This window comes from Notolepis coatsorum (assembly GCF_963971535.1).
Source record: "Notolepis coatsorum genome assembly, chromosome: 5".
In the NCBI taxonomy this organism is placed as follows: Eukaryota; Metazoa; Chordata; class Actinopteri; order Aulopiformes; family Paralepididae; genus Notolepis; species Notolepis coatsorum.
Window position 1 is genome coordinate 184,408,637 of NC_140169.1, and position 108,943 is coordinate 184,517,579.

At 43.0% G+C, this 108,943-nt stretch overlaps 2 protein-coding genes across 3 annotated transcripts; one reads left to right on the forward strand and one right to left on the reverse strand.

The window, feature by feature from the left end:
* Positions 1 to 23,951: 23,951 nt before the first annotated feature.
* On the forward strand, positions 23,952 to 85,294 carry lamp1b (lysosomal associated membrane protein 1b). The gene is made up of 6 exons (XM_084314549.1): positions 23,952 to 24,341; positions 63,748 to 63,983; positions 82,486 to 82,611; positions 82,946 to 83,012; positions 83,211 to 83,378; positions 83,566 to 85,294. Exons 1-6 carry the CDS (start codon positions 24,272 to 24,274, stop codon positions 83,703 to 83,705), a joined length of 807 nt encoding a protein of 268 aa, XP_084170675.1. The 5' UTR covers positions 23,952 to 24,271; the 3' UTR covers positions 83,706 to 85,294.
* Positions 85,295 to 85,393: 99 nt separating this feature from the next.
* LOC311228624 (growth hormone-regulated TBC protein 1-A-like) lies at positions 85,394 to 91,161 on the reverse strand. 2 transcript variants are annotated; one of them, XM_084314548.1, is made up of 8 exons: positions 90,961 to 91,161; positions 89,998 to 90,143; positions 89,423 to 89,581; positions 88,820 to 88,944; positions 87,712 to 87,808; positions 87,294 to 87,466; positions 87,026 to 87,124; positions 85,394 to 86,482 (listed from the first exon to the last, which is right to left on the reverse strand). In XM_084314548.1, exons 1-8 carry the CDS (start codon positions 90,996 to 90,998, stop codon positions 86,381 to 86,383), a joined length of 939 nt encoding a protein of 312 aa, XP_084170674.1. In that variant the 5' UTR covers positions 90,999 to 91,161; the 3' UTR covers positions 85,394 to 86,380. The 2 variants fall into 2 exon arrangements, with proteins under 2 accessions (XP_084170674.1, XP_084170673.1); XM_084314547.1 differs by having other exon boundaries at positions 87,026 to 87,211.
* Between the last annotated feature and the right edge of the window lie 17,782 nt (positions 91,162 to 108,943).

Below are 108,943 nucleotides of genomic sequence, written 5' to 3' on the forward strand. Positions count from 1 at the left end.
CCGGTGACACAGGAGTGATCAGGCCTCTAGTACATAACAAATACAAATATAACTAATAAACGATGGGATTAGAAAACTACAAGGTTAAATTAATTCAGAATGCAGTTGTTTGTTGAAATGTGGTGGCCGGACAAGATTTTTGTAATAATTTCTGTATCAAATATGAAAGATATGAATAATATATTACTTTGAGCATACCCACAAACAGATATTCATCATAAACCCATTCAAGTTAATTTTCAGACGGAATTGTTTTATTACTATCACTATAATTATAATAACTTTTGAACAATAAATTATATTTCTAATCTGTCAGCTGTTCTATATTGCCCATATAATTGTCTATATCCCATACCCTCTAAGTTTCCTGCTAGCTTGTCAGTAAAGTGGTTGAAAATGCAGTTTGTTGAAATGTGGTGGCCGGACAAGATTTTTGTAATAATTTCTGTATCAAATATGAAAGATATTAATAATAATAATCATGATAATCATACAGATATTTTATATCATTTGAAAGCCCTAGTTTTTTTTTGTATCCACTTTTTCTCCCATTTTTTCTATATTTTTCTCCCATCCCAATTTCGTATCATCCAATTCAACCCTCCCCTGTCACGAACGCTGTTTCTTGCCTCCCACAAGCCGGCTGCAATGTGGACTAAGTCATACATAGCACAAGTCCCCTTCGGTACTTGAGGTAACAGCAGTCGCATCTTTTCACCTGCGCAGCTCGATCTCTCAGTGGTGAGGAGTAACGCGTGGGAGGCTCACGCTGCCCCCGACACTTCCTGATTCCACTGCGCAGGCGGACCAACCGACCTGTAGGAGTCGCTGTCCACAACGCCCGATCCCCACCCATCAGTTTCCCACCCCCTAATACGGCCAATGTGTATTAGTACGGACGACCAGCTAAACTGAAAGCAAATGTGGAGCGCTGGGCTCGAACAGGCAAGCCCAGCGTCTCCAGATTTCGTGGCGAGCGCCTTGCCCACTACGCCACGTAGCCGCCCTGAAAGCCCTAGTTGTTATCTTCAAAATGGTTTTATATATTTACTTTGAGCATTAATTTTCATAATGAAATGTTGATGCCTAGGTAGGGCTAAAGATAATGTGCGATTTTGGCCACTGGTAGCGCTCATGAGCCGGAGACACCTCGGGCTGTGTTCAGTAGCGCCGAAGAAGAAGCTTCAGACACAAATCCACACAGGGAAAACAGTGAAATTGTCTCAAAATTCTGTCCGTAACTCCAAGCAGATCAAGCGTGTCCTTAGAATTCCGTACGTAAATCTAAGCAGATCAAACGTGTTTTTAGAATTCCGTACGTAAATCTAAGCAGATCAAACGTTTTATGAAACACAGATTGAGAGGTTTGTGTGTGTGTATCGTTTTTACGATTGTGGATTCTACTTCTGCGTTTGTTTATTTTTGATAGACCTCTAAGAAGAAGAAGCGTCACACACGAATCGCCACGGGGAAAACAGCAAAATATTTGTCTCAAAATTCCGTACGTAACTCCAAGTTGATCAAGCGTGTCCTTAGAATTCCATACGTAATTCTAACCAGATCAAGCTGTTTTTAGAATTCCGTACGTAAATCTAAACAAATCAAGCGTGTTTTTATGATTTATGAAACACAAATTGAGAGGTGTGTGTGTGTGTATCGTTTTTACGATTGTGGATTCTGAGGTGTGTGTGTGTGTATCGTTTTTACGATTGTGGATTCTACTTTTGCGTTCGTTTATTTTTGATAGAAATCTACCCCCATAGATCTCGACTGCTCGTGTGGTTGGGGTGGGACAAGCAGGTATTGAATTTTGGTCTGTATTTATTATTTATTATTATCTTGTCATTATTGTTGTTATTATTGTGTTGTCTAAAAGAAAATTGAAAGAATATATATATATATATATATATATATATATATATATATATATATATATATATATATATATATATATATATATAAAAAAATTGGGAACATAGGGCTGTTGGACCATTGGGCTGTGGGAACATAGGGCCTAATTTTGAGTGGGGAAAAAATCTTTAAAATGTGGGAACATAGGGCCGTGGGACCATTGGGCTGTGGGAACATAGGCATGCTCCCCTTGGAGTAATCTGGTCTATATTAAAACTTGGCAAAGTGTGAACTACTTCTGATTAAAACATGCGTAGAGGCCTACCAGTAACTAAATAAATACATATGAAATACTTGCAATATCCATAAACAACGACCAGAACTATAGCGATAGAAAACTGAAATCCATTTGTAGCAGTCTGGAAAATATGGTATATTATTCCGAACTGCTGACTGTGGTTATATCCCTTTTTGTACACAAAGACATTCTAACTAGTGTCATTGATTCACACGAGCAATGACACAAACGTCCCCTTCCGAAGAGCATTGGAATACGGATTATAAATGACAGTACTGATTCATATACAATGCGTCCCCCTTGTGACTGGCAGGCGGGACCTGCAGGGGGGAGTGACAGGCAGAGAGTGGTGGAGAGAGCTGGGAGTTGATAAATGGAAGGGACCAGCGGAAGTCGTCCTCTTCGGCAGTGAACTTGACAACGAGTAGTCGCAGCTAACGGGGCTCCGGATAGCCCTGTTGTTGACGTTATGCCAGGGGGCCCCGTAAGAGGATAACGGGTGATAACGAGTACTGGCTAGTGGACACGATATCCTAGCAGTACCAGCGGTATTATATGAACAATGAGTGCATAAGCCAGGCACTAGTAATCGGGTTATAGCAGTTACAGTGTGCGGTATAGGTAACGTGCGGTTAAACAATTATCCCAGTCTTTAAGTACCGAGTTATAGTAGCTACAGTGTGCGGTATAGAGCGTGCGCCCCAAGACGAACGTGGGCCAACAACCAGTCTGCGCCGGCTGACTTCGACCAGACCTGCGACCGGCTGCCTGCGTTCAGCCTGCCCCGGAGGACTTCACTCAGATCTGCACCAGGCTGCCTGCGGCCAACGGGAGTTCCGCCCATCCTACAGGGGTCGCCATCACTCAGTACATGCTCTCAGCCGGCGCTGCCTCTCTGCCTAGCTCCGCCTGCTGACACCCTCGCGAGAGCGTTCGACGCCATCTTGCCTCCCGGACAACGGTGGAGTGGCGAGGCGGCAATTTCGGATGAGTACAAATGAGCATTGATGCTCCCGATTCCATATACGGTACACAGTGTGGTGCAGCCCGCGGGCGAAAGTAACGTTGCTACTACCAGTTCATAGGGGTACCCCGAACAATATATGCCGGCATTAAGATAGGACTTATAGGTATTTTGTGGGCTCACTCTTTTATTTTATTCCTTTTCTTTGAGCGTGATAAGGCGTGTATTTCCTAAATAATTCCCGTTCTGTGAATCCCTTTATTCTCTTCCCTATGCTCCCCCCTTCCTTCCCCATATTCTCAACCGGGGACAGTAAGAGTGTAATTCCTTAGAGAAGGTAAATACTGTGTTCCGCCCAGACGTGGGCAGCGTTTAGTCTGGGTACCTGAGAGCACTTGGTGCCTGGGTGTAATATTATAATTGACTCATGTCATTGATTCATGCCATTGATTCATGCCAGTAATTATTGTATGGATACCCATGGTGCAGTAATCACCAGACGTAGCATTGTTGTAACTAGGCTGAGTTTCATCCAGAACAGCACTGTGTGTGTGTCTTTCATTATTTCTAACCCTAACCCTAACCCTTTGATACGGGTAATATATGTAACCTTAACCCCTTCCTATTCTACCTTTTCCATTTCCATTGTAAGGGTTCTGGTGTCACTAAGGGAGGGTACTGCTTGCGGGGGGAACCAAGTTATTTCTCTACCATCCGGTCATTAGGTGTGGGAGGGCAAAAGGGGCAACTGTGGAGGGTGAGGGTGTGTTGGGGGAGTACTGCTGACTGCTCCAGAGAGAGGGAGGAAGACCAGAGTACCGGACCAGGTTTGTAAACCCTGGGCCTCATACAGCCCCACTGCCAGCCTCCAGTTGACGCTCCGGACCCCAAAGACGGAGTTGCAGCTGGCCAGAGTGCTACTGTGTCTCGCTACCTATTGACCGCACACCACAGTTCCCACGAAGCAGAGATAATCCACCCTGCTACACATTGATCAAAACACTTGATTCAACCTCTGGCTTCAAATGGACTCATCGATTTCTGAAGGATCTTTGATAGCAAAGGTAGAGGATACTGTCCTAGTGTTGGATGTACCGGAAGTATGAATGAATGAATTAATGAATTAATGAATGAATGAATGAATGAATGAATGAATGAATGAATGAATGAATGAATGAATGAATGAATGAATGAATGAATGAATGAATGAAAACTTTATTTAACAGATTGCAGAATGGGTACAATACAGTATGGCTCAATACACACAATTGTTAAGGGGATGCAGACCTGAGAAAGACGTTTGTCTTGTTTCCATCAGGGTCCCCCATTTTCAATTCATATAGACATTTATGACATACACAACATACATGACATTTATGGCATAGGGACATATAGGTATTTAGTACTGATACATTTGTGACATAAACGGTATTCAAATATACAGTACTGTTACCCCTAGATCCTGACAGAGTATATACATATGATGGGGAGGGGAGGGGAGTGTACATTAGGAGGGGGTGGGTGGGTGGGAGAGAAATATACATACGGCGGGGAGGGAATATATACATACGGTGGAGAGGAGACTGTCTATTAGGAGGTGGTGGGGGTTTTGGGCATTTACGGTGGCCAGTTTCGAATTGCAGCCTCCCGTAGGTGCTCTTTAAGAGCGGTTTTGAATGTGAGTAGGGATTCACATTCCTTTACAGCTTTGGGTAGGGCGTTCCACATTGATGTGGCATAATTGCGAAACGTGTTTAGTCCCTTGTTTGAGCCAAATCTGGGTTTAACATGATTTATTGAGCTTCCTCTGGTGTAGTGGTTGTGGTATTCACTGACCTTTGGGAAGTATTTTGACATGTACATGGGTACCTTAGTCGTATAGTGTATCTTGTAGACCAGGCCCATTGCAAGTTGCTGTACTCTGTCGTCTACTCTAAGCCATCCTAGGTTGTCAAAGTGGGCAGGGGTGAGGTGGGTTCTGGGGTTCAGGTCAAGTAGTAGTCTGACCAGTTTGTTTTGTGATGTTTGTAATTTTGTTTTAAGCGCCTTTGAGGTGCTTTGGTACCAAGAGGTGCACGCATAGTCGTAGTACCCTTGAATGAGTGCTCCTGCCAGAGTCTTCAGGGTATTCTTGTTTACCAGAGAGGAGATCCGGTACAAGAATCGAGTTCGTTGGTTGACTTTTTTTATTACATTGGATGCCATTTTGTCACAGGAAAGATTTGCCTCTAGGATGGAACCCAGGTAGGTAATTTCGTCTTTCCTTGTGACAATATTGTCACCCACTGTAACTGAGAAGCCGTCGGTCTTGCTGAGTTTGTTATTTGAACCGAAGAGAATGGACTCTGTTTTGCCCATGTGTAATGATAGTTTGTTATCAGCGAGCCATATGCAGATTTTGCCTAGTTCCGAGCTGAGGGTTTTTTCAACCTGCAACTTGTTCTTGTCAGAGACCAGCAGGGCTGAGTCGTCCACAAACAGGAACAAGTTGCAGTCACAGGCTGACGACATGTCATTTGCATAAATTAGGAAGAGTAGCGGTCCTAGTATGCTTCCTTGTGGAACACCACAGCTCACTGTGAGGGGGGGGATAGAGTACCGTTTACCTCTACCATCTGTTCTCTCCCCTCCAGGTAGGATTGCATCCAGCTCACTGATAGACTACCAAAACCAATTGCTTTTAGCTTGTCAATCAGAATGGAGTGATTGACAGTGTCGAAGGCCTTTTGTAGGTCCAGCATGACCATGCCGCAGTATTTGCCCGCGTCCACCTCTTGTTTGATGTGGTCGTTCAAATAGAGGAGGCATGTGTCAGTGGAGTGGGACGTTCTGAAGCCAGATTGGAATTCGTAGATTAGATTTTTTTCCGCCAGGTAGGCTACTTTTCGACCTGTTCGTAGACTATTTTCTCCATGACTTTCGAGATGGAGGTAAGAATAGAAACAGGGCGGTAGTTGCCTGGGTCTAATTTGCTGCCCTTTTTGTGCAGAGGGGTCACTCTCGCAATTTTGAAGTCCTTGGGGACGTGTCCCTGTTTTATAGAGAGGTTTATTATGTGTGTGATGACTGGGATGTTGTCATGGCCAGTGGCCTTGTTAGGTTGGAGGGCGCTCAATTTTTTGAGTACCTCATCGGTTGTTACCATTTCAAGTTTGAAGTCGTCTTTGTGGACCCCTAGGTTTTTGTAGTATGCTACTATGTGTTCTACCCCATAATGCCCTGAGTGGGAGGGTAGTTTGTTTACCAGTGTTGTGGCTATATTTGTGAAGAAGATGTTTAAGTAATTGGCTACATCCAGCTTGTCTGTCGACTGTGATGAGCGTGTTGTCCGTCTTTATGTTTATGTTTGAGAATCTGGTTTTAAGTTTTTTACTGCAGCCTAGTTGATTATTGAGTAATTTCCAAAGTTCGGAGGATGTAAGGATGATCCTTAGATTGCTGTGCTAAAATAGACACACTTATCTATTTAAAAATAAATGTGTAATGCATAAGCCATGCTTTGAAAGTATCGGTGCTTTAGAATTTTCTACTTTTAATATTCTCAATCTCAAATCTTAAAAAAAAAAAGCCCTCCTTAATTGTATCCTGTATTCTCTATTTGTGGCTTACTCTTCATGTTGAGGTGTAATTATAATATTTCCAAGATTTCACTGAAACTCAATTAGTTATTCAATAAGAGGTGGGTTGACAGAGGCATACTGTGAGTTATTTGCTCAATTTAGCAGTTAATTAACTCACATGTGAATAATTCCTTAATCTATATGAATTCCCTGTCATTCCAAAATATTATGCTATTGTGTCTGTGCTTCTATGATCTGTTCCTAAAGGGAATGGTTGTGACAACCTCTTGCCATCTTGCCAAATGTTGAAAAGGGAATGTAATCCTCAGATAGTGTTACTGCTCCCCCTGCTGTATATTTCCGGAATAACATCCAGTGGAAATGGTCTTGGCTACTGGCTAGAAAATAATTAATTAGAAAAAAGTTAAACATCTACTTTTCTAGATATAATACTGATATTGAAAGTATTGCAGTTTTATTAAAAACAAGTAACTTTAATGCATCTTTACTGGGAGTGTACATATAGCAGGATATTCTGAACTAATAAAAATAACTTTAGGCACTGGAACATCACTAACTTTAATGTCAAAGAAGAGCATGTCATATTCAGAATAACTATAAATTATCTTATTGATAATGATATTATTGTTACTGTCATGAACTCCAGAGCTACTATGTTTGTGTGCTTGTATTCTGTTGTATTTGTAAAACTGTATAATTGTATAGATTGTTTTTTATTATTAAATTAGGCCTATAATTTATTATTATTTATTATTTATTACTATTAATTATTATTTATTATTTATTATTTATTATTTATTATTTATTGTTATTTATTATTTATTATTTATTATTTATTATTTATTATTTATTATTTATTATTTATTATTTATTATTTATTATAATTATTATAGTGTCTAGTCTATTGAAAGGCAATCAGATTTTCTACCAGTGCTCCATAGAAACCTCATCACTGCCAGCTGTCATAAACCGTTCATCTCTGTAAAATGACACTCACTGGCTCAAACTCAAGACAAAACCCTCCTTCGTCTGACCGTTATCTGCAAAGAGTAGGATGCAATAACAGGTGTCAAGGGCTCATTTATAAACACTCATCCAGACAGCTGCGACTGCTTTATTCCAGCCACCAATAATGAACACCACATTGATTCTTGTCTTATACCATGACGTGTGTGTGTGTGTGTGTGTGTGTGTGTGTGTGTGTGTGTGTGTGTGTGTGTGTGTGTGTGTGTGTGTGTGTGTGTGTGTGTGTGTGTGTTAGAACAGAGACACGTTTTGTTTTTGTTTTGCTAAATGTAGCCCATTACTTCATATGATAGCTTGTGTGTGTGTATGCTTGTGTAGCAGGGTGGATTATCCCTGCTTCGTGGGAACGGGTGTGCACAGTCACTGGGTAGCGAGACACAGTAGATCTCTGGCTAGCTGCACCTCCGTCTTTGGGTCTGGAGCGTCCACTGGAGGCTGGCAGCGGGAGTGGATGGGGCCCGGGATTTACCAACCTGGTCCGGTACTCTGGTCTTCCTCTCCCTTCCAGGGAGGTCAGCAGTACTCCCCAACACGCTCTCACTTTCCCCAATTACTCCTCTAACCCTCCCACACCTAGTGACTGAATTGTAAATAAATAACTTGGTTCCCCCCACAAACAGTACCCTCCCTCGTTGACACTAGAAACCTTACAGTAGGAAAGGGAAGGTTGAATAGGAAGGGGTTAATTGTAGTAACGTTACCCACACCAAAATGGTTAAGACTGGGCACAAGAAGAGACACGTACACAGAACCCCAGTCAATGTTTTATATTAATTAATACGGTGCAGGTACAACGATTTAGTCAGGATAGTCAATTAGAATAAATCTCTACTATTACTCCTATTATATATGTGACCCCGTACAATGGTAGCATATTAATCACACTGGATACGCTGTTGACAGGGACTGCAGACCATGGCTGCAGCTATCTTTATTGCCATAACAACGAACCCGGAAGCGGGCTGAGCTGTCACCTTAAGAAGTGCTCGCCCTCCCCCTAGAGGGCAGGAATAGGAATGGTGAGGTCGTAACACACCAACAGCCACATACATCACACTCCTCCCCACTTAATCGTATCGCTGTCCCCACTTCCAAACCCAGTACCTAATATAGTGATAAAGTGCCCCTGAATGACCCCTCCTAATATAACACCACAAAACAATAGTGCAATAACCCCCATAGTCCAACTGAGACTGTCAGAACGTCCCGCTCAATATGTGAGACGATCAGGAGGCTTAGTTACCCTCACCGGGTACCTCCTACTAGTCTCTGTAGATGTTCTGGTTGGCTCTAAGTCAGCTGCCTCAGTGTGCGTGACTGAGGGACCGGTTAGGGAGGACTCCTGTCCGCCCGCTGGGAAAACGGTCACTGGATCTGGCATAAGGGCTGTCGTAGTTTGTGCCAATGGGGCTGGTGGTATAGGCTCCCCTGAAGTGAGTAGCATCGGGTCACAGGCCCGCATCTGTTCTGTGTGGCGTTTCCAATGCCCCAAGCCTACCCCAACTGTGTAGGACACTGGCCCCTCCTGGGAGACCACCACTCCTGGCATCCACTTATCCTCCCCCCGTCTATAATCACGGACCAGCACCGGGTCTCCCGATGCAAAGTCCTTGTCTCTGGCGAACTGGGCTCTGCGATCCTGCTGGACTGTCTGAGCTTGATCCACCACCGCTGCCACACTGGGTTTGAGAAGGTCAAGGCGGGAGCGGAGTCGGCAGCGAAGGAAAAGCACCGCCGGAGACTCATTAGTCGTGGCGTGGGGAGCATTTCTGTAGCTGAGCAGAAACGAATCCAGTCTGTGCTGCACTGTCGTCGCTCCTCGGGACGCTTTCAATGAGCGTTTTAGTGTCTGTACAAAGCGCTCCGCTTGACCGTTCGTGGCCGGGTGAAAAGGAGCAGAGCGCATGTGCTTCACTCCATTTCCCTTGAGGAAAGACGCAAACTCATATGAAGTAAACTGCGGCCCATTGTCGCTCACCAGAACTTCTGGCAATCCATGGCGACTAAACAACCCCTGCAGTACTTGAATAGTCTTAGCGGTTGTGGTGGAGCCCATCAGCTTCACTTCTGGCCACTTGGAGTGAGCATCCACCACCACCATAAACATATGACCCTCAAAGGGCCCTGCAAAGTCCACATGTATCCTCTGCCACGGAGTGCCTGGCCACGGCCAGGAGTGAAGTGGGGAGAGACCGGGAGATTTCTGGTTGCGCTGACACGACTGACACACTCTGGCCTGTTGTTCTATTTGAGCGTCAATCCCCGGCCACCAGATGTAACTACGAGCCACACCTTTCATTTTAACTACTCCCGGGTGGCCTGCATGCAGCCCATGTAGTAATTGGGGTCTCAATTTTGGAGGCACAATCACCCGATTTCCCCACAACAAACACCCCTGTACCACTGAGAGTTCATCTTTTCTTGTGTAATAGGGAGTCAGTGCACTGTCCTGCCCTTGCGCCACAAGGAAGTGTCCTGACAAACACATGTCCATCACCTGAGCGAGCACTGGCTCATACCTCGTTTCCTTACGAATGTCAGTGCTGCATACTGGCAGCGATTCAAGGTGATGTATCAGTACCGTATCCACTGAACCTGGTTTGTCCTTATGCTCAACCGGCAGTGGCAGGCGTGAGAGGCCGTCCGCATTGCCATGGTCCGCCGCCCCCCTGTACTGAATCGTGTAGTTGTGAGCAGCTAATATTAGGGCCCATCGCTGCAGTCTAGCAGCCGCCATCGATGGGATAGCTTTACTGGGGCTCAATATTGTAGTCAGGGGCCTGTGGTCTGTGAGCAGGGTAAAATGGCGCCCGTACAGATAGGCGTGGAACTTGCGCACGCCAAATATGATCCCCAGGGCCTCCCTCTCAATCTGAGCATAATTTTGCTCCGCTTTACTCAATGTCCTGGAGGCAAACGCTATGGGCCTCTCTTGACCTCCCGGCATCACATGCGAAATCACCGCGCCCACGCCATAGGGCGAGGCATCACACGCCAGTATGATTGGCAGTTGGGGATTGTAATGTGTCAACACCCTCTCCGAGAGCAGTTGATCCTTAGCTGAGCAGAAAGCCTTCCCACACTCCTGTGACCATTTCCATGGTGTCCCCTTATGTAGTAACGCGTGAAGGGGGCTGAGTGTCGTTGCCATGTCCTGAACAAACCGACCATAATAATTAATTAATCCCAGGAAGGAGCGCAGCTGGCCCACATTTGTCGGGGCTGGGGCCTCAGCAATCGCCCTGAGCTTTTCTGGGGATTTATGAAGGCCCGTGGCGTCAATATAATGTCCCAGGTATTCCAGTGAGTCCTTGAAAAACTCACATTTCCCTCGCTGCGCCCTGAGACCAAACTTCTCCAATCGACCCAGCACCCCCTCCAGATTATTCAGGTGCTCTGCATCATTACACCCAGTTACCAATATGTCATCCAAAAAGCAGTGCACATTGGGAAGCCCCTGGAGGACTTGATCCATAATACGCTGAAAGATAGAGGGCGCTGACGTTATGCCGAAAGGTTATAGCAGAACATCCCCTTGTGCGTTGTGATGGTGAGATATTTGCGTGAACTCTCCTGCACCGGCACCTGCAAGTATGCGTGAGCCAGATCCAGCTTGCTGAACCGCTGCCCCCCCGCTAGCGACGCAAACATATCCTCTATCCGGGGTATTGGATAATGTTCAGCACAGAGGGCCGGGTTCACCGTCACTTTAAAATCCCCGCAGATGCGCACACTGTCATTCTTCTTAATGATAGGCACAATGGGGGTCGCCCATTCACTGAACTGCACAGGCGAAATTACATTTAGCAGTTGCAGGCGCTCTAGCTCAGCGTCCACCTTTGGCCTAAGTGCATAGGGAACCACCCGGGCCTGACAGAACTTCGGCTGATGTTCGGGCTTGAGTGTCAGAGCTACTTCAAAGCCCTTCAATGTCCCCAGTTCGTCCTTAAATACATTGGCATGCCCCTTTAACACTGCTTCCAGCGTGTTCCCCTGCATGCGTTGTCCAGATCTAACTGTTTTTATGGCTCTCCAGTCCAGTCTCACTCTTCTCAGCCACTCACGGCCGAACAAGGGGGGTGCATCGCCTTTCACCACATATAGTGGGAGCCGTGCTTGGTCTCTGTTCATTTGAACCTTCACCTTTATCACCCCCACTGGTGCGATCACTTCACCTGTATATGTTTTCAGCAGAATGTGGGTGTGGCGCAGGCGAATATGACTGAACTTTTCACTATACATTTTCTCTGATATAAGTGAAACGGCTGCCCCCGTGTCAAGCTCCATGTCAATCATTTGCCCCTCCACTTTTGGCCTAACCCAAATCACTGATGAGGCTGAACCGCCCTGCTGAGACACATCACCTGCTGCATCCACCCTGTGCAGGGCTAATTCCCCATCTGAATCAGACCCCGTATCACTCTGCATCCCCCTGGTGTTCATCTTATTTATCCGCCTTTTTGACCTTTCTCCCCCTCTGTCTCTTTGCTCCCATCTTGTGTTAATCCCCCCTCTGTCTCTTTGCTCCCATCTTGTGTCACTTGCTGCTTTATTTTCCTGCTTGCTCTCTCTGCATGTACGTGCAATATGGCCTTTCTTACCGCAACGGTGACAGGCCTGGTCCTTGAAGAAACAGCCACTCTCCACATGATTTGTCCTCCCACACCGGGTGCATTTTCTCCCAGGTGTAGATGAGAGAGACATCGCATTCACTTTTACAGAGCTGCTGAGCTGTTGTGCCTCCCTCGCCACCGTTTCCATAGCAATGGCTATTTCCACCGCTCTGTGATAGGTGAGAGCATTCTCGGTCAATAGTCTCTTCTGTATGGACTCGCTGAGGAGACCACACACGAACCGGTTCCGTAACGCGTCTGACAGGTACGTGCCAAACTCGCAGTGCTCCGACAGCTTCTTCAAATCCGCAATATACTGGGCTATTGTCTCCCCCTCCGATTGATGTCGTTTATGGAAACGGAATCTTTCCGCAATCACAATGGGCTTGGGAGAAAAATGGCTTTGCAATGCTCGCACAGTCTGAGTATAAGTTATATCCCCCGGTTTATCCGGAGCAATCAAACTGCGCAGTAACCCGTATGTTGTTGCCCCTATTAGACTAAAAAACACCGGAAGCCTCTTCTCATCGGAAATGTCATTTGCAGCCACAAAATGTTCAAACCGTTCCACATAAGTCGGCCACTGCTCCGTCGATTCATCAAAAGCCACGATATGCCCGATGATACCAGCCATCCCTCTGTGTGATTGTCCCGCAGCAGATCCGCCGACGTTAGCCCCTTCGCTAACCGGCGTCAGTGTAGATTCCTCTTCCACTCGTTCCGTCATCAAACAAACGTTAGCGTGGATTCTTTTCAACCAGTGCCGTCACTGGATGAACCGTACTCGTCGCCATTTATTATATATGTGACCCCGTACAATGGTAGCATATTAATCACACTGGATACGCTGTTGACAGGGACTGCAGACCATGGCTGCAGCTATCTTTATTGCCATAACAACGAACCCGGAAGCGGGCTGAGCTGTCACCTTAAGAAGTGCTCGCCCTCCCCCTAGAGGGCAGGAATAGGAATGGTGAGGTCGTAACACACCAACAGCCACATACATCACAACTCCGACTGTAACTCAACACCTTATAACCACCTATATTGTACACCCACCTCTGGGTTCCTATCAGGAATAATGTGGTTGAAATGTGTTTGACTCATCACCCACGTCTGGGTCAGTTCCATGTACATTACCTCTCTAATGCATACTTATGGAGTCACAGGTCTAGAACCCCCCCAAAGGGAAAGGATTAATTAAATGGGAAATTATTATACAAGAATCACACGTTATCACACTCAAAGGAAATAAAAAATGTGGGCCCACAATACCAAACAAAAGTCCTATACTAATGCCGGCATATATTGTTGATGGGGTAACTGTAGTTAGCAACGTTAGCTTCGCCCGCAGGCCGCATCACACTGTGTATTGTGCAATAAGATCCTGGGCACCGAAGCCCTAATGTACTCAACCAAGATGGCGGCCTCGCCGCGCCACCACTGTCCGGATAGCAAGATGGCGTCGAACGCTCTCGGCACGGGCGCTAGCAAGCGGGGCTGGAGCAGAGGGACAGTAGCTGGCTGAGAGCGTGTGCTGGGTGATGGCGACCTCTGCTGGTCGGGAAGAACTCCCGTGCTGGCCCGAAGACAACCGGTGCAGAGCCGACGTTGACGCCGGTGATGGGTCGACGTGCCGGTGCTGGGTCGATGCGCATCCATACACTTGCCCTCACTAACACTGAAGCTACACTCTGGGTCCCAAACAGCCCTCCTGCTAGCCGTGATATATAATAACGCAGGGTGTCTCTAAACACCGGCCCTCTTCACGCCACGCTGGCGGGGCACCTCACTAGAGGGAATATCTTTAACTTAAGCCACACTTGGCTATACCGCCTTTCTTCTAGGATAACTCGTTGTATATCACTAGGGTTATTCAGTGGGGAAAACATGCAATGCTCCACTACGATTACTTCTCTAAAATAACCCGTCACATACTCAAGTTCAGTTCGTCCACCCGCGTGCTCCACAACGGGGGCTCTCCGAGACACGTCTGTTCACAACAAAGTCCAAACTCGAAGAGGCTCGTCTTCCCTCTTCCGCCTCCATTTACTTGCTTCCCCGGCTCTCTGGTACGCTCTCTGCCTGCCACCGCCCCCTGCTGGTCGCCAACTAGCCACACAGGGAAACTGGGTGAGTGAATATGGTCCAGTGATACTGTTCATAATCCATATTCCAGCGGGTAGAACAAGGAGGAGCCTGCGTCATTGTTCGAGGGAATACTAATGGAAACGAATTAGAATGTCTTGGTGCACCAGGGGAGATAAAAAGGCAAGTCAGCACTTCTGAATAATAGCCATATTTTCAGGGTGCTACACTTGCATAGCCCCTGACACTGAGCAAGCCTTTTTCAGTTTGCATGCATGTAGGTATAGGCATGAGAGACATGACTGATGTGAGGACGGAAATTATTATGATTATTTTATATTATTTAAATGTTAAACCTTCACAGGACATTTCTAACACACATTGGAACTCATACTGAAAGTATTTTTCATGGACCCACCCCTAGAATAGAACAAACAAACAGACAAACAATACACAGAATAATTTATTAATACAAGATACAAGATACAAGATACTTTAATGCCACACAACGATGGTTGGTGGTAATTGTTTGCGGTACAGATTGTTAGGCACTGGTTACATCAACATGAAACATCAGACATCAAACATCAAAACGCCCCCCTCCCACCTCCCAATCCCCACAATAAATACATATATACATAGATACATACAGGACAGTCACAGTAACAGTGTCAGTCAGTGACAGATGCTTGCCCGTCTGTGCAAAGGGGGGCGGGCCAGGGTGTCTGCTGTGGGGAAAAAACTGTTTGTGAAGCGTGTGTGTCTGGTTAGAATGGACCTGTAGCGACCTGAGGGCATGTGCTGGAATAAGTGGTGTGCTGGGTGAGAGGGATCGTTGACTATTTTACCAGAGCGGGTGACTGTGCGTGAGGTGTAGATGGAGTCCAGAGAGGGGAGGGGGCAGCCAATTATCTTGGAGGCTGTCTTGGTGATGCGTTGGAGTTTGTGTTTGGTGTGTTTATCAGTGGAACCGTACCAGACTGTGATGGATGAGGTGAGGATGCTTTGAATTATGGCAGTGTAGAATTGGACCAGCAGGCGTTGTTGGACTCTGTACTTCCTCAGTTGCCTGAGGAAGTACAGGCGCTGCTGGGCCTTTTTGATGATGGCAGTGGTGTTAATGTCCCATTTGAGTTTATTGCTGATGTGGGTGCCGAGGAACTTGAATGATTCAGTTAGGGTTATGGGTTGGTCTGAGATGGTTATTGGGAGTATGGGTGTTTTTTTTTAAGTCCTGAACTCTATGGCAATTTCCATGGTTTTGGAGGTGTTGAGCAGGAGGTTGTTGGATGAGCACCACCTCACTGCTCTGTCCACCTCCTGCCGGTAAATGGAAATGAATAAATGAAACTAGAAGAATGGGATAATTGAATGGGAAATTATTATACAAGAATCACACGTTATCACACTCAAAGGAAATCAAAAATGTGGGCCCACAATACCAAACAAAAGTCCTATACTAATGCCGGCATATATTGCCAAATGGAAATGAATAAATGAAACTAGAAGAATGCACTCACCAGAATACAGATCTCCAACAAGGCCTAACAATCTTTACTTATATTCTCACATGCAACATTTGGTAGATGACAGAAATGAGAGTTGTCGATGTTGCCAGTCTCAACAGACAGGCTATATATCTATATGGTGACAACAGGGTCATTAACAGGGTCATCAATATTCACAGCACATTTTGTGACTGTATAACTAATGGGCAAGAGTAGGGATGGGAATAAGAGTTAATATTTATTATTTATATATATATTATTTGGAGGGCCGACTATCCGTTATCATTAAAAAGCTGTGTTTTATAGGTATACATATCACCTGACCAGATAAAAAACAACAACTACTGAACATGTTCCAGCTTCTGGATTTACAAAGGACTACACAAAAAAGGGAGGGCGTTAAATAAAGCCAGTTAAAGGTTGCCACTCCAACCAAACACATGCACAAGCAGTGGAGGGGATATAGACTTCTGGTTACTCCATAACCTGGGAACCCGGGAAGCTGATTGGGAGACGATCAAGTAAACTCCATTGTTGTAGTTCTTCTAAATTGAGTGAGGGTAGAGCTACGCGTCATTATCTACAAAATTAGCACCTTCTGCAGCTGATGTTTCTGAGCAGAGATCAATTTGGCCTCAATCTGGTAAATGAGTTTGATGTTGCTTCGTGGTGGACCTCCCCTTTAGGTTTTAGGGTTACGTTTATACGTCATAGACAACTCCTAAGGTGGAAAATCGACTAAATGCAGTATGTATGAATGCTTGAAATATCTTTAAGCTACGACCTTCCTCTTGGGGTCATGAATGCGCACAGCAAATCGTATGGCAATCCAATTAGTAGTTTTCGAGATAACCTTTTCTCAGTTTGACCTGATGTGGCCATGAATCTGCAAAGCAAAGTGTTGTGTCTAGAAAAGCACCTCTACTCTCAGCTCTTCAGCAATTCTCACTCTCTCTGGTAATGTGCAAATGGTAAATAAAATGGTAAATGGCTGCATTTATATAGCGCTTTTATCTAAAGTGCTTTACAATTTGTTCCTCACATTTTACCCATTCACTCACACATTCACACCGATGGTGGAGGCAATCATGCAAGGTGCCAACCTGCACATCGGGAGCAATTAGGGGTTAAGTGTCTTGCTCAAGGACACTTCGACATGCTGCCCAGGAGGAGAGGGAATCGAAGCGGGAATCAAACTGGGATTATCAGACGACTGTTCTAGCTGAGCCACTGTCGCCCAATGTGCAAATCAACAGGGCAGTTATACCCATCCTATAGATGAAACAAAACACTGGACAAAATAAAAATAGTTACTTTAGGGGCATAATAATAATAATAATAATAATAATAATAATAATAATAATAATAATAATAATAATAATAATAATAATAATAATAATAATAATAATAATAATAATAATAATAATAATAATAATAATAATAATAATAATAATAATAATAATAATAATAATAATAATAATAATAATAATAATAATAATAATAATAATAATAATAATAATAATAATAATAATAATAATAATAATAGTAATAATAGTAATAATTATGATGATGATGATGATGATGATGATGATGATGATGATGATGATGATGATGATGATGATGATGATGATGATGATTAAGTAGCCTAGCTATATGAAGGAACTAATCAAGAACTATATGTAAATAAAGTCTCAGACATGATTTAATCATAATTTATGCCCCCTAAAATACATTGGTACCAGATCAATCTATCTGAAACACGTATAGTTTGGCATAGAGTACTGCATGCCTCTGTGTCCTGAAACCCCTTTTTAAAGAACTTGGGACTTGGGAGAAGGGGCTCCATGATTGGGTGCTGCCTATATATATATATATATAGGCCTACAGTATATAAAACTGAAGTAAGCACTGTAAATAACCTCTACATACCATGGGCCTATTAAACCTGCAGTCATAGCCTATAGCTATCAGTGTGAACACCAACAAACATTTGGTGTATTTTCTCAACACAGCTATAAATCATTCCATCTCAGATTTGGAAAAGTACTCTTTTGGGTCCACTGCCCTTACCTGTAGACTACTAGAGTTTATACAAGTGCCAAGAGCACAGAGACAGCTGTCCCCGAAAGGCCCATTATGCTACCTCCTCGCTCCCTGTCCTCTGGCCTCCCTGTCCTCCTCAGGGAGCTTCGCTTGCGGACAGTTCCTTTGTCTCTCTTGTCCCTGACTCCTGCAGGGTCACGTTAGCTTTGTCTCAGTTAAAGGGGAACTCCACTTTTTTTGGAAATTAGCTTATTTAACATCTTCCCTGGAGTTAGACAAGAAGATGCATACCTTTTTTGTCTCTGTGCGTGCATTTTAGCTTTGGGAATAGACGCTCCGTTAGCATAGCTTAGCTTCATCACTGGAAGTGAGGCAGGACAGTAGCCTTACAGTGCCTTACAGTGTATTGCAAGGTCTGACATTGACCAAACTTGATATGCATGACCTTGGTGGGCTCTAGGTCAACTCCTGAAAAGGGGGTCAATGTCAGACTTTGCAATCAAAAGTTAGGGGGCTAATAACCCTTGCCATAATTTCAGTGCGCCCCCTAACTTTTGATTACAAGGTCTGACATTGACCCCCTTTTCAGGAGTTGACCTAGAGCCCACCAAGGTCATGCATATCAAGTTTGGTCAATGTCAGACCTTGCAATACACTGTAAGGCACTGTAAGGCTACTGTCCTGCCTCACTTCCAGTGATGAAGCTAAGCTATGCTAACGGAGCGTCTATTCCCAAAGCTAAAATGCACGCACAGAGACAAAAAAGGTATGCATCTTCTTGTCTAACTTCAGGGAAGATGTTAAATAAGCTAATTTCCAAAAAAAGTGGAGTTCCCCTTTAAACTTTCTCTCTTCTATACCCTCACTCTCTCCCTCTCCCTCTGATCACAGGAAGTGGCTGCAATGACACCAGTGTGCTACCTGACAAATGGACGTCTATTTTTGTCTTGCTTTCTGTGCTTCAGAGCATCTTACAAAGCTCTACCTAGCTCTCTCTGGGTGTGGTTCAATCATGTTCCACCCTCTCTCTCTCTCTCTCTCTCTCTCTCTCTTGACACATGTTATGTAACTTCACTGGTGGTGGAGTGCGTTAGGCCTAACTTTTCATCCACAGTGTATAGCCTCACTACAAACTATACTTAGATGTGTGTTTCAATTAAAAACCTTTTAGAATTTCCTCAAATGTTAAGAGAAAAGTATTATATACAGTGCATTATAAACAGTTATAGTTTAAACTATTTAAATGTAGAATTTTTCTTTCATGGACCACGATAACCACTTCTTTTCCATACATCTTCTGTGTTGGCTATGCTGTGTGTGTGTGTGTGTGTGTGTGTGTGTGTGTGTGTGTGTGTGTGTGTGTGTGTGTGTGTGTGTGTGTGTGTGTGTGAGTGTGTGCGTGCGTGCGTGCGTGCGTGCGTGCGTGCGTGCGTGCGTGCGTGCGTGCGTGCGTGCGTGCGTGTGTATGTATGTGTAACCTGATTGTCAATAGAGCACATGTAACTGTTAGGGCCTCCTGGCCTCACTCTGTACTTCATGGTTGCATTGTATAAACAATGAAAAATAAGATGTCCTCAACTCGTGATTAAATCTAAAGAAAATGTTTTTTAAAAATGGGTGCTGCATCCTAACATTTAAAAAAAAATCTTTAGATTTAATCAGTTGAGGACATCTTATTTTTCATTGTTTATACAATGCAACCATGAAGTACAGAGTGAGGCCAGGAGGCCCTAACAGGGAAGCTGACCAGCTCTCAGTAATGTAATGCATGTAATGCATCGTAAAAAAGAGACTAGGACAGCACTCCAACACTCCAAGGAAGGACGTCTTGCCTGAAACGTCCATGTGGCAATATATGAATAAAACATGGAATTGGAGCGCTGTCCTAGTCTCTTTTTTATGGATTGTATAAACAAAAGACCTGATGACCATTGCATAGGGACTCTTTGGACATGTCATCTGGCACCCAAAGCTTCAACTCTGTATTGAATTGTCTTACCTCACTGAATTTGCAAGGAGAGTGGTCAGTAATGTAGGTGAGGAGGGGGTCATTTGCACTGAGAGGAGAAAGCATTTTGACATTGGTTTGTGAAATGCTTGGGTCATCTGACAGAGTCTTGTAGACGGTCTGTTCTACAGGACTTACAATTAGACATTAACCCTTTCAGGTGTATCCTTTCACATATAACATTAGAATTTTGAGAATGTAAAATATAAATGAATTGTCACAATGGGTACTGGCTATTGAAAGCTACAGAGTGGTAGATAGAATTCAGAGAAAGCATTCTTAAAAAAAAAGAGAGAGGGGAAGACCACTCCATTTAGGAAAGTATGTATGAAACAAACGACTCTCCCCAACACTAAAATGAATAATGTAATTAAAATGTCAAATCTGGAGCTGTCCCAAAGAGGCTGTGCAATTACTTGAGACAAGGTCAATTACCAGATAGCATTACTATAGAAGACATATGAGAGTCCTTAAGTCATGCAATCACTCTGTGGCAGAGGTGGGACCAAGTCCCAAGTAAGTCTCAAGTCTTTACACTCAAGTCCAGAGTCAAGACGAGCAATTCCCAAGACAATTAAGACAGGCAAGTCTCAAGCAAGTCACAAGTCTGAAACTTTGGGTTTCGAGTCGTAAACAAGTCTTAATGGGTTATTTGCCAATGTAATGCCATTTAAAAATGTTAAAGCCAACAGAGTAATAGTTGTAGTATATTCAATTTAGATGATTCTGCACTGACACACAATTTACTTGATTTGCGGCTGATATTCGTCCAAAGTGGAACTGTAATCAGGGAAATTAAATTGATTTGCTTTACACTTTTTATGGCATTTTTTTTCTTTCATTTTGGATTTAGGGAGAGTATCAAGTCTTTCAAGTCATAAGGCTCAAGTCTGAGTGAAGTCACGAGTCATTGGTGCTTAAGTCAAAGTCAGGTTATAAAAGTATTTTATGATTTTGTGGAGTTGAGTCTAAGGTCATCACATGTGTGACTCGAGTCCACACCGCTGTGCTCTGTGGGTCCATCTATTAATTTCCCCATTTGTTTTTATTGAAGAGCTCCAGATTTGACACCTTGGCAAAACTATCAACTGTCATAGCCTGCCCATGCAGTTGTCTTCTATATTCAAACATAACATAATGCAAATTTAATATCAGACAATAAAGTCAGTCAAGCATACTTTGTGATGTTTCTTTTTCTTCATTTTTGTTTTTATTAGACCATGTAAAATCCTATGGCTTCACATAATTAGTTAATTCACAAGTCTCCTGTGTCCTATATGATAGGTCAGTCAATATATGTCAACATGCACCACTTTCTCGCAAAGCTAAAAGAATCCTGGGATTTGTGATGTCATGTAAAATCTGGGACTGCTGCTCCATAATAAATTAAGCAAATTTAAGGCCCTTAAAGGGGAATGCCACCCATTTTAAGAATATTGTACCCCAGGAAGGTTCAGTCAGTATTTGTGAACACTCTCTCCTAAAGCTAGGAATCAGAGAGATAACCCTCCAATTGGTGATGTCACTGAGATGTAAAATCTGGGTCTGCTCCATAGACAATGAGGTCATAACATGTCTGTGTGAGCTCATACAAAGCCCAATTTGGGTGTAAGAGCTCACAGAAACATTTAATGGCTCAAGTTGTGACAAGTACTGACTGGACTGACCTGGGGCACAGGAAGAACATGAGTGAATTCTTAAATTGGGTGGTAATTCCCCTTTCAAATATTTATGGAAGCTCGTACACCAATGATGATCATTGTCTAAGGACCCAAGAGTAGAAAGTGTTCCTGAATGAATGAATGAATGAATGAATGAATGAATGAATGAATGAATGAATGAATTAATTAATTAATTAATTAATTAATTAATTAAAACTTTATTTAACAGATTGCAGAATGGGTACAATACAGTACGGCTCAATACACACAATTGTTAAGGGGATGCAGACCAGAGAAAGACGTTTGTCTTGTTTACATCAGGGTCCCCCATTTTCAATTCATAAAGGATATTTTCAATCCTTTAGTTCTTACTATGGACCATCAACTCCAGATTTTACATCCAGGTGACATTTCAAATTCGAGGGTCCTTTCTCTTATTTCTGGCTTTAGGGGGGAGAGTAGTAGGCTGTTGCTCACATTTATATCGACTGAACTGGGGTGAATTCGTAAAACGGGTGACATCCCCCTTTAATCGAGTAGGGTCCAGCTGCAGCGCCGTATAATCCTCTCAAGGGGCAAGCCTGTGGCAGCTGATTGTTGGAAAGTACGGACATTTCTCAAAGTACTCTGAGGTGCATGCCATCTAAGAATGAAGTGAGCCTGTGTTATTGGAATGATTGATTGATTGATTGAACATTTTATTAATGTCTGTCCGCCTTGTTTCGAACTGGTTATGCTTAGGCCCTCTTTTGAAGTCGGTTATGCGTAGAGTTTATCTTTAGAGCAGGGCGATAGACCACCAGCCCTGATTCCAAACTCTAAGCATTAATTAATAAAATTAACATTAATTAACATTAATAAAATGTTCAATCAATCAATCAATCAATCCAATAACACACGCTCACTTAAAACAGCGCACCTCCCATAGCTGTCAACATTGGGATTTAAAAAAAAACAGGAGATTTCGCCCCGCACGTAATTGAATTTTTCTGTATGTCTTGCACAAATTGGAAAATGTCAAAGTTGACTTTGACTTTTAACATGTGTCTATAGTGTCAGACACTAATTGTAATGTTAAAAACGGATACTGCTGTAATATAAAGAGAAATTCTACCATGCCTCAATGTATCAACTTTAAACATACACTAAATGTTAATGTTAGAAATGTTAATTTCCATTATTTCCACCATGTGCAACATTTCCTAAGAACAGCAATGTCCATTATATCAACTCCAAATCTGTGCTATGAGCTCAATTCTCCCGGTGCATGCAGAAGTAGAATTGCTGTCTTGTTTTGGAAGAATGAGTAGAAATGAAAAACCGAAATCTTGTTTTATTAAAGTAGTTTTGACATGTGATATAGATAAAGATATTGTTTCATTGTGTATTGATTAACTTTACATTTGCGCTTCATTACTTTACAAAAGTTATACTGGCACATGGGTCTAATACACTGCAATGGATTATGGGTAAATGCAACGTTAAAGCAGTGCCAATGTAAGACTGACTTTACATTAAACGAATGTACTCGCATGTTGAGGGAGAGCACCATACATTATACACTGAGAAACCACGGCCGAGAGTGAGCTCTCCGGGAACAACCCCACTTTGCCCGACAGTTTGTACAGTAAACTGTACCTCACTTTGCCCAACCGTCTGCCAATAATAAGAAGAAGAAGAAGAAGAAGAAGAAGAAGAAGAAGAAGAAGAAGAAGAAGAAGAAGAAGAAGAAGAAGAAGAAGAAGAAGAAGAAGAAGAAGAAGAAGAAGAAGAAGAAGAAGAAGAAGAAGAAGAAGAAGAAGAAGAAGAAGAAGTAGTAGTAGTAGTAGTAGTAGTAGTAGTAGTAGTAGTAGTAGTAGTAGTAGTAGTAGTAGTAGTAGTAGTAGTAGTAGTAGTAGTAGTAGTAGTAGTAGTAGTTTGTCAGCAACCATAGTCAGCAACCGTCTTTCTATATATCTATGGTCGTCCGGGCTGACTTCCTGTGCTAATGTTCTAATCTACACTGCTGCCACCTGTCGTCACGGAGGGGAATTGCAGCCATTTTGTATATATAAAAAAAAAACTGGGAAAATACGGGAACATATTTTAACGGGAGGACGGCAGGAGAGAAGGTTGAAATACAGGAGAATCGACAGGTATGGCACCTCCGAGCTGCCTCTATAGAAAGTAGGTTCGTACTTTACGCTGCCACAGGCTTGCCCAGTGAGAGGATTTACCGGCGCTGCAGCTGGACCCTATTGAGAGAATCAGCAAAAGTACATAAATCACATGACTTATCTGGGCGGGTCTTTCAACCCCGGTCACGTGACCCTGAAGTCATCCTTCCTGCTTGTGGCGATTATCGGGGAGAGAGCGGAGAGCATCGGCCGAAACTCAGAACAGTCATTTAGAACAAGAAAATAAACAGTTTTCACTGTTTGAAAAGGACGGGAAAACACTGAGCGATAACCATTAATGATCTTGGCACCAGAATATATTGGTTTTCCGAAAGAGAGAGATAGCAGTGGGTATCGTAAGACAGCCGGTTGAATCGCAGGACGTACTGGCTAACGTTGTTTGTTGTAACGTTAGACTCGCAAAACAGTCTTTACGTCGTGTGTCTGTTGTGATTCAAGCAGCTGGAAGCCAACATGACGAGACAGCAGCACGGCGGCAGACAACCAGGGTCCATCGGTGTACTGTTGTTCATCGCGCTGTTTGGTGAGTATTATATCTATAACTGTACATAATAACATAGCGAGAGAGGTTTACAGAGAAAATACCACCGAAATGATGTACGTTAGATGACTTAACGTTAAGGCTATCTAGCTTTGAAGGGCGCGTTTAGCTAACGTTAGCCTAGTGTCTATCCGTACTGGTTTGGGTTGTTGGGTATCGTCTCATATCTACAGTTTTGCTTAGTACAGTTGTACAGTTTCCCCCACCCTGCCTGGCCAACATGTCATGATAGGGTTGTGCCTGTCAACAAGAGATTAATTGAAGCAGAGGGGATGATGGAACGTGTCGCCTCAACTCACCTGCTATGCTGTCAAAAGAAATGTCTAGTGTGCACTTCACCCAACTACTAGTGACATGTCTAGTGTGCACTTCACCCAACTAGTGAGATGTCTAGTATGCACTTCACCTAACTAGTGACATGTCTAGTGTGCACTTCACCCAACTACTAGTGAAATGTCTAGTCTGCACTTCACCCAACTAGTGACATGTCTAGTGTGCACTTCACCCAACTACTAGTGAAATGTCTAGTGTGCACTTCACCCAACGACTAGTGAAATGTCTAGTGTGCACTTCACCCAACTAGTGACATGTCTAGTGTGCACTTCACCCAACTAGTGACATGTCTAGTGTGCACTTCACCCAACTAGTGACATGTCTAGTGTGCACTTCACCCAACTACTAGTGAAATGTCTAGTGTGCACTTCACCCAACTAGTGACATGTCTAGTGTGCACTTCACCCAACTAGTGACATGTCTAGTGTGCACTTCACCCAACTACTAGTGAAATATGTAGTCTGCACTTCACCCAACTACTAGTGAAATGTCTAGTGTGCACTTCACCCAACTAGTGACATGTAGTGTGCACTTCACCCAACTAGTGACATGTCTAGTGTGCACTTCACCCAACTACTAGTGAAATGTCTAGTGTGCACTTCACCCAACTAGGCATAAAAAAAAAATATTGTTTGTTTCCTGTTGGTTGTCAGTTAAGGCATGGGTAGGTAGGGAATTTATTTTATTTTATTTTTTTATTTTATTCTTTCCCACAGCGACTAGGAATTGGGAATTTCTTTATTTAATTAAAATGTTCACAACAACATGGATGCATGTACTCTGCCAGCATGTTTAATATCCATAATACTAAAGGTTTGACTAAGATTTCTATGAAACGTTAAAAAAATATGCTTTTTTTTTTTAAACTCATAAAATATATTGGGTCGCACCTAAATCGGCAGGGTCGGTCGGCAACCGGAAACAAACAATATTTTTTGTTATGCCCTAGTGACATGTCTAGTGTGCACTTCACCCAACTAGTGACATGTCTAGTGTGCACTTCACCCAACTAGTGACATGTCTAGTGTGCACTTCACCCAACTAGTGACATGTCTAGTGTGCACTTCACCCAACTAGTGACATGTCTAGTGTGCACTTCACCCAACTAGTGACATGTCTAGTGTGCACTTCACCCAACTAGTGACTAGTAACCAATAAAAATGGAATCAACTGCAAAACGTGGAATATTGCAGAATTTGGCCTAATCTGGACTGAAATTTCGTTTTTGGGTGGAACGTTTGGTGCACACGCGACCGGGGAGGCGGGGACTCTACAGCGTGTTACACACAACACAGCCGCGGTGCTCAAGCGTCTGGCTGCTTCAGTGTTAACATCGTCAAGAAGCTAAACAATTCCACAATAAGCCCTCAATTCAGAGCAGAACAGTATCCTAATGACTTTTATGCCTCCGGTGATGAGGTGTTTTGCTAATTCTGTCAACGTTCCGTGGACTGGACCCGCAAAAACACTTGCAACACTATTGTGATTAAATAGCTATAACGTTAGGACGTTTAGCTTCTAGCTAAATCTAGTGCACCCATCCATTTGTTTAATGCAAACGATTGTCATTATACACTGCCCTTTATAAACTAAATACACTTAAATAGCTATGTAACGTTATAGGACTATATGGAAATGATAGCTTCTAGAAGTTCTAGCTAAATCTGGTGCACCCATCCATTTGTTTAATGCAAACTATTGTCATTATACACTGCCCTTTATAATCTAAATAAACTTAAATAGCTATGAAACGTTACAGTACATAGGACTATAGATGGAAATGATAGCTTCTTGCTAAATCTAGTGCACCCATCCATTTGTTTAATGCAAACGATTGCCATTATACACTGTCCTTTATAAACGAAATAAACTAAACTAAAGGTGCCTAAATTATGCATTACTATATTTCATCACAATATAATAGATATAGCTAGGTTACTGACATTGTCATTGTGATAATGTCAGTAGTAGCTAGCTGTATCTATTGTTTACACTTGAAATATGTATTTTTATTTTGTCACAATATTAATTGAAAAATATTGTGTAAAATTGAACTGTATTTCTGAGTTGCAGCACTTAAAAACATTAAATGGACTGTTATATCTTATTCAATTGTGGACATTTATTCATTCCCACTTATTAGACACTATTTCTGATGGTAAAATGAGCATAAAAGGCAAAATACAGAATTCTGAAATATTAAAACGGAAAAAATGGAATTTGGGAAAAAATAAAATGGAATTTGGAAAATAATAAAACTGATTTCATATGGCTCTAGACTCGTGCTGCTGCCGACTTTAAATCAAATAGGTGTCCGTGGGCAGTCGCCCGACATTAATAAACAACAGTCTGTTATAATCACATTTTTATGAGCTAACGAATTCCGTTATATTGGACATTTGTATTAATTATATCAAGCGAAGAACTGAGAAATTTGGCAGAGAGAGACTGCAACATTATCGTGGGTTTGCGTGACGACTCTCTCTCTCCACCTCCCAATGACTTATTTGCGAGAGTATGTCGATGCAGAGCAGCAGATTCAGCTGTTATTGGCTCTTTTCTGGGGACCGCACAGCAGCGCCCCCCACCCAACATTGAATTGAAAATGGCTGAATTGGAGTACTGCTGGAGTACTGCATTGTGCTGCTGCTGCTCTGGCTCTGCAGCTTCACAAAAGTTCGCACACCCAGCACTAAGCTCTCGCTGACAACGTCGTTGTCATTATTAGAAGCAACGATGAAACAAATGTAATGATTGTTTCGTTCATCGCATAGGCTATTTAATTTTAGCCTATTTTAATACAATTCAAATAATCAAATTGTGCTTAGACTCAGGGAATTATTTTCACCGGACATTAAGACCGGAGAGATTAAATATGTCGGACTTCAACAGATTTTGCCGGTCAAATACCGGTAATTACCGGCTAACGGAAACGCTGCCGTAGCTACTAGCTACTGTAGCAGAGGAGGAAATGGGAGTCTGAGAGGCGGGGTGTTTAAAGACAATGATAGGCGTTTATTCAACATCCAAGAAGGCTAACATACAACTGTGTTTTACTAACTCCAACCGGGACTATTGCCGCTTTTCCACTGCATGTTGATGTTATGAACTCCTCCTAACGTTACCGGAGCTGATAACATTGCCTGAGCTGGTGGTCCGTGACGCTAAAATGTCCGTGGGGACCCGGCGCCAACCCATAGATAGTTCCAACTCACCGAATTACGTAATCCACCACAGTTGCACTCAATATTTAAATAATGTTAGTCTAAATAAATGTAGACAGAAACATAATAATTTCAAGCAGAAAACGAATCTTTCCATTAAGAACTGACAATCAGGGAATTTAAACATGGTTGACATTGTTTTTGTGTGTTTATATTAAAGCCCAACCTCCAGGTTAAACCCTACTGATCAATTATAGGTAGTTTACATCATTGGTATATAATTTCATTATTTATTTTTTTCCATTTGACACCGGAAATGCCACTCTGAAAGAGTTAAAAAGGTCCACGCACGAATAACATGCACGCGCGAATCAAAAAAGCGTATCAAACGCCGACGTCACAACAGGACAACAGGTGCATATTAATGAGCCGAATCTAAAAGCTTATCAGACGCTAGCACCTAGCACGGCCGTGACGTCACTTCAGGAAACGTATGCCTTTTATTTTTTTTAAACTTTGGCCATTCCCCTGGCTCTTTTATGTGTTTATCACATTTATACTGGTCAAGGTTGACCGACAGAAACAGGCTGAAAGGGTTCAGATGGGGGGGAAGACACTCTGGGAAAGGCACGGCTGCAGTCGGGATTCGAACTCGCTAAGCCCCAGATCCGTGACGAGCACGGTTGTCCACGGCGCTGAAATAGCGATCGCGGTACGTGGTGAGCTACTGGAGCTCCCCAGGAAACGTATGCCTTATGTCCGTCCGGGTCATAGTACTAGATCAATGGTGGCTCACTCGGTGCATCACAGTTAGCCTATATCTCCGCCGTCCCTGCTACACGCGGGACGGACCACTACACTCACTGACGTTAGCCTATAGCCCGCCGTCCCTGCGGGTGGTTCTCTCCTCTTTGTGTGCCCCCGTCCCCGCGGAGGAGCTTGTGGACTCGACAACAGCGGCGGCCGCAGGGCGCCGGAGCCCGCAGCGCTAGTTAGCTCATAGCTATCGTGTAACACTAGCCTTTACGGGCTCGAGCACCCTACGGCTGCCGCCGCCGTCGTGTCCATGGGCCTCCCGGCAGGGCACCCGTGGGGACGGGGTGTACAGAGAGGAGAGAACCATTTTGGGTCGGCCGTTCATGCCGGCCAGCGAGCCGGATGTCGGGATATGTTGTTAGCACAATAGCTACCAAGCTAAGCTATGTTATCTACTAACGTTATAAACACAATATGTGTACAACGACACAATGATTTACATTATTACAAATATGGTAACGTGGTTGTGGCTTTTACAAATAGTGGTTAGCTTTAGAGATGGATGGATGGCTATAATCATGGAGCAATAGTGAGGTGAAACAGATACATTTTCATTCGGCTAGTAGCAAGCATATATCTATGGTAGCAAGGCTCTCTGCCTGCCACTAGCTGTGTGACTCTCAGTGCCCCCTGGTGAGCCCCCTGTTGTCCTGCACCTGTTGTGACGATCATTTCGATTACACACGCACGTTATGAACCATTGATTAAAATATGCACGTGCGTGGTGATTGTGTTGGGCAGACAAAATGTTTGATAAAAACGCTAAAACTGGGTCAATTTCAATACTTTTTTTTCCCTTCTTCATGAAAGCCACTGTTGGCCTAGTCCACATTGTTTATTGAACAAAAATACAACGTGGAGGTTGACCTTTAAAGAAAGGAAAGTCTAGTGCTGGCTGAGCATATTGTTTGTTTGCACTAAGTTAATACTTTGACAAATGTAGCCTATATTTTTCAGTCAGTTTGGTCTTTGTTTGCCAAACATTATTTAAGGCTGTAAACACTGTAAACCTTTTATTTTATTTTTAATAAATGAGAAGCATGTTTAGATTTGAGTGTTACATTTTTTTTAATAAAAATTTACGTATATCGAACTGAAAACCGTGACCCCAAAATCGTGATGCGAACCAAACCGTCCATTTTGTGAACCGTCCCACCCCTACCGTTTATCATAAAAATTCAGTGACCCCGAAATACAAAAAAAGCCCCCGAAAATCAATTAAGGGGGGCAAAAAAAGCCCTTGAAAAAAAATGTTAATTTCTAACCCTGGATCAGATGTTCTCCAAAAAGATTATTCCAATTCCTGATCGCCATTCCAAATATCGATCGCGTTTATTGATTCAGCACTGGGTACTGTGAATATGTATTCCACGCTGTTTTCCGGCTCGGCAATCACTTCGATATCTTCGTATGGCTTGCCGGAAAAGTAAAATGAGGAAACTGGACCCCCCCCCCCTATCAGTCTAATCCAATGGGGTGCAGTTACACAGGGAGAGACGATAGGGGGCGGTATTTTCCCAATGGAGCTCAGAGAGAGGTTGCTGCACTAGCGTGAGACTCAATCGATGAAATATGAATTCAAATCGCTAATAAATTAAAAAAAAACGACAAACAAGCGCTATAGCGTTGCTGGCATTCAGCGGTCGGCATGAACTAATGACATAAAGCGTCGCTGGCACTCAGTGTTAGTTGGGGTAAAGTGAAAATAAATTGTGTTCTTAGTTTGTTACGCTACAGATAAACATGTTATTAAAGGGCCACTTCACCATAAAACAATGCAGGTTTATCTAGCACTTAAATCTCACACATATCCCAAGAAAGACAACTGTTTGTCCGAGGTAAGCGACAGTTGTGATTGGAGGATCAAGAAAAGAGGGCAGGGTTTGAGATGGGTCTAATGAGTTTGAACATCTCCCGTGATGTCATCAGAGGACACTGAATCCTTGTGGTGTTTTAATTACAGCTCAATGAAATGATTTAGATGAAAAAAAGAGAAGGATTGCAATAGGATTGCTATTTTCTTCACATCATTTCATTGAGCAGTTTGGAGCCTTCGGATATGTTTGAGATTAAGTGCAAAATAAGTCAGTGTTGTTTTTCAGTGAAGTGCCCCTTTAACCACCAGCCAAATTTGAAGGATTAAAAATGTTTAACTATTATAAAACCCAGCTCAAAAACAGCTCATCTGGCTGCTCAAACAATTTTTCAGGATTGTGGGGCCATGGTCAGATCACGCTTGATTGAGCTCCCTTTTAGCTCAAGTGCCATTTAATTTGTTTCAATCACTAAAATGTTTAGTTATATAAACTACCAAATATATCAAATGGACCCTACTTGGTTAGAAAGCTTGATTAATTGACTAGCAAACTAGGTTAGACCACCCAAATTAGGGATGCACGATATTGATTTTGACACCGATACCGATAACTTTATGCTCCTCAAGCCGATACCGATAACCGATATTTATTGTATTATAATATTTTTTTAAACTGTATATATATATATATATATATTTTTTTTTTATCAAAAGATTTCTTTTTTGAGTATTTATAAGCTCCGTCGTCATTAGGGATGGGTACCGAATTCGGTACTTTTGAGGTACCGAACCGAAACACGTCGGTACTACCGAGTATCGAATCAAGTGAGAAACCAAAAAAAAAAAAAAAAAAAAATTATAAATTTTTTTTTTACCTTTTTTTTTTTTTTTTTTTTTATGTCAACGTTCACACGCACAATATATGCTTACCTAGGATTTGACTTGATTCAACAACAAAGCAGTCGGAGCAATGACAAGCCGAAAACTGTCGAAATTGTAGTTATTTGAAGTTTGGATTTTTTTTTACGACTGAGGTAGGTAAATTAAATTTCGACAGTTTTCGGCTTGTCATTGCTCCGACTGCTTTGTTGTTGAATCAAGTCAAATCCTAGGTAAGCATATATTGTGCGTGTGAACGTTGACATGAAAAGAAAAAAGTAAAAAAAAAAGTTAAAAAAAAAAATTTATACAAAATATTTTTTTTTATTTTTTTTTAAAGTACCGAAAAAAGGTACCGTTGGGTACCGGTATCGATTCACAGGTACCGGTATCGGTTCAAATGTGAAAGGTACCCATCCCTAGATGTCATCGGTGCTGCTATCGGTACTCGAGAAATTATGGAGTTTTTTTTGGAGGAATTTAAACGTCGCAAACTAATCTTGTTGGCCGTTGTCTATATCTCTCCTGCCTGTGTCTCTGCCTGCGGCGGGGAGCGGGCTGCCTGCTCTCTCCTCTCTTCCCCTCCCACACACACACTCACACACACACACACACACTCACTCACACGGGTGCTGCGCTGGAGTACAGACAGCTCTGCTCTCATAATGGCGGACAGAACGAAATGTTCAAAAGTCTGGGTCTATTTTACTAAAGTCGATGCTGACAACGCTCGTTGCCACAAGTGCAACAAGACATTTGCCAGTAATGTATAAGCGCTGGTACTTGTCAATGTGGCTGGCGGGGAGATAACGTTAGCTCCGAGTAGAGTAATGGCTGACAATCTGGAGGTAAATAAACGAACGAGATCTTCTGATTGGTGGTAAGAAGAAGAGGTGGGTGCAAGCCGTGGGACGTAATTGGCAGATCGACTGTCTGTCTCCGAATGTAACGTGACTACGTCACAGCCAAGAAAGGGAGCGCTGGATTTGTGAAAAACTCCCTGTTCCTAAACCACACGCTATCAGTTTTACCACAGTACTGGCAAAACGGGAGGAGGCTATAATAAAAACAAGCGCCCTTCATCCAAATCCACCCACACCGGATTTATTTTAACCAAAAAATGTATTATGTTATCGGAGCTATCAATAACGTTATCGAGTTTATCGGGATGACGTCATAATTGCTGATATCGGCCCGATAATTATCGGCCCGATAATTATCGTGCATCCCTAACCCAAATATGTGTTTTTATTTAACTATTTCATTTCCATTTGCAAAGATGAAACGGTTACCATTAGCTTTGCTATGCTACACTTTTGAGCTACTATCAACTGGGAGAACCATGCTAATGCGCTCTAGTTTTTAGTTTTATTTTAGTGTTAGGGGAGGGGTTATACTAAGGATGGCTGCAGTCTGTTATCAAGCCATGATTTCAGGCATGTGCAAAAAAAATGCACTACATAAATGGCTGCATTAGGGCGGCTAGGTGGTGTAGTGGGCAAGGCACTCGCCACCAACGCAGGAGACGCTGGGTTCGAGCCCAGCTCGGCGTTGCTACCAGCCTGGCTGGTCGCTCATACTAACACAATTGGCAGTGTTAGGGGTGGGAAAGCTGGTGGGTGGGTCCTGGTCGTTGTAAACAGCGACTCCTACAGTTCGGTCGGGGCGCCTGCACAGCGAGGGAAGGATCTGGAGGGAGGTAGTGTCACCTTCCACACGTTACACTCTCCCAGTGAGAATGCGCTGCCAGGCTGGCTGCACATGTGTCGGAGTAAAGCATGTGATAGTCTCCGGCCTCCCGGACCAACAGTAGGGGGGGGTGCGCAACAACCAGGAAGGGGGTTGGGAATTGGCCTAACGACTAACCGTGGGATGGGAGAAAAATCGGAAAAAAGCAGGGGAAAAAAAGATAATAAAAAAAAATGGCTGCATTTATATAGCGCTTTTATCCAAAGCACTTTACAATTTGTTCCTCACATTTTACCCATTCACTCACACATTCACACACCGATGGTAGAGGCAACCATGCAAGGTGCCAACCTGCACATTGGGAGCAATTAGGGGTTAAGTGTCTTGCTCAAGGACACTTCGACACGCTGCCCGGGAGGAGCGTGAATCGATCTGGGATTACCAGACGACTGCTCTACCTCCTGAGCCACTGGGGCCCCCTGAACTACATGACATAGTTCAGTCTTTTCACATGTTTAACGCATATAATGTATTTAGAAACAAATCTCAGAATTTTCTTTACCTGCACTTTAAACAAATGTTCCCTTATTTTCTCTGCAATAATTAGCTTGGAAAATTGGAACATTGGAAAAAAGAATGTATAGCTATTGTGTATATTAGCCTATGTAGCGAGGCATTCTGTAAGCGTTGTATGCTCAAGGTATTAGGGATGGGCGTGAGTAATCGATTACTCGTAGCTATGAGAAATCGGTCTTAAATTATTAATAATTGTTTTTTTATTTTATTTTTTACATATTTGTTTCACATGTATGTGTAAGATTATAACTGTTTGTTGGTTTCCTTAAACATATACGTGAATGAACAAAATTAAGTAAAAAAAAATTCAATTTTTTTTTTTTATTAATGTTTCCCTTTACAAGTAATACACGATCACTTGAGTATAGCATGCGATCAATCGATCTGGATTTTTCTTTAAAATGCCCATCCATCCCTACAAGGTATAGGACTACTGTTTCCCCTGTTGGGACTGCTTAATGGCCAACGTTGGAACGCCAGCATACTGTAGATTAGGGGTGGACGGTATAAACGGTATACGGTATAAACGGTATGAATTTGCTCTACGGTATGGATTTTGACTATACCGTCTAACCGGTAGAGCAGCTCTAAAATAGCAATGACGTCATGTAACCACAGCGCGACTATTTCAATCGCATTTGCCCCTAAAAATAGATCGAATTAGTCATAGATAATAGATATGTGCAAACTGGAAAAAGTTATTTAGGAGGCTTCGCGCAGTGGCCGCACTGGGCGTGTCGACACGCAATTGTCATTTCATAATAAACACATATCACCGCGGCGCACAGCAAGTTTCAATTTCAGTTCCTGGCATTTTTAACCAGTGGAGAAAGGTAAGAGATCTTACCTATCGTTTTTCTTATATGAATTATTCTACGTTAATAAAACATACCTGGTGATCAACTACAGTTTGCTGTAAACATTATGATATGTGTGTAGTGTTATGATAACGACGGGAGGACGGCTGCAGCAGTGGATTTGCGAAATAGCATGCAGCTGCAGAGCCGCAGAGCCAGTGGCTCTTTCAGGTCTGGTCACAGGCCCGCTCAACAGCGCCCCCCCACCAAACGGCTGAACGACCTGAAAGAGCCACTGGCTCTGCGGCTCTGCAGCTACATATGCTTCTAGCAAAATCCAGCCCCGCTGTTTGCAATGGGAGCAGCACGCAGTCTCGGGACTTATTTGACTTTATACGCAAAAGTAGCCTAGTTTTAAGTTAAAATATTATAAATCTACATGCCTTGAGGATGTCATTCTTTATATAGCCTTCTTTATATAGCCTGCCTATCAGGCAAAAAAAATTATTCTAACGGAAACACTGATACCGTGATATATACCGCTACCGTCTATGCTTCAAATTATACCGTGATATACATTTTAGACCATACCGTCCACCCCTACTGTAGATTGTCTGTTCTGGAACTGTTCTATGCACCCAAACCTAGTCATCAGATAGCTATCGTCCATCATTGTCAGGCAGATTAGACTTGTAGCCTTGTACAACCTGTTATTCTTGTCTCAAATTCCTCTCGTAGACGAAAGAGGAGAGGATGAACATTACCTGAATACCAAATGTTCAATGGTTGGAGTTAAGTTGGACAAGAGAAACGGCAGATACAAATCGGGTTTTTTCAAGCTAATGTTGAAAACGCCTTGTGTTGGTGAAACCCTGAGAACAAACTGGTGTATCATAGACAACTTTAGAATTATGCCAACGATGTCATAGCCGTCATTCATGCTAGCAGGAACCAGCTGGTTTGAATGTCTTTTCCTCAGAGTGACTATTCTGTTGGGTGACGGGACAAAGATTTGCACCTCTACAATGAGAGTTTTCCCAAATCAAAGTTAACCTGCCAGCAGGGCAGGTTTTTGACCAAGTCTCTTCCCATTCTTAGTCCTAGGAGTCTTGTACCTGCTAGAGCTGTGAATCTTCACTGGCCTCACGATTCGATTACGATTGAGCTGTCCACGATTCGATTCGATTCTACGATGCAGCTCGATAATATATTACATCCTCAATTTTATAATCTATATTACTGCACATGGCTACATTTTCATCAATTAAACAAGCAGGCAGATAAATTAACTTTTATTTAGAAAGTTCTTAAATCAGAATGTCAAAATAAATGTCTTTACTAGTGTTAGATCCTGATCAATCTGGCCAGTATCACGTCTTCGTCTGTTTGGCTCTCCATCCAATTCCTCTGCGTTGTGTCATTTTAATGGTCCTGACGTCTCCTATACTGGCTGATAAGATCCTTATCTCTCCCCGTTAGTACTATCCGCAAACCATAATAATTCTCCACCTCCGTAAGAATTCGACACTCCGACACAGCGTAATACCTTATGAGGAAAAGCGTTTATTGCTATAAACAGGAACCTCAGCTCAGATGTTAACAGATTGTATTGTCCTTGAAAAGTCTATTCTAATGATCTTTCGGTGTGTTCAGTCTGTTGTCCCTCTGCTATTCAGTCCAACAATGGTCGGGCCTGTTCGTTAGCCAAGACTAGGGATGCCCCCCGGACCCCGGTTTTAAACGGGAACCGGTACTATATTAGAAAATACCGGAGTATTTATAAGCTCTGACGTCCTCGGTACTGCTATCGATACTCTAGAGAAATTATTATTATTATTATTATTTAAAAGTTGCGAACGATCCTCTCTCTGTCTCTGCACGAGAAGCGAGCCGCAGCCAGCGAGTCAATTATTACACACTCCTCGCAAGTCGCTCGCTAGTGCTACACATAGACATACGGGTACTACATACGGGTACTCCTTAATGAAAGTTCTGTCCCCGACGCCCCGTGCTATAGCGCGCTGCACACAGACAGCAGCTCTGCATGCACTGAGTCGTGATCATGGCGGATAGAGCGAAGCGTTCTAAAGTATGGATATACTTTACAAGGGTCAATGCCGACAATGCACGTTGCCACAAGTGCAACAAAACATTTGCCAGTAAGGGTGGCAATACGAGCAAATCAATTTATCAAAACATCTGTTGGCAAAACATGATATTAGTGTGCAGAAATGCGCGTATTCGACTGCCTTGCGCGCAGTGTTCCATCTGCATCCACTGCAGCCGTAAGCCAAGATACGGAGTTGCCTAGGCTAATAACGAATTATTACAAATAGGCTAATAAACAAAACAATTGTTTAGCTACAAATACTACAATCTAAACTTTTTATAGATCGTCAAGCTGAGGCGTCAGCCACTATGTCCCAGCCCAGTGAGCCCAGGGCCACCACACATCCTCCCTCTACCTCCCTCCACCACCCAAAGTCCTTTCTCCCTAGCAGCTAGAGAAAGGATGACAGAGGATAGGGTGAACGAGTGTCACAGTTCTGTTAGCCTTTGCATTTGTTGTTTATTATAAAAAGTCTATAATTCAGAGTCAGACACATTTAAAACATTGTTGCTGCTGTTGCTGAAGAAATTATATTAATTTATTATATTTATTTATAAAGATATATAAAAGAACATTGCTGCTGCTGTTGCTGAAGAAATTATATTTATTTATAATACTTATTTATAAAGTTGTATTTATAAATAATAAAGCAATGTTGATTCTGTTCTTAATTAATTGTCTTTTTTTCTTGCAAAAAAATAACCAAAAAGAACCGATAAGAGTATCGATAAAGTACCGAACCGTTAAGCAGTATCGATAAGAGTAGTAGTATCGATAAAATCCTAACGATACCCATCCCTAGCCAAGACCATCCTCGTGGTAGCCGAAGCTAATGATGATGTGTCATTCTTCCTCCCCCCCCCCCCCCTCCTCTGTGATGAGAGGAGAGAGTATCTTGGTCTCTTCCCTCCTGTGGGATTCGTTTCTTTGGTCTGATTTTGTCTGGCCCTACCCGGAACCACCGTCAGCTTTATAGGATCTTCGTCATAGCTATGATAACCCACCCCTTTCTGGTTGTCATGTGCCGCGCTGTCATGACAACCGCGTTTAACCTTTACACACATTTCAAAACGTTTCATTCACTGCAGGGTTCGAAATTAACGGGGGCTTGGGGCTAAATGCCCTCGAAAATTTACCAAATGCCCTCGAAAATCAGTTAAGGGGGGCAAGAAAAGCCCCAGACAGTTTACTAATTATATATATAATTATATATATGCTCTACAGTGCGAGCATTTCCCTCGTATTTGCCCCTAATAATGTGTGTGTGCGAACCGGAAAAATCATTTACTTGCAGTGTGCGAGTGAACATTACAAACAGCTCCGCTGTTAATAGTTGAGAAACTGGACTGAAATTCAGTTTTTGGGTGGAATGCCAGGTTTGTTGCAAGGAGGGAGGGAGGCGGGGCCTGCTGCGTGTTACAGGGTGCTTTGAGAGGGGCGAACACAGACAGGGGGAGAGCTCTGCTTTCATCAAGCATAAGCATTACACACACTGCTATCTTAACGTTAGCAAGCTAAGCATCTGCATAGCGCGACCTGTGTAACGTTAAGTAACTTGTCTTCGGCGGGGAAAGACCGTTCCATTTGTAACACAACTTCAAAGAATAACATCCGGTTTAGCGTTAGAATGGAGTAAGTCGCATGTGACACAGCTGCTCACCCGTTATTATTTTTTTCGTTTTAAAAACATATTTATAAACCATCAATGCGTTTAAAACTTGACACATATATCAACTGAGATTATCAACTAACTATATTGACCAAAAGAATCGAGATGTCACCAAAGAAAGACACAATGAGAACAAAACCAGTCGCAGAGGACCCGCCTAAGGAAGCAGGATACGTGCGGCAAATAGCAGAGAATATAGACGTGACAGTGGCCGCTTCAAGTTCAACCCCTACAAATACCTCCGCGGACACCGAATATATCATCCGGGAAATGAGAAAAATGGAGAATACAATAACCCAAAAAGTAGATGCTATCAAAGAATCTATCGAAGGCAAAATAGAAGCGCTAAGAGCGGACGCCGAAGCACATATTAAGCGCACCGAGGCACTGGAAACGGGTATGGAAGTCCACCAACAAAATTTCTTCGGATCTACAAAAACGTAGATGATATCAACGTTAACCTAACTGCTGAGATGAAGGGAAACTACAAAGAACTCAAGGCGGAGCTCAACGATATAACGATGGAGCTTAAGCGAATCAATGAAGAAGCCAAAATATTCGAGATGGAATATCAAAAACGCAAGCTGAATATTCGTATAGTCGGTCTGGACGAGTCGATGAGCTGCGCACACCCTGAAGAGTTTGCCACAGAATTACAGAAAATCTTGGGACCAGCGATCCTTCCTAAAGTACCCGAGGTGGAACAGTGCTACAGATTGGGGACCCGATCCAGTGACAATAACGTTAAACCCTGAGTGATATTGGTTATCCTGCGCCAAGTCAGAATAAAATAAATGATTATTCGTGAAACTCGCAGGATGAAAGGCAATCTGAAATACAAGGATATATCAATACACTGCTTTGAAGATTATTGTCGTGAGGTAGTGGACCTGCGAGCCAAGTTCAAGACGGTGATGTCTCAACTCTATCTGGAGAAATACAGACCCCTATTAATATACCCTGCAATACTTCGCATCGTCGATAAACAAGGAGCAAGGGTTTTCCTCAACTCGCCTGAAGATGCAGCCAAATACATGTCAGCACAACACGCAGGATAGTATATAAATGTCCTTTTAATCTCTGTTATGCATGGACACCATATAGTAGGGGTGGACGGTATAAACGGTATACGGTATAAACGGTATGAATTTGCTCTACGGTATGGATTTTGACTATACCGTGTAACCGGTAGTGCAGCTCTAAAATAGCAATGACGTCATGTAACCACAGCGCGACTATTTCACTCGCATTTGCCCCTAAAAATAGATAGAATTAGTCATAGATAATAGATATGTGCGAACTGGAAAAAGTTATTTAGGAGGCTTCGCGCAGTGGGCGTGCCAGCCCCTACCGCACACATGTAAACACGGGTCTAGTAGTCTAGTGGGACGGTACACGGGAGGACGGCGGCGTCTCCCTGAGCTAACGTTAGCGTAGCTACCGGTACAAAATGACCCAGTCAACTATTCACTTTTAGTTTAATACATGATGAGGCATTGTCTAACTGAACGGTATCTAGTCGGCCAGCTACCGATAGCTCCTGACATCAACAAACGCTCCACAAAGTCTAGTAGAGACGTGTGTGCTACCTGTTAGCTGTTAGCTCACGTTAACGCAAGTTAGTTCACCGTTCAAAACTAAATGTCCCATTGAACTAAATAATTCACTGAGGTGTTGTATTAACGTTATATATCCGGCTAGCAGTAGCTACAGATGGCTCCTGATATCAATGTCTTATAACACTGATTCGATGCGTATTCGAGCTGAGGGCTTGCTGAGCACAGTTAAGTAGCGTTATACCAATACAATAGGGTCCAGGTGCAGCGCCGGAGAATCCTGGCCGTAGCTCTGCTCGAGGCTACTCTAGTATAGGTCCAGGTGCAGCTCCGGAGAATCCTGGCCGTAGCTGGAGGCTACTAGAGTACACACAGACAGTGGAGCTTGTTGCGTGGTGGAGATGTCTCGCAGATAATATAAGTACAAGTCTAATTATATAATATATATATTTTATAATAAAAAAAATTATATAAAATAAAAAAAAAAATTATCAAAAACGATGATACCGTGATATATACCGTTACCGTCTATGCTTCAAATTATACCGTGATATAAATTTTAGACCATACCGTCCACCCCTACCATATAGTATAAACTTTAATGAACCGATGATTTGGGACAGAGAGACCTACGAGCTCAGAGTTATTGAATGTTTTCCCCGTTGGGCTTCTATTATTGCGGACATATTTGATTCAAAATTGGAACGATACAGAGAAGATGAACATGGCGTTGAAGCGATCCTTATTTTAAGAGTAGGAACTCTAACAACACTCCAGAACATACTGGAACATTCGAACACTGTAAAAACGACATATTGGAATAATTGAGAACATCTAAAGCATTCTTTGATATAGGGAACATTCTGGAATAACAGCAATACGTGGCCAGACATACAGTACTACCAGAAGCCCTTCGGGGGAATAACCAACAGCATCTAGCTGCAGAACCACAGAACCATCACAGCAGCGGCCGGCTGGAATAACATTCTTCACAACGGATCATCGCCCACCCCTGGCCAGGGGAAATGCTGCATATATACGTATTTAAAAACTGCTTTTTATTAATTGGAAATATTTCCACTACTTCTCCAATTTATACTTTAGATGTTTAAGCATAGAAAAGCTCTTTTAAGATCTAAGTTAATGTTCTCTTCCTTTTACTTGTTTTTTTTTCTTCTGTTTTCTCTGATTTATTGAGGTTCTCTTTTCAGTTCAATACCTCCATATTATTCATGGGTTATTATAAATTACACAAGTTCATATAAAATGTAAGTGATTAGGGCATGATAATTTAAGCTTATTTTTGGTCTTTATTTTTATTTTTATCTTATTTTAATTTTTATTTAACAGGAAAGTGGCCAAGCCACAGTCGACATTCTACTTATGGTAGAATTTAGTGTTGGATCCTATGGTATACATAGGAATGTTAAGGATAATTGGATCATTCTGGGATATCCGGTGGTGTAAGGGAGGGAGTCATACGCAAAGGTTGTGTTCATGGAACACAATCCTGTACGACTCTCGGTGGGAGGGGAGGGAAGGGGATTTTTATTTGTATATATGTATGTTTTTAAGCTCGGCTCTCAACGGGACCTCACTAGTTGGATGTATATCTATTATTGCCTCGCACTCCAGAAGCATTACCAAAAACTACACTACAACATGTATAGATTATGGCTAGTTTGAATATAATGATCTGGAACACCGGGGGAATAAATAACCAACGCAAAAGCGTGCTCACACTGATGAAAAAAGAACAGGTGGACATTGCTCTGCTAAGCGAAACGCACATTCTAGAGAAAGACATAGATAAATTAGCGGACAACACATATCATAATATTAGTCACTCTTCTATTGGTACGAGAACTCGGGGTGTAGCCATAGTCGTTAAACGTAAGTTGAATATTGAATTAAAGGGAGTATGGTCTGATGTAGAAGGTCGGATAACTATAGCAAAGATTGTACACAAGAACAGGAAAATAGCGTTGGTAGCGGTATACGCCCCAAATTTGTACGAAGAGGATTTCTTCACTACACTAACCAATGCAATGTTAGACATTCCCGATTACTCATTTATAATAGGTGCAGATTTTAATGCCAATCGGAACCCAAGGATGGACAAATCTTACCTCGCCTTTTCCAGCGAACAAAAGAATTCATCTAATGCATTAAAGGATTGGTCGAAGATTACAGGTGTAAATGACTTATGGCGATTACTTAATCCCACGACCCGAAAGTACTCTTGTCGATCTGCGAGACATAACACATTATCCAGAATAGATTATGTCTTTGCATCACAGAGACTATTTGATAATTATGAAGTGGAAATGATACCCAACGCACTATCAGATCACTGTTATTTACTCCTTAAAGGAACATTTGGTATACTATCCTCCCGAGCCCCAAGATGGCGATTTAACTCGATGCTGCTTAATAACAAGGAATTCATTACACAACTCAAAGAAGCTCTTATAGTATTCCAACGGGAGAATGCAAACTCGGTGCAAGACCCCAGAATAATATGAATGTCGGTAAAGGGAATGATCAAAGATTTCACTGATAGCTTTTCCTCCAAAATGCGCAAGAATCAATGCACAAAACTGGCTGAGCTGGAAACGCTTTACTCAACGTTATTTAATTCTCTAAAATACAACAACTCAACTCGACTAGAGAATCAAGTTAACGTACTAAAAATAGAGATCAATGCCATATACAGACAACAATCGGAAATACAAATACGCAGCACAAGACAACAGCAGTACTCCCAAGGTTCTAAACCTAGTCACCTATTAGCCATGCGATTAAGAATTAATGCAAAATTTGCAGGTATAACTACCATTAGAGCACAACAAGTACTTGAAACAGACCCTGTCAAAATAAACGATACATTCAAAGAATTCTACTCCGACTTATATAAATCAGAAACGACCTTCGATCAAAACAAAATGGACACATATCTTAATCAAATTATTCTCCCTAAACTTTCAGAGGATGACGCTAAACAGTTAGAAACACCGATCACACTAGAGGAACTCAAGAAGGCCATATCCGAAATGCAAAGTGATAAGGCTCCTGGAAGAGACGGTATCCCATCAGAAATGTACCTTTCTTGTTGGAACATAATTGGACCCTTATTACTAAATATGATCTTAAACTCAGTCAAGGAGGGGAACTTCCATAAGAATGACAAAATTGCACTCATAACAGTCCTCCTTAAAAAAGACAAAGACCCCAACGAGTGCGGTAGTTATAGACCTTTAAGCCTCCTCGGAACCGATATCAAACTGTACTCTAAGGTATTAGCCATCAGATTACAAAAGCATATGACGTTTTTAGTTCACCCGGACCAAACTGGCTTCATAAGAGGCCGCCTGATCACTGATAACATAAGACGAATACTGCACATACTAGATGCCGACAAGGATGACACCATACCTAAGGCGCTGTCCCTGGATGCTATGAAAGCCTTTGACAGGCTGGAATGGTCGTATCTATGGGCAGTATTAGAAAGGATGGGGTTAGGAAAAGGATTCATTGATATGATTAAAGTATTATACAAAGACCCATCGGCCATGATTACAACAGGTACAATCATCTCCAAAATCTTTCCGGTATCACGCTCAGCCAGACAGGGTTGCCCACCATAAGACAAACTGTGAAGCACAATTACACAAAAATCCAAAACAAAATCAAAGACGACCTTGATAGGTGGGCAAAACTTAAAAACTCAGTACAAGCACGGATATCAATAGTTAAGATGGATGTACTACCTAGAATCAACTTCTTCAGTTCAATGCTACCGTTACCCCCTCCAGAGGGTTACTGGAAAAGATTACACTCCACATACAAATTTATTTGGAATAACAAACCACCACGTATAAAAAGATCCACCGCACAGTAGAGCTGCCGCGGTATTGATGTTTTCCTTACCGCACACATTTGCAAGATATTTCCTACCGCCGCGGTAATAACCGCACACACACACACAAAAAAAACTACTCTTTATAGCATATAGCCTGCCTCTAGTCTAAATGTCTATCTTTAGAGGATGACTTTGCAGCATGAATATTGTTTGGGATTCGGCATGCACGCATTCGTTATTAAAAGTGAAACACGGATTCGAAGTCTCCCCTACGGTGTCGCGAGCAGGGGTGGTAGCGGCGCGCCCGCCGGTTACCCCCCCCGACCCTTTCTTCTTATTATTATTATAACGTTACTACTTATGTGGCATTAACGTTAGTAGAGTTACACGTTCGTATTTACCAGACCATAGCAAGGCAAGCGTTACTCAATTAATATCTAAGTTCCTTTCTTTGCTCAGAGCGTGCCGAGTTGTACCCATTCTGCGGTCTGTTAATAAAGTTTTCAATCAGACAAGTGTATAGAACGAAGGGCTTTTATTATAACATTTACATTTAGTCATTTAGCTGACGCTTTTATCCAAAGCGACTTACAAGTTCTGTACGACAAGCCATCAGGAAGAGCACAACTCTATCAGCTGAGTAACAATGTTCATCAAAGTGTTGAGTGCTACAGTGTAGGTTAGTTTATTAGGACAAGTGCATGACAGTATGGTTAGTTAGGGTTCGTTTTTTTTTTTTTTTTTTTTATTCAGATAATGGTTGAAGAAGTGAGTCTTTAGTCGACGGCGAAAGATTGGACGTGTTTCGGCTGTCCTAACTGGGGTGGGTAGTTCATTCCACCATTGTGGGGCAAGGACTGAGAATAGGCGACTTCTCTTTGATGACCCTCCCGGAGCTTGGATAGGAGTAGGTCTGAGGCGGCCAGAAGATGCAGAGCGTAGGGGTCTTGAGGGTGTGTAGTTAGAGACCATTGACCGGAGGTAGGCGGGAGCAGTTCCCTTTGCCGCACGGTATGCTAGGTCAAGGGCCTTGAAGCGGATTCGTGCAGCAATGGGGAGCCAGTGCAGGTCCCTAAGAAGTGGGGTGACATGGGCCGAATATTTCGAACATTTCGTTGCAGTAAAATCATTATGCCTCGTTCCCTGAGGAGCGACGGCGTCGGTAATCCACTCCGGTCTCCGGTGGGAGCTAACGTACTATTAGCCGTGTTGTGGTGGCTGAGATTCAGGAAGTAAAAGCGCTGCAAGATGCTCCAAGCATGTGACGCGTATCTCTTCTGACCAATCAGTGGTCTGCAGTGTTTCATGTGACTTTTCTGGTACCCAATAGGGTCGCTTGGAATCTCGACAGAGAAGTAGGGTATATCTGCAGAGCCGCAAGCCCAACGAGAGCGTAATAATAATAATAATATATTAAAAAACAGCGGTGATGCCGGTATTCAGCCCAACGCTGCGGTGGGCATGATGTAACAGCGATACCGCGGTAATACCGATACCGCGGCAGCTCTACCGCACAGAGAAATAAAGCAGATGGTGGCATGGCATTTCCAGATTTTTTCCACTATTTTAAGGCGTACACATTAAGACTAGGGATGCCCCGATCACGTTTTTTGCCACCGATCGTCGTGAGCCATATCGGCCGATACCGATAGTTTTTGATTAAAAAGAAATTAAAAATTATTTTATATAACGTTTTTTTTTTTTTTTTTAATAAAATATATATATTATATAATTAGACTTGTACTTGTATTATAGGGATGGGTATCGTTAGGATTTTATCGATACTACTACTCTTATCGATACTGCTTAACGGTTCGGTACTTTATCGATACTCTTATCGGTTCTTTTTGATTATTATTTTTGCAAGAAAAAAAGACAATTAATTAAGAACAGAATCGACATTGCTTTATTATTTATACAACTTAATACTTTATAAATAAGTATTATAAATAAATATAATTTCTTCAGCAACAGCAGCAGCAATGTTCTTTTATATAACTTTATAAATAAATATAATAAATTAATATAATTTCTTCAGCAACAGCAGCAACAATGTTTTAAATGTGTCTGACTCTGAATTATAGACTTTTTATAATAAACAACAAATGCAAAAGGCTAACAGAACTGTGACACTCGTTCACCCTATCCTCTGTCATCCTTCCTCTAGCTGCTAGGGAGAAAGGACTTTTGGTGGTGGAGGGAGGTAGAGGGAGGATGTGTGGTGGCCCTGGGCTCACTGGCCTGGGACACATTGGTGGCTGACGCCTCAGCTTGACGATCTATAAAACGTTTTTAGATTGTAGTATTTGTAGCTAAACAATTATTTTGTTTATTAGCCTATTTGTAATAATTCGTTATTAGCCTAGGAAACTCCGTATCTTGGCTTACCGGCTGCAGTGGACGTGGATGCAGATGGACCACTGCGCGGAGTGCGCGCAAGGCAGTCGAATACGGCGCATTTCTGCACGCTAATATCATGTTTTGCCAACAAATGTTTTGATAGGTTGCTCGTATTGCCACCCTTACTGGCAAATGTTTTGTTGCACTTGTGGCAACGTGCATTGTCGGCATTGACCCTTGTAAAGTACCATACTTTAGAACGCTTCGCTCTATCCGCCATGATCACGACTCAGTGCATGCAGAGCTGCTGTCTGTGTGCAGCGCGCTATAGCACGGGGCGTCGGGGACTTTCATTAAGGAGTACCCGTATGTAGTACCCGTATGTCTATGTGTAGCACTAGCGAGCGACTCGCGAGGAGTGTGTGTAATAATTGACTCGCTGGCTGCGGCTCGCTTCTCGTGCAGAGACAGAGAGGATCGTTCGCAACTTTTAAATAATAATAATAATTTCTCTAGAGTATCGATAGCAGTACCGAGGACGTCGGAGCTTATAAATACTCCGGTATTTTCTAATATAGTACCGGTTCCCGTTCAAAACCGGGGTCCGGGGGGCATCCCTATCTGCGAGACATCGCCACCACGCAACAAGTCAAAATGCTCGCTATCTGCAAACAGCTCCACTGTCTGTGTGTACTCTAGTAGCCTCCAGCTACCAAAAAGGATTCTCCGGCGCTGCAGCGGGACCCTATTGGTAACGTTATGCTTTGGTTATTTAACATTCAGCAAGCCCTCAGCTCGAATACGCATTCAATCAATGTTATAAGACATTGATATCAGGAGCTATCTGTAGCTACTGCTAGCCGGCTAGATGACGTTAAGACAACTATTTAGTTCAATCGGACATTTCGTTTTGAACAGTGAATTAACGTCAGCTGACGCGAGCTAACGCGAGCTAACGGAGGTATCAACATGCACTACAAGACTTGCTGGAGCATTTGTTGATATCAGGAGCTATCGGTAGCTAGCCGGCTAAATACCGTTAGACAATGCCTACTAAAAGTGAATAGTTGACTGGGTAATTTTGTTTAAACAGTAACGATAGCTAGGTAGCTAACGTTAGCTCAGGTCGAATGCACTATCTAGACTCAGCAGAGGAGGGTGTTTACAAACTCTACACGGGTACGGGCGGGGCTAGGGAGGAGGAGCAGTTTGCAGGTCCTGTGCGTCTCAGACAAGCGAGTGAGATATCCACTTGATCAGTTTCCGCGATCGGCGAATATGACTAATTATCGGAATTCCCCGATCGCATATTTATACTAATTATCGGCCGATAACGATCGGTGGCCGATCGATCGGGGCATCCCTAATTAAGACCATTGACAACATGGTTTGATCCCCAAGCATTAGTATCCTGGAGAAAATTAGAAGAAAACATAGTAACCCCACATAGACTGAAGGACATAGCATACACTAAACTACCAATCAAGCACTGTGAACGGAAATTTGGCCCCATAATTACTCATGCGATCCGGATATGGCGTGAAACACAAAAAAAAATCCTAACCCACATAAATGGCACAATCATACTCCCTTATTCAATAACAATGCACTCTTAAAGGGGAACTCCAACATTTTGGGAAATTAGCTTATTTAACATCTTCCCTGGAGTTAGACAAGAAGATACATACCTTTTTTGTCTCTGTGCGTGCATTTTAGCTTTGGGAATAGACGCTCCGTTAGCATAGCTTAGCTTCATCACTGGAAGTGAGGCAGGACAGTAGCCTTACAGTGCCTTACAGTGTATTGCAAGGTCTGACATTGACCAAACTTGATATGCATGACCTTGGTGGGCTCTAGGTCAACTCCTGAAAAGGGGGTCAATGTCAGACTTTGCAATCAAAAGTTAGGGGGCTAATAACCCTTGCCATAATTTCAGTGCGCCCCCTAACTTTTGATTGCAAGGTCTGACATTGACCCCCTTTTCAGGAGTTGACCTAGAGCCCACCAAGGTCATGCATATCAAATTTGGTCAATGTCAGACCTTGCAATACACTGTAAGGCTCTGTAAGGCTACTGTCCTGCCTCACTTCCAGTGATGAAGCTAAGCTATGCTAACGGAGCGTCTATTCCCAAAGCTAAAATGCACGCACAGAGACAAAAAAGGTATGTATCTTCTTGTCTAACTCCAGGGAAGATGTTAAATAAGCTAATTTCCCAAAATGTTGGAGTTCCCCTTTAATTGAAAAATGACCTATAAGATTCCCTATATGGGAAGAGCAAGGCATACACTCATTAGGGGATGTTTTTAACAAACAGGGTTTTTGTAGTTATGGAGAAATATGCAAAAAATTTAATCTCACCAAGTCCACATGGCTTTTTTACATACAGTTACGGCTATGTTTGAAGTCTCACGGTGTTCCATTAGACATACCAATTGAACACCACAGATACCACAAATTCTTCTATGAAAGGGAGACATCGAGAGGTTTTGTTTCAGATTTTTATCATCAATTACTAACGTCCTCGTATGAAACCCTCCAACTAGACTCTGCCTGGAGGAGGGATATACCAGACCTGGAAAGTGACTTTGATTGGCAAGGAGCCTGGGCAAATGTCCGACTTACATCAAGGAACCCGGACCATCAACAAATCAATCTTAACTATATTCACAGGACATACTTGACTCCTATAAGACTGAGCAGAATGGGTCTTAAACAAGACTCCAAATGCTCCCAATGTACAAATGGGGACGAAGGGACATTTATGCACATGTATTGGGACTGCCCACCAGTTAAGACATTCTGGAAAGATGTGACCCAACAATTATCAAAACTCGAATCTTGGAATATACCTGTACACCCCTCGGTATTACTATTGAATGATGTTTTTGAGTTTGCAGTAAATCCACAGCTAAAGAGATTGGTTTTATCGGGTATCACAGTAGCTAAAAAGCTGATCGCATCACGCTGGTTTCAACCGGAAAAAATGTGCCGGAAAGTTTGGTTCCTTACATATCTCGATGTGATTTATCAAGAAATATCTACAGCAAGAATTCTGGGTCTCAATGAATCCAAAATGTCAATGTGGTTAGAAGTGGTGGAGAGAATAAAAGCTAGCTTATAATGGTAGTGTCTGGTTAGGTGCGAGGGATAATGGAGGTACTATCCAAGGTGGGGTCCAGGAGGGGGGGGGTTCGAGCTGGAGCATATGGAGTAGGTTTTTAGATAACAGGTATTAGGGGTATATCCTATATAAGACAATTAACTAAAATGTGATTTCATTGGATGTGCACTGACAACTAATGCTTGTATATCTTATCGTGTGTTGTCATGTTTGTTTATGTTTGTTTAAAAAATAATAAAAAAAAAAACAAAAACAAAAAAAGAATAACATCCAAATCCGATCCCGATGCGCATTTCCTTCATTCCACAGCGCTGAGCGTGCAATGTATTTCATTGATACTCTGGCCAGAGCCTATACTCAAACGTTCCAGTGCTGTATCAATTTGAAACAAGCCTCTTGATTGTTGGAATTAGGGATGTTAAAAATAAAATAGCTAATAATATTATTCAATATTAGACATTCATTGATCCAGAGGCAACCAGCTATTCGTCTGCTATTTGTAGATATATCAAGACAACAACACAACTTGCCCTCAGGGACAATTAGGGCTGGGCGATATGGAAAAAAATCATATCGCGATAACGATATGATAATTTTATTTTATTTCTCGATATCGATAATTATCGAATTGTTATAAGTATAAAAAAAAACCTCTTGTTTATATGTTTGTTTTAAAAAAGAATAAAAAAATAAAATACAAAAAAACCTTTTTTTTTTTTTTTTTTTTTAACAACAGATGTATGTTTATTTTGCAGCAATTCTTTGTCATTGCCGCCATCTTTAGTGTTACATCCCCTCACACTCCAGTTCTCAGGCTGCAGCTGGTTTAAAAGCTAAAGTAAACCGGCTTCTCTGCTGGCTGTGGCTCCAGAGGAGTTGAACAGTTCTGGCTCTGCTAGTTTATTTCCGATCTTTTGGCGCTTTTTTGGTGGACAAACCACCGCACATGTGCACTGTGACTCGTGACTGGAGTCTAGTTCTGCTAGCACACATAGCCTACTGTGTATAGACGGTTTCAAAATGTATTTTAAATTAGAAAGCAAACAAAATAAATGGACAAGAGAAAAAGAAATCTGAATTTGGTCAGTATTGTCATTTGGACAAGCACAGCCATTACTTTAAGTTGCAGGCAAGAAAGACAAGTCTGTCCACTGTCTCTGGTTTTAAAACTGCCCTGTTGCAGGAAAAAAAAAAAAAAAAAACGATTTTTCGATTTTTTTTTAAATTTCGATATCGATTATTAAAATATATCGCGATATTTATCGTTATCGTTATATCGCCCAGCCCTAGGGACAATCATTTAATCTATTTAGTTAGAGTATGTATGTATTATTTACAGATAATTGAAGGTACCTCAAAACATGAAACCAAGCCATGTCACACATCGTGTGTGTGTGTTACTTGAACAATTGTCACTGTGCCCCTAAATTTCTTTGTGTGCTCCTAAATTTGTATTTAGATTTTATTTATTAACATTTTATTTAGGAGCACATGTGCTCCTTGGGAAAAAGGTTAGCGTAGAGCTAGGGCTGGGCGATATGGCCTAAATATGATATCACAATATTTTCTGACCGTTCGGCGATACACGATACACATCACGATGTTTTTCTTTTTTACCCCAAACAATTCATTATGAGGCTTACCAAGACAGTATTTGAGTTTGCAAGCTAACATTAAAGACAAAATAAAATACCCATGCATTTAGCATTTTTATATTATATATTGGATTTAGATTATTAGATTATACAGGGCTGTACACTGCAATGAGATTATCGTGAATTGCCCCTTTAATTGGCCGTTGCGATTGGTAAATAATATTTGGGGGCGGGCTTGCGAGTAGTGATTTCAAGCCTTGCATTTGCATTTCACTCCTAAATTATCCAAGGCTGAGCACTCACTCTGATAGACTGGCTGACTGTCTGATTTAGCTATGACGAAAAGTAAAGTTTCTTCATAGCTCATTTCTTCATAGAAAGTCACAGGCACCTGGAATCGCGTGCCTGTGACTTTCAATTCCCTTATCGCTGCCAGGTTTTCCCGACCGTTATAACGTTAGCATGTTAGCATGTAGCTAATGGCAGACTATTTGATTCCTTAAGGCAAGCCAAGGGCTCGAAATTGCCTGGGTTTTGGTTATATACTCCCGAAATGCTCCCGCTGTTTGGCTACTTCTATGTGCAGTGAAAACTACTCGAAATGCTTTAGAACCTAGTCATTGATTTAGTTCAGGGTTAGCTGCGGAGCTAACGCTAGCCAATCAAGCTCACAGAGAGAGATAAACAGCTGACAGCAGGTAGTACAGGTACAAATACAATAAAACAAGGGGTGGGGGCTGTTGTGTAAACCTTGTACTCTTTAGTTCACATATAATAAGAGACGGAGTGTTTGTTTACTAGTCTGTACTCTGTAAGCCAGGAAGTACCATGGTGCAACATACAAACGTGTCCGTGTAGCAACACAAGCCAATACCTTACAGGACAGGGGCCAGGGAGGGAGCTCTGTGTGTGTGGAAGAGAGGGAGAAAGAGAAACAGAGAGCATGATTTAGTGTATGTCTTAGAGCTGTGTTGCAGTGTGCAGCTGATACTGACTATGAACACTGTTAATACACAGTTATCAATGAAAGAAGAAATGTTTGCAGCTGTGGTAATACGAAGTTCATTTGGTTCATTATAAAAGATACAAACCTGACAACAAAAGCACTTAAATGTTAAATAAAAGGACCACAGTAATGAGGCAGGAGGAACATATTTTTTTTCACTATAATGGTAAAATTGTTATTAAAAAATGTGCCCCTAAAAAATATTTTTTGCCCCTAAATTTCTCATTTAGGGGCAAGTGTGCCCCTAGTGAAAAAGCTTAGCGTACAGCCCTGTTATATATTGCATATGAGATATTATATGATTTAGATATGAAATATGATGAATTGAAAATGGGGGACCCTGATGTAAACAAGACTAAAGTCTTTCTCTGGTCTGCATCCCCTTAACAATTGTATGTATTGAGCTGTACTGTACCCATTCTGCAATATGTTAATAAAGTTTTAAATCAATCAATCAATCAATAGCATTTTAGCATTTTTATGAAACTACTGTATATATGTATGTCTCTAAATGTTTTGATGAATTGAAAATGGACGACCCTTATGTAAAAAAGCCGAAAGTCTTTTTCTGGTCTTCATCCTCCTGTACTGTATTGTACCCATTCTGCAACCTTTTAATACAGTTTTCATTCATTCATTCTGACGGAAACATAATCATTTTGATTGACAGTCGAGTCTGCCAATGACTTCACATAGGCCTGCCGCGATAAGCAATAAATCGATTAATTGCTGCGATAATTAAAATGAATGCAATGATTTTGACGGGCGCGATTAATTGCTATTTGCGCGTTTGTTTTAATGAGGCGGAACCAGTGCCCCTTGTCAGTCACTGTCCGTGTTGGGAGGCGGGCCGCTGACGTTACTAGAGTACAGCACGGGAGCTCCGTGGGGCAACGCCACATAGACATTTCTCAATAGTGTTGCTCCTTTTAACCAAGTAGCATTATTTGTAGTGTAATGTTAGCTATTTTTAGACCCAAGTAGTTACTCGCTACTGCCCGGAGAAACTGGACTGCTAAATAAAGATGAAAGATAGAGCTTTGATTCTCATTCCATGCTAACAACATTAGCTAAATAGCTAACAAACGAAATACAACGTATAGCATAGCTACAAGTACAACACAGAATAACGTTAATACAATTACATGCATCATTGTTTACAATGAACGGGTGGGGCTAGTCAAAGGACTGGACACGGGGACAAGTTAAACATGAATTAATTTATTATAACACTCCGGTAGTTTCGAGTCGTGCTGCAGTGCTTACGCACCACAGCTATTCTATTATATACTGCTTTGACGCTTCCTCCTCATCAGTTGTGTGATTATGCTCCTTGCCACTGCACAAATGACCCTCTGTATTTATATTTGAATTGTATGTTTTTTGTTTAATGCCCTGTTTTATGTTGAAACTTGTTGTGTGCTGTGTTGGTCAGGACTCCCTGGAAGAAGAGATCTTGTATCTCAATGGGACATTCCTGGATAAATAAAGGATAAATAAAAAAAATAAAAATAAAAAATCGTTGATTGCCTGTAGTAGCTGCATCTAACGTTAGTAGCTAACGTTAAAACTAACCTAAAGTTAGTTGTTCACCAACAATTTGTTTTATCATTAGCTCAAAAACAGAACCGGGCGAGACAAGTTGTCGGCTCATAGTTTCTGCTTAGGATAATCACAACAATACTTCCGGTCCGGTCGGTGGGCTTCAAAATAAAAGTCTAAAACACCGGAAAAGACGGAGCGGTGGGCTTCAAAATAAAAGTTTTGGAAAATAAATTTCTCAAAAAAAATTCTCTAACCGGTCGCAATAATATCGCTTATCGCGATATTTTCGGGGGCAATTAATCGCCCAGCAAAATTTGTTATCGTGGCAGGCCTAACGTCACACCGCTTGCACCCGCCCTGCTGTTCTTAGCACCAATCGGCAAGCGCTATTAGTTTTTGACTTCCTGAATGTCCTGTGTGCTGAACAACAACAAAGCTAACGTTGGCTCCCCGCGGCCGTCGAGTAGGAGACCAGTGCTCCACAGGATGACTAAATGAGGCATAATGATTTTACTACAACGAATGTTATAATAAAAGCCTTTCCATACATCTGTCTGATTGAAAACTTTATTAACAGACCGCGGAATGGGCATATCTCAGCACGGGCTGAGATATGAACGAGTAACGTGTGGACAGATTGACGCGACACAATCCTCTTGGGCAAAACATCACGATATCCACGATACGTTGAAAAAGTGTATCGTTAACACTTTGGCTGCCATGGGTTAAATTTAGGGATGTCCCGATCGCCTTTTTTTGCTTCCGATCCGATCCCGATCATGTGATTTTAAATATCTATCGATCCGATCGTTTCCGATCCGATCTTTCACATTAGTAATCAATTTTTACGCATTTTTGTCAGAAACTGGCAGAGCGAGACAAGCCCATCTGTTGCCTATAGTCCGGGGCGCGAGCGCGGAGGCGTTTGTTATTACATTCACCCTGAGAAATGTGCTTCTGCTTCATATGAGAAATATTAAAAGTTTCAATATATGTTTGCACATTAGTATACATTCAGTGTTCGACTTACGTAATGGTCCATTCTGGTCTGAAACGCCGACGATAATCCTCAAGTCACGTAACGTTATCCTCCAAAAGTTAGTCTGAAAACTTCGCCTCCAGCCGGCTGTCCTCCTTGCAAACATTGCAACTGGCTTGACTTTCTATTTTAAAATGCTTAGTTCCAAACCTCTGACATTAAGTCTAGCTGCTCAAGTCAGTGGATATTAACCGTGTTTCGGGAGCGACGTGTTGTACTGTTGTTGTTGTGATGTGGTCGAGCCGCGTGTAGCGTGTAGCGTCTAAATTAAAGGGGTGTTTGTTGCAACGGTGAAAATTAAAGGGGAATGTGTTTGTTGTGGAAAATGATTCTGCTCTGTGTGACAATAAATACATTAATGATGATATATTATATGTAATTTAAAACTAAGGCCTCCGTATGAGTTTAAGACGTGGACATGGTCATGTTTGTTGAATACAATTTTTCTTTTTTTGACTGCCGATTTTTATTATAATTTTTTCCCGATCCCCGATACTCTGAAAAGCACGTGATCGACGCCGATTCCGATCACGTGATCGGATCGGGACATCCCTAGTTAAATTCATTATCAACCGTAGGTTGCCGGCTCTATTTGTCTATAGAGAAAGTCTCCTTCTTTGCAGGGCTATAACTTTTTAAATTCTATTGCTACATTGCCATTATTAGGGCCCATTCAAAGTCCTATATGTATTGTTCATTGTGTAGCAACGTTAAACTTTTTCATTCACATATTCATAGTAAAGTATGGTCTAATGTATAAGTATGTTTTCATCTCTTTCTGCAGCTTTCTCCAGAACGTGATCTATAGCCCCAAATACATTATATTGATGATGCAATACAGTTTTATGGCAATCAGCGCGATATAAAAAATTCCAACTAGACGTACTTCTAGAAGTTACTACACGTCATCTGATGTTGACCGGATGGGCTAGGGGGCGTTTATAATTCCGTGGGCAGCGTTATACCAATCATCTAATGTGGGTCAAATGTTGATAATAGCAGTTAGTATCGAAGACGGTAACTTTACACGCTAAAACTCACCCCAGTCTCCGCGCGCCGTTGGGCGATCATCGTAGAGTAGACATTTTATCATTATGGGATGTAGATTTACCCGGTCCATCTCCAGCTTGTATAATGGTATATACGTCCAAATCATGTTGTTTATCGAGTTATTGGCAATCGATCGCTATGTAGTGTGTCGAGATCGAGTCCCGGGACCTATTAGCGAGTGCCCGGAAGTAATACGGCCGTCCAGCACAACCTCTACGGCACTTCCTGTTAAGCGATTGCGCCGATCGGCCACCAGATGGCGCTCCTGAACCGCCAGAGAGCTCAGTGGGTCCTCCTGGTGGATCTCAGGCCAGCGGAGGGGACATATGAATCCGATCCCAGATTTTTGAAATATTGATATTAAAGACGCTGTAAGGCGTCTTCGGCAACTTGAGCATGGCCGGGAATGACGTGTTTAGGCGTTTCCCGGCACCCAAAGTGTTAATGAACTGTACCCGATATTTATATAATATCGTCATATCGCCCAGCCCTACGTAGAGCCCTATATATGGAGACATTAACATTACGTTATCAAACATAGGGACGAAGACTGTAAAAAAGTGTCAACAATGTTTTATAATCTTTATGTTAATTTTCATTATAAAAATTGTGCCCCCGAAATAAATAAAAAAAGCCCCCGAAAATCAATTAAGGGGGGAAAAAAAAGCCCTTGAATTTTTTTTTAATTTCTAACCCTGATTCACTGTCAAAACCTCCATCGCGCTCTGCCTCTGTGGCCCCTTATCTTTGTTTTGTCTTCGGTCGGAATTCAAAACAAACACCCTGCTCAGTGTGGTGCTCACTCGCTCTGAACCAACCTCTGCTAAGCCAAACACATTTCTGCCCTCTCTGACCTGGCACCGTTAGATGCTACCATCTTCCCCCAATCTATACATCACATACATTGAAAAAGCACCCCAAATCCCTCATTCCCCCCTTTGATTCTTAATCAACCTTCAGAATCATAAATCATTATTTGGTTTTTTAATTAATTATGCCAAAAATAGCCTGTGGTTGAAGCAAACCAACCTCATCTCTCGTGCACAAGAAATGAAGACGGCCCGCGGTCAACCCAGTGATCTTGCTGGCTGATGTCTGTTTGCGCCCCCCTTCGTGCACAAAGGGAACCGAAACAGACCACCAAAACCAACAACATCCAACGACTCATAACAATTAGAGCCCCCCTGTCTGCTCCCAATAATTATATCCTGTTTTACTGTTCTCCCTCTTATCTACCTTCTATATATATATATCCTTCTATACATATATCTTATATATGAATCCTCCATTTATATCTCATACTCCTAATCAATGAACACAGGACTTCTCGCTGTTGTCTTGTCTCTCGATCTCCTGATTGACTCTGAAAGGAAGTCCCTGTTTGTCCATGATTCACCACCCGTGCTCTGTTTCAAAACGCTCTCTAAACAGCGTCTCCACAGGAAAGCCCCCTCCGATGTCCGCCTCGTTCTCCCCTGGGCAACACCGCCTGCGACCGCTGGACTGCGCCCCGTCGGTCATCTTGTTTGAGGCTCATCTCCACCGCCGTCGGCCCTCTCCAGACTCTGAAAGCAGAAACACCACGCCAGCAGTTTTTCTTTACACTCGACCCAGTGTTTTCTATTAGTCTACCGTGGCTTTGGGCCTGCAGCTCGTTCCATGGAGTTATCTCCAGTTCTCTATATATTTTTCCTCTGCAAGCCCCTGCCATGGCCACGCCCTTTCAGACTGTTGGACGGTGTGAGTGTCCTACAGCCCATGGCGCTATTTGTTCTCTATTAGTCCCCCACCTTCCCAACACCCATATCTAATCCTACAGGGCTGTTCCCTGTTTGTTGTCTTCCGGCGTGACACCAGCAGCTAAACGATACCCACTCCGCGCTCTATCTGTTCATCCCAGGTTGACCCCCAGTGCGCGCCAGTTCTTCTGGTGACATGTGAGAGAAGGCCCCACTGGAGATCGAACTCTCTCTTATTTCATAATTAAACGTATTTGATTAAACCGCATCTCATCTCTCTGTGCAATTCGTATTTAACCCATTCAATAATTAAACTATTTAATTAACCCGTATATCGATATTATTATTATGATAATAACATACAACAGAGCATCGCTCTAACATACAACAGTGCAGGTTGGTTCCCTGCCCCTAACTCGCATACACGTACTCGTACTATTATCTAACATACAACAGAGCTGTCCGTTGCTCTACCCTAAACGGGGCTGTCTCCGTCGCCCTGGAGCTGTACGTTGCTCTATATCATACGAGGCTGTCTCCGTCGCCCTGGAGCTGTCCCGTCGCTCTATACTACACACGGGGCTGTTTCCGTCGCCCTGGAGCTGTCCCGTCGCTCTATACCACACGGGGCTGTCTACGTCGCCCTGGAGCTGTCCTGTTGCTCTATACCACACTGAGTTCCTTTACAAAGTTCTCACATACACCACTGTGTATACACACAAGCAGTTAGTAATTTGAAAAAATTAAACTCCTTAATTAAATTAAACTCTAAATATTCCCCTATGGGTAATGGAAACTCCCCAGCACTACCCCCCCCTCCGCCACTAGGTTGTATTATCCCACTGCCCCCCCTAGATGGCGGCCAAACTCAGTCTAGAGAATTGTAGCTGACGTGTCACTTCCCGGTTCTGATCTCCTCGTGGCTCTGCGGCCATTTTGTCTGCTCAATTTTGTTGACATCTCATCTTATCTCACCCATCCTCCTCGTGGCCCTTTGCGGCCATCTTGTCTCTGTGCCTTTTTTCCTTTTTTTTTTCACTGTCCCTTTAATGCCTCAAACATTCTCTCGCTACCGACCACACCCGTAACGTTTGTTCACTGCTCCCTTCACGTCACAGTCCCGCTTCCCGCTTTCTGTGTTTTGAACAGTAATCAAACTAAATACGATGTTGCCCCTTTAATTGAATGAACATCTCCCCTTTGCCTCCCTTCCCATCTCCTATACAGTGGCTTCTGTGCTCTGTAGATAAGACTCGATTTTCAAAACAAAAACCGTGCCGCTCTGCTGTTATTCAAACACACTATTACAGCTGGCATTCTCTCTGTGTCAAACTAAATATGTTTACGTTTACGGATGCACTATCTGTTCGTTTTTATTTGGCTTAAAAGATCAAAACAACCATGTGCGTGCAAGTGAACTCACATTATTTCTCCAGCCACTGTTTGTTCGCTCCTCATGGCCGCTCGAAACGACTCTCCCATGGTTGGCTGTCCTTGCTTGCCGGCTTGGCTCGAGTCCATGATGGCTGTTGTTCACTCGTCCCCGCATTGAAAAGTATTTTTCTGTTGTTCTTATCTCTTGCAAATCCGGGTCACGGTACCAACTGTTAGATCCTGATCAATCTGGCCAGTATCACGTCTTCGTCTGTTTGGCTCTCCATCCAATTCCTCTGCGTTGTGTCATTTTAATGGTCCTGACGTCTCCTATACTGGCTGATAAGATCCTTATCTCTCCCCGTTAGTACTATCCGCAAACCATAATAATTCTCCACCTCCGTAAGAATTCGACACTCCGACACAGCGTAATACCTTATGAGGAAAAGCGTTGTTTATTGCTATAAATAGGAACCTCAGCTCAGATGTTAACAGATTGTATTGTCCTTGAAAAGTCTATTCTAATGATCTCGGTGTGTTCAGTCTGTTGTCCCTCTGCTATTCAGTCCAACAATGGTCGGGCCTGTTCGTTAGCCAAGACCATCCTCGTGGTAGCCGAAGCTAATGATGATGTGTCATTCTTCCTCCCCCCCCTCCTCTCTGTGATGAGAGGAGAGAGTATCTTGGTCTCTTCCCTCCTGTGGGATTCGTTTCTTTGGTCTGATTTTGTCTGGCCCTACCCGGAACCACCGTCAGCTTTATAGGATCTTCGTCATAGCTATGATAACTCGGAGTTGCTAATAAACAGTTTAAAACATTGTTAGGAAAAAGAAGTGGTACTCGCAACGAACTCTGGCAAGATGGCGTCTTCTTCTTCTGCAACTTTTTTGGGGATAGTGATTGCTGGACGCACCAGGCATGCGACAAAAAAAGTTGCAGAAGAAGACGCCATCTTGCCAGAGTTCGTTGTGAGTACCACCTTTTTTTCCTAACAATGTTTTGAACTGTTTATTAGCAACTCCGAGCTTCCAGGCCCCACCGTAAAGCTGTGTTAAACCCATATTGTACGCTGGGTATCTTTGAAATTCATATCTGATATATTTTTGACACACCCCGAGCCCCCCGATCACGCTTGGTTGGTATTTTCTAAAGTGGTGGCGTCACATAAACAAGTGACTGCGGTCACAAAAGCCCCAGGCTTGCAAACCGCAGTCACGAAAGGGGCTAGCAACCCCCAAACGTCATTCCTCAACCGCAGCCCTATTTGGAGCCCTACTTAGCTCAACCACATGATCTGGTTCACAGCACCAATGTTAAAGATGTAGTTGATGCACGTGTGTGTAGGATTCCACAATTTTGGGAATATTCAAAGGTGGAAACTTACCATGGTGATTTACAGGAATAAAGTGGAAATATAGGGGTTATTTGCAAAGGCTGTGTTTGCCATGTCATATGCAGATATAAACAAACCTTTTACCATATCATAAGCAGATATAATTGCCAATTGAACTTTAATTAAATGAGTTGACTCTTTACATTGTATATTGTATTGGGGTGCTCTACACATGTGATGGGAGAATGCACTGTGCATGCAGAGGGTTGTAATTCTGCTTTAGACGTTAAACTGGGATGCTGCAAACTCTGTCTAAAGACACTGCCACCATCTTGATAACGCTGTCTAACTAAGACTAAGAACACCAGACCCCAGAGTCATTACGTATCCAAGAATCTGGCTTAGATATTGTTTTTCTTTTTCATTTGAATTACTTGCAAGCAACACGGAATGTTATGTCAGTTATATTGGTCAAAAAATAAATACACTTTTGAGCTTTTGCATGAACTCTGTCATTTTCATTTTTCACATCAGCCATCCAGTAGTTTTAAGAGTTCTTGGTTACCATGGTAACCACTCACTGTGCGATTCCCAGCCTTTTGGCAGAGGTTGTTATTCATTTTAAACATCTTTAAAACTCAACATTTCATCTCAAGATGCAGTAAATTATCATTTTAATAAACCCATTCAAAGCTACCACAGTGACACATCAGTCAATTATTTAATATTAACAATGAAATGTAAAAACATTCCGACTATCAGGGGAGGAAAAGTATTATACACATTTATATGATCAAATAATGATGGGGGCGGGGGGGCGTACCCCCATTTATAAATGTTCCGACTACCTGGAGAGAAGTATTATAAACGTTGCTAACCTTTATTTACCCAGGGTCGGTTTGCTCTTTTTCAGCAACGCCCTGCTTCACACAAACACCTGGGAGCTGTACTGTACAACCAGTCTGACACTGTTGGCCACTGAGCAACTCCACTGAAGCAGTTGAGGATTTTTCCTGCCAGTCCGGGGGATTGAACCGGTGACCCTCCAGTCACAAACCCGCTTCTCTAACCTTTAGGTCACCGGCGGCGGTGCCTCGTCATTTAATTTTTTTGTTTGCTTTAAAATTCAACATTAAGAAAGAAAGAACATAAATTCCTCAGTTATCAAGATGTTTATTTGAGAAGTCAAGAAGCACAACATAAAAATATTAATATATTGCAGCAACGTCATTCTCTTATTTCAGAGGCAAAAAAAAGAGTCCAAGCAGCAGCTATTAGGCTACTTTCCCTTCAATATGAATTATGAAATGAAGCCTGTACAAAAGAGTGCTCCAGCTGTGTTGTCTCTTGGCCTTGTTGCTCCAGTTCTGACTGTACATTCTGAAAGTAGCAGAGGGATTGTCTTGTCGCTCTAGTTCTGACTACATTCTGAAAGTAGCAGAGGGTCTGTCTTGTCGCTCTAGTTCTGACTACATTCTGAAAGTAGCAGAGGGATTGTCTTGTCGCTCTAGTTCTGACTGTACATTCTGAAAGTAGCAGAGGGATTGTCTTGTCGCTCTAGTTCTGACTGTACATTCTGAAAGTAGCAGAGGGATTGTCTTGGCGCTCTAGTTCAACTTCTGACTGTACATTCTGAAAGTAGCAGAGGGATTGTCTTGTCGCTCCAGTTCTGACTGTACATTCTGAAAGTAGCAGAGGGATTGTCTTGTCGCTCCAGTTCTGACTACATTCTGAAAGTAGAGGGTCTGCCTTTGCAGCGTTGCGTTGATTTTGAAAGCCTGCAATGAGCTGATTGTGTCCATCACATGTCTCTTTTCCTTGCAGCAGTAAATCCAGCCCATTCAGTATCTGTCAGATCCACAAGGAAAGCCAAATCCATCAGCCACTGTTTCATCCAAATCCATCAGCCACTGTTTCATCCAAATCCATCAGCCACTGTGTTTCATCCAAATCCATCAGCCACTGCGTTTCATCCAAATCCATCAGCCACTGCGTTTCATCCAAATGTTCATAATCTGTTTGGACCGCTTCAGAAAGTCTTTTAATCTCTAGCAACAACTCTCTGAATTCGGCCACTTCCGTGTCACTGTTCTCCTGGTCATTTGAGGGCTGTGGATGCCGTCCATGATTTCATTCTTGTTTTTAAAATCGCAGAACAAATCATCGGCAGCTGAAAGAAATGCCTCCTTGAATATTGTGCCGATCTAGAATAATGTTTTTGTGTTTGGCAAGAACGTGGCTGAAGCGACAGGAGGCTGGAGTCTCCTTTCTTTTTCTCACTTCACTGTTTGCTACATCTTGTCAAACAATTTGTGAGTCATGGGAAATGCCGTTTCAGGGCCCCTTTTTTTGTAGTGCCATCAGCGTTCAGTTATACCGTACTTTTCGCACTATAAGCCGCACCTGACTATAAGCCGCAGCAGCTAAATTGAATGATGTGTACATATATAAGCCGCACTGGACTATAAGCTGCAGGTGTTTTAATGTTTAATTACCATATGTAATTAGCATTGGGACACAATTAGTGATGCACCGATGTGAAAATTGTGGCCGATACCGATAACCGATATTAATATTGCTGTTCTGGCCGATACCGATATTTACCGATGTCGATATCTCTGTATAGAAAACACTTTTTTATGATAATCAAATAAAGAGCTATTTTCCAAAACGCATAATTTTTTTTACTTTTGTAACTTATTTTCAGAAATGACTGATATTTTGAAACTATTTAAGGCCAAAACATGTAAAAAGAAGAAAAAAAAGATAATTTTTTTTTTTTTTTTTTTTAATATCGGCCCTATCTTGATATCGGACCGATACCGATGTGTAAAAAAACGGCCATATCGGCCGATATTATATCGGCGGCCGATATATCGTGCATCACTAGACACAATACTGTCGGACAAATAACAAGAATTAACTCATTTACAAGTTGTATTAAGTTTAGCAAATAAGGGAACAGATAAATAACATTTCAATGCAGTCAAAAAAGCTATATTTAGATTTTTACATTTTCGGGGTTTGGTCACGTCGAGTCACATATAAGCCCGCACCGTTATATAAGCCGCAGGGTCGAAAAATGGGGGGAAAAGCCGCGGCTTATAGTCCGAAAAGTACGGTATATAGAGTTAGGCGGTGCATTTTCTGTTTGACACAACGGAAAAAAGAATCATCTTCCCATTCTGTGCGGAACTGGTAGGTCTTCTGTGTAGTCCCAATGACGCAGTCTCACAGTCTTATGAGCTCAGTTAAGTTGTAAGAAGGTAATGCACCTGGTTGAGAGCGTTTAGAGCTGCGTATTTGTAATCCTAGCAGGGCTATTTCTGACGCAATAATTAGAAATAAAAACATGAAATGAGGGGAATTCACTCTGGAGGGTGAAGCCAAGGGAAAGCCTGTGAAAGAAATGTATTTTCCGAAACTTGGTTTTCAACACCATATATCTGTACTTGAGTATTTATTTTACAGTTACCAAATAACATGAATTTTTACATGAATTGCAACTTAATTACATTTGAGTAATGTCTGACGATCCACTTACATCGTCTGTCTTTGCAGTTTTCACTGCTGCAACATGAATGGGTCCAGCTACTAACAATCTTCACTGTGCTAAATGTTCTTTAATTCCTTTTGGAGATCAGTGGGCACTTCAAATTGGAGTAATCATGTGACCATTTTACAAATCAAACCATTGTTTTCCCCAAATCCAGTTTTAATCTCCAACAGAGAGAAAATAGGACTTTAGACAGACTTTGGCCACAGGTTAGTGGGTGATGGTTGTCCCCTGAAGGTGTGGCCCCAGTTTGTTTGATCAGAAAACACTGGTTAGACTACTTGATAAAAATGTTACGGTTCCTCACAGTGGTAAAGATTACAACGATTACTTATCTATCACCTGAGTCATGGCGGCTTTGAACAGTTATAGGTGATGGTGTCAGCCTTTCTAACTCTTGTTCCTCTTCTAATGTCGGCAGCTACCACCTTTGCTACTGATGCCCCACCCACTGCTGCTCCCCAAACCACTGCTGCTCCCCAAACCACTGCTGCTCCCCAAACCACTGCTGCTCCCCAAACCACCGCCCAGCCTCACAAGGACCCAGGCAGACCAGAGAGAGGCAACTACACTGTGACCAAAAGCAATGGAACATTCTGTCTATTGGCAACCATGGGTCTGCAGCTCAATATCTCTTTCACATCTACTCTGAATAAGGTGCTTACACACACATACACACACACACACCTATACCTAACACTTTTGGTCTGTGAGCCGCAACCGCAATGGTGTCCAGACTGATTGTAATGTTAGGTCATCTAGACTGATCGTAGTGTTAGGTCATCTAGAGTAGACTAATCGTAATGTTAGGTCATCTAGACTGATCGTAGTGTTAGGTCATCTAGACTGATTGTAGTGTTAGGTCATCTAGACCAGTGTTTCCCAACCGGGGGTACGCGTACCCCTAGGGGTACGTGGGTGGTCCCCAGGGGGTACATGAAAAGATAAAAAAAAAAAAAAAAATCTTTTTAATTTACAACTTTTATTTTCTTTTTATTTATTTATTTAAGGGGAGACACTGCAGGTGAATAGGGTAAAAAAATTAACTAATAGATATCACAATGAAACTTCCCCAGTTGATTACTTATATTAAGACAAGTCTTTTTTGTATTACAAGTTTTCTGAAATTGTATGTTTAAATATGCAAATGAGGCATGATCTACTTAAATATGCACTAATTTGCATATAATTCCAGGACAGAAATCTGAACATTGGATAAAGCCATTTTCAAAATTATAGTTTCATTTTGTTGACATATTAGAGCCAAAGGTTATTACAGAGGGGATTTTGGATATCTCTTTTTATCACTCCATAAATCAGAAAATACTCCATTCAGTCCATTTTTATGGTAAATTTTCCTATTTCGCCATGTTTTTAGGAATAAAATGTGATATAAATCAGGGTATGAATGCGATATCAACAAACCCTTCTGTAAATACCTTCAGAACATAGATATGAATAGAACTGGAAGGTTTGGTGTATGTGAGTGCTACTGAAGTGGAGATTTCTGGCTCAGAGTATGAGGAAAAACTCTTAACTCATTTTTGGGAAAACGCCTTCAAAGTTCTGTATTGTAAAATGCCATACTTTTTTTTTTTAAACAGATATTTACAAACACAATACCTAATCAAACCATTAGTAATAGACAACCTAAACACATGCCTGATAACTGAATAATAATAATGATGATGTTATTGAACTGAACAGAACTACACACAGGCTACAAACAGTGTAGTACAGTGTAGTACCCCCTAATAGGCAAAAAATATTTGAATAGATATCACTATGAAACTTTCCCAATTTGTTATGTACATATAAACTAAGAAAAAATATATTGCAAGTTTTCTGAAATGTATGTTTATATATGCAAATGAGGCACTTCCCCATTAAATATGTGCACATTTATGGATGCAATAAGGCAAAATGATGTAAAATAAACAACTAAATGTGTGTTATTGACGTTTTATTGTCACTAGTTTCATAGAAGACATGTTTAGGAAGCAAAATATAACAATCTCAAAATCAACAAAAAAAGTATATTTGACTATTCACCTGCAGTGTCTCGCCTTAAACAAGTTCAGAGGAAAGAGACATTCACATCAGCATTTCATATTAATTCCCACAGTGGCATAAAAAAGTGTCTTTTCAGTATATAGATTAGGGGTGGGACGATACATCGATCCAGATCGATACATCGATGTAATTATCAACGATCGAATCGGATCGATGCGATGTAATAAGATCGATTCATATCGATACTCTTATTTTGAAAATCCTGTGGCGAGTCTCATAACTGATTGTGTTAAATGGGCATATGATATCATCTCATATCGATCGCAGGCACCTGAATCTAATCGTATCGTATTGTATCGTGAGAGACTTTGTGATATCGGCAAATATCGTATCGTTGTCCAAAGAATCGATATCGTATCGTATCATGATGAAACTGGTGATTCCCACCCCTAATATAGATTGTCCGTCAGTATAGTCATATAGGACTGTAGCCTGCCTGCTTGCAGTTGTGATTTTTAGAGATGAATCATCGTTTAATAATAAAAATGTGTGGAAAACAAGGTATGTTTATCTCCGTTATATTAGTGAGAAATAATGCAACCTTGGCCCAAAAAGCTAGTACTCATGGACATTCCCACATCATATGTATGTATGTTCCTATGACTTTTTGCGGACATAAAGCACATAGGGGACTTTGTAAAATTTTGATTTGACAGTTTCCTGGGTGACAGATAAAATCTTTATCAGTTTGTAATGAGTTAATTGATTATTATAATTACGACAGGTTAACGGAATATTATCCCATACATTCTTCCAATTTATGCAGGCGTTGTAATCCTTTAAATCTATGTTCCAGCCAGTGGTATTACCTGTAGTTCTGTTTAGTTTTCCTTGTATTTTTTTATAACTCAGAAACAAAACAATTTTTAACATTTATGCCACTCACTATAATCATTAAAGGATGAACTGGTAAAGGCTGATTCCATGGGACACCATAAGTGCGCATTGCAGTGCGCAACTGTAAATAAAAAAAGAAGGATGTACTAGGGACATTATAGATTTGTTTGAGCTCTTAAAGGATCTGAGACCGTATTCACTGTATATGTCAGATAGTTTGAGAATACCTTGTCTTTGCCAATTGGGAAATGTAGCTGGTTTCCCTCCCAACAGTAAGAAGTTGTTATCAAAAATAGGGGTATCTAGGTGCCATTTTGTGTCCCACTGTCTCATTTCGGCAATATATTTCCAAACGTAAATTGAATGTGCTATAATTGGGCTGAATTTAGTACGGCAAAAGCTTTGGGATAGACCAGAAAAGAGGATAGTATATGGAGATACAATGTGCTTCTCCATATTCACCCATGGTATGTCAAAATCATTATTGAACCATCTTAGCAACGGCCTGAGCATAAAAGAGAAATAGTACTGTTCGAAATTATGAACCGATAGCCCTCCTGCTTTCCTACTGTAAAAAAACAAAAAATGTATGTACAGGAAAACTGTACCAAAATAAAGAATAATGCATGCCAAAATTGGGGGAATTCAAATTAAGTAATAATTTAATGGATATAATATTATTATTGGCTATACTTGTTCTATCGAGCAACGTTCAGCTTCCCACCGGACTGTCAGGTGTTACACCGAGCATCATCATTGTAGTGTAGCTAGTTAGCAAAATATCAAGCCTCTTTCAAAATGTCTGTTAACATTATGGATCAATAGTTGAGTCAAGCTGGTTCATCCAGCAACAACAGCACAGGTGATAATGCTGAATCAGGAGAACCCATTCAGAAGAAAAAGAAAACGGAGAAAGTGAAGAATCGTCAGTTTGGTGAACATTATGTGCTCTGGATTTACTGTCACAACTACAGAGCAACCACAGCCAATGGGTTTCCTCTGTGGCGACATGCTTTTGAATAATAGCATGAAACCATCCCATTTACATCTTTTTATATTCAGATCTAATTCTATTGCCTATATTTATGTCTTTCTGCTATTACCCTGCCCATACCTATACCTCCCCATGCTGCTATGACACCCACATTTACCCAAGGGGATCAATAAAGGAATATTTCATCTGATTGTATCATATTGTATCGCATCGTATCTCATCTCATCTTATCTTATGTTATCTTATAGTTTTGAGTCTTCAGTGCTTTGTTAACCTAATGTTACAATGGGAATGAGGTGATGATGTCGGACCTCAGAACTAAAACTTTACTTCAATAAACTGCCAACCTGTGTGACCATGTGACTTTATCCAGGTCATCCACTCACTCACACACACACACACATACACACACACACATACACACACACAGCCGGTCTGCCACAATATATAGACTATTAATATTATATATCCTGGGGATCACCACGATTGATTGCGTAGTAGGGGGTACTTTAGGTTGGCTTGAAATGCTTTGGGGGTACAGTACTAAAAAAAGGTTGGGAACCACTGATCTGGACTGATTGTAGTGTTAGGTCATCTAGGCTGATCGTAATGTTAGGTAATCTAGACTGATTGTAGTGTTAGGTCATCTAGAGACTGATCGCAGTGTTAGGTTGTCCAGACTGATAATGTTAGGTTGTCCAGACTGATAATAATGTTATGTCATCCAGACTGATCGCAGTGTTAGGTTGTCCAGACTGATAATAATGTTGGGTTGTCCAGAGAGATAATAATGTTAGGTCGTCCAGAGTGATAATAATGTTAGGTCGTCCAGACTGATGATAATGTTAGGTTGTCCAGACTGATCGCAGTGTTAGGTTGTCCAGACTGATAATAATGTTAGGTTGTCCAGACTGATAATAATGTTAGGTTGTCCAGACTGGGTGTTGAGGGCACAGCACTTGGCTGGTTCTCCTCCTACCTCACAGACAGACACCAATTCATCTCCCTCTCCGGCCACACCTCCTCCCCCTCCCCAGTCACACAGGGGGTCCCCCAAGGCTCAGTCCTTGGCCCCCTGCTCTTCATCTGCTACATTCTCCCCCTTGGTCACATCATCCGTAAATACCACCTCAACTTCCACTGCTACGCTGACGACACCCAAATCTACATCAGTACACAATCCCCCCACAGCCCACCCCTCAGTCACATCGAATCATGCATCACCGAACTCCAAACTTGGTGGTGCGATATAGGCAACGCAAAGGAATTGTCTAACCACTGCTCCCCAGACCTGGAGTTTATCGCGATCAAATGTCGACCCTTCTTTCTTCCGAGAGAGTTGACGTCCATCATGCGTGTAGCTTTATGCCAAGCAAGCAGTGCAAAAACTTACCGTAGTGGCATGCAGTAATGCGCCTTTCATTTTCCGCCGCCCAGCGCCCAGGTCGCGCGGAAATAGGCTGTCTATTGCCATTCTCTTTGACAAACTCTAACCTTAACCAGCTCCTTAACAACGCCTAAACTTAACCGTTCTAACCTTAACCAACTCCGAAACAATGCCTAACCTTAACCATAGAAATTATATTGCCATTCTCTTTGACAAACTCTAACCTTAACCAGCTCCTTAACAGCGCCTAAACTTAACCGTTCTAACCTTAACCAACTCCGAAACAATGCCTAACCTTAACCGGCGAAAGAATACACGTTAAAAAAAAATCACGTTAAAAAATATTTTCGATGGGATTCGAACTCGCCAGCAAACAAGCCATAGGATCCACAGCCATGTGTCCTTGCCAATTGAGCTAGTGCCAGATAGTGAATAAGAGGCGGTGACTTATATATATTGAGCTCCAACCAAGGCGGGATCTCATGCGCATGCGCGGGCACCTCGCGCGAGCACGCCGGCGCACGCACGCACCTGAGCGAGCACGCCGCCGCCGGTGCACGCACGGTAGCATTTGTCTGAAAAGAAGGGCGCTTTACCGCACTAGCGTGCGGTGACGAATGCGGAAGCATTTTTGCACTGCTTGCTTGGCATTAACGTACAGGCGTCCATCATACTCATCGGAGTGTATATTCCACCACACGCGAGCACTGGGACCGCACTTTCAAAACTTCACGACGAGGTAAACAAACTCCAGACAGCAAACGTTGACGCTGCCATTGTGGTTCTGGGCGATTTCAACAGCGCGCGTCTTAAAAAGGTGTTGCCGAATTTCTATCAGCATGTGACCTGTCCCACCTGAGGCGAGAACATATTAGACCATGTATACTCGCAATTTAAGAATGGGTACAAGTCACAGGCTCTTAGTCCATTCGGTAAGTCCGATCACGCCGCCATATTTCTTTTGCCAAAGTATAAACAAAGTCTCAAGCGAACGCCGATGGTCTCGCGAGAGGTTAAGCGTTGGACCGTGACGTCAGAGGAGTCACTCCAAGCTGCACTTGATTGCACAGACTGGAGTGTATTCCGTGATAACACAGCCAATATTAACGAATACACTGAAACGGTGCTTGACTATGTCTGTACTCTGGTAGAAGAAACAATCCCCTCCACCACAATTAAAATCTACCCAAATCAAAAGCCCTGGGTAGACAAATCCGTCCGTGAGGCTCTGAAAGTGCGCACATCAGCATACAACACCGGGCTGGTGACAGGCAACATGGAAGAACACAAGATGGCAAGATACAACGTCAGGAGAGCAGTAATAGAGGCAAAACGGCGTTACAGGGATAAAGTTGAACTTCAGTTTGAACAGGCTGACTCTAGAGGCATGTGGCAGGGCCTCAGAACAATGACAGATTACAAAGGCACCTCCCTCAAACTGAACAGTGACATCTCCTTAGCAAATGATCTCAATTCCTTCTATGCGAGGTTTGAGGCTGTGAATAAAAACACCAGCCTACAAACCACGGCAATGGGGGGGGGGGGGGGGGGGGGGTCTGCTGATGGAGACTCAGTGTTCAGGGTAACAGAGCATGAGGTGAGACGGATCTTTAAAAAAGTGAATATCAGGAAGGCAGCAGGGCCGGGCGGCATCCCCGGCCGCGTCCTAAAAGTCTGTGCCGACCAACTGGCCCCGGTATTAACTGACATCTTCAACCTGTCCTTGGAACAGGCTGTCATCCCCACCTGTCTGAAGAAGTCCACCATCATCCCTGTACCCAAAAAATCTACGCCCGCTTGCCTCAACGACTACCGCCCTGTAGCCCTCACCTCCATAGCCATGAAGTGCTTTGAGAAGCTAGTTGTCATGTACAGAGGTCTATCGACCATACAAGATAGTAACTGGGCAGGTGGTACATGAGCAGAAACAACCCCCTCAGTAGAAAAATGCTTTTCAAACAGTCCCGGGTAGGCAGATAGTAAACAAAGACGTTTTTCAAATGGTAAATTATGTTTTATTGCAATGTGGGGGTTCCAACCCACGGCCTTTTCCCAAAGGGAAAAGGGATGTTGTCAGTGGGGATTTCAACCCACAACACACACAAAGGGAAAAGGTATGGGAGGACAAACAAGACATACATATGAGACAACTCAAACAAACACTTAGTAGTCACGATACTACCTTGGGCCCAGGGGAGGAAACTAACTTTTTGGCTTACCAGCCAACTGGCGAGTATCTGATTTTTTTTACCAGACAAACTGATTTTTTACCAGCCAAAAAAAATCGCTAATTGTGATAATTACTTCTTTGTATGTCTTCGTCTAAATTGATTTTCAATCATAGTAATAATCACACCGTGTCTCTACTCTTTAAAATATTTAGTAGCATAAAACATTAATAACAGTCTCTACTCTTCACAATATTAGCATAACACATATTAACATGAAAGAGGGATCTATTCTGGACTGGGTTGGGCTGAACTGGGCAGTGAAAGATGCTGGGTTGGACTGGGTTGGGCAGTGAAAGAAAAAAACCGAAGTATGTTGTGAAGTGTATAGATAGATAGATGTGAAATGTATAGATGTAGCAGTACTGTCTATCTGTATGTCGTGTATGTCATATGTTATGATGAATTGAAAATGGGGGACCCTGATGTAAACAAGACGAAAGTCTTTCTCTGGTCTGCATCCCCTTAACAATTGTGTGTATTGAGCCGTACTGTATTGTACCCATTCTGCAATCTGTTAATAAAGTTTTCAATCAGTCAATCAAGTTAACTTTGAAACTCGGTTGTCAAGCCACGTCAATGTTGTGTATGCATCCGAGTGTTCACTGTGCCTTTAAGACGGCACGGTGGCCTTACGACAGTGCTGTGAAGTACCGTCAAGTGTTGTGGTCATTTGGGTTGGTCTGCTGTTGTGCACTGGTTATAGACGCGGTTGAGCTAGCCCCTTTCGTTTCGTGACTGCGATGTGCAAGCCAGGGGCTTTTGAGCATGAAATAAAATGTCTAACCTTACGTCGTAGTCCGGTGCGCAATAGACTAACATACACCTCTGTAATTTAAATGTGTCCTTGCCTTGGACTCGAGAGTTGTACTAGGGTTGGATGCAGTTCCCCGTTGCTCAGTCTGTCTGTTTTCCATCTTCTGTGTTTAACGTCATCTGTTTGCGAGTGCTTCCTTGACTGATGGCCAGTACCACGGGACTTTTATTCAACATTCTATATTTCCGCGGGTTGGCCAGTACTGCAGGAACTTTTATTCAACATTCTATATTTCCGCGGGTTGGCCAGTACTGCAGGAACTTTTATTAAACATTATATATGTCCGCGGGTTGGCCAGTACTGCGGGAACTTTTATTAAACATTATATATGTCCGCGGGTTGGCCAGTACTGCGGGAACTTTTATTAAACATTATATATGTCCGCGGGTTGGCCAGTACTGCGGGAACTTTTATTAAACATTATATATGTCCGCGGGTCTTGTGCAGTGCTCTCGTCGCACTGTCAACTCGCCAGACTGGCGAGTGGTCTTCATGAATCACTCGCCAAACGTAAAAAATACTCGCATTTGGCGAGTAAAGTGGCCTAATTTCCTCCCCTGCTTGGGCCCATCCCAGGCCACCACAGCTGTGGAGTCTAACCCACACTCCATGCAAATAAGATGGCACCGTGCCACACAGTGTTGTGCTTAGGCCATAGATAAGCGAGACAGCAGCCTCCCCACTATACCATAAGGCAAGTGACTCCAGCAACGAGACTCCCGTGTGTGTGTGCTGTCAGCTACTTGTGCACCAGCCCCTCTTGACGTGATTGCCATCAGCTGTCCTTCATTAGGCAATCAGCACCCTTCATTATAGGGACGGGCAGCACCTGACAGGAAGAGAAGAAGAGATATCATTAGCTCTCATGTTCACACACACACACACACACATACAAACGATACTAATCTAATGTTCACATGGTCTTCCAAATACAGTAATAATGATAATGACCAACCCACGTACGTCACACCTCCCCCCATAAGAGCGAACCCGCAGGGTTAGCAAAACATTATCACTTATCAACCAACATCCGATTAGTACCAACAGAACAAAAATAAATAGAAATCACACTCCATATAGACCACATGCCCCTATTTTGGGCCCACACGGTCAACCACCACCTCACCCAATACCAGACGCATCAGCCGCCGGACGTGGCTGGCACCTTCCTCATACCGAGGCCATGACGGTATACTGCAGTCAACCATACGCAAATTGCTCAATGGTGTTCGCACTCCCAACATCAACCCCGTGCGTCCTGTAAGGCACATTAGAACACAACACAGCATGTGAAACGACAGTCCTGTCACATCTCAACTCCGACGAGACGCGGGCAGGACTTTCCATTAGCCTATTCACATGACACCAGCGTGTCCTCTTCCGCCGCCCGAGCGTATGCAACATATACTTAGTGGCAGAGACCTTTCCTCTTACCACATAAGGTCCTGAGAACCGGGCAGTGAGCACCGTACTAGGCGTGGGCAGCACAATAAACACCTCATCCCCCGCCTCAAAATGCCTAGGGACAGCACAAATAGAAGGGACATTGGGGTGATTATTAATCAATGCATCACACAACAAGTTAGTAAATGGAGCGTCTCCAACCTCCAACACAGGGACGACCTTACCCCCAGCGATATCATTCCCCATGACGAAATCCACGCCCTTTACGGGAAAACATGGGCGAACCGCGACCGGAAAACAACCTGTGATCAGTGCAGACTGTACATGCACCTTCTGCAACGGCACGCGCACACACCCCATGCCAATACCTCTCACCAATCCGCTCGACCGACAGGAGTCCACATCCAATGGTAACACATCAGCCAGGATGAACGATTGAGAGGCTCCTGTATCACGGAGTATTCTCACCCGTTGGTAGTCCCCAACTTTACCCGACAGGGACACCCAACCATCAAACAAAAAGGGCTCAAAAGAGCTATGCTGGTCAGGACATGACACCGTACCAATCAACCCCACCCCTTTCGGTTCCTGGGCTGACTCCCTGGTCTCCTGTCGATCCCTTAGCGCATGACAGTCCTTCACAAAATGCCCTTCTTTTTTACAATAACGACACACCCTTTCAGACGGCGGAGAGCGTGATCGGAATGCTCGCTCGTCACCCAAGGCATTTCGAGACGGCGGTGAGCGAGGTCGGAATGGTCGCTCGTCACCTCCGCGATACGGCGGCCCCGACGGAGAAAACGCGCCCCCTCCTACATACACACCATTTCGTACAGAAAATTTTTTGTGGATCATTGCTAACTCATCACACAAAACTGCAGCTTCCTGGAGGGTAGAAACCTTTCGCTCCTAACTGTATTATGTGTTCGGGCACACATTTTTTTAATTGTTCAATGAGGATTAACTCGCTCAAAGCCTCGACCCCATCCACCTTACACGCTTCACACCAACGAGTGAACATCATCCGTTGTTCATGGGAAAATGCCACATGTGTTTGCGAGGGAGCTTTACTTAGTCCCCTAAACCGCTGCCTATACGCCTCCGGCACCAGCTCATATACGCGCAAGACAGCACCCTTCACTTTCTCATATACCATGCTGTCCTCCTTCGATAATAACTGGCATGCGTCCTGAGCCCTACCCGTGAGCTTATATTGCACTAATAGTGCCCACTGATCCTCCGGCCAATGCGCAGCCCCCGCTACCCGCTCAAAATTAACAAAAAATGCTTCCACCTCAGACTCTCGAAAAACAGGAACCATAGCAATATGCTGCCCAACATTAAAACTGCCCTGTCAACCTTCAGATGAGGGCGAAGAAGAGCCAACACTCTCCAGTTCCATCCTCTTTAGTGTAATCTGGAGCTCTCTATCTCTCTCCTTCTCCCTTCCTCGCTCTTCCCTGTCTCTCTCCCTCTCCCTCTCTTTGTCCTCTCTGTCTCGTACAGCTGCTCTGTCCTCTCTGTCTCGTACAGCCGCTTTGTCCTCTCTGTCTCGTACAGCTGCTTTGTCCTCTCTGTCTCGTACAGCTGCTTTGTCCTCTCTGTCTCGTACAGCTGCTTTGTCCTCTCTGTCCTCTGCGCAAAAGCGCTCTCTCCTCCATCTGGAGACGGGCAAAACGCAGACTAGAGCGCGCATGGCCAGAAGACGTGGATTCTTTATCCGAATCGCCCACGCCCTCACTTTCAGCTCTGGGCGTACTACCATTCTTCCTAATAGCACCACCCTCCGGGTTAAGATCACGCAAGGAAGAGTCAACCCATTCGCCAGTGTGTTCAACCTCCTGATCACTATGACTCACTACTCCCCGAGCCGTGCTAAACACCTGTTGCTCCACCAACCCCGCTATTACAGCTGCCTTCATATCCGCCTTGGATTGGGAACTTTGCACAGTAATATTATAATGCCTAGTGTAACTGAGGGGTACAATTCCCTGACTGTATTGATAAGTATGGTATCATTAAACCACTACCGATTATGTACTTTAACTACTGGCCACACAGTACATGATATAGATATGATGAACACTTTCCCACCTGATGAAACGAAGTCCACACAAATGTATAAATCGAATATTTTATATAGCAAAGGGTATATACAACGTTCACTTAATGACATTTATGATTTGAATGCACTTGTAAGGCAAATTAGTATTCGTAGGCAAATCAACATTGAATGTCCAATCTCTGGTTACGCAGGGAGCAAGTATACAACCTGGTTCTTTAGGGAACTATAGCGATGGTACTTAAATGATTATAGCTGGATACACTAAAGGGGGGTCCCGCTGGTTGTAAGTCAGTAGGGGGGGGGGGGTTAGGAGAGCCGCCGGCGATATCCCATCTGGCCAACGATTTCTTGGGAGAATTCAGAGTGCTGAACACGGTGCCCACAGAACCTCGGTCCACAGATGAATACAGCTGGGCCCTCTTGTAGACGGTAGCTGCCGGTCCACAACGAAGAGACGTGAGGCGACCTCACTCGGGGTAGAGCGCCGTCTCACCTGGACTCCTCTCGGGGGGGTAGTTCCAACACTCAGCAGTGTTGGCTGTTATCCATGGCATAATCAAAGCACCCAAAGCAAGTAGATAATCCAAGCCGTGTAGGGCTCGCCGTCGCCCGGGTAAAGTAATCCAAGGTACAGGTCCACTCGTCCTGGCCCAGAACTCCTCGGATGAAAGCACCACACGTGGTCTGCCCAGCCTGGTTAAGACTCTAGATAACGCCAGGAACGATGGGGGTACTGCTCACTTTATAACTCTAACCGAACGATGCACCATACATAATAGACTATTATTAACTTAATAGAAATACGTCCCACTCGACGGTATAGTGCCAAACTATGACAATTCAACTATTAATCCACACGATGTCTCAATGCCTATTCTGAGGCCAAGTAGGCCATACTGCACCACACGTGGGTCGTGGGTGAGGCTTCACGTCTGTTACTAGGTTGGAGGGTAAAGGACTAATGGACTAAAAGAAAGTTCTACTTTACTTGCGCCATATATATATGCGCTGTGAACAAATAGTACCATTCGTATTTCGCCAGACGTATTCCTACGCGGAACCGGGCTTGTAACGACATGTTCGTCGGCACGATTGAACTTGAACCAAGGGGCTTGGCTGCTGGCGCCAGGTTCTTGTCCAATGAGAGAATGAAACTATTATGGGCTGTTAGTAGACTAAAGGGATATTCAGTGTATATGTACAAGGAATATACAAGGGATATCAAACGATATACAAATACTATTAAATATATATCCATAAATAAATATATATATTCGGTTTAATCTGATCCTTCATAACACCTAGCAATAAGGCATAATTCCGCCTTAGTGCAACCTTTCACCTGATCCTCTGTCGGATCCGCCACGAAGACTTCAAAAACAAACGCAGACGCAGCCATATTATGTCTTTATGCGTGCTTTAAAAAAAAATATATATATATATATCACGTCCTCACTTAATTAACCATGACCGTGCACAATAATAATAGACACATTCTGCTTTTATACCTCTTAACCAAAACAATCCAACTGACCACATCTACTAAATGAAAACTATAACAAATGGTCCTAACCACTCAACTAGGAGTCACCTGTGTCACTCTAGCCTATCCCAGATAAACTACTCCACTACCTGGATGAAAGGCTACACATATCTTCAGTCGCTTACCGATTTCATTGCACGCTCCACCGGAATCACGACTCGTGCCCCCAACCCTCTAGCCAAGCAGGTGACCCCCCCCTGTTACCTATGTGGCAGAAAAATAGAATGGTTAAGAGCATCACAACAATAATGGTTTACATCAATCAACTGTGCACGGACAATGGAACCCACTAACTTACCAATTTAGAAAACGCTATCTTATTACACCTGATATGCTTCAATCGACAAGTCACCCCGTTATTTTACCAACAAGGAACCATACAATTGCGCAAACTTAACGAGCCCCCATGTCATGTACAGAGGTCTATCGACCATACAAGATAGTAACTGGGCAGGTGGTACATGAGCAGAAACAACCCCCTCAGTAGAAAAATGATTTTCAAACAGTCCCGGGTAGGCAGATAGTAAACAAAGACGTTTTTCAAATGGTAAATTATGTTTTATTGCAATGTGGGGGTTCCAACCCACGGCCTTTTCCCAAAGGGAAAAGGGATGTTGTCAGTGGGGATTTCAACCCACAACAAAGGTAAGGGAAAAGGTATGGGAGGACAAACAAGACATACATATGAGACAACTCAAACAAACACTTAGTAGTCACGATACTACCTTGGGCCCATCCCAGGCCACCACAGCTGTGGAGTCTAACCCACACTCCATGCAAATAAGATGGCACCGTGCCACACAGTGTTGTGCTTAGGCCATAGATAAGCGAGACAGCAGCCTCCCCACTATACCATAAGGCAAGTGACTCCAGCAACGAGACTCCCGTGTGTGCTGTCAGCTACTTGTGCACCCGCCCCTCTTGACGTGATTGCCATCAGCTGTCCTTCATTAGGCAATCAGCACCCTTCAGTATAGGGACGGGCAGCACCTGACAGGAAGAGAAGAAGAGATATCATTAGCTCTCATGTTCACACACACACACACACACATACAAACGATACTAATCTAATGTGCACATGGTCTTCCAAATACAGTAATAATGATAATGACCAACCCACGTACGTCACACTAGTGAAGGGCTACATCTGTTCCTCCCTCCCCATCAACCTGGACCCTCTGCAATTTGCATATCGCCCCAACAGGTCCACGGAGGACGCCATAGCGGCAGCCCATGTGCTGCACACAGCAGCATCACACCTGAACAAGAGGCAGGGGAACTATGTGAGAATGCTGTTCATCGACTACAGCTCAGCATTCAATACCATAGTCCCCTCCAAACTCATAGCCAAGCTCAGGGACCTGGGCTTGAACTATGACCTCTGCCAGTGGGTCTTGGACTTCCTGACGGGCAGACCCCAGGTGGTAAGAGCAGGCAACTGCACCTCCTCATCCATCACGCTCAACATAGGGGCCCCCCAGGGCTGTGTTCTGAGCCCCCTCCTCTACTCCCTGTACACACATGACTGCGTAGCACAGCGGAACAACAACACCATCATCAAATTTGCTGATGACACAGTAGTGGTGGGCCTGATCTCTGCCAACGACGAAAGGGCCTACCTGGAAGAGGTAGAGAACCTGTCACAGTGGTGTCAGGAGAACTGCCTCTCCCTGAACGTCAGCTAAACAAAAGAGATGATTGTGGACTTCAGGAGGTCGGGGGTCAAGGACTACAGCCCCCTCAGCATCGACGGGGCACCGGTTGAGAGAGTGAACAGTTTCAAGTACCTCGGAGCCCACATATCCAAGGATTTGACATGGACCACACACATTGACAGTGTTGTGAAGAAGGCACGACAACGCCTCTACTTCCTCAGGCGCCTAAGGAAGTTCCAAGTCAGTCAGAAGATCCTTAGGAACTTCTACTCATGTACAATAGAGAGCATCCTGACTGGCAACATCACCTCCTGGTTTGGGAATAGCACTGCACAAGACCGTAGCAGACTACAAAGAGTGACACGTTCAGCCGAACGCACAATTGGAGGGGGGCTTCCCACCCTCCAGAACATTTACAACAAGCGGTGCAAGGGGAAGGCTAAGAGAATTATTAAGGACTCGAGCCACCCGAACAACTGGCTCTTTGAACTGCTGCGGTCAGGCAAGCGATACCGGAGTCTTAAGGCGAGCACAGAAAGACTCAGAAGAAGCTTCTATCCTCAGGCCATCAGGCTGCTAAACGAACAATAAACACTATGCAACAACCATCAAATGCACACAGCACACACACCCACACGCACACACTCACTTAAACAAACAACACACTGCAGCACCCACTCTCTCACACAAACACACTTTATATTTATTGATAAAGGATTTGCACTACAACTCGTACACCTACTGTAAATTGTACCTAAATTGCACCTCATCCCATTTCTGCCTTGCACTATATAGTATTGTATATTAGTACACTGCACAGTATTGTATATTATATGGTAACTCAGTTACGTCTATTCTGCATCGAACATTGTACATATGTCTATACTGAACACTGTGACCTCTATTTTTACTTCTATTTTACATGCTATACTATTTTATTTCATACTTATCTTGTCTTGCACAGTCTCTGGAGCGCAACAGTAAGAAGCATTTTGTATAAAAGTATTCTGTACTTCTGTATGACAACTATTAAAGAAACTTGAAACTTGAAACTTGAACTTGGATGACCCACAACTTCCTCAAACTGAACAGTGACAAGACTGAACTTCTCATCATTGGCACCAAAACCACCCTCACCAGATCCGGACCCATCACACTCACCATCAACGACTCCACCATCACCCCCTCCCCCCTAGTCCGAAACCTTGGTGTCCTCCTTGACCCCACCCTCTCTTTTGACCCCCACGTCCGCTCCATCGTAAAAATATCCTACTTTCACCTCCGCAACATTGCAAAAATCCGTCACTGCCTCTCCCCCCCCCCCCCGCTGCTGAATCCCTCATTCACGCCTTCATCTCTTCCCGCCTGGACTACTGCAACTCCCTCCTCACTGGTATCACCTCCCGCTCCCTCCATAAACTGCAAATGGTCCAAAATTCAGCCGTCCGCCTCCTCACTAACACCCGGTCCCGCGAACACATCACTCCTGTCCTCCACTCCCTCCACTGGCTCCCGATCAAACACTGCATAAACTTTAAAACACTACTCCTCACCTTCAAAGCCCTCCACAGCCTGCCCCCCCCTACCTGACTGATCTCCTTCTTCCCTACCGCCCCACCCGTTCCCTCAGGTCCTCCACTGCCTCCCTCACTGTCCCGACATCCAAGCTTAAAAACTTCGGAGATCGGGCCTTCTCTCGTACTGCACCCCGACTCTGGAACTCCCTCCCCCAGTCCATCAGAGACTCCCCTACACTCTCCACCTTCAAAGCTCGCCTCAAAACCCACCTGTTCTCCCTTGCCTTCAACCCCCCCCCACCCATAACCCCCCCTCCCCTCCAACCTGATTGATGTCTGTCTCCAGTCTTTTTTGTGCTTTCATGCTGTCTCCCCTGTTCCCCCCATGGTCTCATGTTCCTTTTGTTTTTGTTTCTTTGTTGTTTCTTTGTTTTTGTTTCTTTGCTTTCGTTTCTTTGTTTGTACTCTTGCTCCCGACTACTGACAGCGACTTCGGGTTACTGAGAAGCACGCTATAAATTAAATGAATTATTATTATTATTATTAATAATGTTAGGTTGTCCAGACTGATAATAATGTTAGGTTGTCCAGACTGATAATAATGTTATGTCATCCAGACTGATCGCAGTGTTAGGTTGTCCAGACTGATAATAATGTTAGGTCGTCCAGAGTGATAATATTGTTAGGTCGTCCAGACTGATAATAATGTTAGGTCGTCCAGACTGATAATAATGTTAGGTCGTCCAGACTGATGATAATGTTAGGTTGTCCAGACTGATAATGTTAGGTTGTCCAGACTGATAATAATGTTAGTTTGTCCAGAGTGATAATAATGTTAGGTTGTCCAGACTGATAATAATGTTAGGTTGTTCAGACTGATGATAATGTTAGGTTGTCCAGACTGATGATAATGTTAGGTTGTCCAGACTGATAATAATGTTAGGTTGTTCAGACTGATGATAATGTTAGGTTGTCCAGACTGATGATAATGTTAGGTTGTCCAGACTGATAATAATGTTAGGTTGTCCAGACTGATGATAATGTTAGGTTGTCCAGACTGATGATAATGTTAGGTTGTCCAGACTGATGATAATGTTAGGTTGTCCAGACTGATAATAATGTTAGGTCGTCCAGACCGATCGTAGTGTTGGGTCGTCCAGGGCCCTCATTTATCAATGCTGCGTACGCACAGATATGTGCGGAAAGCGTGCGTACGATAATTTCTAAGCAAAGTGTGGGATTTATCTATATGAACGTGTGCTTGAGATTGTGCGTAGATCTACGCACAGCTCCGACCGTGCGTACATGGCACCAAGCGGTAGAATAGGAAAACTGCAACAGACTGAATAAGCTTTCATGCATTCGCGTTTCAACACAGACGTGTTCGTTATGACTCATAATTAATTATAGTTCATTGTAAAATAGAGACATGAGTGTAATTATTGTCAAACCCTTAGTTAGTAAGGTGAGACATGTACTCAATCCCAACTCATTGCACACTCTGTACTGTGCAATGATCTTGCCTTACCTACATTACTGCACAGAGGTATGGGGTAACACATACAAAACAACCATAAATACATTGACTATCCTACAAAAAAGAGCAATAATAGTAATAAACAATGCAGGATATCGGGACCACACACACTGTTTCTACAATTACACATTTTGAATTTCATTGATATGGTTAACTTTAAAACTCTGCAAGTTATGTACAAAGCAAGAAATAATCAATTACCGGTAAATGTAAGAAGCAAATTTCTGGATAAAGAGGGGGGATACAACCTCAGAGGACCATTGAACTTCAAAAGACTTGTGATGAAAACCAACCTGAAAATAATGTGTATCTCCTCTTACGGAGCCACCCTGTGGAATGGGCTATGAACTAAAATATTGCGAAAACATAAATCAATTAAAATCTAGACTAAAAAAATCTATTTTCGATAGGTACAGAAGGGAAGATGAGCTTTAATTGCATATTAATAAAAAAAATACATATGATACTGTATTGTACGTTATATCATATTACATTATATAATCATTATAATTCATTTGTATACTATATTAAACTATATTTACACTATACTATTATATTATGGTTATATATTGTATTTATCATTTATTTGCCGAGAGAACATAATATTAAGTAGAGTCCGCTATCCCGAGACGCATTCTCCTTGATTTGTACCGCTATTTGGGACCCAAATTGGAGCGTGAAACACTTGCACGGCATGGCATGTGATATTGGACAGATAGATAGCGGAAGAGCGAGAGAGGCTCATATGCTGCGATTCTCGGAGCGATCTCTCCTCTGTCTCTCCCCCTGCTTACACACACTCGTGACTCGAGCGTGTCACGCTCTGTGCTCTCGTCTCTCTATCTCAAACTTGAATCTTTGAATTTCTCGATGGTCAGTCTGTATAGTAAATGTCCAACCCATTTATCATTATCCAAATGAAGACTTAAAAGCAATACATCGACCCTGGTCGTAGGTTGCTGGTCCCCGTAACCTTACACCGGTTTGTTCAACAACAAAAAAGCGCCGTCCATGTAAATGATTGATTTTGAAATGCCCAATCTGGATGGTTTGAAATCCGGTAGATGAAATATTCTGCATGTGCTCTGTCATGTATGTACAGACTTTGCTGGATGTGGTGAACCTTCAGCCCAATTCCACCAAGAGCTCCGGGACGTGTGAGGCAGACAGCGCCTCCCTGGTGCTGACGGCAGAGGACAAAACCATCCTCACCTTTTTCTTTACCCTGGTGAGTGTCCCTCAGGAGTCTAGGTTTAGGTTTACTTTATTTGATCAACGGGGACAGCGTACATTAATAAAACATTTTACAGATGTAAATGCACCCAATTTTAGCCAAAAGGTCTTTCATAGCCATGGAGGGGAATCGACCCCTTTGCAGTATTATAAAGTCAGCTGTTTTCTATCCATTCCTGACTATCCTTAGTTGATTTATTCTTCTTAGTGGTTGTCTTTTTCATATTGCACTTACAATAACTGCCACTAGATGGCAGCGTGAGAGCAGGAGGTAAACAACCGTAGCATGAGTTAGAATGGGTTATTGATTTTTCCCCCTTTGTTTCCAGAATGCCACGTCCAGCAAGTACCGTCTAAGTGGAGTCAACCTGACTGCAACATGGCCAGACATGAGTAGTGAGTACACATCCTGTTATCAATCATGTCATGTGACGTCTGCATCCTCTCGAGTATGTGTTTCTTTCCTGCCATTCCTCCTTTTTCTGTAAATCATCTTTCTTTTCACTCCTGAACTCATTCATTGTCATCATGAATCCTGTCTCCTCGCCAACACGTTTTGTTTCATCCCAATCTCTACCTTCTCTTGTCCTCCAGGTCCCTTCTCAGCCGCTAACGGTAACCTGGACTACCTGCAGGGCACCCTGGGCCACTCATTCATGTGCCGGGAGCAGCAGACTCTGGGTGTGGCCCAAGACTTCTCTCTCAACACATTCCAGCTGCAGGTGCAGCCCTTCGGCCTGGCCGGGGATCAGTTTGGAGCAGGTATTATATCTTGGTCATAAAAGAGATGTGTGCCTGGATAAATTCATAATGTATGAATATTTTTCTTAAAGAAAGGAGACAGTCAGGGAATTTAACATTTTACATTATATGTCCCACCCCACCCCCATAGTCTTACTACAAAAAAATACATTTTCTGCATCCTCATCCGTGTGTCTTGCTTTCCCAGCCGAGGAATGTCAGCTGGATGAAGACGACATGTTGATCCCCATCATAGTAGGAGCAGCTCTGGCCGGCCTGGTCCTCATCGTCCTGGTGGCCTACCTCATCGGCAGGAAGAGGAGCCACGCCGGCTACCAGACCATCTGAGGTCACTTCCTGTACCCACGCCCCCCCCCCCCCCCCTCGAGCGGCCAGAGAGCGCTACCCCCCTGTGCAAATGAACTACCATCTCTAAGACTGACATAACTCTTCTCCCCTAGTTCCTCCATCCGTCAACTTGCCTCCTTTCCTTTAGCTAGCCCCTTCCTTTGCCCCTATCTTAACACTAGCAAGTCACTACTACCTTGTGGGTTTTCTTGAGGTTGATATGCGCTTTCAGGACTGTTGTGCTCTTTTGTATGAAATGGGACTTGGGTGAGAGATTGTAATGGAATAGGGAAATGTTCTTTTCCTGGTGCCATATAAAAGCAGGGGTTGGGTGCTGGTCGGAGTACCCGCGGGTCAGATATTCCACAATCTTCACTTGCTTGGCAGTGTGTAGTTTAGGGCCTTGAATCATACTTACTATTTATTGATTTCTGAAAAAGGAATTTTGAGGGATTGTTTGAAGCATTGCTACTGTGGCCGTTTCTTTTTATTAATTGCTATTCTGTTTTGTGGCCATTCGAGTGGTTACGTCATAAAGGAGCTGTTGTTACTTCAGTGTAAAGGGAATATTCTGCTCAATTGGCTGCTCCATCCAATCCGTGTCAAACATTGGAGACTTGAGATCCCCTGGTGGGTTTATTTTGCAACTGGATAATAGTCCAAAAACTGTTGGTATCTGGAAAAGAAGCATGCCACAGTAACCACCCAGCGGTGACCTTTAGCTGCTAAGAAGGAAGTTGAGTCGCCATAACAGTCAAAGACACATACTTCTAATATTATATATTTTGAATTAGAAATGGCAGAATACACTTTCCCTTAAGAAACCTTCACATTTTTTATGGGTGGACTATGGCTCAGAGTGTCAAGTTGAGGTCAATCTATAATTTAAGTGAGCCATTCTTCAGTTCATTTGTAGAAGTGAACCGAGTGTAGCACGCTTCACTGAGGAGCTTGAGGCCACTCTTCTCCAATACTGCTGTTAGTATATACACGCACAATGGGAGCTAGAGACAGAAAACCTCATTACTACTAGCTTAGGCAGATTCAAAACGGCTCAGTATGTCATTGCTATGAAGTGATAATGGGTCGATTGAGAAATTAAAGGTTTTTCTTTTTAGTAGAAACACACGGAAATATTGTTTTTGTTCTAGTTAATTGGGTAAATTATTCTCTTGGGATTTGTCACTTTGGGAGAGAAAAGCAGTTGCACTGATAACGAGCCCCATTTACACTCATAAAAATAGCCAAAACACTCATGTCAAATACATTTTCTTGTGTGCCTTCCCACCTGCGACATGGATAGGATATAGGTAATGCCAATGCCACAATCTTAGGTACCGGTACTCACTTTGCCCATGGATACATTGTGTGCTGCCATGTTTGGGACATTTTCTGTTTGTCTCACCTACCTGTATGATCATAAAATATGTATCGTTTGATGTAATGGAAGGGGGGGAGGGAGTCGTTACATGTAATATCCCCCCCCCCCCCCCCCCCCCCCTTGAAGTGTTAATATCCATGTAGCGATTGAATAAAGTTTTAATGGAATGTTTTCTAAAGGAGAGGTTAATAAAAGTGGAAGTACGAGACTTTGTTTAGTCAAACATAATGTCAAACATGAAATACGATCCCCTCTGGTCAAAGTATATCGATTGTTTTTCAAAATATGAAGTGAGCATCATTACAAAATTCCATGTGCAGTCTATCTGCAGTAGTCATTTGTATTACTGAAACAGGATGAGGATTTTAAATGTTTTTACTGCATTTATATTACAGGTTTCTAAAGGCGTATGTAGCAAAGTCGAATACTGAGCTTCAATTCACATTTACTTTTTGAAGTTTTATTTTCTTTATTGATACAATAGTAATGATGGGGAGACATTAAAGGAATAGGAATGGATTAGTCCTGTTATGTTTGGAAACATAATGACACCAGTCTGTCAAGTAATGTGGGTGAATTACAGAAAGCAGGATCCATAACAGATAGCACTCGTCACTAAAAAAAGTTGCATTTCAACATCACAATGACTGGTATGATGACTTATACACACTATTGGAAGAAGCACGTATATAAGCTGTTCTCTTTTTATGGGACATCCCTGAGGTCCCCACAGCAGGCTCCTAGTATGTGAAAATGTTCAGTCACAAAACAAGACTCGACTCCTATACTGTCTCAGGAAAGTGCAAATAGTTCAAACATTTGAGTTTAAATGTCTGAAAGAACTGGACCCGGTCTTAAGTATTGTCAAGTCGGTTACCAGACAGTATTTCTATTCTATACATGTAGGTATGGTCCTATACATAATGAAACGACAAATAACTGAACAATGATAGTATAGAAACAAATGCTAAAGAAGACTGGATTACAGAGAAAGTAAAGCCGACATGATTTCTGAACTAAGGGTTGTAAAGTTTCAGCATGTGATCTACAGTTTGTAAAGTTTCAGCATGTGATCTACAGTGTCTCAAATTAGCGCTGGATTGGATCCTAGCGTGACGGAACATGTCACTTGTGGAGATGTCTAGGAAGCTCCATACAGTAGATCACATCGGTTACAGACCACAGTGTTACCTGGCAGCACAATATCACATAACAACTAGACGCCGTGTTTTACAGGTGCAGTTTGACAGGAAATGTCACATCAAATCTGCTCTACCGTCGTAACAACGGGTCTTCAGGGTTGTCTAGATTCCGTCGTCATGATGCGTTCTCTGCATGTCTCCCTCAGTTTAGTGATGGTCCCCATTGACAGGCTTCCTGGTTCAGCGAAGATTTTCTGTAAATATAATGTTTGGGAGACGGTCACAACACAGGTTGAGGATATTACACCACAGAACGTTAACGTTTGTTTCCCTTTTCATACAGAGAAGCCAGAAAGAGTAATTTTCCAGCATGTATTAATTACGATTATTAACTATGCAACATATCCACTATTTTATTGTGTATGGGCAAATGGTACAGGGTGCCACAGCTCTGAACAAACTGGGCTCACAGATCATTCATGCTTATTAGTATAGCACTACTGAACAAACCATGAAACTAGACAGATGGAACGTTGGATGTTTCACTTAATCTGCTGATATTTGATTTGTTTATTTTATTTGTTATTTATATGGCGAAAGATGAATTTCCGAAAAGGACAAAGAAGGTCTTTGCACCTCCACCCAGCACAAAAAGAAGCTTCTTGACTAGGTCAGAAGGCATAAAAAAATATCTGCCTCCTTCACACAAAACACAAAGTCGCCAATAAGTAGTCTTCAGACAGCTTTTTCCTCATGTGTTAAATTATCTTTCAGACTCCTCGCCCGTTCCATCGTACCTGCATGAAGGTGTGACAATCCAGGGTGAAGGCTCCTTGGGTGATCTGCTTGAAGCACTCGCACACATCAGGCAGGGAGCGGGTCCGCAGGATCTCAGGCTGGTTGTGTCGGATCAGAGTTAGAGCGACCCGGAACAGGATTTTAGAACCCTCGTAGAACAGACAGTCCCACATCCGCAGAACAGTCTAGAGAACAAGACATATGTTTTCCCCCCATTGTTGAGCATCAAGAACTGAATCCCCTGCTCAAGCCCACATTTTGCCTCACCTCTACAGGCAGAACGTCGATGTAGAGGCAGATGAACCAGCGTGCGACGACCAGGGTCCATATGCCAGGATACTGGTCCATGACCTGGCCCACCGCTGGGGCTTTGGCCTTCACCAGCTCCCCAAGAACCTCCTGGTCAATCTTAAGCCCCATCATGGCTGGGCTGTAGTAGTCTGCATGCAAAACACCACAACAAGGTTCACACACAACTAGGTTCACAACCAACCAGGTCCACAACAAGGTTCACACACAACCAGGTCCACAACCAGGTTTTCACACAATTCACACCTGGGATGTCTGCCGTCTCAATGGCAGATAAATGTGAATACAATATTGTGGTTATTGTGTGTGTCAATGCATGTATGAAATACTGAGAGAATGAAAAACAAAACAACCATATGCCACATAGCATTTCTACCTGGGAGTATCCTGCCTACCAATGCATCCATCAGCCAGAAAGACTTCTCCTCGTCCTTAGTGATGATGATAAGGTAACCTGCAATGAAGTTCATGCCCTAGAACAAGGATACATGAAGATGATCATTGATTTATATCCTTCTACCCCTACACTGTGAACTGAATGTGCAATACTGTTACTATGTCACTTGTGCCTTATTTTTCTACTTCTTTATTTTAGCATTAAACCTTTTCTAAATATTTTTTATTCTAAAAATTAAAATATAGTTTAAGTCTATATTTTTTATTCTGTGTGAAGCGGGGACTAGAAAAGTAAGATTTTCATTTTACAGTGCAACTGTCATATGCATATGACAATTAGAAATCTTGCATCTTGAATCTTATGAACAGTTACATTCTACCTCGTCTGAAAGAGAAGAAAGAAGGACACTACGCCTGCTTTGTACACCACCTGGCTTTACAATGGGCTGTTAGTGAAACCATTTGGCTGCTGTATGATATGGTGCAGTGCCTATGGTTTATATGGTAATGCTGTAGAGATAAAGGTTAACAATCTGCATGTATTGCAGTTTTTGCATGGATCAGCACAGTACATTTCTGTTCTAAATTGAATTCCCATTGAATTGTTTGTTAATTTTGCACACATAAATACATATAGACATATGACAAAAGTTTTTGTTGCTGGATGCACAATCCTAATGCATTTTCGGAGTAAGGGAACTCAGCTAAATGGCTATAGTATGTAGGATTTTCATTAATTATTGTTTGGGAAATTAGGTGCCGTAAAACATTCTAATTCTAGCAAAAATTGGACCGTCGCTATTATAAGCAAGCAGAAAATGACTTGCTCTGTGCTTTTATTTTGACCTAATCTTGGAAGATTGATTCCCCGTAAATAATCCATTCCGCCAGGATGTCAGACTAGTTACTCATGCATCACAAACATTGAGAAGGGGAAATAAGTTATGCCGGGCAGAAAGCAGCTCCCAAGGGTTACTAACTAAAATCGGTCTATTCTCTTACCTTAATGAAATGAGAAATAACCTGTTCTTCAAATAGAGACAGTGTGAGAGGGGATCCATCAGTGGTATATCTTGGGTGTTATTTACCTGACAGTAGCCCACTGTCTTGTTGTGATGTCCATAAGCCAGCAGCACATTATACAAGGCCCGCTGCAGACACGGCTCAGCGGCATTACGGAACAACACGTTGTCTGGGAAGGTCCTGTGTATGTCTACCAATAAACAGAGACGGACAGTTTGATTGTCCAATCAAATGACAGGTAAGTCTTGTATGTGCAGGCTGGCCTATATATATAGTAGACATTGCAAAGAGACGGCCCCCGTCTTCGAAACGTGTCATGTGCACAACAAATGTTTACATGCGCGATACTGATCGGATGGTGAAATTGTCATTGTGCATGATTATCCCCAGCTCTAGAGACGATGCTCTCCCCAGCTAGTACTTCTAGATTGGTGGTTTGTTGACACTACCTGATCATTTAACCAAAACAGAAAACCTTGTGTACACCAAATGAGTGAATTGTAGATTATAGTGTATAAACTGCCGGGAGTGTATCCCTTTGCTGGCTTTGTTGTACACATGTGTCAGTCAGCTTTGGATAAAAGCGTCAGCTAAATGAAAGTGTAGGTGCTACAGGTGACCTGAGATAGCAGTGGGGAGGTGTGAGAGCGTGTGTGCAGAGAGCCGACCTATGTGAACCGTTTCCTTCAGCTTGGCATCGTGTTCCATTCCCAGCAGAGAGTGGTAGTAGCCTGGGTTGCTCTCCAGCTGCTCCTGGGCACCGCTGGCTGCCATCCAGATCCGAGCACGGTGCTCATTAGGAACCCCTTTACGCACGTACCTTTTAACTGTCAAAACAGATCCCATATTATCTTAAATCGCATTAAGCACAAGGAAAGCAGCAGGCATTTTGAACGACGTGTGCATGTGCTCGTCAAACAACTAGCAAAGTTCCATTAGCTACGTAGCCATGCCGTGTGAGAAGAGATGAGGCTCTTTGTTATTTTTTTCCTCGGTGCCATATTTGAATCATATGAATTATGTATCATTTAATTGGTGGATTCAAATAAAGCATTCAAAGAATTATAATAATAAATATATATATATATACACACACACACACACAGTACCAAGGTTTGAACACACTTTCTCATTGAACTGATATATGTGTGTGTGTGTGTGTGTGTGTGTGTGTGTGTGTGTGTGTGTGTGTGTGTGTGTGTGTGTGTGTGTGTGTGTCTGTCTACGCGCTTGTGTATTCAACCTGTCAAGTTCTTCTCCAAGTGATCTTTCTCTTGAAGGAGCTTGGACCATCTCATGGACCTTCTATTGAGGACAGCATCGTACGCAGTCATCATCTGCTCGTAGGATTCAAAATCATGTGGCCTATGGAACCCATATGGGTCAGTCCTGCAGGGGGCAAGTAGAGCACAGTGAGTCCACCATGCAGGACATGAGGCCACCATGTAGGACATGAGGCCACCATGCAGGACATGAGGCCACCATGCAGGACATGTGGCCACCATGCAGGACATGAGGCCACCATGCAGGACTAAACGACTGTGTGCCGAGAACAAACAGGAAGAGCAGCCCACGAGGACAACAAGGACAGGATAAACCGTCTCCCCTCCCGTCCAGCTCCTCTGTTCCTAATGGTTGAAACAACAACAACCTTCCGTGGTTAGGGTTTCTGTAGCCGGGAGATCAAATGTCACAATGGAATCACTCAGTAGGCTATTACATTACATTCTTACCTGGGGACTATACGGACAGAGAGCAGAATGAGAAGAGCATGTCTTTTTCACCATGTATTTCATGTTTTTGTGAGCTGGGTGGTTGGGACATTTTACATCGACTTGTGGAAAATAAGAGGAAATAAAACAATATTTCTTATTTGATCATTTGGTCAACGGTGAGGCTGGTAGGTAGCTATGGGTATATAGATATCATCCAACCACACAAGAGGCTGTATAAGCTGCCAGTAGCAAAGTGTTCATATCCCTCTGGGGAAAATCCTCAATTAGGGTTTATGTTTTAAGTGTAGATAACAAGCAGGCAGTAATAAACATCCTGTCCAATGTCATCCAGGGGAGTGACATGGAATTATTGTCCTCACACATGATTGTCACCAACATTATGCTGTCACCAACATTATGCTGTAAAGTGGAAACTTAATCCAATTCCCTTCTATGGAAGATGCCATGCAAATCAAACATGAAACTTTTACCTGTCGTTTGCACTGAGTTGGGGATGATTTCCATTCATTTCGCCTTCAGTTCCGTTGCACGTGAAATGTCGGTAACCTACCGAGGCCAATAAACAGCATGCACCTTTGCGGTTATTCGATTATATACAGACTGATCTTCTGACAAGGAAAAGGGAGATATCAAGCTAAACAGTGAAGACAGCGTAGCGGTCTCGAATGTCTCGTCTTTCAACACCAGACTCACTGGGAGGCGGGGCTGTTTACAAAACGCCCAGGTGTGTTTTCTCAGGTAAGTGCGTTTAGTTTGCGCAGCGAGCTGTTTGCGTCTTAAAGGGGAATGCCACCCCCTTTAAGGCCCTCCCATAGTCGAGCAGACTGTACACAGAGCAGACTCCGCGGAGGTCCGCGCGGCTCTTTGAGCTTTGATCTCAGCGGACAGCAGACCCACAGGTGCGAAGCGCCTATTTTCTGACGCGCGGACACCCGCGCCGCTGACTTGGTGTCACACAAAACACTGCTCGGCGTTTTGGTTGACATCGAACTGCATTTAATGTGACCCGATCTGCATTTTACTCTGACCACTCGCTCCGTGCCAAGAGAGATGTTTGAATGGCTTTTCTAAATGAAGTGTGTAAAATTGCCAGTTTTATTTCGAAATATTGGAAACGGAGATAACATAGAATGTTATCTCCGTTTCCAATATTTTTAAATAAAACTGGTGCTTTTATTTCATGCAATGCGTGTTTCATTTCAGCACCACGCGCTGTCCACCTCAAGCCTATACGGTACATTGCATCTCGCTACCTGTTATTCAAGTGCGTAAAACTTTTTTTGTGGGAAATGTAGTAAAACTGGTGCGAGAAATGTAGGAAATAGACCGCGGACGTCCGCTGAGATCTGCTCAACTGAAGGCTCAAAGAGCCGCGCGGACATCCGCGGAGTCTGCTCTGTGTACAGTCTGCTCGACTATGGGAGCACCTTAAGAATGCACGTTCTTTCTGCTCCATAGACTATAATGAATGGGTCTCCGATTTTACGAGGTGAATGAATGAATGAATGAAAACTTTATTTAACAGATTGCAGAATGGGTACAATACAGTACGGCTCAATACATACAATTGTTAAGGGGATGCAGACCTGAGAAAGACGTTTGTCTTGTTTCCATCAGGGTCCCCCATTTTCAATTCATATAGACATTTATGACATACACAACATACATGACATTTATGGCATAGGGACATATAGGTATTTAGTACTGATACATTTGTGACATAGGCGGTATTCAAATATACAGTACTGTTACCCCTAGATCCTGACAGAGTATATACATATGATGGGGAGGGGACTGTACATTAGGAGGGGGTGGGTGGGTGGGAGGGAAATATACATACGGCGGGGAGGGAATATATACATGCGGTGGGGAGGAGACTGTCTATTAGGAGGTGGTGGGGGTTTTGGGCATTTACGGTGGCCAGTTTCGAATTGCAGCCTCCCGTAGGTGCTCTTTAAGGGCGGTTTTGAATGTGGGCAGGGATTCACATTCCTTTACAGCTTTGGGTAGGGCGTTCCACATTGTTGTGGCATAATTGCGAAACGTGTTTAGTCCCTTGTTTGAGCTGAATCTGGGTTTAACATGATTTGTTGAGCTTCCTCTGGTGTAGTGGTTGTGGTATTCACTGACCTTTGGGAAGTATTTTGACATGTACATGGGCACCCCGGTCGTATAGTGTATCTTGTAGACCAGGCCCATTGCAAGTTGCTGTACTCTGTCGTCTACTCTAAGCCATCCTAGGTTGGCAAAGTGGGCAGGGGTGAGGTGGGTTCTGGGGTTCAGGTCAAGTAGTAGTCTGACCAGTTTGTTTTGTGATGTTTGTAATTTTGTTTTAAGCGCCTTTGAGGTGCTTTGGTACCATGAGGTGCACGCATAGTCATAGTACCCTTGAATGAGTGCTCCTGCCAGAGTCTTCAGGGTATTCTTGTTTACCAGAGAGGAGATCCGGTACAAGAATCTAGTTCGTTGGTTGACTTTTTTTATTACATTGGATGCCATTTTGTCACAGGAAAGATTTGCCTCTAGGATGGAACCCAGGTAGGTAATTTCGTCTTTCCTTGTGACAATATTGTCACCCACTGTAACTGAGAAGCCGTCGGTCTTGCTGAGTTTGTTATTTGAACCGAAGAGAATGGACTCTGTTTTGCCCATGTGTAATGATAGTTTGTTATCAGCGAGCCATATGCAGATTTTGCCTAGTTCCGTGCTGAGGGTTTTTTCAACCTGCAATTTGTTCTTGTCAGAGACCAGCAGGGCTGAGTCGTCCGCAAACAGGAACAAGTTGCAGTCACAGGCTGACGACATGTCATTTGCATAAATTAGGAAGAGTAGCGGTCCTAGTATGCTTCCTTGTGGAACACCACAGCTCACTGTGAGGGGGGGGGATAGAGTACCGTTTACCTCTACCATCTGTTCTCTCCCCTCCAGGTAGGATTGCATCCAGCTCACTGATAGGCTATCAAAACCAATTGCTTTTAGCTTGTCCATTAGAATGGAGTGATTGACAGTGTCGAAGGCCTTTTGTAGGTCCAGCATGACCATGCCGCAGTATTTGCCAGCGTCCACCTCTTGTTTGATGTGGTCGTTCAAATAGAGGAGGCATGTGTCAGTGGAGTGGGACGTTCTGAAGCCAGATTGGAATTCGTAGATTAGGTTTTTTTCCGCCAGGTACTTTTCGACCTGTTCGTAGACTATTTTCTCCATGACTTTCGAGATGGAGGTAAGAATAGAAACAGGGCGGTAGTTGCCTGGGTCTAATTTGCTGCCCTTTTTGTGTAGAGGGGTCACTCTCGCAATTTTGAAGTCCTTGGGGACGTGCCCCTGTCTTATAGAGAGGTTTATTATGTGTGTGATGACTGGGGTGATGGCGGCTGCTGCGTCTCTGAGGAATTTGGAGGGGATGTTGTCATGGCCAGTGGCCTTGTTAGGTTGGAGGGCGCTCAATTTTTTGAGTACCTCATCGGTTGTTACCATTTCAAGTTTGAAGTCGTCTTTGTGGACCCCTAGGTTTTTGTAGTATGCTACTATGTGTTCTACCCCATAATGCCCTGAGTGGGAGGGTAGTTTGTTTACCAGTGTTGTGGCTATGTTTGTGAAGAAGATGTTTAAGTAATTGGCTACATCCAGCTTGTCTGAAATTGTTGTTGCGCGTTTATATTCTAGCACCGCTAGAAGGCCTGCACCAGAATAAAAAAAAACACATTGGGAAGAGCTCACACAAACATTGTATGGCCTCATCATAAAGTCACAAAAGCTCCATTAATTTAATAGCCTAGTGACAATGCCCCCAAAATATTGAGATACCCCTACCGAGGTAGAACAAAACACAACATTGTTTTTCCTCATCTCTAAGGTCTCCCATATTAGGCGAGTCAATATATGGTTTAACCCCAAAGAAATTTATACAAAAGGTTTTTCAATGGATTCTGGTAGTATTGGGCGTGCTAAATAACATACTAAAAGTCGACCAAAATCGACCCCTCCGAAAGCCGTCATTTCCAAGATGGCGTCCCAGATGGCGCCGGGGCGATTAAAATGGCTATATCTCAAATTAAGAAAATGGTGCAAAGGATTTCTCAACTGATTCTGGTACCTCTGGGCATGCTCACTAACATACTAAAAATCTAGGAAAATACACCTTCCAGAAAGGCTTCATTTTCAAGATGGCGTCCAAAATTGCGGCTGGCCAAGCTTAAAATGGCTATATATATGTCAATATAAAAATTATATAAATGATTTTGTCATTTGATTCTGGTACCCCAAGTACCCCTAGACATACTTAGGAACATACTAAAGTTTTAGGGAAATACACCTTCCGAAGAGGCTTAATTTTCAAAATGGTGTCCAAAATGACGACTGGGAGCTTAGAATGCCTGTATCTCAAATGGGAAAACATTTCTAAAGGATTTATAAACTGATTCTGGCACCTCTATACATTAATAACGAGCAAAATATCTAGCTAAATATATCTGCTAGGAATGCATCATTTGCATCATCAAAATGGCTGCTCGTAGCTTATTTTGGCTAAAATTAAAATTGGTTATTATATTCAACCTAGAAAGCTGGCTTTGGTGTTGAACACAAAATAAATGACCCACTTATTGTGGTCTTTAGGCCTACTCATCATCATCTTCAGGATCCTCTGGGAGAAACTTGTTATGTGGATTGTCACATTCATGAAGTTGACATGGTCCACAGACAGTAGTACAAGGTAGTCCATATTTTCTGCATGAGCAGCGAAGTGTCTTGCAGGCAGTGGTACAGTTACAATGAATGACCTTCAAGAGACTGTCTGGAGCAGCATTCATTGTTGACATGAGTGGGACAAATCTATTGTCCTGCAGGTTCCAGCCCCAGTCTAGAGCATCTATACCATCATCTGTTCCCATCCAGACCATGACCTGGTAGTATGCTCTACGACAGTGGAATTTGGTAGCAGATTCAGTTGGTGGTAGACGTTCAGGCGTTACCGTTGATGAAGCTGAGACAACCTTCTTGCTGAAAATGTTATATCTAATTTTTGCAAGCGAATCTGTGCACTTTCCACCAAAAAAGACAGCCATTGCTTGGCACCCAAGGTCATCGATCACATCTGTTGTCTGGTTTGGTACAGTGAATGCATTGGCACAAGCCTGAAGGACAGGATCCCCTTTTACAAGTTTTTGGAATGCTGTCTTTTTGCCAACTCCGAAGATCCGGGAAGTTGTGTCACAGCCAGTCACAGCATGGATGAACAGCAACTGAGAACACACATCCTGTCCGAGTACTTCTTTCAAATGGTTTATGGCGTACACTTTAAAACTGCCATCAGCTTTCGACTTGTCTGATCTGAAATAAAGGCCCTTGCTATCTCTCTGTGCATAGTAAAGAAGTAAGACGAGGAGATCAGTATCTTCTCCAATCAGCGTCGTGGTGTGAAGAAGAGATGATCCCACTGCGGCCCTTACTATGTCTACATCAGCATCTCCAATTGAATTGACCACAGTGCAATCCCGTTCTTTCAGTTCATCACTTATCATGTGGATCAGTTTCTGTTTATTCAGATCTCTTGACAGGAACTCCTCCTTCTTACCTGAGAACTCTGTCTCAGCAGTGAAGTTGACAATGGGATGAATATTGTTTCCTCTTCTTTGATGTGTGTTGTCTTTAATGGATGGCCCATCCTCATAGCCATCAAACACAATGGTTAGCTAGTTGTGGTTTATCAGCTTTGCGGAAGACGTTTCCGGCTTCAAAGAGGGCAGGAGGGAAAGGACTGAGTTCGTAATGCATAACCTCCTCCAATGACAGCTCTCCAGTTTGGGAGACAATAAGGAAACGTTTAAAAAGAAGTGCAGAATCAATGATTCGATCAGGAGCAACCTTGATAGACGATTTTTGTCCAAGGGTTATGGCTTTATCCTTTCTACTAAATCAAAATGTGAATGCCGGCTGTCCGATCATTTTGTGCATGATGTTGCGTCCAACAGAGTCATAATCATGCACGTTCACTCCATCCTCAGCGACAACACCTGTAACAACATTCCTTAAAGAAGAGTCTGGAGAGAAAGGTGAACATATAGCAAGTTTTGAAGTGATCTTCTCCAGGTCAGCAGCATCCCTTTTCATCCTTGCCTCTGTTGAATCCTTGTGCTGTTCTGATGTTGTGTATGTCTGGTTTGAGAACTCCTGCATTGCGGTGTTATACTCTGATGTTATGCCCTTTGACATTGTCCAAAGGGATCTCTGATTGTCGGTCATTCCACTTCCATGTGTCATCCCTCCTGTAGTCTTCAATGACCTCATCAATGTTGTTTCGATTACAAGATCTGAGCTGAGGCCTGCCCATGATTGGCTGCTGCGACGGATAACATGAAAACCCGTTTCAAATTGTCTGAAGACATCTGGGTGGTTGATGTGAAGCTGACTCATCTCTTGGACATAAAAGTGTGCCGATTTCAAGTAATTGTAATGCCCAGCCGCAGCGAATATCGGCATGCATTCAGAAACAGCGCGTAGGTGCAAAAGCCAGGAACCTGTGCGATCTGCTGTTATCAGTGACCTAGCAACTTCTAACATGTGTTGGTAATTTAGCCACAACTGACTAGTTTTGGATCTAGCACACAGTTCCATCTTCCTTTTTCCCAGCTCTTCATTTATTGTAATGAGGGTCTCTGATGTGAACACTGTTTCCAATGGCATTTCACCCTTAACTATTGAGGTATACATTGCTTCAGACTGTTCAACCATTGCTGCAAATTCATGACTATCATCTACCATTTCTGATATTATCATGCGGTTAAGACATTTGTCAACCAGAAGATGGCCACGGAATGCTCTCTGAACTGATTTGCCTGTCATCATATGGGCTACTGAGTTCTCCCCATAGACTACCCCTAGAATGTCCTTAAGTCCTGTACCGTCCATCAGTGTACCAATTGCTCCTAGCAAATTCATAAATGTGTGAAATCCTCCTAGGAGCAGGACAAAGGACTTGAGGTGCACTGTGGTGAATCTAGGATTATCTCTGCTGCTTTCCAATATAGGGGTTGGTCAAATGTAACTACTGGGGCAAGGTGTTTGGATGCCAGACCACAAATGAACTCCAGTGTTGACAGAATGCATGTTTTGTCTCCGGAGTACATGTCTATCATTGGTAAGTATCTCACTGAAGACTGCCCTGGATGTTCATCTCCCTTATGAATAATGTGCATAGTCATTTTAAGCTCCTGGGTGCCAGTTTGGACGCCATCTTGAAAATGATGCCTTTCCGGAAGGTGTATTTTCCTAGATTTTTAGTATGTTCACAAGCATGTCTAGAGGTACCAGAATCAAGTGAAAAATCATAGTTATATATTTTTTTCTATTGAGATATATAGCCATTTTAAGCTTGGTCTGCCGCCATTTTGGACACCATCTTGAAAATTAAGCCTTTCTGGAAGGTGTATTTTCCTAGATTTTTTGTATGTTAGTGAACATGCCCAGAGGTACCAGAATCAGTTGAGAAATCCTTTGCACCATATTCTCAATTTGAGATATAGCCATTTTAATATCTCCACCGCCATCTGGGACGCCATCTTGGAAATGGCGGCTTTCGGGGGGGGGTCGATTTTGGTCGACTTTTAGTATGTTATTTAGCACGCCCAATACTATCGGAATCCATCGAAAAACCTTTTGTATCAATTTTTTTTGGGTTAAGTGCTTTTTTTTCATAGATTGACTCGCCTATATATGAAATGGATTCTTGTATAAAAATATTTTACTGCAAAAATAGGTAAATTGATAGATATTGTTATACACCCCCAAAGGAAAAAATAACCAAAATATAGCCTGGCCGTATGGGAGTTGAGACATATAAACTCATGTAGATTAATAATACAAGCTCCAAGAGCTTTCAAAATTGGCATGCTAGCAGTCAGACAGTTGCTTAACCTAATAGAAAAACCTGGATGTGAATATCTTTATGCATGTAGGAAATATTATATACCTATGTACACATACTTAAAATAAGCGGAAATGAAAAAAATTAATATCTATGCAGAATGTTCTCATTTACTTTGTAGTACCTCTGCCATGGATTGTCATAGAAACACAGATGAGGGCTTTTATATAACCATCAAGTGTCGTCCTTTCTTCCTCCCGAGGGAGTTAACGGCGATCATCCTTGTAGGAGTGTATATTCCACCGCAAGCCAGCAACAACGTCGCGCTCTCCAGACTCCACGACGAGGTAAATAGAATACAAGCGGCGAACGTTAACGCCGCCATTTTGGTGCTGGGTGATTTCAATAGCGCCAATCTGAGAAAGGTATTACCTGACTTCTATCAGCATGTGACTTGCAACACCAGAGGCGGTAACATCCTAGATCACTGTTACACGCAATTTAAAGGTGGCTACAAGGCTCATTCTGATAGTGGCTTTGGTAAATCAGATCACGCGTCCATCTTTCTTTCACCAATGTACAAACAGAGAATCAAAAGTACTCCTGTAGTCTCGCGAGAGGTGCAGAAATGGGATTTGACGTCAGAGGAGACGCTCCAGTCTGCGTTTCACTGCACAGACTGGAATGTGTTCCGCGACACAGATAACATTAATGTCTACACGGAGGCAGTGCTGGACTATGTTTGTACTTTGGTGGAAGAAACAATCCCCACTACCAAAATGAGAGTTTACCCAAATCAAAAACCCTGGGTAGACAAATCCGTCCGTGAAGCTCTGAGAGAGCGCACCAAAGCATACAACGACGGCCTAGTGGCAGGCAACATGAATGACCACAAGGTGGCGCGATACAACGTAAGGAGGACAGTGTCAGAGGCCAAACGGCGCTACAGGGATAAAATTGAACTCCAGTTTGAACAAGCTGACTCTAGAGCTATGTGGCAGGGGCTCAAAACGATGACAGACTACAAAGGCGCCTCCCTCAAACTGAACAGTGACATCTCCTTAGCAAATGACCTCAATACCTTCTATGCGAGGTTTGATGCTGGTAATAACAACACCAGCTCACAAGCCACGGCAATGGGGGGGGGGGGTCGGCTGCTGATGGAGGCGCAGTGTTCAGGGTAACAGAGCATGAGGTGAGGCGGACCTTTAAAAAAGTGAATATCAGGAAGGCAGCAGGTCCGGACGGCATCCCCGGCCGCGTCCTAAAAGTCTGTGCCGACCAACTGGCCCCAGTATTCACTGACATATTTAACCTGTCCTTAGAACAGGCTGTCATCCCCACCTGCCTGAAGAAGTCCACTATTATCCCTGTACCCAAAAAATCCAAGCCTGCTTGCCTCAACGACTACCGCCCTGTAGCTCTCACCTCCATAGCCATGAAGTGCTTTGAGAAGCTAGTAAAGGGCTACATCTGCTCCTCCCTCCCCATCAACATGGACCCCCTGCAATTTGCATACCGCCCCAACAGGTCCACGGAGGACGCCATAGCCCATGTGCTGCACACAGCAGCATCACACCTGGACAAGAGGCAGGGGAACTATGTGAGAATGCTATTCATCGACTACAGCTCGGCATTCAATACCATAGTCCCCTCCATACTCATAGCCAAGCTCAGGGACCTGGGCTTGAACTATGACCTCTGCCAGTGGGTCTTGGACTTCCTGACTGGCAGACCCCAGGTGGTGAGAGCAGGCAACTGCACCTCCTCATCCATCACCCTCAACATAGGGGCAAATTTGCTGACGACACAGTGGTGGTGGGCCTGATCTCTGCCAACGACGAGAGGGCCTACCTGGAAGAGGTCAAGGTCCTGGCGGGATGGTGCCAGGAAAACAGCCTCTCCCTGAACGTCAGCAAAACAAAGGAGATGATTGTGGACTTCAGGAGGTCGGGGGTCAAGGACTACAGCCCCCTCAGCATCGACGGGGCACCGGTTGAGAGAGTCAACAGCTTTAAGTACCTCGGAGCCTACATATCCGAGGACTTGACATGGACCACACACATTGACAGTGTTGTGAAGAAGGCACGACAACGCCTCTACTTCCTCAGGCGCCTAAGGAAGTTCCAAGTCAGTCAGAAGATCCTTAAGAACTTCTACTCATGTACAATAGAGAGCATCTTGACCGGCAACATCACCTCCTGGTTTGGGAATAGCACTGCACAAGACCGAAGCAGACTACAAAGAGTGACACGTTCAGCCGAACGCACAATTGGAGGGGGGCTCCCCACCCTCCAGAACATTTACAACAAGCGTTGCAAGGGCAAGGCTAAGAGAATCATTAAAGACTCCAGTCACCCGAACAACTGCCTCTTTGAACTGCTGCGGTCAGGCAAGCGATACCGGAGTCTCAAGGCGAGCACAGAAAGACTCAGAAGAAGCTTCTATCCCCAGGCCATCAGGCTGCTAAACGAACAATGAACACTACACAACAACAACCACCAAACGCACATAGCACACACATCCACACGCACACACTCACTTTAAACAAACACACTGTAGCACCCACTCCACACACTTTATAGCACACACCCACTTTAAACAAACACACTGTAGCACCCACTCCCCACACTTTATATTTATTGATGAAGGATTGCACTACAACTCGTACACCTTACTGTAAATTGTACCTAAATTGTACCTCATCCCATTTCTGCTTTGCACTATATAGTACTGTACATTAGTACACTGCATAGTATTGTATATTATATGGTAACTCAGAACATTGTACATATGTCTATACCGAACACTGTGACCTCATTTTCTTCTTCTAAATGACATGCTATACTATGTTATTTGATACTATCTTGTCTAGCACAGTCTCTGGAGCGTAACAGTAAGAAGCATTTTGTATGAAAGTATTCTGTACTTCTGTATGACAACTATTAAAGAAACTTGAAACTTCAGAAAGGTGTGGTTGTGCTGAATCCAGCAATACCACATGTGTAAATATAGCATGCATGGTTAGGGAGTTACATCAGTAAATGTATGAGGTGTCCTAAATGAAAGAAAAATGAAACATTGACATAATGAAGTCTTCAGTCCAAAGCCCATTATCAGTGGTGACAAGCATGTTGTCAAATTCAATGTTACTGCAAAGTAAAGTCACTTGAGGTAATGTTCTGGTTAGGGATGTCCGATATTATCGGCCTACCGATATTATCGGCCGATATCGGCATTAAAATGTGATATCGGAAAATATCTGTATCGTTTTTTTTTACATTTCTATAACCTTTATTTACCCAGGCAAGCAAGTAAGAACAAATTCAGATTTTATTTATTGTCAAAAGTATGCATAATGTTGTGTTAATTCCACAACAAGAGATATGTAATGTTAATTACCTGAAATTATTCCATTTTTTGGGGGGGGGGAAACCCTGCATATATCGGTATCGGAAATTAAGAGTTGGACAATATCGGTATATCGGTATCGGTAAAAAAGCCAATATCGAGCATCCCTAGTTCTGGTTCTGTTAATATTTTTATAATACATTTAATAAATTATACATCCACATTATCATCAGTGACAAAATGGATCATATTTGGGCAGTCAGGGAAAGAGCAAGAGCAAAACTCAGTGCAAGTCAAGCCCACTGAAAGACATTGGCATTTGCTGGCATCATTGCAGTTTCCATCTTTACAGTACAGGTGGGTGATGTCTCGAACTTCCTTAGGTGCCGGTGCTTTCTGGAACATCACAGGTTCAATGGACCCATCTTCTCTGAGCCTCCACCCTCTACCAACTGGGTTCCAGAGAAGAGGCTTGGCCAGATGGCTGTGACGCCACACTGCTGTTTGGTATAAGGCTCTCAACACATGTTGCTGGAAGGCATCTTCTGTTGGGGGTAGATTTGCAGCTGATGAATCTGTGGTAGATGCTAGTGTGTACCTCAGCTCATCCAGGTTGGTGCAAGGACGTCCATTCTCCATTTTCTTTTGGCCATACAGGAGGAAGGCATACTTTCTTGCCACAGGAAAAGCCTCCTCTAGGCTTTCAGACAGTCCAAAATTGGCCATTTCTCACTCAGATGGGTCTTCAGTCTTGTGAAGGCAGTGGTCTTCCCAATTCTGTACAAGCTGCTTGTGGTATCGCAACCTGTGAGGGCGTGGCATGCAGGTAAACACTCACAGTGCTGCTCCAAGCTTCTGAGCGATGGAACAGACTGGGACAAATCTTTCCTTTGGGCCATGTCCAGAGTGCATGAACACTGTTGAGGATCCAAACATCCCTTTGCTTGTATAGTAGACAAGCAAAACCAGTACATATGTATCATCACATTTGACAATGAGACAAGAATGTGACTGTGCAAGGTGTATTGCATGTAACACCAATCTTGTGTCAGCCTCCTCCTGGTCACTATAAAGATCTGTCAAGCTGTCAACGCCTGACTTGCTAACCGTCTTAACCTCCTCATCATTTTCAAAGCCACCTGCCAAAATGACTGTGTTCTCTGAAAAGATTCTCTGTGGCCCTGTATTGGTTATGTAGTTGCTGACAAAGCTACATAGAGCAGCCTTGTTCCCACTGATCCTCAGGTATTTCCTGTAGTTAGGAACACTTGATTGTCCTGTGATAATATGTGTTGGTCTGCTGGTTTGGATGGTGCCTCTTCTTTGTCTTTCAAGGTCTTTGATTGAGTGTTGATGGTCATATCTGTCAAACACTATAACAACGCAGCTGATGCCTTCCTTTCCCATAATTGTTGCGATCCTTTTCCAGACACACTCACCCAGATCATTGTATGTCTGAAAGCCTGAGTCATGGAGACTCTGTAGAAGAGCCATGCCATCTATGATGTATGCTGATGGTTCTGCAACATTAGGCAGCTGCTGTATCTCTTCAACTACAGACTCCAGTTTCTTAGCAAGGTCAGCTTTTGTTGTCTTCCTCATGCTTCCATCATCATAAAACAAAGAGGGGGGGGACAGCAGCGAGTTCATGAGACATCACAGTCTCCATGGACACCTCTCTTTGCTTGGAGATACCAAGTAACCTTCGAAAGAGCACATCTGAGTCCATGTGAACCTTTCTGAGTACACTGACTCCAACTGATGTTTTCATTTGCACACTGTTTTCTTTTCTCTGGCTCCCAGAAGCTCTTAGTTCTTTTGGATTTTGCCAGGCGTTGTTCAATAAAGATGGCATTCTGCTCTGCATCGTCTTGGAGGAAGCTTGAGAGCTCTTTTGCAACTTTCTCAGATGCAACCTGACCACTTGCAATGTTGATCAGTTCCTCAGGAATGCTATCGAGATCAAACGGGTTCTGCTTCTGCTCCACTGCTTCCATTATCTTCTGTATGTCTCTCTCATCTCTGTCCATCCTAGATGCTCCATGCTCCTGGTGTGCTTTCGGGCACTTTGCATCAGTGTCACAAAGCTCTTTCATGGCATCCACATATGCTGTGGTCACATGTCTTGTCATCAACCATCTTGTGAGAGCTCCCTTTCGTAATGTGAAGCCAACAACTCCACCCTGACTCTTGCCTTCTCGGTTGATGGTTTGCTCCAGTGCCTGATCAGTAGCAACACAGTTGAAGTTTCGATCCTCCGACCGGCAAACAACAAATCCACCTTGTTGCATGAATGTGTATGCTTCTGGTTGTTCATGTTCAAGGGCTTTCATTTCGGCAACATAGACGGGCATGTACTTGGCATAATTTGTCCTTCCAGCAGCTCTGAACCAAGGCATAACTTCACATGCAATTCAGGTGAAGTTGAAAGTCAGCTTCACGCTTGGAACGAAGCATCCTTAGCAACAGATCAGCACCCTTTAGGAACGTTAACCAGTATCCAAAGGTTTGTTGTGGAAAATGTGTATACGGGGGGGGAGGTACCTTAACTCCCTCATTTGTGAACATCTGGATACTGTTCTGGATCTCAGGAAGTTCAGTCTCCACCTCACCGATGAGCTGTTGAGCAGTGGCCTTGTCATTATCATGAAATGCATGCTGTACATCTCATAGGAGTTGCTCTTGTGCTCCAGTCATTGCACATTGGCCTTGCTTTTCAAGCCATGATTGCATGGCTTTCCAAAAGAGCCGGAACAGGGCCTCAGAGGCTAGCTTTATGCTCCTTACTCCTCTTGCCACATGTTTCCCTTGAAGCAATTGTCGAGCAGTTCCCTCTGCATACACATCTGACTCAGTTAGTATGTCAAAGAGTCCATAGAGCTTTCCGATGATTGCAAGGTAAGCCATCATGATATGCATACCTCCCAGTCTCATTGTGATCTTTCCTTGTAAGGGTGGTGGCTTGCTCCACAAGATCTGTTGCGCTTTACTATAAATAGCTAGGTCTGCAGTCACAAGAATATGGTATTGTCCCAGTTCTGCAGCAAGCTGTACAAGTCGTATCATAGATGTGTAGATGGTGGACAATTCTGTGGGTCATTCTCTTATGAAGGGCATGTAGAGTACACAGGCAGGACAAGCAGTGTCTGACGTGAAGGCATTGAATGCAGACCATGCAGGGACATGCTGCTGATTCTCACTTATGTTTCGGGCCAGCTTCCATACCAGATCTCTATCTTCAGCTGCTTTATAGACTGCTGTGTTTGTGTGCAGTATCTCAAGTTTGGGAAGTTCAGGTGGTTCTGGCCGCTTTGGAGATTTGATGTATCTGTAATCAAAATTGAAATGAGGAGATAAGCTTGTGAACATATGCATTAAATATCAAATCAGAATACTCTAAATACATTTATACTCACCCCCCCCCCCCCCCCCCCCCCCCATTAATTTTTTGTATTTCATGTGACTGAGCAAATACATAACATAAACAGATTTCAGATTAAAAAAAATAAATACACAAAATGTACCTGTGAAGTTTATCTGCTGTGGAGACATGGCCTCTTCGGTACACAACAGAAGCCATAGCATGGGTTGTATGCTTCCCATCCAGAGTGTCCTCATTTTGATCAAAGTTGTCGATGGCTGCATCAACAATTCCGTGTTCAGAGACTCCAGTGAGGCCAGTTGGGATGTAGACATCACTCTCTGTCCTTGATATCTGGTCTGCTGCCACAGATGTGAGGAAGTGCCTAACCTCTGTATAGGAAACACAGTGCCCCATTGCACTGAGCTCATCGATGAGTGTTCAAGTTTCTTTAATAGTTGTCATACAGAAGTACAGAATACTTTCATACAAAATGCTTCTTACTGTTACGCTCCAGAGACTGTGCTAGACAAGATAGTATCAAATAACATAGTATAGCATGTAGTTTAGAAGAAGAAAATGAGGTCACAGTGTTCGGTATAGACATATGTACAATGTTCTGAGTTACCATATAATATACAATACTATGCAGTGTACTAATGTACAGTACTATATAGTGCAAAGCAGAAATGGGATGAGGTACAATTTAGGTACAATTTACAGTAAGGTGTACGAGTTGTAGTGCAATCCTTCATCAATAAATATAAAGTGTGGGGAGTGGGTGCTACAGTGTGTTTGTTTAAAGTGGGTGTGTGCTATAAAGTGTGTGGAGTGGGTGCTACAGTGTGTTTGTTTAAAGTGAGTGTGTGCGTGTGGATGTGTGTGCTATGTGCGTTTGGTGGTTGTTGTTGTGTAGGGGAGGATCTATGGTGGTTGTTGTTGTGTAGTGTTCATTCATTGTTCGTTTAGCAGCCTGATGGCCTGGGGATAGAAGCTTCTTCTGAGTCTTTCTGTGCTCGCCTTGAGACTCCGGTATCGCTTGCATGACCGCAGCAGTTCAAAGAGGCAGTTGTTCGGGTGACTGGAGTCTTTAATGATTCTCTTAGCCTTGCCCTTGCAACGCTTGTTGTAAATGTTCTGGAGGGTGGGGAGCCCCCCTCCAATTGTGCGTTCGGCTGAACGTGTCACTCTTTGTAGTCTGCTTCGGTCTTGTGCAGTGCTATTCCCAAACCAGGAGGTGATGTTGCCGGTCAAGATGCTCTCTATTGTACATGAGTAGAAGTTCTTAAGGATCTTCTGACTGACTTGGAACTTCCTTAGGCGCCTGAGGAAGTAGAGGCGTTGTCGTGCCTTCTTCACAACACTGTCAATGTGTGTGGTCCATGTCAAGTCCTCGGATATGTAGGCTCCGAGGTACTTAAAGCTGTTGACTCTCTCAACCGGTGCCCCGTCGATGCTGAGGGGGCTGTAGTCCTTGACCCCCGACCTCCTGAAGTCCACAATCATCTCCTTTGTTTTGCTGACGTTCAGGGAGAGGCTGTTTTCCTGGCACCATCCCGCCAGGACCTTGACCTCTTCCAGGTAGGCCCTCTCGTCGTTGGCAGAGATCAGGCCCACCACCACTGTGTCGTCAGCAAATTTGATGTGTCTTACCAAACTCATGATGAATCAAAATGGCAAGTCCCAGTGTGATTGGCGTCTTGATGTGACAGCACTGTGCAATGAGATCATGGCAGATTGCAATCACACACAGATTGTCCTTCAAAGCTGGTTCCTCATCACATGTTTGTTAATGTCTGTGGGCGTGTGAATCAACACACCAGTTCACAAAGTCATACAGGATACTTGCTGCATTGGAGATGCGATAGCCGATCACTGCTGACATATGATTTACAGTCATGTTCAACCTACTCCATGCTTTTCCTCAATATGTCTGCAGCCCTGTGTAATATTTGGGTTTCAGAGAGACTCTGACTTGTCTGTGTTGTCTCACAGTCTTCTGTCTTTTCTGTGAGTTGGGCAGCTTCCCTCATTGCATAACCAATGGGCATACTCTCAGAGCACACCAGATCTGACTTTCCGGCACATGCGACAAATACCAGCCTATCCTTGTAATGCTGTATGAGCCTTTCCTTCAGTTTCCAGGATCTATATTTCTTGTGTTGGACCGTGGTCTCATCTTCTTCCTCAGAAAGGGTCTTCAGTATGTCATCATAACTATCAGCCAAAGAGATTAGAGTCATCACTTTCATATCTTCAGACAATAATGTTTTATCAATGTCTTCAGTGAGCTTAATAAAGGCTTTGTCATAGATATTGGTCTGCTTTTTGTATTCTTGTCTTTGCCTGGCAGCTGCTATATTTCGTTCAGATATGTAGTGTGCAAGGCAGCTTCTATGATATTTGGCATCATACGCAAAGAGATCTGGGTATGAAAGTAGCCGAAGATGTACATCTTCATCAAGCCTTTCAGATGCTGCATGAAGGACCTTGTCTCTGGTACTCTTGCCTGTACCAGTTGTAATGGCTGTCAGAGGTTCTGGTCTAGTACTGGCCTTCCCACAAATGAAACAATCTCTTCGTATGTTAAATGATGTTGTATCAACCCTACTCAGTCTTCTTGATGACACTGGTGCAGGTAGGCTCTCACTCTCAACATTTACAACTTGATGCTCACTGATGTTGGTCTTACTGGAGTATTTTGCTCTACATGATACATGATATGATACATTTATTTTGGAGGAAAGTATGTCATCTGTATATGGAGCCAGGGTTTTAAGAACATCATCATCTCTCTGCTGAGCAACGGGTAAGTATGCGTTGGAGGCCTTCTACTGTGGGCCTTTGAATGTAGGGATCTTTTTTCTTGCCTTTTTCCAAATGTTTCCCACAGATGATACACAGATTTGGATCCAATGTCTGTAAGATATTCTCCATTGTTTCAAGAGACTAGTAAAAAGGAAAAATATACATTTCAGAATTTGTATTTTCACACACATGTAATACAATGTTGAATTACACATGTAACCTAACGTTATGGTATTATTAGCCGTAAGAATTGTGCTAATCATAGCCTACTCAACTTAACTACTACTACTTAACTACTTTCTAGTTAAGCTAGGCTATTTAGCTACTTAGATTAGGAAAGTTAGTCTCAGCATTTTCACATCACATAATATTTGCAATAATTTACCTGTCAAGTTATGAAGTATCCATGAAGACAATAATGCAGCTAGCTACAGCAGGATCCAACTGGTAGCCTAACACCACACCACACCACAACTGTAATAAACTGTAAGCAGTGCAGGCTCTACTGCCCTCTGCTGGTCTGGACCTCTATGACTCTGGCCTGGACATAGCAGTAACATTGAATTTGTCAACATGCTTCTCACCACTGATAATGGGATTTGGACTGAAGACTTCATTATGTCAATGTTTCATTTTCTTTAATTTAGGACACCTCATACATTTACTGATGTAACTCCCTGACCATGCATGCTATATTTACACATGTGGTATTGCTGGATTCAGCACAACCACACCTTTCCGAAAAGCCCTCATCTGTGTTTCTATAACAATCCATGGCAGAGGTACTACAAAGTAAATGAGAACATTCTGCATAGATATTAATTTTTTACATTTCCGCTTATTTTAAGTATGTGTACATAGGTATATATTTCCTACATGCATAAAGATATTCACATCCAGGTTTTTCTATTAGGTTAAGCAACTGTCTGACTGCTAGCATGCCAATTTTGAAAGCTCTTGGAGCTTGTATCATTAATCTACATGAGTTTATATGTCTCAACTCCCATACGGCCAGGCTATATTTTGGTTATTTTTTCCTTTGGGGGTGTATAACAATATCTATCAATTTACC

Excerpts from the sequence above, each read along its gene's own strand:
- LOC311228624 (XM_084314547.1), bottom strand. The coding sequence starts at position 90,998 with ATGAATGGAAATCATCCCCAACTCAGTGCAAACGACAG. Across the intron at positions 90,144-90,960 it reads CAACTCAGTGCAAACGACAG|GACTGACCCATATGGGTTCC; the intron begins GTAAAAGTTTCA and ends TGCCCCCTGCAG. Across the intron at positions 88,945-89,422 it reads GAAGGAAACGGTTCACATAG|ACATACACAGGACCTTCCCA; the intron begins GTCGGCTCTCTG and ends GTTTATTGGTAG.
- lamp1b (XM_084314549.1), top strand. The coding sequence starts at position 24,272 with ATGACGAGACAGCAGCACGGCGGCAGACAACCAGGGTCCATCGGTGTA. Across the intron at positions 83,013-83,210 it reads AACATGGCCAGACATGAGTA|GTCCCTTCTCAGCCGCTAAC; the intron begins GTGAGTACACAT and ends CTTGTCCTCCAG. Across the intron at positions 83,379-83,565 it reads CGGGGATCAGTTTGGAGCAG|CCGAGGAATGTCAGCTGGAT; the intron begins GTATTATATCTT and ends TTGCTTTCCCAG.